Source organism: Hippoglossus stenolepis, chromosome 22, assembly GCF_022539355.2.
Source record: "Hippoglossus stenolepis isolate QCI-W04-F060 chromosome 22, HSTE1.2, whole genome shotgun sequence".
In the NCBI taxonomy this organism is placed as follows: domain Eukaryota; kingdom Metazoa; phylum Chordata; class Actinopteri; order Pleuronectiformes; family Pleuronectidae; genus Hippoglossus; species Hippoglossus stenolepis.
The window spans coordinates 5,946,508-6,061,458 of NC_061504.1; the positions used below are offsets into that span (position 1 = coordinate 5,946,508).

The following is a 114,951-nucleotide window of genomic DNA, read 5'->3' on the forward strand; positions in this document are numbered from 1 at the left end:
TACATCTTGTGAGACAGACCCTCCACCAGTCAGGGCTAAGTCTGGGATGCACCAAAATCAAACACACAGCTTGGCTTTTCAGTGTCCAGTACTATATGGCCACAAGGAAACCTAAAGTCACACAGAGGACTTTGACTTTTTAACATTTCACAACATCCAATAGAAAACAACAACAACATAGGAGTTCCTCATTTGTGCCTTTAAATGTTCTCCACGTCCCATCACATACATCTCTCAGCCACTAGATGTCAGGCTTTACCCAGACATGCGTGCACAGTAATCCTGTACACAGTTTATAAACCTATGATGATGTGATTAGCTGCACATAGAGTCAAACGTACTACATTAAAAACCATGACTTTAGAAGCATGCTAGAGATGGTATCTTGTACCCGAATATAAAACATAATTTTTACAAATAGACATAAATATCTTTACCACACCACAGTTCAATTAATATTCAAATTAAACGAGACATCAATTTGTTTATCAGGAAAGGATCATAACAACAGCCATGTAAGGTGCCATACACCGCCCCAATAATGATAATATATGACTTTATACAACTAAATGTTGTCCATCATAGATATAGAGCGTTCAGATGGACTGTGTCAGAAGTGAAAGTGGCCTGACAGGGTCGCTGTTGAGCTGTTCTGTCCATTCAGGGAAATCAAACGATGACCGAGTAGAAACAAGGAAGGAAGTCTCATGTTTTGTGTCAAGGTACACTGTCATCAATCATGAGCAGGATATCGAGTGTTCGATCTTCAGAATAAAGTCAAGACAGAGCATTGGTGCCAAAATACCAACTTGGCATAAAAAGAAAACTATCACGATTTGTTAATAGAACTTTGTAGTATGAGCAATAATATAATGAAAATATAATAATAATACAATCTCGATTCATATAACACATACGGCAGCATTTATGACTTATATATGATGCAAGCACAAAAGTAATTCAATTCATATATTCATATTCAATTTATGTATATATATATATATATTATCTTGTATTGTTTAAATACAAAAAAAATGATATGTAAATACAATACTTATATATGCTAACATTGTAAAAAGTCAGTACGAATATATATTCAGGAAGTAAGATGATAGAAAATAGGGGTAACACAATACATTTTATTATACTGAGTATGTATTTAAGGACAATTATTATAAACCCTTATAAAAGACGAGTCTCTTCAAAACTGTCTCAATTCAATTAAATAAAATTGGCTTTTAGTTTGAAATTTGTAACCGGAAATACGGTGCATTATTATTGACTTGAGCTTCGTCCCCTCAGAGCTGTGACAGAACCGTGTAGGCGGGCCAGTGGAGAACAGGTTGAACATCAGTGGGTCGGTGACGCTCGCAATCGAACCAGCAACCCTGAATTCTAATGTTGTGCTTTTAAACATCAATACCTGGACCTGGATGACGTGGCTGGGCGGAGGGGGACGCGCACTGAAGCAATGGCTGCCTGCGAATAAACATCACAACCCCGCCTGCTAACACTTAGCACACACAGGAGGACCGGACGAATACCCACAGCCTGTGTTCCCCTGTCGTGAGCCCGTCACGCGACCCGCCGGCACGCAGACCCCCCCAAAGAAAGGAAAGGTGAGTCTCACGCGCCCGAAACGAGAATACGACAAAACGAACGCACCCCTGCACCAGCTGATGATGTTGATACAACGCAGCTAGCTTAGTTGCTAACGTGTGTGTGTTTGTGACGAGTTGACAGCCGTGACTCTGCAGTCGAGCGCCGCGTACTATTATGTAATAACGCGGGGTTAGCGATAGCTGAGTGCAGCAGCTTCTCCATCTCTACATACTTCCTGTACAAGCTGTCCCGACTCACCCTCCACTGGGAACATGGGGTTTGAAATAGCCTAGTTGCAGCTGGGCGATCTGAACGGGAAGAGCTCAAGTGGTGAGTGGGTAGATTCCCATTTCCTGCAACCACAGTGTGTCTGGGGTGGTTTATGGAAGAATCTGTTGCATTCGTGTCCAATTCGTGGCTTTGAGGTTTCAAAATCTGCCTGTGATCCTGCCCCAGTTTTTCCATGTGTGCACCCCTCAGCCCCTCAATGGTGCCCTGTTACCACTTTCACCCGACAAGGAGCCAGGAGCAGAAACAGGAGACTGTCCGGCATCAAGACCTGTTCCTAATTGTGTCAGACCAAGTGAAGCATCCGGTCGCTCCTGGCCTGTTACGGGATATCTGGTAGCAGTCTGTGATGTTATCCTCCTGCGATTTTTATGCAGCTTTCTCCCTCCGGTTTTTCTGCTCTGTGTAAGTGTTTGTTCTAACCATTTTGGGGTTTATTGTTGGAAATGTATTCTGCGTTTGAAGGCATTGGATATCAGCCCCCCTACATCCACCCACAATAAGTGTATGAAGCATTAAATCAGGATGGAAGCGGCAACAGAGGTCTGGGTTTCGGGCATAATATTTAAAATCAAAAAAATCAATAGCTGTCAAATTTGTTGTTGACCTCAGGTGATTTGAGTTCATGATGGAAACATCTGGTAGGGCCAAAATTGAAATGTTCATATCAGTCAATATCGATAATCCTGATGTTAAATGCAGCATTATTGGTTGTACTGGTTGTGGTTTTAAACTCTTCTTTATGAGCAGAGAATGAGAAACACTTGATATTCGACAAAACATTTTACAAACCTGAAGTAGAAGGATACTGTCTTCACTGTGCTTACACAATTCATACGCATCATACAGTTATGTTTTGGATTTTTCTTATATTGTTAACGCTAAAAATTGTATTGCAATAATTATGTATATTGTTTTATGGCCCAGTCCTGGTTGTGCTCCTTGGCCGACTTGGCTTCTGCCAGTCACACACTTTATTTTCATGTTTTCCATCCTCTGCGTATTTGCATATAAATAAAGGGCAATCCCAGACTTTCCATGACAGACTTTTGTTGACTCTCGCAATCTAGGCTCAAGGGAGCGAACCAGCTCATTTGTCAGTCAAATGGAGTTTCCTTTCAGCCCTTCTCCGACCACATCATGTTACCTGCACACTTCCCTTGATGACACAATTAGCTTTATATTTGAATTCACAGTCTATTCAGGAGCATCAGGGTTCTAATGATGCTGATATACAAAGGAAAAGAGAAAGAGATCACCTCTGTGAAGCTTGTTTGCACAGAGATGGAAGGAACAGCTAGAAAATGAAACTGAAATGTTATTGCAAATAAATCAGTTATTTTCTCTAGTAATCAATTAGTGCTTTTACTAATATTGTCAGAAATCTGTTAAATATGCACAGAGTGGCTCTACAAAGATATTAGTGTGGCAATAGACAAGTGTCTGTGATGTTGATTTCACAACGTAATGGCTAATGAATAAAGACGCCATCTGCATTTAGATTGGTTCCCATAAGCCTTGCTTTCTCTGTGCTCCTGGCATGAAAAGGAAGTGCATCTGCCACTCCACAACGAGAAAAGAAAGAGGATAGAGCTTTTGTTTTCCTCAGTAGCCATCAGACGCTTTCCCCAGGTAGTGGTAACTGTAGCCGGTAAAAGGAGAAGAGCCCCGTTGTTGGGAGGAGATAAAGAAGGCGACGTCAGGGAGTGATATAAAGGAAGAATAACACTGAACCTCAGATGCCATTATTTTTGCTGGATCAATGAATAACCAAACCTGTCCACTCATTAATGCAACTGGAGTTTTACTCTGCCTTTAATCTCTATGCATGTGAATATGCAGATTCTAGGCGAGGGACAAGATTGTGGGTGCAGCAGCCTTCTGGTTTCCTTTTCTAGTTTGACCAATCACGCTTTAGCAGGCTTTGGTTGCCTGCAGTTAAACAGTCGATATGGAGAGTAAAAGAGGTGGAACACATTGACCGAAATGCATCAGCTGTTGTCTTCTAAATGTATCTGCATTCATAAGCAGATTGCTGTTAATAGAGATTAGTCCAAATGTTTCTCTTTGTGTATAAATCTGGTCGTAGATGTCTCTCAACTCCAGCTCCATTCTCGTGTATCACGTTGCTAAGTGGGACTGTGTAGCCGATGGGCTCCGAGATTGCTCTGCCTTTATCAGCACAGGGAAAAGGGCTTTGAGTTCCAATTTAGGTTTGCATGGTTATTTCTCGTGTTGGACATTAGCCAGACAGTGTAGCAACGTTGCAGTAGCACTTGGACACTAGCTGGAAGGTTGGAAAAGTAATCAGTTTATAACAGAGAACCGCATAAAATAATTTAAGATTAGAGGCTGTAAAAGCTTGAAAAAATGACTGAAAAAAATGAATGGTTTGTCCAAAACCGATTACTCTTCTGATCACCTGATTGATTCAATAATTTGTATAATTTGCAGTCTAAATACAATAGTTTTATAAAGGGCGGCTGTGGCTGAGGGGTAGTGTGGTTGTCCTCCAACCAGAAGGTCGGCGTCTTGAATCCCAGCCCATGCCGAAGTGTCCTTGGGCAAGTCGCTTTGGATAAAAGCGTCAGCTAAATTATATGTAATGTAATGTAACGTATACACTGCATTGTGATGCCATGTCACGTGGTCTCTGCTCTTCTTAAATAGGTTTTATTATTTATTTTAGGTCAGATTCTGATGCATAGCTCAAATGGCTCATTACAGAAGCACTTTCACTGCTTTTAAACATGAATGTTGAGTACCCGTTTGACATTTAATTATTGCAAATGTTTTGTTTGCAGAAGAAAATTGGTATACCTATCACCTATTGGCATTTATCGAGACCCGTGACCATGGAAAATGGGGCGTTTATGGAAGATTTTCCTTGAGATGCACAGTTGTATTAATGAAGCTGATTAATTATGCAAAGTGCCAAGCTAGCTCCCACTACCTCGTGGGAGAGAGAGGCTGTTTGTTTCTACATCAGCCATTGAACAAGGTCGTGTCTGCAGAGCAGGAGAAATATTTCTCTCCTACTCTGCATTAGGTCAATTAGGTGTGTATTAAAAACGAGACTGGAATGTGGTATCCACATTAGCCTTGATGCTTGCCAATAATGAACTGAATGGTGTAGTGTTGTGTCCACACTTCAGTAGCTTAATTAGCCTTTTATTGCGGGTGCACATGCATGAGGAATGAAATATTGTTGGTGAAATATGGAGCCCAATATGTGGCTTTAAAAATAAAGGTTTTTAGACTCTGCTAAGCATGAAAGCTTTTTTGTCAACCTTATTTTGATTAGATTCTTCATGCTTTTTCTGTTATGAGAAATCTATTAAGGGTTTTTTCAATATGTTTTCATTATCCCTGGCTTCATTATGCTACATCAGATTCCTTTCATGATATGAAGATTGTGCTCAGCTTCCCACAGAAACTGTTTACATGCAAAGCAGGCTGCTATTGATGAGCTGAAACTGAAACATTCTTGGTCAATATTTGTTTGAATCATTCCAGCTGATTCAGGAAATTGAAATGTTCCATTGTTGCAGATATTAAGGAACCTTCCTCGTGGAGTCTTGTATTTACAGTAAAAAATGAATCACTCGGTTAGACAAAAATTGGTTTCTTCTTCAACTGGGAGCAAATGACTGACTCGCAGCAACTTGTCTGTTTTCCACAATTGCAAAATGACATACACTGGAAAGTGCACTTGGATTGAATCTGTTCAGTCAGGAATATTGCGTCACAGCCAAGTTTCCAAGAGGCTATTGTCACGTTCTCAGCCTTTCACCACATTTTTATCAATACTATGATTATAATAATAATAACCGTAATAGATTTGGTTACAATAATAATGTTATTACATTTTCTTACCATTTGATACTAACCACCTCATACCTGGATTGGGAACACCGCACAATATCAGCTGTTTTGGAGATGCTCTAACCCAGTCCTCCAGGGTTCATAGTCCCTAATCTGTCATGTTTGTTTAGACATGGTTCTAAAACTATTGAAGGTTCATTAAACTTTTGATTCTCAACTAAATCCACATTTTCTTCCTTACACATCGGTGGTAGTTACATGTTTCTAGCCTTATTTCTGATTGTACAGCAGCTGAAAAAAACCTACCCCCCCCCAATAAAACTAAATCATCTCGATTTTTAACACACAAGCAAACAAGATGCGGGTAAAAACATAACCAGAAGTTATAATAATAGTAATTGCAATAAATACAATTATTGTAATAGTTATTACATATCCCACGCCTTTACAGGTAGCATTGTAATGAGATAAACATTGTCATTCACATCAGTTAGCAGAGGACTTAATCACAGTTCCAGTTCTTGAAGGGCTTCACAGCAGCCACATTATGAAACAATATAACAACCCCCACAAGTTGAGTTCCTGCACTGAACAAATGTTCACCCATCAAGTGAGTTATAAGTCCCTCTCGCTCTCCCTCCAGACTGAAACACTTATCTGGAGCCATAACAAACGCTGTGCTACTCATGGAGCTATTGAAATGCCAAGGCCAGTGCATCAGTGCAGGCTAATCTTCCCAGCCGGGACACTCAGGCCACTGGCTGTGGTTTGGCTGATTGGACGCATTTGCTCTCACAAATGCCAGATGCGCTCCAAGTGATAGAGTTGACTCTACTTTCTCGTGTCCAGGAGTGGCAAACAAATCGGGTTACATTTTGAAGCACTTTGCCGTGGTGTGTAGCTCATCGGCTTTTGTTGCCGCCTCTGAGAGGGTTAGCCAAGGCTTAGCAATAAAAGCAGCTGCTTTAATGCCAATGAAACCGTATTACTGTGCAGCTTTCGTTTAATAGTCTCGGCCTTCATTGTTCAGAGGAGCTCGACTGCTGCTGGCCGTGCTACATCAAACAAAACTGAACAAACATGCCTTTAATTTGCACCTGTCTCCCGCGATGACAGGGTTTGGTTAAGCGTGGTTCCTTGTGTCAGCCTTGCACCAGGCCCGCTGCTGAGCGGCATTTGCTCATTTGATGAAGGAGCGTGGGTGCACCAGGCCCTTTTATGAGTGTCTCAGCCCATTAACTTCAGTGTCCACGCTCGTCGGGCCCCGGGTGCATTTCCTCACAGGCGGGGGGAATCATATTACTGCCCACCTGAGCTGCTGCTTCCCCCTGCATCACTGAAAGATCCGCTGGTTTCAAAGCTACACAGGTGGGCTGCCTCCAATAACAAAACACTGCTGGATGCCCCCGAGTTGAGACACAAAATTAAATTTAACTTTTTGACCAGGCAACAGTGAAATGATTGCTGTCATAATCTCCACATCTGCCAGTGGCAAAATACAATTGGATTTGCTCTGTACTTGATTACACAATTTTGTCAAAGTTTGGCAGCAAAACCTTATGGAGAATCAAGACCCTGTGAACCACTTGATTTTGAATCATCGGGAACATTCTTACCAAAATCTAATACAAGACAGTCAGCTTATTAAAACAAAAATGATTTATGGTCAGTTAGGGCTGTGCAAACATATTGGTACAGATGATTATTGCAGTGCAATATGCCCTTTATTTTTGAATGTGTATGGCAAGTGAATTTCAGTTCAATTTGTTCAGTGTTTAGTGACACTTTGCAATGCAAATGTTTGTCCTAATAAATTAGAAAGGCAAGTACTATTTGCACAATTTGTTGGCGGAGTTATCAATATTATGTGATGCACATATACTATCAAGGTAGTACACAACAAGTAGTATTTTAGGTCCTTTCACACTTTCGTTAAAAAATATGTAGAGTATTGCTATATATCGCAAACTGTATTGTGTTGTATTATATTGCGATATATTGTATGGTGCATCATATTGCAATATAATACCACGTATAAATATTTGTATCTTTTGTGGTGAGGTCCTTGAGGTACACATCCCTGTTATCAGTAAAGATTTGAGAGACATACTGTATCTGTATCCTAATTCCACTCTTTTAAATGTGATAGAATAATAATACTGATCCCTGCAAAAGTGTCTTTTCCTTTACACTTTGGTTTAATGATTATTAGACAGGAGTCTTCTTTGCCATCCATAATTGATTATGCATATCTGACCCTGTAGTAATCACTGTGTCTGAACTCAGGAGATGAGTAATAAACGTCAGACGCGAGTTAAGCCGGTCTCAGCACATGGTGTGGGACTGTAATTTATCTCAATACCTTGACCACACCTTGAACTGTATTGAAGACATTCCAGATGAGTCACAGGAAAAAAAACACAATAGACAGGTGACTCAATTGGTTACCAGTGAATCATGTTTTTTTTTACATGAGACATTAATGTTGAATGACTCCAATTTGCTGGTGCAGCTTTCTGAAGTAAAAATCTCTTTCTGTTCTATGAACACGTTTTTTTTTTTTTAAGGTGTCTCATTTCTAGTGGCTGCAAATATGTTCCTGAAGGAAGGAAGACTATACAGATACAGTAAACAAAAAGTAAAACTATCTCACAGGGATGTTTGGTCAGAAATGCAGGACCAGCTATTTTAGATTGTGAAGAATGATTTTAAAGTTGCATTCAGTTAGTAGTTGTATTCCCATCTTCTTTATCCCAGTTTTTTAAAACAGGATTTGAATATTATGCATCTCAGGCAGCCCTTAGAACGTGGGCTACATCCATACAAATAGATTTTACTGTTAACACACAATCCCTCTCCCTCTCCAAGTGATTACGCTCCATGTCAGAAGTGATCTTTGTCCATACTAACACATCTGACTACACGTATCACAAGGCCGTTCAAATATAATCGTCATGTGCATGCCTGTGTAAACAGGAAGTAGATAGTCTACTCTGCAGTTGGTTGCTTAGTTCCAGAAAATGCTATGAACGAGGAACAGCAGTGGTGTAAAGAAAGAGCAGAGATTTATTTCCCTGGACAGATGACGAGGTGGAACTGTTAATGACAGCAAGTGTTAGCAACGCTTTGCTTATTATCGCTGGTAGTGGTATTGTCACTTTAAAAAAAACTATCAGGAAGCAAAAGCAGTTGATTGCGACATTGCTTTTCCAGTGCCTCTTTTTTAAAGGCTCGAAAAGTGTTTAAAACTGAAATGTACAAATCAGGATGAAGCCTCAAGTTTTCGAAATGAAAAGTGTGAGAATTGTCCTCGGCTTTCAGAGGTTAAAAAGTCAGGACCATTTTCTATTTTTATCCTAATCCCCTATTGATTAGAGTACAGATGGTAAATTGAAGGAAGATGATGGTAGTGGTGCCTCCTCTTTGTGGGGACATTTCCTGCCTCCATGTTGAAGATAGTATATAACATATTGACATCACATGCTCAGATACGCGTCCTAATTCATTCGGTCAGACTCCTGAGTCCTGTGCCCAGCTGCACAATTCATAGCTTTTGATGAGCCTGTTTGATATATTAGGATGGCGATGCTGCTCAGAGTGTGTAGTGTTCAGGATGCAGTGTCATACCGTACCAGATCAATATTACTGTCTACAAAACTGTAGCAGCTTTCAGCTTTTGGCAGGTTTTCATTTCAGCTGCATCTCTGTGTACTGTCGGCTGAAGTTCCTTCAGGCTGAGCAGGTGCCTGAGGGAAAAGGGACATGATTTGAGCCAACCATGACAGACCAGCCAGGAAGAAAGAAGCTGACTGACTAGATTGCCTTTTAGCTCCAGGAACGTACAGTATGTCTTCTAGATCCCCTGTGACACGGGCAATGCTATTATGGCAAATAAAGATCATTTAAGAGAGAAGATCATAAAATACCTTACCTGGATCTCATGGCTGAACATGAATCAAGAAAACTTTCCTTTTGAGATGTCCTGTTTCTGTAAGTTTGACTTTCATCTCCCTTATCAACATTTAATTGTTATCTCAAAATTCCTTCGGCCTCTGTTTTATCACTGTGTAGATAAGCTATCTGTGTGAGCAGGCTTGACTCCGGCTCTTTGGGATGATAATTGCAGTTATTTGTGGAGTGACAGGCGTCTTTGTTCAATTTTAACTCTGAGGTATTGTGGGAGAATCAAGCCTTTGGCTGTGTCTGTCCCTCCAATTCACTGTAACCTCTAGCGGAACCTAGTAATTGGGTGCCACACTCGCTGCAAAATTGACTCCACGCAACACATTATTAACCGTTTTCCATTGTCATTAATCCTCTTTAAAGATGACCTTTCAATGCAGTGGTGTAATATCCTCACATAGCCTTGCATTCTTCACCTTTCACAAAAGCTAATTTGCAGGCGACACTTTGTCAGATCTCGAAAGTGGCGAGGGAGATAGTTTAGCTTGAATTTTTGATGCTGAACCACAGGAGGGACTGAAACTGTTATACACTGAAAAATGTAGGCAGGTGATTTCTTACAGTCTCTCGTTTTGTCCGACCAACAGCCCCAAAAGAATATTCACTTTACCCTTATATAAGAAATAAAACCAATATTAACTACTAATTTGAGCAGCTGGAACCAATTTGAGGAACATTTCTTACATAATGACTCGGAACAATGAATTGATTGTCAGTGTAAAAGTTGATTCATTTCCGATGCAGGCTGATGCTTCACTACTGGATTAAAGCCCCAAACAATAGAGTTTAATACGATGCACCTATCTGTGGAGAGATAATGAGGGAGAGTGAGATGGAATTGGTTTTCATGAGGAGATTATATCGAAATTGCTTTCCCATTGATCAATGAATGTCTGGAATATTAAAGACGCCATGTTATGTTTGAGGAATTGTAGTGAATAGATGGTTATTTGGGGTGAGGTTGTTAGGGAAACAACTCCAAAACCAGTAGAGACTTAAGGTCATGGAGGTGTTCAGGCTTAATAATTCATAGAAAAATCATGGTGGCAAAAAATGGTGAAGGGCTACATTTGCTATGAACACATGATTCACACAGAATGCTATGTGGTTCTTTGATAAAAAATCATCCTTCAAATTCATTGTCATGTGCTGAGATTTGAGCTTCTTGCCTGCTGGCTTCACTGACGCCATGGTTTATTAAATGTCTTTTTCAAAACGCTCACGGTTATACATTGCTATGATATGGTGTGTGCTTATTGTGTGTGTATTTGTGTGTGTGTGTGTGTGTGTGTGTGTGTGTGTGTAGACACATATATTGTATTTGTTGGGCATTTGGATACAGTGCGTCCTGTAGAAGCCTGTCCCAGCATTTTCTTACACACCACCGTCAGCCCTCACCTGCCTGTTCTTCCCTCAGGAGCAAACTCGCAGCTGGGTGCTGGGTGCAACAGCATGTTCCCCCTGCAGCTGGACCAGTACACGCGCACTGATGCATGCACACACACGCACACAAAACTTAAATTGCAGAGACATAGTCAGTCAAGCGAACAGACTGCTTCAGGAAAAGATAGCTTACACTTTTGGTCCTAAAATCTCAAAACAAATGCAGTGTTACGAGTCCTCTCGTCTCACACACACTCACACAGAATTCTTTCAAAAGTAACATCTGTCTGCTCTTATTGCCACAAAAGAGTAATCTTCAAGTGCGATCTCTAAGAATTACAAACAACCCCTGGAACAGAGTCAGAACCGGATTACTCTCTGTGGCCCTGCTGTGCTGCACCACAATAAAGACGATTGGTGTAGAAACAGGACATAAGGAAAAAGATAGGGAGGAATCATTCGGATGTTATGAGACAAAAAAATCGTTTTGACAGTGAGCTCAGGATGTTGTTTGTGTGTGAGTGGTAAATAAAAAGATTGATTTGCTTTTTTTAAATGTGAGATGTAGCCCCGTCTCCTTAAAAATCCTTCATCCACTCTATGGACGACAAGGCGTAGAGATTATCCCACTGGGTATTACACTTGTGACAACACTGCTGCTATCAATGACACAGGATATTTTAAGGGAAATAGTGTCGACTTAGTATCTGCAGAGCACTTGCTTTGATCTTTAACATTGGATTTCAATCTAGTGGTGCACTTGTAGGTGTGCGTGCAGAGTAGAGGTATTACCTCCAGATGCTGCCACCCTCAGTACACACAAGTTTGCAGATTGCCTCAGTAATGTTATCAGGTTGACAATTGGTATTCTGGCTAAATCTTTGCTTTCCCCTTTGACACCAAGTCGCTCAACTCTCCTCTTGTTATGTAATCTTCTCTCTGCTACTCTGTGATGTGACTCCGCAGCACTTAATAATTGTGTCTGCCTAAGTAATAATAATAATTTTACAAATTTTTGTTTTTTTTAATGAATGTGGTCACTATATCACCCGTGCATAAAATTGGTTTTATGTCACTAAAAAAAGAAAAGCCTCTTGGCATGTGACTGTATATAATCAGTGTGTACACCAACATTGCAGATCACTAGTAACACTGTCTCCCACACTAACTCCAGTCCAATCTGTTCGTTCAATTAATAAAATTTGAATAAATAGACGACCAGCGCTCTGTAATAGGGACTGGGACTCATTAATGTAAGTGGATGTGACGATCCTGTTAACAGGTCGTTCACATCAACAGGCGCATTTATTGAGCTTTGAATAAACAGGTGAACGGCTCTTTTTTCATGGTTCTGTGGACTGAGTCCAGCAGCCGGTCTTTTCACTTCAATTACTGCAGGTCACTTCTAAGGTTCCAGAAAGAAAGGTGCAACCAGCATTACCAAGCAAACGGGCCATTCTAAAAGAGGCTGGTTTAGAATGGGCACTTTACTATTTTTACAGAAGCTCAGACTCCAAATAATTTGTTTTCGAGTTATTAAGGAGAAGCAGTGAAAAACAGTGAAAATCAAAGCACCTCTTTCCCTATTAGGTTGCAACACAATCCACCAAGGGGAGTGTTTACTATTGTTTTTAAATGTCCAGGGAAAAAAACCCTCCATAAAAATTGGTTAGTAGGTTTACTATTTACTACTGTAATTTGTATTTTTAAATATTCAGGAAAAATACTCAAATGATTTCTCAATATGCACAAACAACAGTAAATACAGGCAGTGATACACTGGTTAACCATTAACATGTACTCACTAAGAGCTGCAGCGGTGAAAGCAACATTAATGTTAAATCACTTCTTTTGGATCTTTTCATGAAGTTAGTGAGTAACTGTAGCGTCTAGCCTGATAAGAGAGATAACTCTTCTCTTATAAGGACACCATGGCTGAAGCTCATAGCAGGTGACCATCACCACCGGCAGAGACTTTTTTAAAAATTTATAATGAAACAAGTGATTTCACTGAGAGGAATCATATCAGTCCCTCAGTTACATCAGGTGTTTAAATCGTGTGTGTGCTTGTTAAAATAGTGTGGGTGTCTGTTTGTTTGGCACTGTTGGAGCCATAGACGCTAACACATTGGGGTCACATTAGTATTGGAGGAAAGGCTTATATGGAGAGCGTACTCATGTCGTTGCACACAGTGAGCCAGCTCTTACAGCCGCTCCGCCGCTCACATCGGCAGCCCTGCAGCGCCAGCTTACATTTACGAGGAGGAGGGAGAAAAATATGGTGATGTCATCTCTACGTCTCGCTCCCTCTCTCTCTCTCTCTCTCTCTCTCTCTCTCTCTCTCTCTCTCTCTGTCTCTCTTTCTCTATTTATCTCTCTTTTCCTCTCTCAGAGGCTGTGTTGTGAATGTAATGGTGCTTTCTGCTGCCCGAGCTACATGAGGTAGGTCCTTGATTCACCCTCTTCCCTGCGTGCCTGCTGCATCTGTCCGGTGCCCTCCGTGCCTCTGTGTTTTATGGGTTTCAGTGTAAATTCACTCGATCTGGACAGACGTAATGATCCTTTGTGTAATAATGTCACTTTTGTGGCTTCTTTTTTGGTGTGTTCGTGGTTTCTGTGCGTGTTGGAAAGCTCCGTTTGGGTAACAGATGCTAATATATTGGGGCCACATCACAAAACAGGCTGATAATGTGTCCGGATCCCCCCCCCACGGCTGTTCAGACAGTCTGTGTCGAAATCCCAGCCTGCATGAGAAGGTGATTCATTTTTTGGTAAAGCTGCTGACAGCACCGCTCATGTTGACGTGATGTCTATGAGCCTGTGTTCCCCATGTGCCATTTTTCTTTAAAGGTCATTCTTGGGTCACAGGACTACCGCCTGCTGCCGTGACCTTTGAGCTCTTAACTTCCTTATGATATCTGCAAATTCTTTCAAATGTAAAGTGTGAACGATTGCACCTGTAGACTTGATCCGCTTTACATCTTTTTCTCCGTTTCGTGTTATGTAAGAGGTATCTCACACACAAACTGACATATTATTCATCTCGGGCTGTGTGCGTCATACACATTTCCAGTGTGCCGCTCTGTAGTGGAGCTGGAGCTTTGTTGTCTCTGTGATTTTCCTCTCTGTTTCTGTGGCAGTAATGGTTTTGTGCAGTTCATTATGAGCCAACAGTTTCAGCGCAGGGCTTCTCCCGACAAGGGGGTTCAGTGATCTGAGGTCACCATAGTCTCCTTGACACCACTGAAGTTCTCACCCTCCTCCTCCTCATCAACATTCCCATCCACATGTCTGATAAATAGATTTCAGTGAGCGCCGAGTCACCTTGTCGAATTTGAAAGTGTTTTAATTTTGCTGGCGGTGCTTCACATGCCTTCTTCCAACATTAAAGAGGGATATTCTAAAAAGAGTCAATATCATGCTGGATATTTTTCTTTTAGCTATCAGAGATGGTATTAAAGCATGACAGGAGCCTTGATTAAATATGGGGAACCAATAAGACACTCATTATATAATCCTGAATCTGGATATGTGTATGATCTCTTGTTGAGAAGTACTCCGTTTGTTTGTGTGCAACATGTTGTGTTGTGGCAAGGTCATGGAAAGTGACTTCACTGGAGTTAATGTTGCACATGAGGTGATACTGAAAGAATGACATTGGATTGCTATGAGGCGGTAATCAAATTGTGGCATGATGTGTGGCAGCATGCCATTTATTTGTACAGTAATGTCTGTGTACCCTTGCAGGCTGAGTTTTACGCTACATCTACAATAGTTATTTCAGAAAAATATTTTGCTACATAGCGTCAGGGTCACCACTCTGGAGACTGTTGAAAGCACTGCTGGCCCTGTTTTTGAAAAATCTGGGACTGTGTTTGTGTCAAGATCAACAGAAACGTTTAGAAATGATTTTGCAGACACTTGTGTTTGCCTCCTAATTGGTTCTAATGAGTCACGACTTGACTACTAGTGGTGAATGCAACATGAATATCGAATTAACCCTTAGTTAACCCTCACTGTAACAGTTCCACCTTGTTGTCTGTTCAAGCAAAGTAATAGCTGCTCTTACTTTTAGCCATTGCTGTCCCTAGTATTTTGTGGACAGAGATTATTTCTGATAAATAATAATAATGGTGGACGTGGACGACTCTGCATCGATGCAGAGACAGAACAAAATCAATCATACGTTCATTGTTTTAGCGATGTCCTGCCGCTTCATAATTATAACCAGTGCTGCTTCAGGATCAGGACAGACGCTCATTAAAGGTCCGGTCGTCCTTTACTGAGTCTCCTGTCGGAGTCTGCTTCCTCCTCACTCCCCCTCTGACCTGTGCTCACTTTACACTTTAACAATAAACACCATCACTGATCACAAGTTATTAGGACACGTACAGGACTGATGCTTACTTTATGTGTTTGTTTGAGTCGCTCTAGAGTTTAAGAGACACATGTAACGTAATGTGATGCACAGAGTCAGGACATCAGTGTTAAAGTGACCGTAACGATCCAGAGTCATGATCCAACATCATCGATTAATAACTAAATACATGTGATTATCAGTTTGTGCACACACACACACACACACACACACACACACACACACACACACACACACACACACACACACACACACACACACACACACACACACACACACACACACACACACACACACACACACACACACACACACACTCCTGCAGACAGGAGGTGATATGTTCTTAACAGCACCGTCTCCTTACACTGAACATTTATGCTATTTTCTGTATTTGAGCTGTATTACTACATGTACAGTATAATTTCTATACATTTATACTACTCTTGTCACGGGGTGAAAAGTGATTACTATTCTGGAAAACAGTGCGGGATCTCTTTGGTCTAGCCAGGCAATCCTCCTCCTCTACTTTCGTGGTTGATTAATATTCATCTCTGCCTGACCTACATGGATTAATTCTGTTTAAAGACGTCTTCCCCTGAGCACAGCACCAAACTGGGACAGGCAGAAGATTACAGTGGACCAGGCAACTTTTTATTCACCTGCCCCCTTCTCTTTCGCAATGCGAGCACTTATTAAAACACTGACCATCGCTGACATTAGGAAGCATATTGATGATGTCACAGTCATTAAAATCGTCAGCTCAAGGTCAAACCAGACGCTATTAACTGACAGCAGAGGTTTGGGTGGTACTGAGGATCTGAGATGCTGAATTCAGACATGGGAAAACGAAGGCAGCCCTGAAATCAACAAGAACGGACCTGTCACGTGGCATCACAGAAGGAATTGAATTATGCAGAGAGAGAAGCAACAGCCACTATGCTGACAGGAGGCACACAAAGCGCTCGTTGAAGGGCATCCAGGCCATCACGGACTACAAAGCCCCAACATAGACTTGTGGCAGGGATGCCTCCCATCCAGATGTGCTGGACAGCTTCAGGGCACAGATTTCAGAAGTTAAATAATGGGACTGCATCACCAGGTTCACCACCAGGCATGTGTCTGTCAACAAGACCCTGTCCGGGTTGACCCTGTTGACAGCAGAAGAACTTTACTAAATCCCAGGCTATGCCAACACATCCTCAATCCTCTCTGGCCCAAACATTCATCCCCACATGCATCAAGTTAAGCACCATCATCCGGGTATCTAAGAAGTCTTCCGTATGTTGTCTGAGTGATTACGGGCCTAGCACACATCTGTCATCATAAAGTGCTTTGCGAGGCTCATCCTGTTGCACATTAAGTCCAGGCTCTCCTCCACACTGGACCTCCTGCAGTTTGCTTATTGCTCCAACTCCTCCACTGAAACATCTGCCCTCCACCCATCCATGGAACACCTGGGGAAAAAAAGATTTCATATTCAAAGATTTTAGTATTAATTGATAGAAGCTCAGCCTGATCCCTGCACTTCCTCACTGGCAGGATGCAGTTAGTCCAGGTCAGCAGCTCTACACCTCTAGCAGCAGCACAATGAGCACTGGCACTCCCCGGGGCTGAGTAGTCATGCTGCTGACATATGACTGCGCTGCATCATCCAGCTCCTACCACATGACTAGGGTTACTGATGACACAAGGGCCTTATCAGCAACAATGACAAAACAAATTAAAAAGAAGAGGTGGAACTAACAGTACCATGGCGTAAGACCAATGTGCAATCCAGCCATCCTGCTGGAGGTGCTAGAGTATAAAGACCTCCTCTGCCAGGCTGTACTGGCTTTTTCACTTAAACTTTGGATACTTTAGCGCTCAATAGTCAATGGAAAAACTACTTTATTTTTAACATACTGTTACTATCTATGAAACTGTGCTCTCTCTGCAAGTGGCGGGCTTTAGGGGGCACTTCTTGGTCTCCACCATTTTTGTTCAGACTATCCTAATAACTACTGGATGGACTGTCACATAATTATGTGGATGTTAATATAATTACAATGTAATTCAGTATCAAATGTCCACCAGCTAAACGTAGATAAAGAAATTGTTAAACCTGCTGAAAATCAGCATTTAATATTGTCACTATAAGCAAGTAAACATGCTGAAATGAGCATTTCTCTCCCAGCATCACTGTCACCAATTACAACCCCACATGCCACTAGCATATAGCTTTAGACTCTTGTTTAGTCATAGTATCTCACCTGCCCTTTTCCCCATAGTTCATCAAGTTCACATCCTAGCGCTCGTCTGTCATCTGAATGAGACTTGTTGAAACTTAGCCTGAGGCTGAAGATTCAGGCGTCTGTGTTGCCTGAGTGTCAACGAACCTGACACCCGGCAATTTATTAGCAAACACAGGTGATATAAGGATTGTTCATGGGTTTGGACATCATATTTTGAAAAGCCAAATTCAAACAAACAGGATTTCAGCATGTATACAAGATCACTTTTATCTAATTTAGATTTAACTCAATACTCTTAGCCCATAACGTCTCTACAAACCATTGCTGCCTCTGGCAAAAACAATCATTTAGCAGCACATCTTTTCCTTTTACAATGAAAACAAAAAACTTTTGTCCTGAGAGGTTCTTGGTGGACATTATCTTGAAACTTTCATCAACACTGAGCAGAGGTGGAGGCGAAGTAGAGGCCTTGCACAGCATTATCAGAGTGGCTGGCAGTCGTCTCGAGGAGTGGTGATGAGAGCGATATTGAATATTTCGACGGAAATATTAAAATTGCGAATTGCCTTTGCAGTGGTTAGGTTTTTGAATCATATTGCCGAAGTGGGGAAAATGTCCGTGACCAGAACGCGATTGTTACGATCCCATATTTTGCCGTTGTCTGTGATTTAGCATTGTAGCTCTGTGCGTGGTAATCATTTTCAAAACACTCAGCATTGATGGGCCACGATAGTTCTTCCTGTCAGGCTTTCAGAGCGCTGCTTCCCCCTTTTGAGAGCAGATAGTAACATCTCTACAATCAGCTTAGGGTCCTGAAATGATTGCTGTCCCTACCTGCCCTTGAGCAGGGCTCCACTGTTAATCTGAAAACAATCAGAATCATAGTGTTTACTGCAGCAGATTGGGGAAAAAACAATAGTGACTATCCAAGCTATCCAAACCAGCATTTTCTAAAATGCTTTTATAATCTTCAGACCTGTTTGTTTTGGCAAACCACCCCGCTTTAACTTAGTCTACATGCATTATATTTTATGATATTTGTATTGTAAGCATAATCACAGCAATTTGCCATCATAATGAGGAGTGTAATTGGACTATAATTCCTCTGGAAGGCAATCAAGTCAAATTCATAACCACAGATAAAAAGGTTTGTGTCAACTATATCTTTCTAAAATACTATTAAAGAAGAAAACAAGGTAAACAGTGATTACTTTAAAATAGAACATCCAAAGGGGCAGGGTTTGGCTTAAATAACCCTTGAGTCAGAGGTTGTGTTTTCCAGTGATTTTGTGATTTATTACAGATACAGCCAATGATGCATGTTCATATACCCTGTAATTTATACTCTTGCACTACAGTGGAAATCAATGACTCAAATGAAAACACGTATCATTCTGTTGGATCTCTTTTAAGCGAAATATTACTCAGAGGTTCCCTGTTATCATTTGGCTCAGTGGAAAAACCCTTAAGCCAGTGTTTCCGGCTTTGTTTTGGGGCCACTGCCAAGCCACAAGTTTAGGATTCCCTGTGCGTTTGCCCTCTATCTTTGGCAATGAGTCACAGCACTCAGGTCAGAGACTGTTTTGGCAGGACTAAAACAGATAATGATGTGCCATCTTCTGTGTCTGTCACTGGCTCATCCTTTGTTTATGTAATGAAAACTCCAACACACTTATTATTACAGTTTGTTACAAATACAAAAAAAACCTAAAGTGTGCCATAATATTCAGACATTAAAAGGACAAGATTAACAGGCACAGCTTTGCAGCTCCGGTTACCCGGATACAGCGGTGCTTTGTGCCACAAACATCAGCATTCTAATGCTCATAAAGACGATGTTGACATTGATGTGTTGCAGGTATAATGTAACCATTGAACCGTGTTAGTGTAGGTTGCCAGCTTGTTAACATTTCCTAATTAGTTCTTAACACAAGGACAGCTGAGTCAATTGGGGTTTGTAATTACTTGTGCACGCAATTGGTCATACCTGAGTATTAGTTTGTGCTACTACGGGTAATAGAGCAAAAGTGATTAAAGGGATCACCGAGGTGATTAGATTTCATCTTGTGGGGAAGATGAATGTCAACACCAAATTAAATGGTAATCCATCCTGTAGTCATTGAGATATGCCATTTAAATTAGAATAATGGTATATTTTCCTAAGATTAGCTGCGAATAGAGGGCAGCTGAAAGGTTAATGTAAATTTTGTCATAAATATAGAAGTGGTAGTGGAACTGAATGCATATGTTGTACGGCTTCTATAGATTAGTGTGTCAACCAAATGCCAAATGTCAGTCAATGGCAAATATCGTACTGTAGGCTCAGAGATAAGATCAAGTATTTCATGTGTCCTAGTAGGAAATTCAATCGTCATTGCTGCAGCACACACTATAGAAAAAAAATGCCATAATGTTGCAAGTCTTGATGTGTCGGTTATTTTCCCACCTCAGCCGCTTGGCCGCTGTTTCTGGCTGAGTCATGGTCTGATTGCTAAAGCTGGTTTTGAGAAAGAGTGGAAAGCATCTGTCTTCGGCGTGTCGGGTCCTTGAGTGTTGAGGCAAGATGAAGTGTGTCTGTTGGCTGGAGACAAGAGGCCATTGGAGCACTGGAGTGTTACATTAGTAGAATGACTGATGAGTTGGGGGGGGGGCTGGCGATCATCTCACTGTCAGGATGTCTGCATGTCCTCTGTCTGATAGGAGGCACTATTTGTCCCTGAAGAGTCTCCTAAAACTGCTTCCTTCCTGCAACCTGTCCTCTAATAGCTTCTTGGCACCTCTCAAGGGAGCTAATATTGGCAAGAGCTGCATACACATACCATAAATGCTAATGCAAATATACCACATACTCGTGGTTTCCACGGTTTCCACAACTCTTTTGTGGAAACTATATTGAATTATTCATTCAGTTGGCAGTTTGCGAGGCACATCAGTCTAAAATGAATGCAGTCTGATCTTACAGTAATAAATCTTGGCTTCTTGACAGTTTTAATGTGCAGTTTGTGTTGAGGTTAGCTAGCCTTAATTAAAGTAACACCTCTGTATAATGTGATACAGTCGGACAGCAGCACGACCTACATCCTCCAGAATGATCATACAGTTGAATCAGTGCCTCTATAGTTCCATTAAAAACATTCGAGATTCGATTTTTTTGCAGAACTGTTATATAAGACAACATTTGATTTACACCTTATTTCTCTGTGATGGTTCTCTGTACAATACAATTCTCATCCTTCTCTTATTTCCTAAAATAACCTGAATCCCTTTTACCCCCGTTTCTTTTACAACGAGTCTCTGGATTTGATGCTTTGAGGTTGAAACAGGCTTTGAGGCATTTATGGCACTGTTTCAGCGCTCGGATTGACTTTAAATGAGATTGGTCTTTCTTATGATCAAATTACTGGTCCCTGCACAGTGAATAAAAGCAAGCAGGGATAAATTAAATAATCTAATTTCAACCTTTATTTCTCCAGGACAGGGTGACTAAGCCTACTTGCTTTTTTCTAAATCCAAAGCCTTTTACTTGATGCCACGGAGTTGAGGCTTTTATTGGTTGGTACCAAATAAAAATGGTGTGTTCTGGTGCATTTAAATGTGGTTTCATAAGAGGACTGCTGGGACCTTGGTAGAAGTACTCCACTGAGTGCCAGTCTAGCTTGCATATGTTGACCTGGGCCTTAAATTGATGGAAACAATATTTCACAATACATGCTATGCAAGTTGTGTTTTTGTGTATTTAGAAATGTGTCATCACATAGTTTGTCCTGCAGGACCTGCACAGATTCCGTAGTTCACAATACTCTCAGCATGGTCTATAACACATGAAGCAGAATATGCATCACAGTGTCAAGTGGTCTTCATGGTAAGTTGTTAATTAGTTTGTGAAATATATCGCTGAAAAGTTAATAAACATAGCCCCGTCATTTTTAATTTTCAGTGTAACTCCAAAACGCTTGACAGAAGAGCTACTGTGGCACAAGTCGAAAGAAAGGTTAACGGCTATTAGAGGAATGTGTCTTAACACAGTGCATCACACCCTGCTGCTAATGGGCCTGCGTAGCTGGTCACTGCCTGAGCTGATCATAAGGTTTTATCTCATAAGTGTATATGCCTGTTATGCAGTGAGGTATTTTTCTTCTAATAATCCTTGGTCACCTCGGGTCATAATACTACTTCAGTCTCATGTGGCCTCCTGGCTCCCGCAGCCTCCAATAGGTTGATCAGGTATAGTCTCAGGTGGGGCCACACCGTTTATACCATTGTAATATCCACACAAAACAGCAATCAGCATAAGTGGCTGTCTGCCCTAATCTTGAAAGCATTTTTAGGACAGTGATGTGTTGGTTCGCAGCTGCTCTACGCAAAAATAACCTCCTTTTAGCATCGAGTGTAATTAACAGATGGTCTCACTTGATCGTGAACTTGTGTTGAGGCCTTAGCTGAGAGTTGTATTCCTGTGGCAGATAGTGGGGTTGAGGCTGTATTTTGTTGTGTGCAGTTGCAGTGGCCAAATAGAAGCAAAGGAACTATAGGTAATGAGTGCTGGGTCTGTTCATATGAGGTGGTGAACAGATGCATAGGTGGGGCAGCTGATACAAGCAGATGCACATGTTGCCTTTTGTGTGCCTCATTTGAGTTTCTATCCCTGGTCTTGGGGCCACCTTTTCGCTTTTGGATTGCAGGTTGGTCAGGTCATTTTATTGTAAGTCTCTTGGTTGTATTTGGCCTTCGGTTTTATTTTGTTTTGTTCCAGTATAGCTGCTGACAGACTGTTGACTAACTGGCGAGTCTCAGTGTGCATCAGAAATTCTGTCTATTTTCTTGTAGATTCTTTTCATGCCCACGTGAACTTTTGATCTGACAGATGAGTAAATATACTCAATAGTAAATATGTGTTTCATCCATCCATCCATCCATCCATCCATCCATCCATCCATCCATCCATCCATCCATCCATCCATCAATCCTTCTATATGTAAATCCATTTGTCCATCTGTCCATCCTTCTATCCATCCATCATTCCTATTCCTATGAATGCAATATCCTACTAACAGCTTGAGGGAATTTTTTTCAAATTTGTAAAAAAAAAAAAACGAAGCTGACGGCAGAGACAAAAAGAGATATTAAAGTATGAATTTTTCAGGACTCTGTTGGGAATGGAGCTGACACTGGCTGATCCTCCGTTCTCCACTGCTTCCCACCTGAAACAGGGTTGTTTATTAAAGCCCTGGAGCTAAAACACCTTTGCCGGGGTGGTAAAAGGAAGTGGGGGATAGTGAACCGGTTTCTGTTTTTGTCATCTTTGCTGTGGCAGAAACGAGCGAAATCCTTCGTTGTGCCTCTGTGCGAACTGTTTTGTTCTGAAATGTGATAGATGAGTAGGCACGACGTTGGATTGGAGTCCAATCTTTCGAGCCTCCCATCCCACATGAGGTGAAAGGGCGGTTTGAAAAATTCAGTGCTTTTCTAGGCAAAAAATAACTGCTGTGAAAACAATTGCAAGGCTTTGAGGATTTAATTTTCAACACATTGTAAACTTTGAACATAAATATAATTGAATGAAATGAAAATAAAAACTATGAAAGATGCATATAAGAACACATGAGTTGTAATATTGTCCTCTTGTGATAACACATTGCTTCTCCCTTCTCCCGACAGATATGCAGCTGTCAGAGCGGCGCTGACAGGCCTGACTCTGGTTTAACACGACCATGGAGTCCTCTTCTGATTCCCAGCAGGAGCCTGAGAAAACTTTGGTGAGTCACTGACTTATATACAGTAATACAGTCACACTTGAACATGCTTATAATGATGGTCATTCCAAAACAAGAGTCTAACCTGTTGTTCCAAAATGGTGGTTAATCCAAAAATTAAATCCATTTTTAGGATTAAATTGAAAAAATGTATTCTACTTTCAATGAATGTCAGACCCTTATTACTATTATGTTTCTGTCGGCTCCACCCATTAAAATCAAAAAAATCGTTTGAAAAAATAATCATTTGAGATCATAATGTTCACTAAAACCTTTATTTCTCAGCCTCTTAAACAGAAACAAACTCCTCCTCCTCCCCCTCGAATATGTCTCCCACCCTGAGTCCTAGCTGTAGGATCTCAGCAGGCATTCAAGTAACTGCTGTAGACTGCTTTAGTCTCACTCCCCTTTCTCAGGTTGTCAGCAGTTTCTCATTATTCAACAGTATTGAATAATAATATTTCATCCGTCACATATCTAGCAAACAACAGCACCATATGAAGCCATAGATGCTCTGGCTTGAAAAGAAGAAGCAGAGAGTTAAAGAGATGCACACATGGGTAAATGTGTTCAGATCAAGCCGGTAATCTTGAATCCACCCACCCTGCCTCATTGCCTCGTCATTGTCCCTAATAATTGGTGGTTTTCACTCAACCTCCATGTATTGTCTCGAGTCAGAAAGGGATCCTGCTTGTTTTTGGCATCAGTGACAGGTTGTTTGCTCCATGAGTGCACTCTCTGAATCTAAATGATTAGATAAAGGTGCTAATATTACTGACCTGCCACAGACCTGTCAGGCCCTTTGTGGCAGACCGTGCGTGTTGTTGCTTGTAATTAAGCTACTGTCAGAGTGTGTGTCAGTTGATAGACAAGCCAGCTACTGTCACTTAGGCTGTGGTAGATTAAAGGTCACAGAGGTGTTTTTTAAAGATGTCCTCTTCCGTAGCAGACACAGTCAACCACAATTCTTGCTCTTTGTTTTGCTCTATGGTGTGAGGTTGTTACATCATCCTGTTTGGTGTTGCAGGTTGACAGTCAATAGGTATATGTTAATATGTTAAACTAAAATGATTAATCAGTTATTAGATCAATGAACCTTCAGTACCTACGGTACTGTAGAAAAACGAGTATCACACAATTTTCCCATTGACTTGTTACTAAAGTTTTCTTCACGTACATGCCTACTAAAGTGACTTTCACAAACATTCACTGTCTAGAACGCACTTTTTCAGATCCCAGCATTGTTAGGCTACTTTCGCCCTTTCATTTCACCTCAATCATAATCCACAGTTGCCTTTTTTTCGTAGTGAGCAGGAGGGCAATTATAAAAGCAGATAACTGGGATGATAACGGTGTTCCCGCAGGCCTCCACACACAATGACACACAATTGCATTGAACGGGAGCAGAGCTAAGAGCCCTTCCCTACTTCTTTGAGTCTTGCTCCAAGTGGGAGTAAGTTTTAATAACACTCAATCTCTGTTATTAGTGCAAGCTAATTTCTCCCCCCCCCCGGAGCCTAATTTAGTAGCTGCATAATGAAACTGCTGATGCATAAATCGGCTTGAAGTTGGTTTATTTTTTGTATGCTTTTTTTGGGGCCGGTTGAATTGCATTTGATGAACATGTACCTCTTTGTGACTAAGCAATAAACCTTCTTTGTGGAGGTTGCGGGACAGCGTGTTATCACTTGATTGCAGATTATAAGCGACATGCAGTGCCAGGATAGTGTGAGACTTAGACTGTGCGATGTATTGTGTCGCTGGCATATCCTGCTGTTTGCTGAAAGGGCCCGTTGGTGGAGAGGATGGCTCCCAACCCCGAGATGAAAGACTCTGGGAAGTGCGCCAGGTGTCTGCTGCTTCTCCCCTCACAGTCAGGAGACGCTTCGGGACGGTTTATGGCAGCATGCGCCCCCTACCCCCTCCTTCTCCCCTCCCGTTTCAAACGTCCACCGCCATTCAGTCCCCTGTCATTTGCATTGTACATACTGTAATGAAAGTGCTGGTGACCTGCTGTTCACAATAGGCCGCAGTGAAAAGGCCCATAGACAGCCATTATGCACTCAAACAATGGTTTTTGAGGTGGCTTAAAGGTAAGAAAAGAGGATCTGCAAGATCACTGACTGAGGGGATTTCAGCAGCTAAAATGGATGAGAGGGAAAAGAAATTCATCCAAGATGGCTGTTTGACATTTGTTCCAGAAAAGCTTTGCAGGTGCCAACAGTAAAAGACTTGTTGTGCTAGTTTCCAGAGTGAATGCGAGTCAGGATATTGCTGGGAAAAGATCTGAAATCAGTTTTCTTTCATGGATTTTGAGAAAGAAAAAAATCTTCAAAAGTCATAACACTAGAACAAGATTTTTTACTGTTCCTATCTGGTGAAGCAACACCGCAGGATCAACACCACCAACTCTTCTCTCAACACTGATCAGCCCTCGACAAATGACCAGTGCACTGCATCTTTATCAACCTGACATTCTAATACAGGAATTGAGTTTGCAATACTTTAATAAGTTGAAACTAGTAGAGGATTTTGTCCCAACTGTGCGTTTTTTTTACTGCCCATAAATACCACTGCCTGAGCAGGCTAAGATTTCTTTGATAATAAAAATCGACAAATGGTGTAACTCTGTAATGGACTCTTCTCATGCGTGACTGGGTGCTTTCCACCGCTCAATGAATCATCAGTGTGAAAATTACACTGATATGAAAGATTGCAGCGTCTTAGGTTTGCCCAGGTTTGTAGAGTCAAGTTTATTCCATGAACACTTTTTTATTTTCAACACGACTTTTTAGCCACGCTAGTAGACTGGCTCGAGGGATGACGCTGTCTATTTGTCACGCCACCACTTTGGTTCAGACCAAAATCTGAGTTGTAATACTTAATAAATAATAACTTTTTTATGAAATTTGATCTTGGTGATCCACCAACATTTCATCTAGCGCCACTCGCAGGTGAGAGTTTTAAAAAAAGTCACAAAATGAACTTGATGTATTGACACAGATTTGCATGTTTGCCAGACTGTGTACGGAGTAGAATCATAGTCATAGCGACAACAACACACAATGTTAACAATTGATGTAATCAATAATAAACATGAATCATTATTAAACCTTTTAATGCCATATACTGACATTTGACATAGTCTAAACTATGCTGGAAATGTGCTTTTACCCAAGAGTACATAATAAAAAAGCAGTGGGAATAAATAAATGCAAGAAACTGACAGTAGCTCTCCACATGCTCTGCTATTAAGAAAGTAATCACTAACTGTCAGAGCTACAGTGAGTACTGGGTCTTTGTTCTTAGACCTACAACACCACACAGTGTGACAGGAATAAGCTGCGGGAGGCTGCAAGAAACCAGAGGTGAGAATTGGCTTCAGGCTGCTCTCAGGGATTGAGTATCTGAGGCGGCATCAACTACTGTACATCAGTGGTCAGTGTCATGATGCTGTTGACAGAGCCGAGCTGACAGCCCAGGCTGATGAGACACAATCTCACCTCTAAAGTGAATGAGTTCGAGTAAACAGGAAAAGCAAGCGTATCCTCCACGGCTTTGGCTTGGCCTCAGATGTGGGAAAACTGCAAATGAGAGTCTGAAGATATACAAGCTTTTTGAAAAGACTTGACAAAGTGAACTTCAGATGCTGTGGAGCAAGTTGCAGGATGATCTGGATTTATCATAGGTTGGCAGAAATTTGCCCCGTTTTTCCATTACAGATAAATCCCTCTATTAATCGGGCAAAAGTGGTGGGTGGGCTGTTAATTTGAGGGCTTTAATCAAGACGGTATGGATTATTTTGGCACCTAGGATGTAATGGAAGTTCTATGTGTGTGTGTTAACTCTTTAGATCCAACCTATTTCAGTGTTGTTCTCTATTATAGGACCCATAGGACCATATTAGACATGCTAAAAAGACATTTAGTTCTCTGTTCTTTGCTGGTGTGAATCAATCCGTGCACAATGAACTAAAAGGCACAGTCACATCCCTTTTGGAGTATATAGTGTCTTTGGATGCTAACATCATGTGTATCAGCACTAGAGCTGCAGTTATGATAAAAGTATATATTTTGCTAAAGAAGTGAGATGAGTGGCAGCCCTCCTCGCAATCATACAGTGCACCATACTATTATTTGGTCCACATGTATGCTAAAGCTATCATACAATGGTACGTGTATGCAGCCCTATATACAAAAGTGTCCACTGAAAGTCATTCAAGCATTCATAAAGACGCTCCATTTATCGTGTCGTATATAGAATCTCATACACTACTTTGGCTTTGGAGCAATATACCTCTTGTTGAGTTTTCCTCTTAGGGATGAAGTGCAGAAAGAACATGGGAAAACTAGGTTATGTGCATAACCCCTGTGTTTTGAGCGTGAGTAACATATCTCACTGTGGAAGCCTAGTTTAGAACAGTGAAGTGGGTGCCATGACATAGAGCTGAAAGCTTAAGCTTAACATTCAGAACCTGAGTTGATTATGTAATATATGAGCAGCGTGTCTTCAAATTATCATAGATTCAAGAATAAACAATCTCGTGAGTATTAATCGTTAATTCCTAGAGTGTGAAATATTAATAAACAGCAAGCTTATGTCTCGGTTCAGCTACGTTTATTAAATGAAATCCCTAAATTTTGAGGTTACCTAACAGCACCATGTCTTAGCAACAGTATGTTCAGGGTTGTTTCTTCTTCTTTTTTTTTACCAGGGATGTGTCTAATTACTGGGGAGAGTGTCGATGACAGTATTCTGTTTGTTGGATGGTGATGTTTCAGGTGTTTTTTTTCTGTTTGTGGTGTTTCCTGTCTTTTCTGGCACAGTTAGGTTTAGGCTGAATTAACTTGGAGTAATCTCACACTCTTTCAAGCTGCTGAAAACAAGGCGTTAAAGTCAGCCAAAGTAACGCCACACTGCCAACGTCTCATTTCCTTATTCATAACGCTCCCGTCTGTTTGACTTTTGCGACCAAAACAACAGCGCTTGTCCAGTAGTCCTCAGCCCACTTCACCAATCCTACTGGGACCAGCTGGTCCTGTTCTGGAACATGGTTTATCTACTCCTTAAATACCAAGGAGCAGATAGATCATTGCATTTCATTTAAGTTTGACCTATCCTATCATGTTTAGTATTAGCAGTTTTTATATTGTCCAGAAATATTATAAAGACAAATCGTCCACATTGGCAACATCAGCACTCAAGAGTACTTAAAAATAGTGCAGTTAACATTAGTTGTTATAAATAAAACATTCTACAGAGGTGGAACTCTACTTTGAAACCTGTCATGGTGTCTTATGTAAAACAACATTGACATTCAAACAGATAAAGATAGAATATCACCAGTTCCCCATATGGTAATGAGGATGTGTGACCATACAGTTATTTGTTGGGTCTAAAGCAGAGGAAGTTGTGAATCACTGAGCAAGTGCCCTTTAAATACACCTTTAGAATTGAGGCTCTGCTTCTGTCAACATTACAGTTGCAACATTTGCCCAAGAAAATAAATAATAAACCAAATTTGCCGCAATCACAAGACTTACTGTTCAGGGTTTTTTGTACTCCTTACACAGTAACTCTCATAGAAGGGTGCTTTGTTTTTCCTTCTTTTAGAAAACACTGTCCAATTCACAGATTGAATCACACAGCAGGAGTTTCCTGCCTGCAGCTGAGCTCTTTAGACTAATTAAAGTGGCCACTGTTCCATTGCAAATAAGTTTTACCTTTCTGGCTCTGGCGGAAGTTTGTTTGGTTGATTTGACTATTTTCAAACTCCTTGAAGGGTCATTTTTGCTTTCGCTGACACCTTCCGAGCAGCGATGCGAGGAACAGGCCTTTTTTGTCAAGATGAAAATAATTTCTCAAATCCAACCTCATGACGTGAATCCGGGTCGTCCACCTCAGCGGACTGGATGTAGAGTGAACCATTTCAACTCTTCCTTTGTGGGCTTAAATAAAAATCAAATTTCCTCTCTCAGGACAGAGGCTAAAGTTCCATGCATCACTCCGTCTGTGGAAAAAGTGTCTCCAGAACTTGATACAAATGTCTAGCCTGTGAGCATAAGATTATATTATACTGATCTAACTTAGTTGCTCATGAGCACTATGACAGGAGTGACTCAAATCCCTCTCAATTGTCCTGTGACTGCAAACAATCAATTCAGCAATCGAACTTTATTTGTTTAGCATCTCTCATGTAGCTTAGAACTAGTGTACATATTGACATAGTGAAATAAAAAATAAAATAAAAAACTGCTTGCCTTGCTCTGATCCGAGGTAACAAAACCTACCGGTGCTCAAATTAACGTTATAAACCTTTTTTGTTTAGTTCCAAGATTAAATTGGCACATTGTGGTTATATGGGGGATTGTGTGCCATTCTTCTTATTTGTCATGTCTAGTTTTTCACAGTCTCCAATCATGTTTCAAGCAAGCTGGTGACACATTTCATGAGAACTTCAGAAAGTTACTGTCATGTAGTGCCATTTCTCAGAGCAGACCATGCAAACGTTTCATGCTAAATGTGTGTGTGTACTTCGAAAAATGTTGAATTGAATGTTGACGCATTTTGAAAAGTAAACACAGAACATTTCAATTTTGCCAGAGGAGACTAAATATCTTTGTTGATGACACTCAACTGTTTACCTTAGATTGTTTTTTTTCAGACGTGTTGGTATGTATCCAATAAACAATCACTTATTGGTGTAAATTTCCTTATTATTAGCCGCCAAAAAGGAAACACAGAACAACAATTAAAGCTGAACACATTTACAAAAGTTTTAAAATGATCCGACATCTACAAACTGGAACCTTCCGTGGGTAATCTGGTACAACCATGGGCAACATTTGGGTTTCTTCCACCACTCTGGATCCCAGCCAGATTGGCTTTCTTTTTTTCAACTTGTTCAGCTTCAGCTACAATGTTTATGCTTGATCTGACTTTACTCGAACCCCCCCATCCCCCAATACATCTGCCCTCGTACATTTCTCTCACCTACCCCTCTCACTTCTTCCCCAACTGAATATCAGATTTGTAGAGAAACATTAAAACATTTGATCTTTTTCTATTTTTAGGTGAGGTTATGTTCACAGTTTGCTAACATGCATCCCATACACTCATGCACACACTCTTGTTCTCACTCTGCATTAATTGAAATTGACTGAGTACCATGCTGTGGTACTCGCATCAAATCAAGAGTTTCCTTGGCAAAGACAAAGAGGGTGACTCACTATTTGGAACAGCATCACGCAGAGGCAAGCTAATGCAAATGATTATTGATTTCTGAATGAATTGACATTTGCCATTATTTTTGGCATTAAAAACAAAAGCTTATTCTTGGCCTGGCGGGCTTCTCGTTGACCTGGCGGCCCAGCATGCCGGTAAAACTGTACGGGAAATACTGTACTCCCATTGACAACAATTGGCATCTATCTATAAACCACAGTTGGTTATTGCATCTGTATTAATGACTCCTAAATATGTGGATACTGTATGGTCATTATTATTTGGTGTTGTATCTTTAAATGAACCTCGCTCTGTGTGTGGTAAGCAGTTAAGCAGGTAAATGGAAACAGCAGCAGAGGAGAATGCATTAAAGCTTAGGTTATTGGGCCCATAATAAGGTCGTAGGGCGACTGCGTCATGCATGCTTCCTCCTCTGGGGTGATTTTCCATGATGGCTGTGGAGATGGGCTTGGTGGCTTTGGTTTATTGGTGCAGAAGGGCCTCAGTCAACACGAGCACGAGGAAGAGCTTTGTGGTTATAGTAGCTGTGCTCCAGGGTACACACACAGCTCTGAATTGCACTAATAACCGGTCCAGTACACTAGATTTTGATTGTGGCGCTGGGTTCAACTCTCTCTACAACAGCGACAACAATCTTCTTTGTTTTTGGGGTTGTGTGGTCTTCTGGTGGTTTGTGTGTCAGATGATATTTGCCTGACAAACATGATGAAAAGAGTTTTGTTGTAGTCAAAATGCCTGATAGAGGGTTCAGAAAGATAAAAAAGGAATTGAAGGAATAGGATGGATGGACCGAGTACTTTGAGGCCAGATAAAAGCTGCATGGGAAGGATAAACAAATTTCAGTGATGGAACAAATTTAGAGAGTTGGACAACAAGAAAATTACGCAGGGCTCAGAATGAGAGAGAAAAAGATCAGGAATGACAGGAAACAGCGCTCAAGAGAGAGAGAGAGAGAGAGAGAGAAGAGAGAGAGAGAGATGTTTGAATTCTCTCGCATGCTTGTTCTCTCTGCCTTTTCTCCTCCCTTCACTGTTTCGTGTGTGTGTGTGTGTGCGAGTCTGGGAAAGAGACAGGGCTGAGCTCAGTGGCTTGTCGTACCAGGTTTAGTTTAACAAAGACGCAGCAGCAGCGACAAGCTCACCTCCTTCGAACCGAGTGACACACGGTACGCATTTCCTCTTTTTCTTTTCTTGTATGTGAACATTGTCCTTTAAACTGTCAGTACAGGAAGCAGGGGTGGGTGGATCAGCCTGAGCTAGTGTACACAAATTCAAAGCCTGTGTCATTCAGTCTTACAGAATAATTTGTTGCCATCACCGTTAGTTTTTTAAGCTTTAGACTTGGTGATATGCTTCCATTCTTGAGTCTACGGTGTTGTTTCCACTCCAGCTTGTTATTTGCTCAGTGTGTCATCCCTGAATGAAGGCTGAACACTCACTGCCACGCTTTGCTCAAGTGCTACGTGTACAGCTAACACAGATCATGCTGTTTCTGTTAGTACAGAGAGTTGGACGGCTGAATATTTGTCCTCGTGCAAATACGGAGGGCTGCTGCAGGCAGATACCCAAAGCATGGATCTAATCGAGCTTAATGGCAGAGAGGGGAAGTCTGTCTCTGGTTGCCTGCCACTGAGGAAGTAGCCGAGTCCAGTACACTGTAGAAACATGATAGCTCCTTAATGCAACACTCTCAAGTACCAATTGAAACCCCAATGGGGCTCACAACAAAAACTAAATGAAATGCTTTTATTTATATGTGGCAATCCTAACCCCACACAAATTAACAGCCAATATGGCTCTCAGTTTTCCTAATTGCCACCTAAATGTCTGTCCAGGGCTTATTTGAATAAGGGGAGATGAACCAGGACGTGAACAGCAGTTATCGAGGAATGGTCATGTTTTTTGTTGTTGTCATGTGGCCCCTTCCACCACCACCTCAGAGGCTCTGCAGGAGTCTTGGCTGCAGCTCAGAGGTGCAGGCAGTGGGGCTGAATTGAGTCTAATCAGATTTATAGTACCAGCTGAAGCCTGTGTTCATTCATTCTGAACAGCTGCTGGAGTCTGGAGAGGGCCTTAATGCTGCCTCCTCCAACAGGACGGGGAATCATTTTTTGAAAAAGCATTCAGCAACAGCCTTATGGGACTTTTCAGTTTCGACCACTAAAACACTACATGTCCTGCATCCATACTGTTACTTAAGTAGAGTTGTATGATACATACAAGTTAATAATTTGTAAGGGTATCTTATATATTTATTATTCAATTTGTGTTCTATTATTGCATTATTGTTATTATTATAATAAGTGATGGAATTATAATAATATGACACTGAATGTTAGATGAACCTATATCAGTGCATGGTATTGCATCTTTGTGCATGTGTGTTTATTAACTAGTTATTTAAATCCCAACAATGACTGTTATTTGTTTGTTAGCGCGTACAGTATGTGGTCGAATCATATCTATTTACTATTTTTCTGCAGTTTTCTGTTGCTTACATGAGAAGCTAACATCCAGGCCGTTCCTTATCCTGCAAAGGTTAGATCAGCTCAAGAAAACTGTCCTCATTCAGGCCCACACAGTCCCAATATTTCTGATACTATTATTAATATTATACTGTTTCTAGGCTCTGAGAATGACAAAGAAAACCTTAAGACATCATCTGACCTCATTATTTATTAGTATTGTTACCACCCCTTCCTTTTAAGAGCAGTTAACCTGTCTCCTCTATGCTGTCCCTGAACCCTGAGCCCTCCCGCAGTGATGAAACTGAGACTTCTCTCTGCGTGAGGGCCACAGACCCACCCAGCCTACCCCCAGCTCTGTTTGTTGAAATGCTACCGTCTAATGAAATGCTGTCCGTGTGAGGTCAAGTGTCCCCCTTCTCAAGTCCCTGCTTCTTTCTCATGTAACATAAAACGTGGACAAGATGTGATTGTGCAAGATGCTGTAGAGCCTATAAACAACAGCAGGCATCTGTCTTTTCAATGGAAAAAGAGGATGAAAACCCCAAATCTCTTTGGATTGCTCTTGTTTGCCTACGTGTCCAAATTTGCTCTGCTCCTGTGAATTATCTCTTCATGGATTTCCTGCCTGACCTTACAAGGCTACTGATTTCCTCACTGTCTTCCTCCAGCTTTTTATTGTGGATTTAAACTCTGATTTCAGACATTTATCCGGAAAGTGTTTCTTTCAGAATCGCGGGGCTACCTTGTCTCCACAGTCCTCATCAAACAGATACCGCACACATCTTGTGGTGTTTCCAAGAATACTCACGATTGTAGTTCCGTACCAGAAAATGTACCTCTCCCAGGGTTTAGATTGTAGACATTGTCTTTGATGGATTGTCACGTAGTAACAATGAATCACGAAAGTACTGTCTACTGAAAGCCTCATTATTACTTAGAACAGCTTGTTATTGTCTTTTCATGTCGAAAGCACTACTTTAAAAACCATTAGCTGTCAAGTTGAAGTTTATCGTAAGGATAGTCTGGTACATGTTGTTCTCAGTGGACAGCATTTTTCAGTTGTGGTTAAGTCATGAAAAACATCAGATAGGGAAAGTTCCTTTAAAGTCTACAGCTGCATTTAGCACGTTCCTCATCTGTCGATCACAAAATCTTTTCTCATTTAACATCCATTGTCCATGGTGATCAAAGCAGGAACCTGTTGATGGCTTGTTTTTCGATGTTTTATGTAACCAACAAATCGAAAATATAATCAGCAGTCTAATCAACAATGAAAACAGCCATTAGTTGCAGCTCTACTTTCAGGCAGCAAACAGAATCAATACAGGGACCAACATTACAACACTAATTCAATGCATCACACTAATCAACATGAGCAGTGTTTGGGTTCAAAGTCAGCCAATAGCAAACTGTTTCAACTCCTCTATGATGGCGCCCTGTTCTCTACACTTGCTGCAGGCAGAGTTTTGTGAGAAGCTCCACTGACTTAACTACTTTCAGGCCTTTGTTTCCCAGCAGCTATTGCACATTCATCATATTCTGCCCACATCTTTATCTGTGTTTATTTGAATCTTAGGCCAGACCAGAGGAAATATCTGCAATAGCTTGTTGAAGGTTTTAGAACATGTTTTATTTATGGGCATGGTTACGAAGTGCAGAAGTGATCGAACAGTTGACAGGTCAGTCCTGCACAGTGTCACAGTGATTTCAACAGGGACCAGGAAGGAAGTGTGAACTGCAAGTCCTCACCTGCTTTGCATCTGTCTTTCTACACAGGAGACACAGAAACCTGAAAACGATAAAACACATCTTAAAATATATTGTCTCCCCTACCTTCCTGCCAAGGTTTGAAATCCACAATTACTTTGTGTCTCGCAGTAAATAGAATTTGTTTCCTTGGCTTAAGTATGACTTTGGACAGTATCTTGGCAAATGGAGTCCGCCCTACAGTCAAAGTCTCTGGGGCATCTTATTTATGGTGTCCATTGCACCTCCGGTCTAGTTGTAAATCTGCCACCATATGGACAGCAGCCTATGATCTATACCACACACTGTATCTCCCTCCCTGCCCGGAGTCAGGCTGTGGACACTATGGACCCGCCCTGTGATGACAGATGTGTCCCTTCTTTGATGGATAAAACCACTCTGACACTCCTGCATGCTGCCATCGACTCGGTTTTCACACCCTGCTTACTCTGCAGAGGAGGATGCTTGGGGTTTAGTGAAAGCTGTGTTATGGTGTTTTGACACATATGGTAGAAATGGCTACAGAATGTAATGTTGTGCAGAGGAGGGTTGCTCTATTTCATACCTTGGGCAGTCTCTGAAAACACACAAAGCTCTATTGTTAATATGGAAGGTATTAAGACCAAACAGAATCCCATTTTTGTTTCCTTCTGTTTCTATTTATCCAGCTCACTATTTTATCTGCAACATTTAGTTTAACTTTGTATTTTGAAGCTATTTTTCATCAGGAGAGCAATCTGCTCAACCTTTCAGCAGGGATTGCTTTCTGTCCACTTGCATTCTGTCATATGTTGAAGTTTTCATGCTCCATGTGGCAGGGTTGACTTTGAAGAGAGGCTGCAAAGGGCTGAACTGCATACAGCCATTTGTCAAGTGTTTTTTTCCCCCTCTCTCTGTGAGTACAGCCTCTAGAAAAGATATAAATAAGCAAGATTCATCATCTGTGCCCTGCGCATTCCAGTATTTAAATGAGGGAAGGCAGTGGTATTAGATGAGGTGACCTACCGGGTGTAGCAGGATATTCACTATGCTGATGCATTAAGACTGACATGGTTAAATGATGTAAAACTGCCTACATCAAATATTCAGTGTCAAAACTCTTATATTTGATACCTTAGTTTCGAAAGTATTTTTGTGTTTATCCATACAAAAGGAGTCGTTGCTCTTGTTATGACATTAGCATTCGCTGAAGTCATTGTTGTCCTTTCCTTTGTTGTCCCAATTCCAGCGGATGTTTGAACATGATCTCAGGAGACTGCATCCTATTTCACATCCACTAATGCAGTCATTTGTGATCATTCTCCTGTTCAGAGAAGTAGTTAATTTCTATTTACCATATGAGCATCCGAACCAAGGAACCTTTAATTGTGATATCCAATCCAAGTCCTAGCTTGTACTGTATTAGGTTTCTTTATTAAGCCAGACTCAGACAGGGCACAGAGGTTAAAATAAGATACCGTCATATGATATGGGCTTCCTGGAAACTACAAAATAGATGTTTTCAGTTTATTTACAAGCTGTGTGTTTGAGTCATTGTAGGTGTTGATATAGAATTTTATCTATTTGAAAGGTTCAAAACACATTGGATGGATTTACCCCTCTGAATCCCATTGCTACTTCAGTATAGAGGTTATACAGTGTATAACCTCTCACATGTATCACATATGCAGCAGTCAATAGCCTCAGAAATTATAAAGCTCTTTACCAGGCTTTGTAAACACTGCTAATTAATCCATTGTTACAGCAGCGGCTGTAAGAACCTTCATTATAGTGTGTGGTGGTGGGCGGGAGGCTTTTCTTATTAACCTAAGTGCATTCACTTCTATGGCACAAGCCCAAAAACAATATCAACTATTTACATGAACATGTCGAGTCAGTGTTGTTATCAGCTATTTAACTTTGAGGAGTTCAAAGACATTTTTGTAAAACACAGGGAAATGTCCATCGTTTTACTCCAGAGGGGATATCGTCATTACCACAGCAAAGAGTGGGACATAGAAAGAATGACTGAATATTATAGATGAATATTTTCATTACATTGCCTGAATGGTCACGTTTTGAATGCAGATAATTATATTTTTGTTTAAAGGTGCTGTAATCACTACTGTTTGATAACAACAGGAATAAATGACCCAGCAGTTGGTTCAGTTTCACAGTTTGAATGTGTCTTTCAGCTCATTGTTTTGGTCTTGAACAATTTTACGTGATTTCAAATGATAAGTCACTGTTTGATTGTATCAATACTGTGTTAACAGCTTTTTTGTTGCTGAACAACAAACAGATTTAAGTTAAAGCTGCACAAACTGATATAGTTATGCCAGACTTTGTTGGCTTAATTAAATCATTGATCACATATATCAGAATAACCTCTCTAATGCGAGAGATTAGTTTGCCAAACCTCCCTTTGGCGATGTATCTGATGTCAAATGGTATTGTTGATGATGATCGTACTCTCTTGAATGAGGGACGAATCTGTCCACTATTTTATGTAAATTTGATTTTAGAGAAATTGATTTACCTTTATGTATTGATGATTTGTCTTGCAGACAGATTAAATTCTGGGGGTACCTCGCCCCGAGGATGATTTATGTTTATTTGCTACCTGCATCTAATTTTAAGACAAATGACATCCATGAATTTACTGTCATAATGTGATCTCAACAAATAGCTGCCAGTGATGACTCAGCTGTTCATCAGCAGTCTAGCACCTAGACAGACGTTGCTCTCCTCTTCTCTGAGTCTCTTTTTCTTTCCGTAGTCTTTCCTTTATCCTTTTTTAGTCTCCTTTTTCCGTATCAAAAATGTATTCATGACCTACACTATCTTGCTCACAGTCTGTGGTGGGGGATTTGTTAGAAGCTAGAAGGATCTTAAATACAGAGAACAGTCAATTCAGTATTTCAACAGCATTTTTGTTTTGCCTTCATGGCATAGTTTTTTTATTCCAAGCTGAATAAATGGGAAAATGTGCCCTTCAGATAAAGAATAAGGGGAAAAAAACGATGTTGTTATTATATCTTCTTTCCCTGCTGCTATAAAGAAACTGGGTCAGAAATCTGCTGCAAGTGATGTTTAAATGTTATGTAATATGTCATGGCATTTTATTCTGTGTAAGCACTCTTCATCTTTTTAGGGGCAGAGAGAGCGTGCTTTGTTTAAGGCTGTGTTTCCTGTTTAGGTTTGGAGGCTCTGGAGGAGATGTGGAGAATATAATATACGGAGATTGTAGTTTAGCCATCAATGTTATTGATCATGAACTTTGATGCAATATCATTTTTGTTATAAAATATATTTTCTTCTATCACGTTTGAGTTTCACACTCGACAGCTCAGGGGCAGGTGACACCAAAGCTGCAGAATTTTTCAACAAATCTGTTTATATTATTAATACAATCACTTTTATCAGCTCTTACAAGCCTTGGTTACAGGTGATCCACAAATTTGTATCTCACAAATAAGAAACTGGGATGGAGAGTCCAAAGTGGAAGAAGTTATAGATTGTTTACAAAGCTTTCTAGGATTCAGGATGCATGTTTCCAGTGTTATAATTGCTAATATATGGACATCTTCTTTCTTTTGAAATAAACTCACTGGAAAAACATAAAATTGCTGTTTGGAGATTAAATTGTAAGCAATGCCCATCCTTGCATTGCGTAACTTTTCTAAATCCCTAAGGCCACCTTTGATAGACACATGCCCTGACAGTTAGCACGATATTCCAGCAAGTATCAGATGCTAAACATGGCTACACACAAAGTCAGCTGCACAGGTAGAGAGCAATTAGCTGTTTGTATTTGAAACGTGAGTATGAATGAAATATACAAGACACTGGACATGTGATATGCCACATCAATACAAAAACCCCAGAAGTGACTGAAGTGTAAACATTAGGAGCTTCACTTCTGATAAACTGTGACAATACAGGATTTAATCAATGTTAGTCATCTGCCATACAGGATCTTGAAAGGAGTCTGTGCACCTGTTAGTTTTTTTCTCCTTATAATTATAATCATAACAACGTGACACATTTGCCACCCAAATAATTCAGTCCGCTCCTCTAAAAGCTGCTGTCGCCTCCCTCTCTGAAACTCTAATGTCAAACACGGAGCCTGACAAGCGTCAACATTCATTAAACAGCCATCAACACACTGTAACTGGGTGGAATGTCGTACCTTCAAACTGTTTATTCCTGCAGTTTCGCTCCAAACTTATCTTCAGCCCTAATAAAATCCACTGCTTTGCCCAATTTGCTGTGGAGCTTTATTTATACACTTAAAGCCATCAGGCATGTATGCTTGTTGAGATAGTGAGCATTTTTCTTTTTTATTACTTTTGCAATTTGTACAGTTTTAGGCACAAAAACAACTTCATAGAACAACTTAGGTTATTTTCAGCCCCTGATGTCATGACAACGTCTATTCCTTGTTTTGCACCGTCCTGTTTTATTTGATCTCCTCTCTCACCTTGATGAGATAGGTTGATGGCTGCAGTTGATGTCTTTGCTATAAAACTGTTTGACATTGTGACATTGCAAGCTAACTAGCAGGCAATTAGCAAGGGTTTTCCCCTTTATTTAATATATCTTTATTGAATTGATGGTGTTCAATCCTTAGAATATAATGTCCAGGTAATATTCTACTCAGGAACAATATCGTTTTGAAATATTATGACAAAAGCACAAATATTGATGGCAAAGTTACTATTTGTATAAGGAAAATATGAATCTTCCACAAACCACCTTCCTCAAATAAAACAATACACAGCTTTCTGCCTTCGCTTTACGTGTATGATTCAGACATAACATTAAATATTTAGGTTTTAGTTAAGAGCATCTCCTCCTCTGTCCTTGTATATCAGCTCATCAACATGCTGTGGTCTGTAAGCCAAATTATAGGCAGACAAAAGGACCAAACTCAGCACAATGTCACCTTATCTTAAAATATATGTGTTTCCCCGTGAAGAACAGGACAGCCACACTACACCTTGAAATAAAGGTGACACTGTTTTTGTTTTCTTATTGTAAACCCATAGAAGTTGTGTCGTGTCCATGCGATGATGCACAATTATACATTTCATTCATACTTCAAAGTTGCTTAAAATAAATATTAAGACTTTTCCTCTGCTGCCGTAAAACAGATCTTTCCTGAGCTAGAGAGGAAATGTAATAATTTGTGTCCTTACTGAGAGTCTGTTTGCTTTGAGTCAAATCATCTGACTTTGCCTTCATCAGACACAGCAGGCTCAGGTTTGCTCATTATTGCAGAAATACCTGCTGACACCAGCCTTGTTTTCTGTGTTTTCAGTCGATCGTGACTGTCAAACATGCAAATGTGTGATCACGTTCACTAACATCCTGGTCCCACTGATTACTCCTTTACCTTAGATCTGCTGCAGGGTTCAGTCTTAAATGGAAACACTGCCTCATTGAGCCTTTGCTGGGGACATTATGTAAGGGACCATCTGAAACCTGGATTGTGTCCCCAGCTATTTCGTCTACAGCCTTTAAAAACCTTTCTAGTTTGCTTTGCCAACAATTATCACAGATGTAACATGAAACTTTTCCTCATGGTTAAAAACATTTTAGATCTATTTTGCACTTTGTTCAACTGAGTACCTACACCTATACACCTGTTCAAAATATCAATTAATTCTACACTGGCAATCTTCATATTCTTACAGAGGATTTTATAGACGTAAAAGACATGTAGCAAGTTTCAATCATGTAAGTCTCCTTGACAGAAGCTTTCATAGAAGGTTGGTGCACACTCGTGGCCATGCTCATAAGATTAGTTGACTTGGAATTTTGGAAGAAAAAATCTTACGATAAAAGATTTGTTGTTTTCTCAAATAAGCGTTTTGAGCAGTAATCAGAGACAAAAAAATGAAACAGTACCATCACTTAAAAGTTTGTGAGATGTACGAATGAGTCAAACTCTCGCCAGTAGAATAGATCTACCGCCCCCCCCCCACTTCAAGAGTCCAGCCTCCGTTGACTAGTGAGCAACGGAGTTAATAGTCAGGAAAGCTTTTCACATGCTAAATATAGGCCTGTCACATGTAGCGATCCAGCTGTGTGCTCCCATTACATTCTACCCCCCCAAAAAACTCTCACAATTCACAATTTATATTATTTGACAGTGACACTTTTCACAGCCCCTCACTTTGTCTCACTGTCAGTCCTGTTCCCAGCCCACACCCTCATCTGCATATTTAATCAGTGCTAATGATCAGCGAGGGCTTTTATAAAGAGCCTGGAACACACACGTCCCATTAGAGTGCGTCAGTCGAGGAAACTAGTGACAGTTGCCAAACTTTTCATGTCTTGTTAAACATGACAAAGAATATGATTGAGAAAAAGGTGGCTTATTTTGGAATTTGACTCAGACAGGAATCATGGACGTCAGCATTATGGTAAAGGTGGGAAAACCAGATGTGTAGATAAAAGATTATTGATTTGAATAAAGGGGGAGCTGTCTAGGAATCCACACAGGCCTCCTGTCGCCAGCTCCTCTAACCTCCATGCCCCTGTGATTGTAGGTCAGGGTTTTGCCGTCGACAGGGAGTGACCAAAGTGTAAATATGCTCTCCCTCTGCGAGACAATGGGCTGAGCCAAGATTAAATTAGAAAGCCCCTCTGTTGATGCCTTCCCACAAAGCCTTGTTTATCGACCTCTGACGTTCAGTGACAGTTTCTTAATCCGTTCGCCTTATTGTTGTAAGCAGCTCTCACTGTTGTCTATCCTCTCAGCCAGTGGCTTGGGCAGTTCTAACCAATCACAACTTAGCATTTTGACCCCCCCTCCTTCCTGATTAACTGTGCAATATCCAATCACTGGCATTGTTTTGTTTGTCTTAGTCCTCACTGACTGGCTCGTGCATCTTGAAAGCGGGAATCAGGGGATCCTTCCTCGTTTCTGGGTATAACTGTGACGTCAGATTTCTACCTTATCCACTGCGGCCTTATACAATGCTGTTATGTGTAAATTAGGATCTTGTTAAAGAGTCTCATGCAGAGTCAAGTATCTAGTGAAAGATGGGTAGATAAGCAAAATGTTGCAGTGCGTTGACAGTTTCCTGTCTGAGTTATGGTTTTGGTTGTGACTGAAAACTAAGACACTTTATTATTTGCGAATTTAACATATCTTAACCCTAATAATTTTCAGCTTTGGGTTTTTAGCCACGCTAGCAACATGATTCTAGGAATGGCAATGTTGATCAATGAGTCTCGACTACACTGAAACTGTGATCCTGCTCATATCACCATTTAAACATCAGTATTTTAACATTGTCATTATGAGCATGTTAGCATGCTGATGGTAGCATTTAGCTACACGCACCACGATGTGTAAATACAGCCTCACAGAGATGTCAGCATGGCTTCAGATGTCATTTGCAATTAATAGGCAGAATCAAATGAAGTTTCCCTCTCAAGTTAATCTTCAAATTGTTTGTGATTAAACTAGAGTTTGAAACAGTTTTTACATTAATAAAGTAATTTGACTTAAAACTTAATATATTTTAATAATTGTTAAATGGTTTCAGTGAGTTGTCAATATAAATACTCATGTTGTGGTTCCAGTCAATCAAATGTGATTTATTTAATGATTTCTCGCTCATAAATGATGTAATTTTTGCTGCTGTTTGAATCGCACAAGGAAATTCATTTAATTTGAATGCTGGTTGCCATACAAAAGTGAAAATACTGAAAAAGACCAAGATATTTACCCAGCTTTAGTTGTTACGAATTGAAGTAGCAGTATCCGTGTTGTCAGGCTGGCTGTTACAAGTAAACTAGTATAATACATGAGTGTCCTGCGTGGTAATGGCAGTTTATTTATTCCTCTTGTTTATTTATGAATTTATCTCTCATACTGCCCCAATCTGTTTTCATGTTTGTGTTAAGCTGTGTCCACCGTTAACATTTTGGTTGAACTAATGTATGTTGTTTTTTTTCCTTTTGTTTTCTGTCTCTCGTCTCCTCTTTTTTCTTTTATCATTTGTTGTCGTCCTGTATGGCTGCGGCTTCTCCCCCTGCTGATGCTGTTGCTGCTCACTATCGCCAACCCACGCTGCACGCAAACCAACCACTGCCAACATCCGGTCAACATCTGGTCAACCCATGATGGACGTTTCTCCCTCTTGTGCTTTTCTTTTTTCTGTCTCCACGCTTTCCCCCTGCTAGCACCATGCAGAGTTGAGAGAGCCCCATGCCACCTCCGGTAAGCCAGTGACCTTTCAGACGAAGCGCAGTGCACAGGGGAAGGGCCAGGGCTCGTATTTAGGGGCCAATTGAACATGAGGGAGTGGTGAGGAGTGTGAGTGTGAGTGTGAGTGTGAGTGTGAGTGAGTTGAGTGTGAGTGTGAGTGTCTTTTTCAGGTAGTGCAAAAAGTAAACAGTAATGCACTCATTAATAAACCACTAACTGCAGTTTGTCACGGAGCACATTTTTTTGCAGTTTCCTTGACACTGACTTTGTTCAGTGCTTTTTAAAAAAAATCTGTAGCGCTTCTGCCTCCAAATTTAGTAACTTCTCTTTGTGGGCATGGTGTTAAAGACATTGTGAAAAAAGAGGTGCCTTTTTGGACGTCAGTGCAGATACAAAGCAGAAAACTGTGTAAAACTCTGTCTTAAAAGTTCCCACACATTTATTTGTGACACTTAATTCAAAGTTTGAACTTTAACCCTGTTTTTACACCTGAATCAGAATTTTTCTACAAATACACATTTTTTTAACACACGTTTAAACTCCTCATTTTGGATTTATTTTACAGGTGTTTTATGTTGTGCTTTTGGCATCATATAAGCATTGTATAGATATATATTGAACCTCAAAATTATAACAGAATAATTATTGCCATGGGTTTATTGCCCTGCAGGCCTACATGACGTGTGCAAAGCTTCATTCACAAACCCAAAACGACTTACCTGCTATACACACACTGCTGTCTGATAAAATGAATGGATGCTGACAGGGCTGGATTATCTGATGGATTATCTTCTGGATTATAATATATATTGTGTGTGTGTGTGTGTGTGTGTGTGTGTGTGTGTGTGTGTGTGTGTGTGTGTGTGTGTGTGTGTGTGTGTGTGTGTGTGTGTGTGTGTGTGTGTGTGTGTGTGTGTGTGTGTGTGTGTGTGTGTGTGTGTGTGTGTGTGTGTGTGTGTGTGTGTGTGTGTGTGTGCAAAAGACTGAAAGGAGAAATTATAAAATGTATTTTTACATGTGAGGAAAATGAAAAGACAATGAGGATACAAATTGGATTCAGACTAAGCTTGGTTATATGTATCCTCTCAAGAATAATAATAATACAAACTGACTTCAAAACACTTATCTTACACTGTATCTAGTTATATAAAGTGAGTAGTGTAGTAACATCAACCTCTATATAACTGGAAATACAATGTTTGGTACATAACATCTCGTTTATCATTCAAAGAATCATTGAAAGAAGACATAGAAAATATTTCAATAGCTCTCCTTGATCAGGTTGGAGGAGGATGTTTTTTGCACCGGTTAATGAGAGTAAAAGCACAGACTGGTACTGTGAAGGCCACTGAGAATATCTTATTTGCAGTGTCTTCACTTGTGGCTAATTTTCTCAACATGGGAGAGAGAAGGTCCTTGTCTCAGTGTGTCTCAGTAAACAAAGGCCCTGTTCACACCGGGTGTTAACATCTGTCCTGAGTGATCCGATCACAAGTCGACAGGTCGGAGTTCTGCCGTGAAAGCACCCAAGACGCATTGAGAACAAGGCGATCACTCAGAACCCAATCGGAGGTCTGGGACTCATGTGGTCACATTCTGTTAGCTGCGTGAACATAAATGTTTCCTGATCACATTCACCTACGCAGTTGAAGTCCTCTGACCAGCAACAGTTTCACAATGAACCACATAATTTTACACTTCTCATTTTTGTATTCATTGACACTATTAAGATTTACCAATACATATTGATTTTCCATTTTATTCCTTGGCTCTTGCAAATATGAAAAATCGTATTTCACTGTAGAGCTCAGTTCACTAACACACAAACACACACATGTATACTCAGAATGGATGAGAAAAAAATGTGGTCTCTGGGAACAGAAATGTCATACGTGTGTATTATTGTGTGTATTTATTATACAAAACTGTGTCAGGACAAATTAGAATATGGCGGGCCACCACAGTCTAGATTTTTATCGACAAACACTGAAATAATATTTTGAGTGATGTTCACAAATAATTCCAAAGTTTGTAGTTGTACATCAGTCTTTGTAAACCTGTAGGAAAGATTTGTGATAGTGAAAAGAAAGAGTCTGTGTGAATTAAACCTTTTAAGTAACGATATCAGTGGTGAGGTTAAAGACACTGCGGAAAAATAAGTGCTTTATGTGTGTGTACAGATATGAAGCAGGAAAATGCTTGTAAAACTCTGCCTTAAAAATAGTTTTTACACCTGAATCTGAGAGGACAGTTACAATCCATTTACAAAACAGCGTCAGATCACAGTGCAGGTGGTTATTTATCTTTTATTGACATGCTCCCTCTCCTTCAGGAAATTACATATGTGTGTTGTTGGGGAGATGAGATCTAGAGACACATGACGAGACACATTCTAAGGCCCGGTGTGAACTAATGTACTTCGAGCTGTCCACTGTGTGATCAGATCACTGGGGACGGGTGTTAATACCAGGTCTGAAGAATGCCACGGACAAAACATTTGACTAAACATCATACATTTATTTTGGTCCTCTGCCAACCACTACTACCATAACACTCCTACTTGTTTCAGTAGGACCAAGTAAACATAGAGAGGTGATGAGGGATACACACACATATTGAAGTTATTAGGACTCATGAAACACATCTTTCCCAATCATCAAACTTGGATGAAAAATGTTATATAATTTATTAAAATGTGTTATGAAACTGAGGGCTGCAGCTAACAAATGCTCCACCAGAGGGCTGTGTGGAGATGCTCTGTGATCTGACACAAGATGGCAACATGTCTCTTTATTATTTCATCGCTCATCTGCCTTTCAATCTTCCTCCACCTCTTTCTCTCTGTCCTCTCTCTCTCTCTCTCTCTCTCTCTCTCTCTCCTCCAGCTGCTGTAGTGTGCAGTGATGACACCGTCCTTCTGACCCCAGGCAGGATGAGCCAGCGTCAGGTGAAGGAGCGGGACAAAGAGAGGGAGAAGGAGGCCGGCCTCCAGACGCCCAACAGGGAGCATGTCTCCACCCCCTCGACCCTCAGCCCGGGGGTGAGCTACAGCCACGGTAAGATAGACAGTCGGTTGTTTAGAGTGCGTGGGCCAGCTGTTAAACTGCTGATGTAAACGTGTGTCATAGTTTGCCAAATATAATCATGGGTTAAGCCTTCATGTTCAAACAGTACTATCTTGCGACATCATTTAATAAGTACCCCACCCTGTAAATTCTAACCTTATGATCTGCACTCACATTCGTTCTCTTTTTATTGCACATATTTCTCATGTGCAGATGATTTAAATATCTTATTATGAAGGAAAAACAGCAATGTGGTAAAAAGAAACAAATGCTTCCCTGGTCCTTCCCTGTTTACCATGGCCTTTGTTTGAGAAGGGCTGGTGTTTCTAATTCTCCTGTTTTCTCTGTATTTAATTACACTTTTGTGAGAACATTTCCCATTTGATTCCATTTGCTGTTGCTCATGGAAACTCACAACTGATATGGTGATCACTGCGTAACGTGTATTTCCTCTGTAGTCAAAACGCACTCCACACTCATTATGAGTTTCTTGCTTGAAGAAAATATGTCAGAAAATATGTTTTGTTTCGCGGTTCTGTCTCTCCAGTGTTAAGCTGCTGTTGATAAAACGTATCACTTCCTGCAGATGTTTCACATCCAAGTGAGACAATGTCAAGACTGAAATAAAAAAAACTAGAAGGGCACCCAGTTGGCCCAATAATCCCCTTATGAAACAGCATTTAAATTCACCAGACTCGCATTTTTATTTGGATCTGCATCATAGTTGCACACACTCATAAATACCAGTGTTTTTTTTGTAATCCTGCTAATTAACTAACAAACAAACAAACCAACCAACAAACCGACAGGATTAAAAAACATAAACCCCTTGGCAGAGTCAGTATGAAGGTCATTTTCTTACAAATGAGACTAGGCTTTGGCCGCTACAGTCTCAGTCTGGTTTGACCAGTATCTTTTTATGCTTGTGTTATCAACTCCATGACGATGCTTTTTGGACATTTCTCACTAAGTTCTCTGACTTTACGAATCTTCTCGTCTTCTGTTGCCACAGTTCCTCTTGTTTAGCGGAGCAAGCATAGGGGCTGCTTTACAAGTCCACCAGTGAATTCAGTGAGAGAAAACGTTCTTACATGACAGATTTTACATGGGATTCCATTTCTTGACGATCTTGTGATCTGTTTTGTACAAATCCCCAAACATTTTGTGTTACTAAGGGTTCTGTGCTATGAGGCTGAAGGCAGAACTCCAGTTTCCTCTGCGGCGATTGACTTGATAAACTGCATGAATATTAATTGGGTTGCTGAACAGTCCGAATGGCTGCCTCCTAACAGAAAGGTCACAGAAACCAGTCTGTAACATTCGGTATTAACAGTCTGAAGTTGCGTGTTCTGTCTGTTTTTACCCCTGAACTCTATAAACAGATCTACATACGCCTTGAGCCTCTTAACATATATAATCCTGTTCCCTTTGTCTTTGCTTTCTTTGGCTTGTTTTCTTAGGTTTAAGTTAAGACTTAGAGGGACTTTAAAGAATATTTTTGACATTTCCAGCTCCAGGACGGCCGCCAGTGTTTGGTCTTTGCCTTTCCCAGACACTCCCGCTGGAGAAACAATGACTCATGCTCACTCAATGGGCAGTTCTGTCCATCTCACTGACGCACAGCCGTAAACCTGCATGGTCCAGTTCTTATCGTCTCTTTATTTCTTTTTTTTTTCATGTTCGATGAGTCACTGAGCTGCTGTGGACATGTGTGACCTACAACTCAAAATAGCTCAGGTATCAGCTGATGTACTTTGCGATTCATCATAAATACCCCACCATGTCAGCTCCCCTTGCCCACCTGATGTATCCCTGTTATCCTCAACCTTTAGCTTTGAAGAGGACATCAGAATCTGCCTGCACTTTTGGAAAAGCGTATCATTTTGTTTTGTAGACTCTCATTTGGGACGTTTCAGAGTTGATGATGGACGTCCCCACACAGCAGAGAGAGAATCAAATGAAAAAGAAAGTGAATAGCTGATGAGAAATAAACTCAAGGGTAGATTTGGCCAGGGTCTTACATCACCCTTCATTCTGCTTGTTCCTTTTTCTTATGTTACAGTGCCCCCTTGTGGATCCTTTTTTCTGTGGTTAGTCAACTGCTTCCAGTGTTGTTGAAGGATACTAATCTTCAGTATCTATTTGTCTTTTGCAAGGATTCACAGAGAAAACATAGGGATATGCAGACTGTGGTGTTGGACCTGGTGGAAAAGCTTATTTGGCACTTGCCATAGAAACTGGTTTACAAGTCAAGTTGTTTCAAGAGTAAGATAACTGAAGTTTAGAAAAAGAAACAACTTCAAATTGTGGTTGTTGGATTCCCTATGATACAGTCCTGCATGTCAGTATTGTAAAAAATATTTGTCAACTGTTGGCTCATAGTTCTGAACCTGGGCAGCTCAAGGTCACAAGTAAGAGGCAGAAAGACGACATCTTAATAGTGCTTTGACTCATAAATGCTCAAACAAAGGTCTTGACAAAATGTTTAAGCTGAATCTGCTGTACCAGGTTTTACTGCCACAAGATAAATTGAATCTACTCGTATTGCTGAAGTAGTTTTGACATCTCGGTCTGTTTCCTCCAGTTTTTTAACTGTTGTAAGCCACTTTCCCACCACAAGAGGGAGTAATCACATCAGACAATCTAGTGATTATCCTTCATTGTTTGCCAACACACAACTTACTATAAGTTGTAGATAATGGACTCATCAGTGTCATCTCACTGCACCCTGACATAAGTGTTATTCATATCTGTGTGTGTGTGTGTGCGTGTACATGCATACATTCTCAATACACAAACATCATATGTGATGGGGTCAATAAAAACTTGCTCTGTGTCACCGTTTTCCTGCTTTTAGGCTTTTTCTAACATGTGTGGTCATGTGCGCTTCAACAATAAGATCAGCCAGACATGTAATGTATCCACTCAATCAGAATTCATACAGTCGTCTGGCGTCAGTCCTGCCCACCGTGAATCATATTACATTAGCATACTAAAACGGTAATTGGTTCCCTGAGAGCGTGCAGTGGAAACATGATCCAGCAGAAGTAAACATACCAGCATGAGCGGCTTGTGTCTGTGCAACTACCTCCCCTCCCAAACATCAAGTATCTGTGCAACAAGAGTCAGTACGGCAGCATGAAAGCTCTCTCTGACCCTCGACTCCCTGCAGCCCAAAATGTGGTATCCATGGCAACTGACTCCAGCTCACTCTTGGTCTCGTGTCAAAGTGATGGCCGTGTGTGCTTGATCAATGTGTAAAAAATGCCCAAGGAAAGGGCATTTTCCTTGGTTTAAAGTGTGCAGTAACAATTGACTTTAAATCGTTAATGTGGGTTTTGAGCTGTGTATTCCACGGAATCACAAGGTGTTGACTGTTGCACTCTGAGTTATTTCTCAGTTTGAGAGGAGCATTGTAAGTGTTGTGTGAAAGTTAACAACCGAGGTGCAAAGATCGATGGTTAATTCTCGTCGTTATTTTCCACAGCTCCATTTAGTGAGTCGATGCCGCTCAGTGAACAATAACCATGATTTCTCAAGGTATATAAACACAATAACATTTGATTGCTCTACTTGAGTGAAGTGACTCACCTCTGACTGGGCACGCTATAGTAACCACTTTAAAACCCTTGTTTACATGGGGTTTGTTGATCACAGTCCACATCTTTCCTCTTACTTCTGAATCGGCGTTTTGGGTTTTGTTATTAACACAGTTACTGAAAGCAATTACAAAGTTGTTATTCCCTGCAGTGAGTTTAAATTTGGCAGTTTATTGCCCATTGGACACAATGAAAAACTTCCCTCTAATTCAATTGTGTTTTGTTCTGCTAAGATTGAGTGGGAGCTTGTCTTTTCTTTTTTCATCTCAGAACTTAAATTGGGTTACTGAGCAATAGGTACTGAGCAGGACATCCAACAGTTATATTAAATAAACTTGTCAGTGCTCTTTGATGTAGAAACGTTGTATTTCAAAATACTGTATCGTTGACATTTCTTAATCAATCAATCAATCCAATTTTATTTGTGAAGCCCATATTCTCAAATCACAGTTTTAAAATCACAGGCTTAACAAGGTGTGACATCCTCTGCCCTCAACCTTCACCAAGAGTAATGAAAAACTACTGATACTGATCATTTGACAAAAACATTAGTATTACATTTAAACAAGGCTTATTTCATGATTACTCCTGAATTACTCAAAAGCAGGAAACAGTGCAAGTTGTGCAAAATATCTTCTTAACATCGAGACGTTCTAAATCACTAACTGAGATGTACACCTTGCTTAAAAGTTTCAACTCAGTAGTATTGATTTGCTCTGTAATTAATTATTCTTAAGCATTATTCTTTTGCATTGTTGATGCAATCACTATTGCTTCAAAGTCAACGTTAGTATCAAACTTTATTCCTTTACTCACCAACAAATATCTCCAGCAGTAAAAAGCAACACCAATAACTCTTGTTTTTGCACTGCCTCCTATTATAGCAGATTTGTCTTGCAAACACAATAATGGATGTAGCTCTAAAAATCACATTTATTTGAAGAGAAAACTTATATCCAGCATCTTTAAGAACATAAATTTAATTGAAGGGATCCTTATCAGTAATGAAAATATACACATAGAAAAATGTGCCAATATATAGTTATCAGATTCTAAAATATGGACATTTGCTGTCAAAATGAGTCGTGCTGTTCTCTATCGTAAATCCTTGCTGTGTTGGTTTATGACTCACCCTGCTCTCGTACCATAATGGGAAGTGTTTTTTCATTTATTTTAATCTGAGTTTAGCTGCATCCCCACGTAAGCACAGACAAACTCTGGTGTCTGTGGTCTGGCTGTTACGTGACTCTTCTTTTCATCACGATTCACTGGGAACAAAAATAAACCCAGGAGGTTGTTTAATAAGGTTTCTTCAAGTGGCTTATAAGCCGCTCTCGCTTTAAACACCTTTTGCTGCCTTGACCCTCTTTGTAGGTAAACGGAACGTCTACCTGTACTGGAGAGTGAGACAAAAGTGCAGAGTTTAAGATAGGGAGAGAATTTAAAAAGAGATTTCAGAGGAAATGGAGAGATTCGGGATATATATTTATATACATGGAAGAGGGGTGAGATGAAAGGCAAAGGAGTGCAAAAGCGAGAAAGCAGGTGGGGTCAGTACGGATTTAAGATCAGCCTCTGGGATTATACCCTGTTAGAGAGGGTTAATAACATGGAAGGGGCAGGTCTTATCCTCACCCTCAGCCACTGCCAGGCCAGTGTCCTTTTCTTCCACCTACGCTCTTGTCCAATGAGCAGCTGAGCCCTGGGAGACCTGAGTGCTAAGAGGGACAGGGCTTGATAGTGGAGATACTCACCATAGATAAGGAAGAGTCTGTGGAAGTAAAGGAGGACAGGACGACGTGATGGACAATATCTCGGCCCTGAGGTCTGAGCTTTGCTCAGACGGCCAGAGGCTTGTTTGGACTGACATGATCTGGATCTAAAGCACAAGTGATTTTAGCATGATATGGGAGATGGACTGCTGTCAGCACTTGACCTTAGCACACAGGTTTTAGCCTGAACGGAAGCATCAGAAAAGAGGTACCATGCAGTTGTCAAAATAGTGCTTGTTAGTGTTTCAGCTAGCGCGACCCCTTAACCCCCCCCTTGTCCCGTTGTCCCTGCTCATATGAATCCCATCCCCTTTTCGCTATGATGACTCTCTTGTTGCTTTCTGTTTTGTGCTTTTACATGTGTGCATTTTCTGTGTGAAGAGGACAGAAGGAAGACTGCACTAACATAAAACCGCTTTTACGCACCAAAGATGTCATGTGCACAGAAACTAGGTTGTTGATTCTTAAAAAGCCTCGACTGTGACAGTGAGTCTAACAGGAGAGAAGTACAGCAGAAGATGCCTGTAGGCCAGCGTTCAAAAAGCCTCTTTGTTCCAAAGCTAATCCCAGGCTTACAGGGTTTCCTTGGACGCTTTATGTAAGACTAGGGAGGTTTGTCTGCATGTGACACACAGTATGTATGTAAGCATGCATGCCTGGTATCCAGTGAATTGCAACTTGTGGGTTACTGTGTCACATTTTGTCTGCAGGTGATTTGCAGCTACAGAGACAGATTGTTATCCTCAGGTGACTTCAGACTGTCAGTGTTGTCATGATGAAACAGTTTCTTACTGTTCAGCTGAAAAGAAAAAGCTTAGAAAAGCTTTGTTTTGGTCTCAACCAGCACTGACTGTAACTGATGGTAACTCTTCTCAAGAGATTTTACATTTGTTGTGGTAAACTTGCAATAAATTCTTAAAGTAATAGCAGGTCTACTTTCATTTTAGCAGCTCTGCGAGGCTACAGTGTAACAGTGACCGTCCACTTCCAGAACTGGTTTTGAAAGTAAATTTTCTCCGTTGACATTTTACAAAATCCTTATAATAAAATGTTTAACCTGGAACAAGGCTGAGCTGCTTCTAGATCAATCGTGACCATAAAACATTTGATTCAGAGGCACAAAAAAAAAGTGGCAAAGGGACATAATTATTTTAAGAGTGAAGGAACTATGCATCCCATAAAGCACTATAAACACCTAAGCTGGCCCTCACTAACACTTCACTCTAGTACATAACCTGACTTGGAGTGATTTTAACCCCTTTTGGACTATTTTTATTGTCTCCAAAAAAAGCACAGCATGTCAGAAAGGGTCACTCAGTGGTAAACGTAATGTAACTCTGATCGATCGTGTGGTGAATGTAGTTCTTCTCCTTGACATTTTTTTCTTAAAACAAAGATATCATACAGACTTGTGGCTTCTACGGGAGCATATGACAATCTCGTAGCTGTGGTTAGTGTACCCTAGGTGGTTACAGTATTATGGCTGATAATCAAAATCTTTTTTTGCTTCCGGACCACACTTCTGATCTCTGTCTTAAAGCAAAGTATGGGACAAATTAAAAGTTTGCCTTCTTAATGGTGCTAATTAAAAGTTATTATGACTCACCCTGAGGGGACCTACAGTTTGTGGCAGTCCAAGCAGCAGCTGTCAAGATATTTCACCTAAAGCCACAAATGTCAAACCCATTATCATCAAGGAAAAGTCAGGGTTCATCTTTTCGACAGCACGGATATCTGTATGAAAGAATTTTCATATTCAGGCCAAAGTGGTGATTTGACCGACAGACATTGCCACCTCTGGAGCTAAGTCAATAGCATGGCTAATAAAAACACCACAGTTCTTTGTCTGAAATCAACCAATCGAAATCAACTTTTAAATGTCAATACAGCAATAACTTTGGCCCCTCTGGTGAGAATCAGCGTGTTGAATTGCTGTTCCACAGGGCAGCTGGAGATCCTCACTCTTCCACGTGTTTGCCTGCTTGGCAGAGCAGCACTCCCTATATACCTGACACCAGCTCACCTGATACACATGAGACATCAGGTGCTTGAGCAGATAGACGTGGCACATAAGTAACTCCATCTGGCCGGTCGTGCCAAAGAGCTGATATTCAGACAATGCTCACCCAGTTGTACGCTTAACTGATGGTTCCTTCTCACGTCCCTGTGATAAGAATGCTTGTTAGAGAAGGTTTAATAAAACGTAATATTTTTTATAACAAAAATGTATAATTAGCAGGAAAACAGATGGCAAAACCTGTGGTCATAGGGAAAAGCTAATGGTGGGAGTGTTGACAGCAGGTTAATGCCATTCTTGACTTTGGATTTGTTAGAGAAGGTAGTGAGGTAAGGATTGGCCAGAATCACTTCCTACTTGAGAAACGTCCCAGATGGTGACTATACTTAGCCAATGTGCCATTGGACCAGAAGAAATGGACTTTTCCTCGGCAAGCGGGTTAATTAGATCTGGGATGTGCATTATACATACAGAACATCCTAATTGCCTTTTGTTAATTAAAGCAGAGGAGGTCAAAGCTGCTGACTTACCAGTTTTGAATTCATCATTTAGCTCAGGGAAAGGGATTGCACTGTTTACCTCTTGAAGCTACCTGGGATGAAATGTCTCTGTGGCCACCTCGTAACATGGTTTGACCCGATGCCAGGAGATTGCATTTGGAGTGGCTAAGACGACAGAGTAGAAAAGGGCACGTCAGCTGAAAGGGAAGATGGAGATGCCAGTGGACTGTGGAGGGATATCAACAGCAGACAATGCGCCTCAGAGACTGGGTTTCAAAGATAAGGCCCAAGGCCAAGTCTTTTCATTCCTGCACAGATGCATTACCCGCCGGTGTCGTTGCCGATTTTTTTTTTCCAGCGCACACTATGTCGTCACTTGGTATGAGCAACACAGACTACCTCAATTGTCTTTTATGGCCGTCACCACAGCAACTAAACGAGTTATATCGTTTTAAATAAAGAAACAACTCATTATAACTGAATCAAAAAACTAATTCCAAACCAATCAGCTTTCTGTCTGGTCTGAGCCACAGTTATCCCTTACAATACAGCTAGATTTGTACCATGCGATAACTTTTGTAGGAAACTGTGTCCTTTAACAAAGCAACTTACAGTGAGTGTCACCTGCTCCCTCACAGTCTATGCCTGTGCGATCAGCCCTATTTAAGTGTATTCAGTCTCAGAATGAAATGTTGCCACCATATTCATCTAACACTGTACTGTTAAGCATTTTGAGTGGTCATCAAGACTAGAAAAGCGCTGTATTGATACACACCATTACCATTTACTTTGTGAATCTGGGTACTACTGAATCTCTAGCTTAAAGAGCTGTACACAGGAAGGAGTTAGTATTGCTGTATGAATATGATTTATACTGGGTTGAATTTCATTTCATTTTGATCGACCGGGTCGTTCAGATAAGAAGCTTGTGATTGGAAGAAATTTGTTTTCTCAGTTGACATCTGGGTTATGCGGTGGAATCATCTGAGCGCTGATGTTATAAAGTGCTTCCTTCTGTCCTCAATAGAGTTTATGTTGTGTGATTGTATGTGTGTGTGTTTGAGTGTGGGTGTTGTTTTTCTAGTCTGACGACAGCTGTCTCCATAGCACTTACAGTTTGTAAGCTCTATGGAGTGTGGCTAGTAGGGAGAGGAAGGAGGGTGTGTATACAGTTATCTTGAAGGGGCATTTCACTGCTGTTAATGTGGATATTATTAAATATCGCTGGTCTATAGGCCATTGACTCATAACCTCTGAAGACCCAAACAAAACCAGTGTTTCTTTGAATGGAGATTAAATACGGTGCTTACACTTACTAGGTTCAAACTTAATCCTGCTCACCACAGAAATCAAGCAAGCATAGCAAGCATTACTTATGTGTTTGTAATACGAGAGGCATTTGAACAATGCAGCCTGCCGATGATGGTAAAAACTTCAAGGTGTTTTACGGTCCAGTGAACCACCGATGTGGATAATGGGTGAATTTTCATTTTTCTCTGAACTATCCCTTTAACACTACCTGGTAGCCTTAGTAGCCTAAATGTATTGAATATAAACATACAAATATAATGTTTGCAACATATTGAAATATAATTAGATTAAACATTTGGAATAGAATATATATATATAACTTCACTACCAGTGTTTCAGCTGTTTTTATTCCAACTAGCTGCCCTGATGCTGCCAGTTGTTCTGTCCATTCCTGCTGGAAGGCAATAATATCAATAGCAGCTCGAGCTTATGCCTCTGCTTGGTGCACGTACTCATCTTTATTCTGTGACTCATACAGTAGAACTCTTGTCAAGACTCTGACAAGTGCTATGGTTATGTTGAGCAAAGATTTTTCAACATCTGGGAAAAAGAATTTAACTGAAATGTGATTTTCAATTTACAAACCCTCCCTGTATTTTCTTTACATCATCCGCTGATGTCAGAGGAGTGAATACAGAAACTAAATTCAGCTCGGCTAATATTTAGAAAATATTTATAAGTACCCTAGACGTCATAGACACACCACCCCATGACTAATCCATTAATATGGTTGAAAAGCAGTGAAGTGCCCCTTTTGAATCTATAATAATGAATAAAATATGTAGCGAGAGGGATATAGCTGAATAGAAAGATGAGATATGGAACATAAGGGCTATTTTCAAGCTAAGATGCCGCTCTCCTGCCCATCCTGAGGAGAGGGAGTAGGAGGGGCTCAGCTTATTCGTTATTAAGTACTTGGAGGCTGCTGCTTTCATACACACTCGCAGAGAGAAAGAGACTGTGTGTGAGGGAGGAAGGGAGCTGTTGGTTGAAGGAAGCGTAGAGGAGAGCGGCGTACTGCACTGCCTCAGCGACTGCTGTCTGAGCTACTGTGTGTGTGTGTGTGTGTGTGTCTGTATGTGAGTGTCTTTGTTGCTTTCCTCACTCACACGATATCTGCGTGGGACAGATCGGACTGTTCCCCCAACCTCCCCCATTCCTCGACCCTTCTACTCTTTTGAGTTTCCTTACCTTACCCACACCCACGTCCCTCATCCCTGCTTCCCCACAAGGGAGCTGCGCACCGGCCCCATGATGAAGGAGGAGGGCCTGCTGGGTCGTCGCCGTTTCTCCACGTGTGGCGGCACGGCATCGCTTCGACCGCCGCATCCGGACGGACGCAAACTCATCCGCAATGCCTCCTTCGGGGGCTATAACGAGCTGTCGCCCCTGTCGCTGCCAGGTTGGTGTACGATGGTGTTACGGAGACAGAGCTCCACTCTGGGAAGTGTTGCTGGCCCATAGGTTTACCATCTAGTTTTACCTAATGACTGACAAGTATGTGTGTAGCTGTGGCTTTGAAAGTGAAATCTCATTCGGAGTACTGAAGCATGACTGTGTTTGTTAAGATGCACGTTTGATTGTCAATTTCAAACTGAATATTAACAGGCTTCTCGTGATTCATGGCTGCTCGGTCTTGTATTTCAGAGAGTGAATTTGAATGGGGTTTACATAAGATTTGCCTGAATGATTTAACAGATTTACTGCTTCAAACTTTTTCAACCAAAGGGAAGTTTTAGTTTTTTTTATGTTGGCATCAAAAAAGTTGCAAGGAAAACTTATAATCCGTACATCAGGATATATCACTTTCATGGACCCAATGCTTTCATGCATTGTGTTGTTTAGAATTTCATTGTAACAGCAGAGATGTGCTCACTATGAACTAGTTAAAATGAAGTTGCATCTTGACTCTGAGGGCAAAATGTTGATAGATGTTGATTGGTAGGAAGCCCACCATCAAAGAGAGGGGGGTGATGTGATAATACTTCTATATCCGATATACATATTCCTGTTGCCTGTTTCATATCATTCAATTGACCAAGTGTTTGGGGAGATAACAGGAAAAGGGGTGTAACAATGTGCCACCAACTGTAGTGAAGAAGAAGACGACTTCAAGCTTGTTAACAAGGGTGTAAACAACACCTTATCTGAAATATTGAAAGAAAATAGAGACAATGGTAAATGTAGATTTAACTCTGTTACATAAGAAAATCATTTGTTAAAAATCACACTAGTGTCATTGATCCTAAAACAGAATCATTTCAGCTTGAAATGCTTTGACTATTTGGTCATAGCTGTAAGATATTTAGTGACCCCCCCCACTTCAAGGACTCTCTTGTCTCTCCCTACAGTTAGAGAATGAAACAAATAACCGTTTATGGATGACAGAGGTAAACCAGGTTGGTACAAACTGTCAGATGAATGACGCAGGGCTCAGGCCTCAGCTCAGCTGTTTTGCTGTTAGTCAGGTTCCGGTGATACCTCTGTGAGAGTGGAGTGATAATCCTCATCCTGCATTTTTTAGAAGTGCACCAAATCCCCCCCAGAACATTTAGGATTAAATCAGTTCAGTGTTCGTTTGTGAAATCTCTGCCTCCACCTTTGTTTGTCCTGCCGAAAAGGACACTAACCTGGAGGCGGACAGCTGGCAGCCAGTGGAGCGTTGACAGAGTGGATGTTCTCTGCTCCACCTTCGCAGATGACTGTTATTAATCCAGCAGAGGCTGACTGTGCTTAGATGCCACTTTTCACCTGCACACTGCCACACTGTTAATGCACAAATCCAGAGTCATGCGACCTGGCGCAACCTTCGTCCCCCTGCTATTTGCCATTGAGCAGTTCGGCCACGTCATTGCTTTGCTCAAGGGCACCTCAGCCCCAGCCCCAGCCCCAGCCCCAGCCCCAGCCCCAGCAGCAGCAGCAGCTGACGGGGACAGAGAGGGTGTTCATCATCGTCTTTCTCTCCTCAGACCTTTTCATGCCTGGGGATTTGAGTTGACGACCTTTTGGCCCCTCTAAAGCTGCACCTCCTCCAGCAACACGAATATCTCGAGCTGCGAGACGTTGTCTGAGTCATGATGTTTTTCTCTCAGTCAGCTCCCAGTCTTGGCTCCATTCATCCTTATTGTAGTCACTCTGCTAACTGGCACCGGCTTTAAGAGAAACTGCAGGAGGCAGCTGGTGCAGGCAGGTTGCATTTACGGTTTTTTGTACCTTCTCATACTTTCCCTGTTTTTTTACACCCACATATCCTCCACAGTAGAGTCTGCGTCTACTCTATCTTTATCACATTCAGGATCGACGCTCTGTGTCATAGAAAACAGCTGACGAATGTTTGATGACTCAGTTTTTCTTTGTACGTTGGTAACGTTGTCAAAAACACACATTACCAAACAAATTGTGGTCATACTTGTCAGTCAAATAATTGTCTCTTGCCATTTCATCTTCTATCATGAGAGGGTCTGTGGATCTTTTTTAATGTATTATAGATGAAATGGATATGTTTTCTGTTTGTTTTGCAAAACCCACCAGAGTCAAAATAATTATTAGCCCATCAATGGAAAACTGAAACCTTTTAGGCTACAGCTGAAGAAAAAATGCAAAACGTTTGATGATTGATTTGATAGTTCCAATTTCTCAAATATGAAATTTAGTGCTACTCAGTTTTCAGCCAGTATCTTTCAGTGTATAATGCAATTTTCATTCTTAACTTGGTTTTAATGTCAATGTAATACGTTTTTATTCATATTTTTTTCTGATACCCTTTAAAAGTGGGATAAGGGATTCTGGGGAATGAGTGTGATGATATTTGAACTTAAGACCAAAACAAATAAACCCCTCCCTTAACTGGTCCCTGAGATGCTCCACCCCCCACACTCATGATCGCGCATTACAAACAATAGCAAATTGAACAACACAATGCTGACCAAATGTGAGCAAAGGAAATTGAATGTTACCCACCTGTCAGGCAGAAACAGAGCGACTTCTTCATCCCCTTTCATAACCTTGTCAACTTCCAGTGGTCTCTCCACCATTGAAACACCTCACTGATGTTTTTGCCCTTTTGTTATTTCATTTTGTTCTTTGTGTTATCTGTGGTTTGTCCTTCAGCACTTAACCTTTAGAGTGCTGTTGTGAACATGATTGTGGGTATCTTCCTGTGCAATAGCATAGTAGCATTTCCAGTGGCTGACAGTTAGCAGACGGTGAGGAGGCAGTAGGAGAATTTGACATATTTGGATTCAAATCACTTCAGCTAACTTTAATGAACAAAATGCAGGAGTTAGTTTCTTCTGAACATCCGTATTAAATATCAGAGGACAGGGCAACTAGTCATTGACTGTAGTCTTTACCAAGGTTCAAGAAAAAGAGCCCAGCGTCTGACAGTGCACATTAACCCTGATGAAACCATAAATATATAACCAACACAAAACAGCAGCCATAACAAGCAGCCTAATGCCCTCCTCTCTCATCCAGTCACATCCTGAAATATCACCACTTCCACGCGATAATGTGCTTTTGTCTCATCGAGCTTCCTGTGTGCGGACAGAATAAGAGTATGACCCACATAATGTGGTTTGGGCCACTTTGTCTCAGTTGTTGTTTTGTTCGTGAAATACTGCACCGGCTGAGTAAGTAACCGGTTCAGAGACCTGGAAGCAGACCTGCAGACCGAAATGTAACAAGTTTGAGCTTAGCTGTGCTGGTTTGAATCTGCAAATTTCTCTTACTTGCAGCGAAATTGCTCAAATGTCCCCCATAAAGTGGGGTCTGTGCACTTTCAGCTGTTTTGTTGACTGTTGTTTCCTCTGTAGTCAAGGACTACCTGCAGGGGGGGAATTGATTGGGGCAGTTGAACATGGGGTATTTATAAAGCCAAAGAGAGAAAGAGCCCTACCATTGTGGTCGATAATTAGCTGTAATCACAGCTCATCCTGAGGTCAGCGTGAGTCGGCTGCATGACGGAACAATAAGTGGAGTCTCTGTCCATGAAGATAAGATGAGCTTTTGATTACCAGTGCAAGTGGTGCACAATGAACAGAGGTTAGCTGGAGGTTAGATATACGGTAAAAGACCTAAAGGGATATATGTAGCTAGGGTTGGTAATCCTGGAAAATCTAGCAAGAGCAGGCTACACTTTGAACACACGCGACCGATCCATCCCACCCCCTCACACTGGCCCTCTCATCAAAGCTACGCCCCCAAAACATATCAACATACAATGTCTGACAACTGCTAAAAACACGTCTTGTTACAACTGGGTTATAGCAGGTGGACCAATCATTTTATTGAATCTGAATGAAATTATTGTTATTTATATGACATTACAGTCCAGCAACGGCCACATACAACAGCCTTTTTTTTTCAGATGACTTTAATGATGGCTATTAACAAATTAAGAGGATTTTAACAAATATGATAACCGATACAGCCGTGTTTAAAAAAGTGCTCCAGACACATTACATCACATTTCATTTGGCGGGCGCTTGTTTCCAAAGTGACTTACAATCAGCGCATTCAACATCTATGAGGGGCTATTTTTACATGTGAACCTGAGGTGTTGCAGCTTATTTTAACATTGATAATACGTTTCAGATTTATACTCAAACATTACAATACTACACATGGTGTATGCTACTAACTGGGTAGACATCCAAAAATTAAACAGAAAATCAATACCAGCGAATGTCCTTATTTGTATTTTCCTTTTCCTTCAACGGATCAAGCCATCTTTCAGTTTTCATGAATCTAGAGCCAAAATAATATGTCCACACATGCTGTTGCCATGGCGAGCATTCAATTTAATCCTTAAAACTGATGTATTCTGAAGAGAAACCGGGCTGACAGCTTTTTCCTCCTTGTGTTGTTCTCAGGTCACCTGTTGCTATGGCAACCCTCGCATTTACAACAACAAATACTGCAGCGCTATTAAAAGCTGAAAATGTTTCTATAGAAACCTAAATTTCTTCATATTCAGCTCTCTCAATCAATATAGTTTCCTTTACTTTCTTCCGCACTATTGATGTCTGATGCATATGGGTGCCTCTGGTGATCTAGAGTGTATGCAATTTTGTGTGTGTGTGTGTGTGTGTGTGTGTGTGTGTGTGTGTGTGTGTGTGTGTGTGTGTGTGTGTGTGTGTGTGTGTGTGTGTGTGTGTGTGTGTGTGTGTGGCGCTGTTTAATGTAGAACCACTTTCTTTTAGCAGCGTACAGCTCTTTCTCTCCCTCTGTTTTCCTCAGTCTCTTTACTGTTCTCTTCTGTCTATGATCTTTGATGCAGAGTGAGATCTCTGCAGCTCCAGTTTTTTACAGGCAAATTCCCCAGTCTGTCTGCAGTGGGACGTGAGGCTCCTACTGCTTCAACCACACACACGTGCACAGCAAAGGCTGGGTTTGTCAAAGCTGCAGCACTAAAAAGATATTTGATATAAAAATAAACTGCTTTACGCTACTTATTTTTGCTGTAATTCAGTTATAAATCCCTGACATTGTGGGATAGTGAGTTGAAATGCGAGGATGAGTGTGTTACATTAAAATTATGCATTGTTCAGCTTTTCAGCTGTGCAACAGTTGTGTGGCGGAGCTCCAACTACTTTAATTGTTTTTTCCCAGCATCCTTGGGGCAGTTTACTTTTGCTGAGGGATTATGGATAGTGTGGCGTATCAGGTAAATGTAAAAACTGTGGCCCACATTTCAGCAGCCAACTTGTAGGAGGCAAGGCACAGTGCCATAATGATGTGATGGCACAGAATATGTGCCAAGAAAATCATGTTTAATAGTTATTAGATTACTTAATCTATAAGGTTTCAAAATAAAGCACGTGGAGGCAGCAGCATCCTCTCTGTCTGGGAGAGTGGGCTCTGACCTTTGCTCGTCCCGGTGGCATCTCAAGGGTTCCTTTAAAGAAATGTCAACCATTTTTTGTATCATTACTTAATCAGCTAATGACATTTTTGATTAATAGTTTGATTCCATCACTGTTTTGTACAAAAGAAATGTATTGCCATGGGGTAAATCCCTTGAGATGTATCGTCTCTTTTTGGAGGGCATCCCAAACACTGACAAACAGAACAGTACAAGAGCCAGTAATAGAGCAAAACAGTTGCAAAACAAACAAGGGAGTAATGGGACAGAAAGAACCAAATATAAAAGTATCAACCTTAGACTAGACACAATCCAAAAGATCCATCTATGAAAATATAAGGAATATATGTTGTCATGAAACGGTGATATCAGAAAAATTGAAAACATTAACAGTTTGTTTTAAGATAAAACATCTGTCCTGAATGGACACATCCAGAGGCTAACAGAGGTATTATATCAGCCTGTAGAGCCAAACAGCTTCGCACCAAATGAAAAATGCATGATCTCAAATAAAAATATATCATAGGCCACGTATCTGTGTGAAAGACACCCCACTAAACCCTCTTCCCTTTATCTTCTGGTGGTTTCACTCTATGCTATACCACTGTCCTCGGTAGAAGAAACGGTACAAAGCACATTTCTAAGCGTAGCTATTGTCCTTAATGTTTTTGCGTAATCCCAAAAATGTAACAAAAAAAGGTTCATGTGGACTAATAGGATTAAGATTGCAAATGAAAGATCCCTCATATCCAGGTGGATTATTTTAGAAACTCTGTGTTATGTTATGAGAGGATTTTTCTAAATAAATGGCACATCTGTTGTTAAAAATGGCCCCTGGGAAAGAAAGATCGTCGTTTTTAAATCTTTCACAATAACCATTAGGTGGTTTTGTTTTCCCACATTAGCTAGATATAGAAGCTAAATATTAATGGAACTTCATTATTTTATTATTCATCGTGTCTCTAGTGGCTGTAATTATTGAACAAGTTGCCTCAGGTTTTCGGTCCGAGGCCCTATGGCGTGGAGAAGTGGCCTCCTGAAGTGTCTCCAATTGAAATGGGACACTTGGTGGTCTGCACTGATTTATTCAGAATGCCTGATTACTAATTGTCAAGCATGTAAATTGGAGTGTACTCACACTGACTAAACATCAGCATGCATCCCAGATTTATCTCTCAATATCATCTTATCACATGTTCATGTATTACTATATCTTTTGTTGTGTTCAAACCAGCTCTTCTGTTACTTCATGAACCACAAAGCAGCCGAACACTCTTTGTCTTAATGAATTGAATTATATATGTTATGATCATCCACTCTTGTCCATACATGTGGAGATTAAGGGAACGGGGATGGTGATTATGTCATCTCTGGTGGCTCGCTATAAGTGTCTGAATTGCCCTTGAGTTGTTTTCAATCCGAAGTTGGCATGGAGATGTGTCTGTCAAGTGGTCACAGATGGTCTGGTGGGACATCTAATATCCCACTGAAGCTGGATTCGCATTAGTGTCGCACTCACACGGCAGGAAAGACAATCACATGCCCTGATGTCTTGATGTATATCGCCGCTTCTGCTTGATTGGAGCTTGAACTAATTTAAAGGAACACGGCGTGGCTCTGATGTTGGATGTAATCAGCTAAATGAAACGACTCCTGTTGCTCGTGGGGTTTTAACTGAATGCCGGCAGGTTTTTTGGCATAAGAAGGATCTCCCACTGATGCTTGGGTTAATACTTCCGTGGCATCGTTCAAGCAGCTGAAGTGTTCTCGAACCAAACGTGCATGCATGCGACTGACTCTTGGTCAAGTAGCACTTGAAGAGCATGAAAAGTATTCATACTGTTTCACTCCATGAGATGTTTAACTAGCTAGTTAAAGGAAATATCCACCTTGAAACTGGAAGGGGTTCCTTTTCACAATCAGTATGACTATATGCAAAATACAACAGCAGAGTTAATACAAAATCGGTATCACGTTTTACCAATTATATTATCTAATTAGTATGCCTCTTATTGGTAATGTCACCTATTTCTATATATATTTACAATTCATTTTTTATTCCTATCATATTTTATACACTTGGGAAGTTATGACTATTATATATATATAGTTTTATTATATATTATATACTGCTTAGTATACTATACTAATTATACCTGTTTATATACTAAAACGACACGCCATTTTTATACTCATATTCATATTAGACCATACCTACCTATATAGATCCTTGCGCTTTCATCCTGTCCACTGCACTTTACCCAAGTACATTTTTCTACAAATTATATTTCAATCTTTAGTGAAAGGTGAATATTATCGTCATATTCTCTATATTGCCTCATTCTCACTATCTGCTACTGTAACCACTTTTCTCTTCTCTTCTCAACATTCATTTAAGAACTCAGGATCCAAGCTATGTCCTCTGCAAAACAAAAGTATGCTGGAAAAATTCTGAAAAGGATAGGACTATTGTGCAGCAAACTCAGGAACACACCCATTTTTCATTAAAGCAAATGAGATGCAACTTGTAATGATGAGACTCTGCAGCCATCCCTTGACTCACTGATTAATACTGATGACCTTTGGATAGGAGATGGATATTATAAAATATTTAAAGGCTCTCTGTCACCTTGAGACCAACGGTGTCACCATCTGCCAGGAGCCCAGTGGGGAATCTGTTGCTAGGGTCACGGTTAATGGTAGAAACCCGGCTCACTCCACAGAGACACACTGAGTATGATGTTTTTTTGTTTTTTTGTTACAGGTTTTGAAAGAGGGAAGGAGGACCTCTTGCCTCTGCCTTTAAAAGAGGACTCACATTCCATTTCAAAGAGCAAGGTAAGATTCAGATCCCTCCACTGAGTGAGTGTTCTGTGATGGGTGGGTCGGATTGATTTGGTGCTTCGGTGTGCCTGTTGTAATGAGACTGGAGAATATGGGAATTAGTGCACGTCTTCTTTCTGTTTTTCACAGTCTCGCCTCAGGCACGAGATAGCCTACTTTGAGATGATTCGCACATATCATACACTGCACGCATCAAACATTTATAAACCAAAACTTAAACTCAGTCCTTCTTTCAAGTCAGATGAATGTGGAGGAGGCCCGTCTCCTTTATCTGTCGAGGTCCACATCAAATATGTTTGTCAGCACAAACGTGGGAGTCTCCCTCTGAGTCACTGCATAAGCACTTGCATCAGACTTGAATCCAATTAAAGTTCGTAAGTTTCATCTTGTTGGACATTGGTCTGCCTGAAAAAGCTCTTGATATCAGCAAGGCCTCTAAAAGGCAAAGACCAGACTTTGATATTGTATCTATGATAGTCGACCCATAGCTCAGTCTCATCTAAAGGAAACTCTGTGTAATGGTTCTGAAATGTACAGCGCCCCTTAAGTCCTAACGGGATGTTTTTTTATTTATATGCCATCTTTGCAAAAGATAATTTCCTTCTTGATATCTGCATAGTAAAGGCATAGTTGACTTATGCTTTGAACACAACACGGGTAATTTGCTTTTATAGTTTTTAAGATCATCTGAAGTTGCATCTGAAGTTGTGAGAGATGCATCAGAATTTTGTAGTAAATTATGTGTGCATACAAGTTATTATCTGGTGCGCGATCAGAAAGAGAACATTTCAGCTTCCACGTTCGTTATCATGCATCTTCTCTATTTCTTCAACCTTGCCTGTGGGCATTTAAGCGGCCCTGCTTTTAGGATTCCCTCACTGCACCACCTGTCTCTGCACTTTAAATCTCTCCTTGTAAAGGGAGCTGGCAGAGTCGCTCCTGCTCTGGCATTTATAGGCTTCATTCTGCTAACTGAGCTAAGTTTGGACTATCCGGGGAGAAAACAGACTTAAGAGGGAAAAGCAAACAATGGCTTACACAAGTACTTTATTATTGGTAAACCTCCAATGTGATGCCTTTATTTCAGTGGAGTTTGTTGATTGTAACATTTTTGGTAACAGATTTATTATTAACAGGGAACACGCTGTAGCTTAGATTGCATTTAGTCTTTTAGTCAGACTGTTATTAGAGCAGCTTACGCAGAGTGCAGTAGTAAAACAAGCTGATGATTGTTACGTAGACTGCACACATTTTGAAATCCTCACATGAAAGCTTGGGTTATAATCACCAGACATGTTTGAGTAGTGTTTTTAAATATATTAGAGAGCCCATGATAGATTTACATGTAACATTTGAAGAAGTCTTGAGAGATTATCTACTGACTTTCCTCTGTGTATTCACAGTCTGAAACAAAGCTGTACAATGGCTCAGACAAGGATGTGTCGGCGTCTGGAGGAAAGCTCACCAAGAAGGAGTCCCTCAAGGTAAATAAGCTTTAAATAGCTTAAGTCTAGAGCATCCGGATTCTTACTTCTCACGACAACAGTCATGCTATGTATAGTCAAATGCTTATCGTGGAGGCTGCTTTCACACTGGGTTCACTCTAAAGGCCTTTGCACACCAAGTCCCTGTTTATCATCCAAATTCTTCATTTTAAAATGAATAGATACAACCTACGTATTGTGTAAATCACATCTACACACCAGCTCCGAAACGTTTGTCCGTCATTTCAGTTGTCAGAACAGGTTTGATAAGCTGTGTTTTTAGCATCTGTCGAAAGCCGTGTCAAGTCGAGTTGTGTAAGCTGCTCAGGATCAATTAGATATGCAAACATGTGTTTTCTTTTTAACATGCAGTGCTGGTAGCGAAACAGACTGGACCTGAAATAGACTTGGAAGTGATCAGGATAATTTCACAGTTCCTTGATCATAGGATGAATTTCTCCTTGTTCCTGACGGCTTCTCAAGATTGGATAGACCCAATGTATTTATTTATTTTAGTTTTTTAAGTAAGAGGACCACAAAATCATCCTCGTTGCTCGAATCCTGTTACAAATTTTTCGGACAAATAGATAAAATAATAAAACCTGTTGTTCTCCGTGTGCAAGGTTGCCGTGCATTGAGTTTTTATTGGAAAACTGTTAAGGAAAACATACAAGAATACGGCCTTAGTGTACAAAGACCTTTAGTCATTATCCTCAAAATACTGTATATTTGATGGGATTAACTTTATTGTTCCTCCATATTGTGCACCAGTGTCACCACAGTACATGGAAGCCAGGATACATTACATTAAACTGAAGAATTAAAATGCAGCGGATACCTCACACTGCAGTCAGGAAGTGAGAAATTGAGTGTGATCCCACTGTTACTTGTTTCCAATTCAGCGATGAAGCGAGTGTGGGATTTTATTATTATTCACTGCAGTTGTGTAGATTGACTGGAAGCATTGTCCCTCTGTGTGTGCTCTCTGCAGGTGCAGAAGAAAAACTACAGGGAAGAAAAGAAGAGGGCGACCAAGGAGCTGCTCAGCACCATCACTGACCCCTCTGTCATCGTCATGGCCGACTGGCTGAAGGTGAGAGGAAGGGTTGGTTTGTTCGGGTTTACAGGAACTCAGTGTTCAAGATGATTCCATTTCACACTCCATATGAAATCCTGCATAAAAGTGATTACTGGCAGGTTCAAATGGATACAGTTGAATGAAGAACAGACAATGAATCTTAGTTGAAATGTTTTTTTTACTTGGTGTGTTTGGTGTTTTGAACAGTTACAAAGCACTTTGCTGTTTTTGAAGGATTTAGTTTTATATCATCTATGTGTCTGAAGGTTGGATGACTTAATATAAAAATGTCTCTCTCACACATTTTAATCAAGAAATAATTGTACAAGTACATCATAAATTTCAACACTTGGCTTCATCTAGCAGTTAAAGAATTGGCTGCACTTTACTCCACTTTAAATTCCAAATACAATATGTTTTCTGCATTTGTGTTAATTTGGTGCAAAGGTGTAAAACAATCCAGATGTTTTACATTACAGAATAAACCTAAACCTCACTAAACATGTTCAGTTTGAATTCAAAATTCAAGATGGTTATTGTCATATTGGTTATAGATGTATAATAAAAGACAGAACATAATGCTAATCAGGGAAATATACCAGAATAGAATAAAATGTGCATTTTAACAATACATATACAATAATAAAATAAGAATACTCAAAGACGCAATAAGGACAAATAAATCTCTGCAGTCATAATTTGCATAATTTGAAATCTCTAATACAGAGACTAATTTTGTTCAGGTAAAACCTTAGAATATCTGCCACTCGTATGTTTCCTCTCTAGATCCGCGGCACTCTGAAGAGCTGGACCAAGCTGTGGTGCGTGCTGAAGCCAGGCGTCCTGCTCATCTACAAAACCAACAAAAACGGCCAGTGGGTGGGAACGGTGCTGCTCAACGCCTGCGAGCTGATCGAGAGGCCCTCCAAGAAGGACGGCTTCTGCTTCAAGCTCTTCCACCCGCTGGAACAGTCCATCTGGGCCGTCAAGGTCAGAACTCACTATAAGATACAGGATTTACTTAGGTCATGGAATGCTGAGTTGGTGTTTTCCATTTTTGGAATTTCTGGTATTTATTGAATTAAAAAGCAGAGAAAAACAGACTATTTAGCTTCACATTAACTTACTTTAAGAAACAGGAAATGAAAAATAGATGGAGGCAATCAAAGGTCAAGGTCACAGTGACCTCATGTTACTGTGAATGTAACATATTAGGACTGCCCGTAGGGAATTTCATTACATCTGGCAAAAATCACTTGGACTCACTGATAAATTGATTTAATTTCAGTGGTCAAAAAATTGTTTTTGGCCACTTCATGTGATATCTCAAGACTGATTTAGAGAATTTTTTAAACTTTTGATTAGTTGTCACTTTGACTAAGATTTTCCAATAAAGTGATTACCTTTCAGTGGTCAAAGGTTACAGTGACCTTATGTGAATCTGGAAGAAAGAAACTATATTGAAATATATATATGGAAACTGCACTGGCTGGGGGAGGCATACAACCGCAGTGCAGTAATTCTAGTTTCAAAATGTAGTCTAAGCAGAGAATTCTGAGAGAGAGCTTGTTCGCTCAATAGGACAAAATCCTGCATCATCTATAAGAAACTGAGTGAGGTGAAACTCACCCAGGAGTTTAGGCAGGGGCTGGGAAATTATCATCAGCAGCCTCTTCCATTCACTTCCACAGCACTATAATTCAGACCTGTAAATATACAGTGTCCCTCTTTCAAAGCATTTGGAAGAACAGTTTGTGGTCCAAGAACAGGCTCTGACATATATGTGCATGTATGTCTATAAATAGGATACAGATGCTAGCTGTCACATCATATTTACTGTGCAGTCAGTATCTTCTCATCTAACTCTAACATAGTTCCCAATGCCATTCAAATTCCTTTAAATGTGCCATATATTAGTTTACATTTATCTTTATTGTTGTGTTGGAAAAAGTCCTTTATAGCTCTTATAGAGTAATCCCAATGTTGATTATAATAGACTGATAATAGGAGAGCTGGAGAAGAAGAGTAACGTCAGTGATTTCTTATGCAGATGAGTTCAGTGTGTTTTTCCTACCAGTGATGAATGAAACCAACTGAACACAAACAGATATTCATGTGGAGATCATCAGGGGATCAATGATTTTCCATTAAAAATAAAAGTCCCTTTGTCCCCTGCAGTTAAAACAAACAGTCAAACAGCTGTGGATGTTTACTGTAATGAAGAGCTCATCTTTGTTTAATTTAGGACAGATGCAAAAAATTATACGACACCCCAGCCATTTTCCTATTTGGCAGCAGGACATTTTCCATTTGCGTGTGTGTGCAGCTGTGTTCTCTCATCCACTTCAACTGTGATTTGATTTTTTTCATCGCTGGCCTCGCATTTCAAGTGTTTTCCCTTTTGTTAGCGCTATGAAAAGGCTTGAATCACAATTATCGCCCTGTGTTTTAGATTTCAGCGCGCCTTCCCTCTCCACTCTCCATTTCACGATTGAGATAAACACTTCACTCATTCACTTTCTGTCGCAGCTGTCCCCTCTCGTAGATTATTTCATAATGACATAGTCACGAGTGTAGATTTCCGCTATTTGCACATATACATCATACAAATAAATGATAAATGAAATCACAAAGGAGATCTTCAAACCACGTCAAAAGAAAACGAGACAAAGATCAAAATTACTAATGCACCAATTAAGACACTGAGTCAAAATAACATCCCTCAACTCTTGTTCTCAACAGGGTCCTAAAGGGGAAGCGGTGGGCTCCATCACGCAGCCATTACCCAGCAGCCACCTCATCTTTCGTGCTGCCTCTGAGTCTGATGGTAAGAGACAGGCTGTCATTCACACATCAGTAATATGTCTGTGTTGTCCCAGTCTTTGCGTACATTGTGTGATAAACCCATGTATTGGCAGCACGGCAGTATCAGCTCCATAATAATGCCTGCTGCTAATTTGTGGAAATAACACAAGCCTTTTTTTAAACCCGTTAATTTCTGTTGTGTCTGATTAAGAAAACCTGAGTTATTGTCTGATGGTCCTGACTTAAGACTGCCATGTGTACAGGGTAATCCATGGACAATTTGAAAAAAATACACACAAAGAAAACACTCGGCCCCCATTTAGTTTTGTAATCCCATTAAATAATGTTTTTTAACCCGAAATTTTTACATTTACAATAAAAAAAACATCTTCGGATGTTAATTGGTTATTTCAGTCACTCCAAAATTTTCTAAAATTCTGTATTTACTTTGTCATTATGGGGTATTAAATGTAGATTGTTAGGGGGAAAAATTACCTTAATTATGTATCGGAAGGCTGCAATATAACAAAATATTAAAAGGTGAAGGGGTTGGAATATACATGTTTGTACTGTATACGTATATATTACAAATATAAAGTGCTTAATAAGTCTGTCTCCTGTAGAAAGGTTACATTGTTAAATAACCCTCATAGTGTATGGGGTATATATGAGCTGCAATGGGATCAAAAGTAGGATTAATATCAAATAAGAAAATATAGATAATATAGAATACAAGAAAGAAAGAGAGGGACCTGAGATGTATGTTCATTTATATTTTTGGCAGCATTTTGTAAGATTATTTTCATAAAGTTCTCATCTCTTGGACAAATGAGTGAAAGCTTTAAGCCACAGAAACTATGTGTCTCTGTCCATGGTGCTGAAACTTCCAAGCCATTCTCTCCCTTCTCCCTTCAGTCTCTCTCCATGGTGCTGGAACAGGCAAGCAGAAGCCAAATTAAAAATGGCTCCCGATTTGCTATTTAGTCCATAATATTTCCTTTGGTTTTTTGTTTCAGTGTCTTGAGGTGTGAAAAAATGCACACACACAATATCGTGTCCTCAAAGATGCTTAAAAATAAACACTTAGCAAGACATGGTTTTTCTTATGAGCCAAACAGACATGAAAAATAATTCCCCCTCCTACATTTCATTTACATTGATGATATTAAATATCAACATGAGAAAGAAAGAGCCTTTGGAATGATATAAAGAGTAGGGTTAAAAGTCCCAGAAGAACAAAAATCCCATCTAGAAAACACAACCTAAATGCATGTTCCTGCAGTTCGATAATGAATTGAAATCTCTCTCTCAGGTCGATGCTGGATGGACGCCTTAGAGCTGGCCCTGAAGTGCTCCGGCCTGCTGAAGAGGACCATGATCCGTGAGGGGAAGGACGACATGAGCACAGTCGCTACTGGCGGAGAACACTCCATTAATTTCTACAGTCTCCTGCGAGCCCACAACATGCACGGTTTCCAGTAAGTACGGAAATAAAATATGTACCTACAGCTCACTTAAAAGTGGCTATTGTATTTGTATGTTCTTGTAAACTTCTCCAACACTTTATCCTCCTGTCTTCCTCCAGGTTCAGTGACAGTGACCATTTGAAAGACCCGGACCTGTACTCGGACAAGTCGGACCGAGAGGGAGAGCAGGACCACGAGGAGTCGGACCCAGAAGGCCTGGAGAAGAGCGAGGAGAGCGACAGCGACACGTCGGAGCGCCAAGACGACTCGTACATTGACCTTGATCCAAACGAACATCTGAGGGAAACCCCGTACCTGGAGCAGTCCCACGAGGAACTGGGAGAGGTAGGAGATGAAGAGTTTGATTCAAAACCACTGTTCAATAAAAAACAATGTTTTCCAAGCATGTTTGCAGCAGTGGGACATGCTCTCATGGGATATTTTGAAACAGTTTTCATCCTCTTCTTGAATTAATACTTCAGTTTGATGCTGTTCTCTCATGAAGGTTTGTTTCTTATAATGAGGAGAAATTTGCATTTTTCTCTGTTGAGGCGATGAAGAAAACTGTAACTCTGACAGGCTTTGATCGGTGTTGCTGTGTGTGGGGGTTTCTGCAGTGCTATAACGACAAGTGTGAAAGTGCTGAAATGATTTCCATACTGAATCTGAGTTTGACAGCTCACTAATTAAACACCTACTGAAGCAAAGCAAAATGTTTATAGTTAAAAGCTAAATAAAGCCGCCTCTTGCACAGTAGCCTCACACATAGCAGCATATTTCAAGAAAGTGGAGACACATGGAAGAATGTGAATGTTTGTATAAATTTCACTTTTTTCCCCTCTACAAATCACAAATTTCACTTACAGGGCAGAACCGAGCAATATTGTAGATTAACAGTGTGAAAAATCTTGTTGACAAAATTTTAAGTGGTAAGCTAATACAAAAACTGTGATCTCTGAGGCCCTGAGCCACACAGACTCCTCTCCACCATGAAGACCTGGAGGGAGGAGGTGGACAAAGTACACAAACACACAAGCATTAAAATCAAGCATATGATTTAGGAGAAGAACACAAACTAAATATAGACTAGTGATATAGAATCACTATATCTATAGACTAGATATAGTGATTACTTCATTATTGATGTGCGGTGTGTAATGTCATAGAGTGGACAGAAATGATAGACCGTTGGATACAGTGTTCAGCAAACAAATGTGGGTTAGTGGAACAGAGTGGGAGGCCAATGGCAACTAACTGAATCTGAACACTTGTGAGTGAATAGTAAGATGTCTGCGGTTTTATCACACTCAAAACAATCATGGCCTCTCGTCCTTCCTGCGCTCTTCCTTCTCCAGGCTGGTGAGGCTGCGCAGACAGAGACGGTATCGGAGGAGAATAAATCTCTGATCTGGACGTTGCTGAAGCAGGTCCGACCTGGCATGGACCTGTCCAAGGTGGTGTTGCCCACCTTCATCCTGGAGCCAAGATCCTTCCTGGACAAACTCTCGGACTACTACTACCACGCAGACTTCCTGTCAGAGTAAGTCCAGTCTTTTTGTTTTCACTAAAGGCTTTTTCGGTTTTAGACTAATTCCTGGAACCTATTTAATTTTGTATTACCCTTTAATTTTTAAAAGGAAATACCTGCATATTACCTAATGTAGCAAGCCTCTAAAAAGGAATATTGCATACTGATGTGGCAAAGAAAAAATCTTGTTTCAATTTGTAAGGATTCAAGTGAAAAAGAAAAAAAATTGTAATATGATAAAGGAGCCATAACGTACACCGAATTTGTGAGGTGCCTTTTTTTAAGCAATAAACTTGTGCACTGATATTGCAGCAAGGGTCTGTCTCAGTTTCGCCTGCAACTTGATTAATGTAAAAACAGGTAGACGGTTGCTATGTGCACCTCAGAGGGAGACGTGAGAGACGTGAGAGTCGTGCCTGATGCACGGATTCTGAGGCGTTTGTCTACGCCTTCCTGCTCACTAATTATCACTGGTCAAGTTGAAATGTCCTGATGCTCCAGACAGGCTGTCCATTATTGAGCTGAGTGACAGATTGAGCTATATATGATCAACACATGGACTCAGAAAACAAGAAAATCAAGATATAAATCAAGAAATACACAGAGAATCTTTGCTCTGTAAAGTTGGTCTGTGGATACAAAAAAAACTGGGCAAGCTCATCGAGAGAGTTGCACAACAGCAGATGGAACTTCTACCCACTGAGTTAAACAGCGTGTGTTCCAGACGAGCGTAAGTTTAACTCTTTATTTCATTCTCAGTGCTGCGATCGAAGAGAACGCCTACAGCCGCATGAAGAAGGTGGTGAAGTGGTACATTTCTGGATTTTACAAAAAGCCAAAGGTCAGCAGAGTAAACACTCTACTTCATGTTGATGAGCTCCATAGATTACACTTACTAGTTTCCAAACAGTACTCTAGAGTAACATCGTATTTTGTTGCTTGTTAAACCACAGGGGTTGAAGAAGCCTTACAACCCCATTATTGGGGAGACGTACCGCTGCATGTGGCTCCACCAGAGGACAAGCAGCAAGACGTTCTACATCGCAGAACAGGTAACAGAGAGATACCAAGACTGAATGATCTGATTGGTTAACAGATCATTCCTATAAAGCTTGTTGTATTGGTTTTGGCCATGAGACGAATACATGGACCTCGAAATCACCTCTTTAGCATCCAAGCTGACTCACTGTTTGTTCCCAGGTTTCCCATCATCCTCCGGTGTCTGCCTTCTATGTCAGCAACAGGAAGGATGGGTTCTGCCTCAGTGGCAGCATCCTTGCCAAGTCGAAGTTTTATGGTACAAACACAAACACACACAGCTAAAACCAAAATAATATCACCCACAAGAACCTTAACTCTAGTAAAACCAATATTCTAGTATTTATTTAGCTGCAGGTGTTTCTAGCGCTGACGCCCACTGACTGTATCATTTACATTTTAGGTAACTCTCTGTCGGCCATATTAGACGGGGAGGCTCGTCTCACTTTTCTCAACCGAGGGGAGGACTATGTGATGAACATGCCCTACGCCCACTGTAAAGGTCAGAATTCATCCTCCACACCATGATGACACTGAAGTGTTGCTTTTACGTAGCTGTAAACTCTTTGAAATGTGCGATCTACATGAGCAGTGGAACTCGGACTATTCCACATATTGTAGAAAATTGCATGTAAGGTTTTATGCCACACCAAGGTAATTGTACCTTACCAAGACATGAGTGTTATATTTCTGTAGGTCTACATTCTGATGTATTATTAATTATTAATCCATAGACTTAACTTTAGATTGTCATTGAGCTCCACTGTTTGTTTTTGTGTAAAAAGAAAAAAACAACTGATTATCATGTCAGCTTGTGTCTGACTTTTCCAGAGATCTGAGTTGACTGAATGTTTTGATGCTGCTTGTCCATCTGTTAGGTATCCTGTACGGCACCATGACACTGGAGCTGGGAGGACAGATCACCATTGCCTGTGAGAAAACAGGCTACAGCGCTCAGCTCGAGTTCAAACTGAAGGTACGACTGTGTTTTCAAATCCACGGATGTAAGATTAGAAGATGCCTTTAACTCCGTCAGCTGTGATAGAAGTCAAGTTTATTTATTGAATCCTCTGACGTTTTGAGAGCTAGAGCACAACAAACCAAATCTTTGTATTTGTATAAACACACTGCCGACACAAAATGAGACCCAATGAAGCACACTGTAATTGCAGCAAGTTAACTGGATGTGTGTACCTCTCCCTCCCTAACCCCCCAAATCCCATCCTCTCTTTCCTTCTCTGTTCCTTCCTATTCCATCCTTTTTATTCCTGCCCTTTTGTCCTTCTTCAATCATTCCTTCTGAATTTTCTCTTCTTTCTGCCTCTCATTGAGCGTCTACCCCCTCCTCCTCCTTTCCCTCCCGCTCCTTACCCCTCCTCCCTGTCTCTCTCCTCTCCTGCAGCCATTCCTGGGCAGCAGCGACAGTGTCAATGAGATCTCTGGAAAGATCAAGCTGGGAAAGGAGGTGTTAGCCACACTAGAAGGACACTGGGTGAGACTCTGATTTATGTATCTATATGTATATATGCTTTCTAACCACAGTATTAGCAGATATATGAATATGATGGAAGAGATGCATGCCCATTTAGAATCTGTCTTTAAAGGCGACATTGTTACGACACTTACAGGACAGCGAGATCTTCATCAATGACAAGAAGACGGGGACGGTGGACACTTTCTGGAATCCGACACCAGAGCTGAGACAGAGTCGACTGACCCGCTGCACAGTCCCACCAGAGGACCAGGGGGAGTTTGAAGCAGAAAGGTGACCTCAACTAAATGAGAATAGAATAAAGACACATTCATGACAGCGTGTTTTAATTGTACCTTTATTGTACCGTCTGTCGTCTGTTGCGGTCTAAACTGTCTAAACTCTACTTGACCACCTTGTTCTCCGTCTGTCCATCAGACTGTGGCAGCACGTGACCCGGGCCATCAACAACAAGGACCAGACCGAGGCCACCAACGAGAAGTTCTTTCTGGAGGAAGCTCAGAGGAAGTCGGCCCGCGAGCGGAAAGCAAAATGCGAGGAGTGGATCTCCGCCCTGTTTGAGCAGGACCCCATCACTGGAGAGTGGCATTACAGATATGCTGAGTGAGTGATTATTCTCCTGCAGCATGACGTCACATTATCGGGCAGAAATGAGGTGGCTCTATCACATCTCCTGCACCGAACACACTATGATAATGAAAAACGTATTTTATGCGTTATGCTTATTACATACATTTGGAATGAGCCAGTACAGGCTTACTGGTACAAGATCTATCATATATCTCACCCAATGGTTGGGTTTTTTCACATAAACACATAACAAACACAGAAAAGACATTATGGTTTTGGATATTTAATTTTGAATATATTGTGAAACAAAATGCAGTGTGTCCTTAGTTGCTCATTTGTAAGAAACTTGTGCCCTCTTGTGGATAAACTATGTAATGTAGACACCGTTTCAAACAAACACAAATATAATTGGCTTGAACGTACTGAACTGTACAATTTCTTGTGACAAGTGTATTGAGTTGTCCATTGGGACATGGTGCCATCTAGTGGCGACTATCTTTAACTGCAACTCTGCGTCTTGCATCCCCCTCCCCAGCACAAGGCCATGGGATCCACTCAACGACCTGATCCAGTTTGAAAAGGACGGCTGCATCCAGACCAAGGTCCGACACCGCACCCCTATGGTACGTTCTGGCAGTCTTATTAGTCTGAGTAACCAGGGGCCGCGGAGGGACAATTGCAAGTGCCAGGTAGGTTGTCCCGATCGAAAAGCCGCCATTAAAAAACAAAAACCAAAAAAAAGCATCTCGCCGTCTCAGCCACCTTCCACGCAGCACCCGTTGCACTGTCTTCATTGTCGCTTCTTCTGTGTGTGTCGTCATCGCTGTGCTGCCACCGCCGCCGTCGCCTCTGCCCCTTTTATGTCTCTCTACCTTTTTTTTATTTTTTATTTTTTTCTTGTCTTGCTGTGGCACCAGCTGTTCTCTTTATATGGGAGGGAAGTCACACTGCAGGAAATCCAACAGTTGTTCCTTCCTTTTCTTGCCTTTGTGCAGAGGAGAAACACCAGCAGGGGTTCATGAAGACATCTGTGCTTCAGATGTAATATTAAAAACCATAAAGTTGTTGATTTCAGTTTGTGATTAATTAAGAGAAAGTGATTAAAAGTTCTGATAAGCACTTCCTGTTCAGCATCAAATGGGAGTCGAACAAAGTTAGTGAAGTAAATCTTTTTAAGCCCTGTGTACATCAGACCCAACACGGATTTACAGATGGTTACTCCCTGTACAGAGTCATCGAGAGAGAACAGCATCATCAGCTTCATCCATCACATCAACCGGCCACTGCCATCAAAGCCTGCGGCCGTCACGCCCTGCTCACCTCTCACCTGTCCTCATCTTCATTTTGTCTGTTCCTGTGTCGTGATCACTCACAGACTCTTTACTTTTACTCAGCTGCTGGTCATTTATTTGTGTTTTGTTGAAAGTAAACACCTGCCAAGGGTCCAATCCAGTAAAGTTTCTCTTGGGTGGATAGTTACCTGCCTGTAAGACCCCGTTCAGACCTGGTAGCGGTAACATCGGTACAAAGAACGTCTGACCTGCTACATTTTAAACTTCTTTTTACGCTTCTCAGTGTCCACACACCCGTTTCTTTTGTATCCACCACCACAACATCAACACTGACCATCACATAATGACTGATACTTTTCCTAAACTGGTCAAATCTTTCTTCAAAGCTGCGTGCATTCATTCATTTAGTCCCTCCTGACTCCGCTCACTCCCTCTCTTTCTCTCTATCTCTGTGTCTCTCACACACCGACACAAACATTGTCACACATCTGTAGATTGGATACTCAGACTCAAGTGATCACAACAGGAGACACATTCAGGGCATGTTTTAAAACCAGGTCTGAACAGGGTCTTTCAGTTCTTTAAGGTTCTAGATTTGGCCTCATATCAGGCCCTGATTGGCTCGTCGTCACACGGTTCTACACTCAGCAATGATATCAAGTACATTTTGTATCTACTCAAACCACTACAAGGTGAATTTCATTGTTTTCTTCACAAAATCCTTATATTACATGACTCTAGTCACAAAATAGTACAAGAAGAGAAGAAAGTATATATATTTCAAGCTGAAACTTTTTGAAAAATTATTATTTCTTTACCTGTAATAATTCATCGCCTTATTTATAGTTTGTGCACTTGAACTTTTAGACCTATTGGTTGTTTTGTGAAGTCAAATCTGAAACGTTTTATTTCTGCCAAATCGACCTGTTTCGTCTGACAAAGACCTCGGGGCCTCCAAACTGCGCCCCATTAAAAAAGCACTAAGAGCAGGAGCTGCCACCCACTCAGAGTTTAATCCCTCTGAACTGAATAATGTTCATGTACCAGCTCTTGGCAGGTTTGGATAATTTGTGTATTCTGGATGTAATTTACTGATGTCCCAGCATGCCTTGCACTCGCATGTTTGTGTGGGAGCTTGCGTGGGGGGGTTGAACTTCTGCACTATTTTGTTGCATTGATGTGAACTGAAACAATTATTTGTCTGTACATGTGTGGACACTAATATTCAGAGTGTTTGTGTTCGCTTTATTTGTTTGTAGCTGACGTGTGTGGCCTGTTTTTTGACCTGCTCATCTTTGTGTGTGTGTGTGTGTGTGTGTGTGTGTGTGTGTGTGTGTGTGTGTGTGTGTGTGTGTGTGTGTGTGTGTGTGTGTGTGTGTGTGTGTGTGTGTGTGTGTGTGTGTGTGTGTGTGTGTGTGTGTGTGTTGGTGTGAATAGGTAACGGTGCCAAAGAGGAAACATAAGAGCGACAAGCCCAAAAGTCCAGAGAGTGGCTGCTCTTCACCTGAACCCGACCGTCAGGACTCGTCTGGCAGCGAACGTGAGTCGTTTACACTCAAATTCATGCTTTTGCAAACTTACAGGAAACCATGAATAGAACTTTTCTGTACTTTTTATATTAAAAAATACTGTTTTTGTGTAGTCTGTTAATATTTTGTTGTATTAAAGTGAAATATAAATATCACAGATACTGAACACTTTTATTATTAGAGACCAATAACACAGAATTTCTTTGTTGCACTTTGTTGCAGGACACAAAAGCAAACACAACAGTCGGCTGAGGAAAAAAGGAGCCGACCTCAGTGAACTTCAAAGTGCCATTGAATCCATAAAGCAGACGCAGGAGGACATCAACAGGTGAGACGGACATCAGCCGCGTTGTGATGCTCGTGATGCGATGTGTGCATTTTCAGCCCCTACATCTAATGTGTGTGTGTGTGTGTGTGTGTGTGTTCGCAGGAGCATCAGTGTGCTGCGGAGTCGTGCGTCAGGCCGGGTGGAGGGCAGCTCCTTCCTCCAGCAGCGCGACTACGTCATCATCTTTTTCCTCATCCTCCTTCAGGTCGTGATCAACTACGTCTTCAAGTAGCAGCCATACCCCACAGAGAGAGCGTGATGCCCTTACACACAAACACACACACACATATATATATATATATATATATATATATATATTGTACACACACTCTGAGCCTTAGGCTTCACAACGGGGTACGAAGAGTATAAACTTTGACCTTTTAAGTGACAGTCTCCACCAACTGTGTTCATCCGTCTTTATTGAATCCAACTGCAACACGTCCAGAGGAGAAGTGGAGACTTCAACACACAAAAAAGAGACTTTTAAAAACTCTTTATTTATTTTCAACCTATCCATTCCGAAACTCTTGAGAGATCCACAGATTTCAAAGCGGAGGGGAGCAGCGGAGAGGAGTCATCCGTGTAGAAAAGTCTCGACTGCCACTCTGAAGCTTATTGATTTGCCTTGATGTAAAGGCAAAGACAGCAGCCATTTTTTAGCTGTTCTTTGTGTTTTTTGTTTTGTTTTGTTTTTCCACCAATGATGGGAAACAACTCTGTCGAATCACATTTCACCTCAAAAGACAGGGAACATCTTCACCCGGAGACGAGTACCATCACTCAGATGGTAACCAAGACAAAGAAAAAAACTTTTATTTTGATGTTTTCGTGTTGTTGCTCTTCTGTTTTGCTTGGCGTGCCGTGGTCTGCGTCGAACAAACAGCGACGATAAGGGAGACAGAAACAAAGTGGTCCAAAAAGCGATGTGACTTATTTTTTTATTATCACATACTTTCACAGAGGCTCGTGGAGAGAAAAGACGAGCGAGACAAAATAACACAAGTGATACTGTCAAAAGGAACAGAAGCTATACTTTCTGCTGTGTAATAAAATGTCACCTTTTGCATACAAAGTCGATGTTTAAGAAAAAAAATGAAGTCCGATGTTTGACACAGCGTCATTGTAGACCGTAGCGTGTACAGACGGCAGCGTGGTTAGGACTTTAGCCCTATGTACAGTATTTTTGTTTGAAGGCACAAATGCACTGGAAATGTTTGTATTGTAAATACATTCGTCATTCTATCAGTTCAAATGGTGCTCAAGTGCATCACAGTACTTTTACATTTCTGCTCCGAGGTCTGGGGAAATCCACAGAGGGCCAAAGAGTGACTTTTCTAACCACTGCCCTGGTTTCAGTTAAAAGGGAGAATGATGTGTTTAGCGGTGGTCGTGAGGAGTTGGTTTTATCGAGGCAAAACATGAATTCACCAAAATTCCAAATGACGCGGTAAAGGAAAAGAAATGGAAGTGCTCTCGTTTGTTTTCTTGACGGTCAGATGAGACAATCGATACCACTCTGTTCAGGTCAATCATCACTCGCACAGACTGACGAAACCAGAGGGGAAAACATTCAGTATTCATTCAAAAAAAATCTCTGAATATATCTTATTTATTCTAAAGCTCACAGATGATCACTTTTTACTCAACAAATCATTGTTCAAACAACATGTGGCAGTTACACAGTTTAGATGTGACGCTATAATCAGGTAGTTACTGCTCCCAGATACAAATGATTCCATTCAAACAATCATTTCAACAAACACAACATAATATGATGTTAATTTAGTGAGCGTGCAAGATGTATTTTTTCTGAGGAGAACACTAAAGAACGTGTTGGACTTGACTTCACATTAAACCACGTAAACAAAAATAACCAAAGAAAAGGAAAGAGGTGAGGGTGTGTGTGTGTGTGTGTCTCCCACAGTCTCACCCAGAAAGTCCAGCTCCTGTGAAGAGTCTTAAACTTCATGTCCATCATGCAGAGTGATATCAATCGTCTTATCTAACTCTCAACAGGAAAGTGAGTAAGTGTGTTTCCCAACACTAAACTAATAACTGTGTTTTTTTGCCTGTTTCAAAAAGTGCCTGTCAGTGGGTGAAGTTGTGACAAAAGAAAAGCTTGATGGGTGGAATGGGATCTATCGATGCTGCGTTCAAGACACGTCGGGAAGTAGAGTTTTTTTTCCGACCTCTAAACTCTCCGGGCACATGAAGCCAAACTTAAACAAAAAAAACATGGCTGACCGTGACAGTGATGTCCTGTTTTAACATCCACGTAAATGCAGAACAGATTTTAATATCTAATAGTATGTATAGTATTTTAATTATAAAGAGGCAAATATATTTAAAGTTGCCTTTTAGTTGATGTTTAGTTTTTTTGATGGTACCTGGCGTCAGACATCTGCTTCTCCAAGGCTTTGGAATAGAAGAGTTCCTCAACTTAAACATAGCGTGAGTTTGAAATAAAAGGAGGGAAGGAAGGAAAGAAAGGGCGGTTCTTGAGAGAATCGAAGGAAGGAAGAAAGACAGACAGAAGGAAAGAAAGAGAGGGATGGAGGAAGGAAGCAAAGAAAGAGTGGTTATTGAGAGAATCAAAGGAAGGAAGGAAGAAAATAACGATTTTATCCTCCCTTACTTAATGTCTGACCCTATGTATAAGAAGCTGTTGCATAAGGCAGACTCCAGACTGAGCCATGGAGGAGAAACTCCCCTGAGCTGCACCATCACGGCATCAAACATCACTTCCAGTGCTTTTGCGTCTCAGATGTTAACCAGGAAAACTAGCGATAGACACTTTAGCTGCAGAGGAGACGTACGATTTTTTCTACTTACTAGTATCGAACATAGTGAACCATTCCAGATGTACTCGAGTACCGGCCAAACTCAAGTGTGTAGAGTAGAAGTCGGGCCCCCCTGTTCACTGTGTAAATATCCAATGGGACGGCTCGTCTCCTCACGGGTGAGCGCGTGCCGTTTTTAACAGCGAGTTTTTTCGCAAACACAGACACTCCTGCGCTCTGTGCACAAGCCAGTCTTTTCAACCTCGTGTGTCTTTCTGTCCACTCACTCTGTAGATACACATGCACGTAGGCAAAAACCGAGGAAAACAGATTAGTGGGGTACACGATTATATTCCTATTGACAGTGTATCCACATGGCCTACAGGTGTTTGTGTTGTTCAGCAGTAGTTACCTGCAGCTTTAAAAACAAATAATGTTTGGCATAACAACCTGACAAATCCCAGGATTGTGAGGAGTAACTAAGTTAAGGTGTGTGTTTGGATTTACTACCCAGGAAATCGAATTCTCCCAGTGATCTAGTTAACCCTGCGATTATGTTTGAACATTTTACTGATTCACTGACAGTAGAGGGCAGCATACAGTCAGGGTTTTCTTCAAAGATGCAAGTAATTACTAGCTGGGGCCATTTCAAAAGATCAAACCTACTTCTGGACCATATCGGAAAATATTGATTTTTGTGTGTCTGTTGTCGCCTGTCATGATGTTAGCCTTGTCGACGTTTACATATCCGATTGCCTCCGCCGTCAGCTGACTGTTAAGCGAAGAAAAACTTTGTAACCCTAACGCAGGTATTAAAGAAAAAACTGGTAGCATCATCAGGAGCCGGCTGTACCCCCTTTCCCCCGTAAGTTACCCGGCTGGCCCGTGTGTATCTGTACTTGTTTTTCCTTTTCATGTGTGTGTGTGTGTATCCTCATTGCCTCAAATCGCTGATCTTAAATAGAGAATCCAGATGTTAGAATGTGGAGATAAACATATTATACCAGTGCCTTCTAGAGTCAGGCTGGGGAGGGGGTGTAGCGGAGGTGAGAGGAGGGGTGAGGGGGGTGTGGCGCCATCCAGATGTAGCCAGAGTCGTACGTCCTGGAACAGTGATGGGACCAGTGGACCTAGACTGGGTCTGGGACTCTGGGACTCTGGCTGCGGTCGCCGCAGTGTTTTCGTGCGGACGTGCCATAAGAAGCCTTAGAAACGAGTCTGACTCCGGCTCCACAGTTTGCCGCCCCGCCCCGCCTCCCGCCTCCTCTCCTGACGCGTCGCTATAGTAACGCAACCTGTAGGCTCACGGATGCTGATTCCTGCCACAGGAGTGAGAGAGAGGAAGGGAGGGAGGGAGGGAGGAGGAGAGCTCTCCTCTCCATTGTTGTCCTTTTCTCTCTCTATATTTCTTTCTCTCTCTCTCTCTCTCTCGCACACACACACACACCAAATTCAGAGAGAAATAAACATCTCCGCAGTCTGTTGTTGTATCTGTAAAATAACACGTTTTATTTATTACTCTTTTATATGTGGGTTCATGTTTCTTTTTTTTTTTGGTTTCTGCTCGTAGCGTCAGATCACCATTCTGTTTCCTCACCGGACGTTTTTCAGAAATGATTTCAAACTTTTATTCCGCTCCTCGTTACTTGACGTCACAACTGTCCTCAACTTGTGCACTCTGTCAACTGATAACTGCCCCACAACCTCCCCCACACACACACACACACACTTTTCCTATCTTAGTATCTGAATATATTTACTGTATCTCCATGGCAACTATAACTTCTTAGAAGTTGATGGTCACATGTAACAAATAACAGAATAAAAACAAGTGACATCCTGGTGTCTTCTCTGTGTGTTTGTTGTGAAGCAGCTGTTTTTATCGATAATGCACGAGGGGTCAGAGACTGTCGTTATTGTTGAGATCATCTTTCCAAAATCGGTTTCCATTTATTTCATTTAATTGTTTAACTGCACAACATGTACTAATTCATAAATAGGTCAAAGCAAATGCAAATAGAAACATTGGCACTCTCAGGATTCAGCCCAATTTAAAAAATGATCTCAATAACATCAGAAAGACCCGATGGTGAAAAACGAATGAAGTAACAGGCATGAAATGAAAATGCATTGAAACATGGAATGAAAGTGAGGTGTGGATGATCGAGGAAGGGAGCGGGTTTAGAATTTATAGATTTAAGGTCGGATTTAATTGAATTTGCTTGGTTTTGTTTGCTTGCTTCTCATTTCATCGTCAAATAAACAATTTTATCCTTTTCTTTGTATTTATTGTACATTTATGGCCATGACATAACACATTTCATTCTCATCTGATGAACTTTATAGGTAAAGCAAAGTGTCATTTATTTCATTTCATTAAACGCTCGTGCAGATGATGGGCCAAGCTCCTTTTTCGTAACGGCTGTGAAGAACCCAGTTGATGCCATTGTGATCATTTAAACTGAGTTGGCAGTTTTTTAGGAACATCTAGCGAAACCAAGCTAACTAAGTTGTATTCAGCTGCACTAGGTTTGTTTTACTGTTCCTAATAATCTGACAACTGAGTGTGTAGGTATAAATTCAAAATGTTTTCCAATCCTGTATTTTGTTCCAGAGATCTACTTTTGGTAACTAAGGATTCAAATCTTTTATCTGAAATGCACTGTGACTAAAAAGCTTGCGTGCAATACATAATATGATGAATTAGAAAAAAGGAAAAATTCAAAGATGATAAATTATATGTAAATTATATATAAACTGAATGTATGCTGACCCCAGTAAGTATGTGTCGGCCCTAGTAAGCTATAGCGTAGTTTAAATGTTATCAAATGAAATTATGTTTATGAATTCATTTGTCTTTCTAAATGGAAATTGTATGCATTTGCATAAAATCACATTTGTACCAAGAAACATTTGGTTTCCCTGTAATACCACTCAGCCACCATTAGAGGGCGATATAAAACCCTCTCCCTGCTGATGACCAGTTGGTTTTGAGTTGATCAGAGAAAAAAGTGTCAGAGTGATTTCCTGAACCTGCATCCAGCTGCTGCAGGTTCATATGCAGGGATCTACTCTTTATAAGCTGCTGTTGCCCTTGAGCAAGATGGTAACCGAATGTTAAAGACCGTGATTGTGCCGCTGAGGGTTTAAGGAGTGAAAGTGATGCAGGAAATGTCTTTTTTAGAATATTTTTTCACCATTATGGGTCAGCAAGAGGAAAACAAAATAATGTTTAGAGTAATACACTAAGAGACAAGACATATTTACACAGTTGTCAGCATTAGAATACAAACTAACACATAAACAACATATTTACAGTGTTTTATTTTTAACTTTTTAACTATTACTTGAGAGTACATATACGATTATCCTTGTTAACAACAGGGACACAATGGGCTATATGTCAAAAAGTAAAAGTTTAGGAATTATTAAGGAGTACTAACATTAAACATTAATGGTATAGGCTAATTTACATATTTACTTTAATAAGAATTGAAATGAGCCCAAGTAAGAGTCAGTCTTGTCTTTGAATTTCTCCAAACAGCATCTAAAACCTGTGAGAGAGCGATGTGAAGGTTGCCAGTTGTTTCAATCCAGTCGTGCACGGTGTCATTTCCTCTGTCAAGGACGTTGGCAGAGGTTGTGAGAGGGGAACAGTCTTTCCTGTCCCTCTCAGATAACAACAAATCATCTGGTGTCAGTCCCCACTCCAGTGGAGGGAGAGAAAGGAGAGAGACTCCTAAGTGGAAGGAGGGAAGCCTGATCAGGGGAGGTGGAGAAAGGGCAGACAGGAGGAGACTGAAGAGCAAGGAAAGGACAAGAGAGGGGGAAGAAGCAGAGGAAGCAAGGTGACAGGAAGGATTAGGGAAGGAAAAGTGTGATGGGGGTTAGGGTTAAAACAATAACAGTAAATAAATAAGGATATAATTGGATAAATAAAATGGAATAATGATATGTCTGAAAAACAGATTTTATATATATATAGACATTACAGACTAAGATCTATAAATGAGATTTGCCTTCAAGGGTTCTTATGTCAAATCTGATACATAATGATAATTAATAGGAACATTCAAGACAATTAGGTTTTAGAAATCAATAAAATGAATTTAAATCAATTCTGAAGCAAACAGGCAGCCAGTGCAGATTTAAGAATAAGTGTAGTGAAGTTCAGATTAAAAACATGTATTAGAGAGAGCAGGGTCTGGACTTTGATTTTAAAAGTTGGAGTTGTAGTAAAGCAAACGATGAGACTTGACTGTTTTCCCACCATCACAGGGACAGGGACGTATGGAGGAGATGACCAGGCCCTCGTCATAATCCACAAACACACTCATCCTCTTTGGTTCGGATACAAGGACCAACAAGAGCTCGGTGAAGTTGTCCACGTGCTGCTCTCTCAGCTCTGCCCCTCACATGATGAGTCGACCCGGACCTTTTTTTATTCCGGTCCTCGGTGTGTGTGTAGGATCAAATATGGAGGAGGTGTGTTCGGTGCATCAGAGCTGCTCCAGCTCATCACTTCTCCTCTGCAGCTCAGAGAGTTCCTCTGCCAGTTGTTTGATGAAGCTCTCTGCTTCTTTTTTAATCATGTCAGCGAGCTCGGGCGTCTCAACAGACTGAATCAGAGCAGGGAAGTTACACTCGCTTCATTGACTGTTTGACCTCCTCAATCTTCACTCGTCTCGGCCTGATCGTCGGATTTCAGCTCGTCTTGTCCAGCTCAGCCTTATTCCCCTTGTAGAGGAGCAACATGATGCTGTATATGATCGGTTTTCGTGCACACACACACACACACACACACACACACACACCTGGTCAGCCTTGCAGAACAGCTCCAGAGGAATCTCATGCGTCTCACACATCCTGTCTTCAAGCTTCTCAGTCAGCTTTATGTGTTTTCAGAGCTGTGATGAAGCTCCAGGTGAGTCTCACAGCAGGGGGCCGACATCAGGCAGCACCTCAGGCCTCCCGTTTGGTTTCGGTGCAGACTTCACAGATATCTTCCTCTGGGTTGTTACCAGCTTCCCTCACAGCTAGCCGTCTGAAGTGAGCAGCAGCCGTCTTGGATAAGAAGGTGTTGGCCCTCAGTCAGAAAGCTCTGCACACGTGGGGAACTGGTGGTGAACAGCAGTATTCCTGTGTCCTGTGATGCAGGATGTGTTCAGTGACTGTGTCAGTCAACAGAGCACAAACACTGAGCTTCAGATAGGAAGCTCCTGGCAGCTGCCATATCTGCACCATGTAAAGATGGACCACATGAGACAGCTCCCCAAACAGAAGTGAAGCCAAAGCGTCTTGATCGCCACCTGGTGGCTGGCTGCATCATAGGATGGAAGTCCCAACTCCCTCCATGTTGGCAGAAGGGACCAAATTAAAAAGTAAAATTACACATCAAATGTTCTTTTTTTCCCACAAAGTTTGGTTTTAATTTGTTATTTGTTGACGGACTCTAACTCCCGTGTTCGTATCCAGGATATTTTGGCTTCTTTTCTGGATAGCTGGAGGAAATGGAGACATGTCGTCCATCTTCATATACACTCTATAGTCTAAGCATTAAGAACAAAAGAGAAAGTGTAAAATTACATTATTGAAATGTCTGTATATGAAATCTAACAACAATTCATAATTATTTATTACTTGAAAACTTTTACTTATAATATTAAATAAAGAACTTTCCGTCCTGATGGGAACCTCCTGTCTGGACACGGATACGTTCTGTGTGAACCTTACTTATGTAAGCAGAAGATGTTGTATTGGTGAGGTCATTGTTGAACCAAGTTTATTTTGTCTTGGGCGTCGTCTCTGTTTTCTTTCAGATCATCTGATGTTGACACAATCCTCTCTTTCCTGTACAACGGCCCCTCAACGCAGGTGAACTGACAATGTTTTATTTCCTCCTTCAGATGTGGACGTGATCGTAGCGGCACACGTTTGGTAAAGTATTAGCTCATCATGATGTGGAATAGTGAATATTCTGCATAAAGTGTTTTATAAAGCAGCTCCTTTTACACCTTAATCAGTTTATTGCTCACAGTCTTTCAACAAGTTTTGCTGAATTGTTTATTAACACACAAATTGATATATTTATCAAGCTGGATACAAAGAAATCGCCCAAATTTATAAATTGTATTCATATTTAATTACGTTATTTTAATGTGAAAACACAAAAGGCAATTCATATTTTGTTTCTCAAAAGCTCGACAGAAAATGTGTTGATCCAACACTTACATACAAACTGACCTCACACAGTAATTCTTGATTACATAAGTTTAGTGAGCACATGTTGCAGGTATAAGATTTGATTAGTTTTGAGTAGACTGAATTTGAACAAATTATTAAATTTGTATTAATTATTTACTCAATAATTACCACACTTAAGTTCCTTTACCAGAACATTGTACCTCAAACATTTTAATAATGTTTTATAATCATCTGAAACAAACTGTTTTATCAAGGCCCTCCTCAAATGTTCAAGTAACAAACCTTGTGTCTCTGCCTTAGTTTGGCAACTAATCCCTTTTGTTGAGTGATTTATTGTTTTATTTTGGCGGTTACTTCCTGTTGTTTCCTGTGTCAAATTTGTGGTCCCTTCACTTCCTCTTGTTTCCCGCCTCTTTGATCACCTGCACACGTCTTCATCTCTTTTGGTTTCTGTTTCTCTGTGCGGCCATTTTTTCCCCCTCGTGTTCCAGTTTTGCTCACCATCGTGATCCCAGTTTGTTCTTCTGCCCTTTGGAGTTTTTCCAGATCTCAATGCCGCAAAGGCAATGCATGATATTGCATGATCGGTTTTACACAACTTTTCATGATGCATTGTGGGATACAATGAGTCCACTATCTAGGGTATAAACATTTCCCTAAACATTCTGACAGTACAAAAAGGCAAATTCACTATATATTGGAGTATATAGAGATTGGTGAGGGATTTTGGACACAGTCTGTTCACTAAATTTAACATTTCTTCTGTGCTGCACTTCCTGCTAAGTCCTCACCTGTCTTCCACGTAACAAACGCCAAAAAGCTAGGTGACCGTTCTCTTGTTTTGTTTTAACCCTTTATCCCTGCATCTCCTCTTGGATCACGTCTGCTTCTCCCTGTCTCGCTGTGGCTCCGAGCGGCTGCTGGTTTTCATCAGGTAAGAAAAGTGTTGACGTGCAGCTCCGCATCCGTCAGAAACGTCTTTGACATTATTGGACGCATGAATATTGCAGTGTTCCGTTCCTGCAGAGGCAGTGTCCGCAGTCATGAAATGTTAAAAACGTAGACCATGCAGCATCAGACCTTTGTGCAAGCTTGGGCACACTGGTACTTTGTTATTCAAAAACCATAAGTTAGCAGAAAATCAATGCAAATCTACTTCGTGCATTTGCAGTCTTCATATGTCTTCTCAGAGCCGGGCTTTAGGACTGTGTGAGAACTGTGGCGCAGTTTCTAATTTCAGCTGGTGTTTCATGTCTGAGAAACAAAGACTGTCTGAAGGAAGTGGTCCTGACAGGAATCACGCAGACCCTTCAAAGAGCAGCTTTCCTGATAAATAAAAAAGCACTAAGTGGGGCCGTGGCTTTGCAGCTTAATGTCTTAAGACCTCAGGCAGTAGTCTAAATATTTCAAAAGCTCTTTTAAATGACGGCGTACAGTATATTTACTAAAATAACTCCACCCTCGTGAAATGTCACCTCAAAATCCAGATGTTTCCTCTGACAAGTTGCAAAAAAAAGGGAATTAACCTTCACTGTTATATTAGAGTTTGTGTCTTTTCCAGTGATGTTGCACCATAGACTGTACATAAAGACGGATTGACATTACAAGGCGCCTTGATCGCCCCCTGGTGGCTGCAGTACGATTCATATTGTGGGTAGTTCTACATTGTTTTATGATTCTATTAAAAAAATGGGATGAAAGGTTTTGATTGTGAGGTGAGACTGACCCGTGATTGGGGGAGAGCTTGTATCAGCAGGACCTGGTTACCACGTCTCCCTGATCCCCTGATTGCTACCCTGCAGACTCTGGTGTCTCTAAATGATGATTTCGGCACAAGATGGCAGCGTTTGTTTCCTGCATATTTTGGCTTGATTTCTGGATAGTGGGAGGAAGGAGAGATGTATTTATATGCACTCTATGTGTTGTACATACTGCAGCACCCAGGATGAGAGAAATCACTGTTTTCAGTCGATGTTTACTGACATTGATTTTCCGCACTATTCCCGACCATTAGATGAAAATCAACCCGTCCGGCTCGTGGAAAACGTTCTTTCCAGCATCTCTGTGGCTGAAGAGCAATTTTTTCCCCCCAGAAATAAATGAAAAGATGACACATTCTTATGAAGCTGAGTGTCTCGTGTTCATATAGTCAAAGATGTTCAAATATAACTCCAGAGCCTTTCATCCCTCCGCCATCCCTCCATGTTTTTATCTCTGCAAAATACTTCAAGGACACATTGACAAGGTCATCAGAAAAGAGTCAAACTGACCTACACACCCTGAAGTTAGTCTGTGATGTTTAAATGAACTCAGTGATTTTGCCATCAGTGCAAAACAAGTACCATTGTCAAACAATGTCAAATTTAAGCTTTTAACTATCACCCCTCCCTAACAACCCTCCTCTTCCTCCAATCACAGTCTCTCCCTCTTCATCCCCAAAAAATTACATTTGGTTCATCCTGATGCTGGATGGGCGGGATGTCGCTGTTGCTAGGAGACATCCTCCTCATGACTGGCTGGCTCCCCTTCAAGGCTATAGAGAGGAACCAGGGAGGAGGGAGTGAGGATGTAAAGCAGGGAGGCTAGCGAGTAAAGGAGAGGAAGAAAGTGAACAAGTATATCAGAGGAAAGATATAGGGCGAGGGAGATTGGCAAAGAAGGAATGAGGGAATGGGAAAGGAAGACAGAAAGGACGGGAGGAAAGAAAAAATGGAATGAGGCATGGGGAAAGGAAACATAGGTAGAAAGGAAAAGAAGAAATCGAAGGACGTAAAATGATAAATGAACAGAGGGAGTAGGGAGTGAGAGAAGTGAAGGAGACTTGGAAACTTGGAAGGAAATAAAGAAAGTGAGGAGAGAGAGAGAGACAACCAGACGGATATAGTGGAGGAGAAGGGAAACACTTAATGTTTTGTCAGTCGTTATGTAATCTGCTTTCCACTGTGTGTTGTCGAAGACTCCGCCCCCCCCTGGTATCGTCCTGGCAACAGGCCGTCAGACTGATGTTGCGGGGCGTGACTCAACTGTAATACTTTGCATCAGTGGACGTACGTGTAGCACTGTTTTATTAACATGCTGGAATGTTAGATTCAGATAAGTGCATGGTCATACTGCACACACACACACACACACACACACACACACACACACACACACACACACACACACACACACACACACACACACACACACAAGCATTTATTCACCCAACCATTTTATTTATTTATTAGAGTGGGCTTATTAATATTTACAGGAACTCTACAGTAGCTGGTGGTCGAGGTTCACCTGGTTCAGGTTAGATGCAGCCACAGCATCTGTGAAATCAGACGTGGAGAGAAGTCCTTCTCTTAAAGAGGAGCAGGGAAAAGCACTGAAGACTTTTTATCCATGGAAAAGATGTGCACACTCTTCTCCAGACTGGTGTCAACCGCGATAATATAAAGACAAGTACTTCATATCAATAACTGCGTGTAAAGACGGAGGACATGACAGCTCCCGAAAATGTAAGGCAAAACATCTGGATTGCCCCCCTGGTGGCTGGCTGCAGTATAGTTACCAAACCCTGCCTCCTTCCTCCATGTTAGTAGATGGGACATGGACCAAACTAAAAAGTCAAAGATGGTGTCTGTCAATTTAGGTATAGCTCTTATCCCACTGATGTTTGTTCAATGTTCATTTTTTGAGTAAGTTTGGTTTTAATTCATTATTTATTTATATTAAAACTGGGTCAAATTCCGCAATACTGCAGAGACATGGCAGCGCATATTTTTGTTGTTGTTCAGTGAGATCAGTGTAGGTTCATCCAGTCTGTTGTGTGTTACTATAATAAGCACCCATCCACATTTGGTATGTGGGTCACCTTTAGGAAAACTTGGATTGAAGTTGGACATAAACTTTAGATATCTATCTGACCCCCTTTTTTAGATACACTGTAAAGTTTTTTTTAAAAAGAAATGTACTGTATTATTTACCATTTTTTTAGATAAGTGTTAATGCCATAAAAATACAGTAAAAAATATTAACGGTAAAATAAAAGTTTCTGTAGAATGATTCAACAGGAAAATATAATGACTTATTTATTGCATTTTTCAATCACTTTACCGTTATTTTATGGTGTTTCGCAACTTTTCCTGCCGGACTTTTACAGTGTAGCTAACAAGCTACTAAGTGCAACACGAGGGAAGATACTGTATAACAACAAGAGGTTTCAGAAGATAGTGTAGGAGTCATTTCTACACACTTCAGGTTGCAGTTTTACCAAATAAATTCAGTAGCTTTAGGGTCAATGTGTCTTCAAATGTTTGTATCTCAGCTCATAATTGATCGTATCAGTCAGTTCAGAGCATTGACTGTATATAAAGAGTTCAGAGCCAAAGCCAACACTAAAAATAAAAATGAAGATTTTCCACATCCGTCACAGACAGCGGTGCTTAAAGAGTGGCGGACGTCCAGTGCGGCCACCAGGGGGTGCGTTGCGTCTCCAGAGAGCCCTCTGCCCCACTGTATTTGCAGGCTTAAATGAGTTAACAGACATAAAATGAGGTAATCCGCAGTGCTTGCAGTGCAGCGGGGTTGGGGAGGTTGTGCTGGGTGCTGGCTCAGCGTTGTGTTTATCCCCCTGTGGAATCGACAGAGCATAAAAGAACTGCTGCAGCGAGCCGCTCTCATTCACAGCCGGATTAGTGCAGCATTTACTCGTCTTTTTATTATCTTTTTCCTTTTTCTGCCCCTGAAAACACAGACATGAACACACTATCAAGTGACCTATAGCTGACTCTCAGGGCTATGCTGTCCATAGGATCAGCTCTTTGCACTTCATCCCTCGCTCTCCTCCTGCTTGCTAACATCTGGGTCAGAGATAAGGGAAGTGTGACATGTAATTGAAGCAGCGCCGGCGAAGTGCATTACAAAAGAGCATAAGCCTGTTCATGATCATTTTCTGTGCACATTCCCTTTGCTCTCGGTTATTTTGAAAGTGTAGTAGTGCTTTTTTTCCCTTGGACATGAAACATTGAGGGATCTTTAGGTTAATTACATTGATTTCACCACACTCTCCCCCCTGTCTCTCTCTTCCTATAAATGCCTTGGAGATTGATTGATTGATTTTTATTTTATTTTTTTACCTCTGTCCAGGTTGGCAGAGCTGCAGCTATTTTTAGAAAGAGGAATTGCTTTGGGGAACCCCTCTAAGTGCAGCTGCCTCTCCCTTCTCTCTGCACACAACACACACCTCAAATGCAGATGTGCCCCTGCTCAGGGTAATTCCTTCCTGGGGTTTGTGGGTTTATTTCATCCTCGTGATTGTCAGACGAGAATCACATGAAAATGTCAATTTCTGTTAAAAAGCCTGAAAGATAGAATCAAATAGAGCTTCTGGCATATGGCTGCAGGAAATATGATGAGTATAAGCAGGTATATCTGTTTGTGGAAACGTATGAATCGCCTGAGGACCGTCTGTTCATAAGCACAGATGATGTTGATCCTTTACAAGTTCTGGGGATCATGAATGTCTGCACTAATTTTCATGTCAATCCAGCCAATAGTTGTTTGTTTTTTTTACATCTTTTCGTGTGGACGAAAGTTGTAGACACACCATTATTGTCATCCCTATAACCACTGAGATAATTTCCCATGATTGAGAATTCGTAACAACTTGAAAGTATTTTTTCTCCCTCGGGTTGAGCATCACTTGTTCCCACAGTGAGACCTACGATCTGTTTTTCTCCTCCTGATCCAGAAGCATCACCGAAGACAAATGCTTTGCATGCATCGTCCCTCTCTCGTCTCGTTAATAGACTCCCAGCTCCTGTCTCGGGTTTCTCTCATTTAACTTTGCATCGCCATTAAAAACAAAAGCCGATCTCGAGGTGGCGTAGCAGGCGAGATCATCACCACAGCACAGTTTGTTCAGATTGAGTTTCCCCTCTGCAGCATTTTAACACGGGCAGTGATGTGGATGTGCAAGTCCATTTAGCCAGGGCGCTGTTTATCTGGTTTGATGACCTCTGACCTCTGAAGGATGCGTGTGGACAGATTAAGATTCTGTCAGGAGAGCTGCATCTTTTTTGCACCGTCACTCTCCGTCTCTGAAAAGGAAAAAACATTACCCAGCATATCAGAATGAACGAGTGGCTCTGCTCTGATGAAGTCCTGCTCTGTCTCCCTCCCCTGTTTTCTCCTCTTCTCCTAGTCGACATCAGCAGGTGACGGATTTTCCTTGTGGCCGTCAAGTGTGTCTGTACTTTCTGGAAAAGAATCTCAGGATACTTGCCAGCCCAGGAGCCAATTAGACCACAGAGGTGAAACAAGCATGTAGCGAACATCACTCTAGAAACATGGTCACAGTGTCGGTGCTATTTAAAGAGACCTCGTGGAGGTTTCTGCTGTTTATGAACATCATGAACACGGAGATCTGGAAAAAAAGCTTTGAGTTTCTTGCCCTAACAAACAAAATAACCTGCAGTGCAGCTTTATTCTTACGTTTTGGGATGGAAATTCAAAAAAATATATTTAGAGTCGGGACTAAAACCCCCCACCACACACCACTCCCCCACCCCCTCTCAGCCAGCAGTTCAAACAATGTCCCCCATCCTTTCCTGTCCCTCGACTGGTCCCACTGCAAACGTTATGTGGTCAACTATTTCCCCATGGCTAGAGGCATTATACTGAGCCCCTGCTTGTTATGAGGATGTGGCTTTTGACTACGTGCAAAGAAACCATACAGACACGATAAATAAATGGTGGGCTGTTATCAGTTGTGTAATGGATGCGTTATAGAGAGCAAGAGATAGCCGGGGGAAAAAAGAAAGTATTGTGCAACGCAGGAAATCATGAAGATCTGTGTCAAACATCTATTAATGTTGATTTTTCTTTTTATAAATTTGGTAATAAATGTGATTGTTAAACCACCATTTATGCGTTTCTTTAAAGAACTCATATAATTTAGTCTTCAACTGACAAATAATCTGTTCTTCAGTTACCTGTGGAATAGGGTTTTAAATAATTTGAGCTTGGTGGCTAATTACATTTACACAGGCTGACTTTAAACTCGGCTGGACTGTGAGATATTAGTCCAAAGTAAGAAACTCTTTGTCGCTCTCCCTTTATCGTCTTTCTTATTGCCTGTAGTCCCGGGCTGCATCGGTGGGGGGCAGGCTGCTATAAATAGACCAATCACTTTCACATCAGTGGTGAAAACTGATTCCTTTTGTGTTCCAGATGACATATCTTTGCGATAAGAAAGGATTTTCTGTCTCGTCTGCACCGATCTCACCTCCTGCATCATTTCTTATTATTCTGCAAATAATCCAAACCTGCCACAAAAAGAAAAACGGCTTGCTGATGGAAAGGTCACCATGTTTTTCTCACATTTATCCATTTTTATTTCTCCACCGAAAGCCTTCAGAGAAGCGTCATTCGGTCACAGATGTAAAGATCGCTACTTGTTCCCATCAAATCCCCATTGTATCCTTTCAAATGTCTCTGCTGCTGCCAACTCTGTGGCCACTAATGAACTCCCCGGATTGTCCCTGAGCCGTCCCCGTCCCCCCCTGTACTCACGGCGGGCTATGATTTCCCCCACTTAGCCCCGGTGTGCGACTGCTGACTGACTCCTAACAGCTCTATATGCATGTGCTGTCACTGAGACTGATGGCAGAAACAACAGAGGAGAAGAAAAGGTGGTGGTGGTGGTGGAGGAGGAGGAAGAAGGGGGGGGGGGTGTAGCAGTCAAAAGAAAGCCAGGCGATGACTCAGAGATTTTTGAAGCGCTGCCTCCTCTGGTTGCCAGCCTGCTTGTCTGTTTGGCCGACAATCTGCTGACTCCTCATCGCCTTATCAGACACCTCTGTTGGTCTCTGCTCGCTCTGGTTACGCTCCGGCCTGACCCACACACAGAAATAACACGTCTCCAGGATCTGCATTAATAAGGGGCCGGCTTAGAAGTTAACTCTTTTGATATAAACACAGAAATATAGTTTTTATACTGTATGTTTATCACAAACTGAAAAATGAACTTTAGCCTTGCCCCCAAAAAGGAACCGTAAGCTGAAAAAAACAGCACACGAGCAACTGTAACTGCATCAAGTGACAAAGTGGTGTTGAATTTAAAGTTTTGATCAGCATCTCAATGCATCTCGATTAGGAAATTTGTCATTTTACAGGAAGGTAGAGGCTGACGACCTGTTGTGTTGCACAAATGATGAATAACACAAACTGTGATTGAAGTTTTTGTGTTTGTTTGTTAGTGACAGGCAGATGTTTTGTCTTTAAAACCTTGGACAGAGCCCCGCTGTCTCCATTTGTCTCAAGTCTTTGAGCTAAACCTCCTGGTTTTAGTTTTATTCCTGATGGACACAAGCATTGGAAATCATTATCCAAAAGCCTCCAACTATTTGTTTGACTGTCATTTTTGGATTCTACAGATCAGAAGAATCGACATGTGTTGAGTCTTGTTAGTAGACACCAGCCTCCAGATTCTGGCTCCATGCACTCTGAATGTCCTGGATGGAAATAATCCATTTGTCCATCCACAAACTAAATCATTAAATATTTTTTCCATAGGACTTTTTAGGTAGTTTTGTGTGTCTCGGTGGCTACATTGAGAATCAGTTTCATGACAGTGGATCTCCAGTGGTTTAGTGTAACTAACAGATTTTTTATAAAGAAATGGAGATGGACAATGTGAGATGTCCTGCTCTAAATCCAAAATCACTGCATTCTACATTTCCTATAATGCAGTCAACCACAATCGTATTTATAACACAGGTTCTTTGTCATGTATGTGCAGCCTCCAAGACTAAATAACCCTGACATCATCACTGTTATTTTTATTTTATATTTTTGGCTTAAAACAAATTGTGAAATGTGGGCAGCTGTGGCTCAGGAGGCGAACGGGTCAGCTCCTGATTAAAAAGGTCAGAGTTTAGATTTCCGGTTACACCAGTCTGCATATCAAAGTGTCTTTTGGAAAGATAATGAACCGCTTTTTCAGTTTTTGCCATTATTGCCTTAAAATGTGTGAATTCAATGTATACATGATAGAGAAGTGCTATATATGTAGACTTGTAGAAGCTCTGTGTGTTAATGGGTGAATATTTGCATTTCATCATTTCCAAATCCCAGCTCGGCCTCTTTGAAAACATGTGGGGGCGATGTTGTGTTTTTAGTGTCAGTTTTATTTAGTCTCCGTTTCAGAATGAAAGATTGTGACATATTTACACCCATATTCGGTGTGTCCATACACAGACATACACACATTTATCTCAGGTTGCGTGGTCTCTGATAGAGTAATGCTCCCCGCACCGCTTTTGGTTTTCTCACCAAGCCGACAAGCTGTGAAAGCAGGAAATGGTGTGATTCTCATGCTCGGTGGCGAGTTGTCTCCGTCCCTCCAGGTGTCTGTTTGCTGAGAGCTCCGAGCCAGAATCTGTGGTGATGCCTGACAGCTCCCAGGTGTAGGAGTAAATCTGAAGCATGGCGCTGCTGGAAAAGAGAAAAATATGATCCAGATTTTGCCATCCAACTCTCCTTTGGCAAAAATGATCATTTGTGGATGAAAGTAAGAAAAGACGAGACGTGTGAGCTCTGCAGTTGAGATTTGAAGACCTTCTAAAAAACAGGCCATGAATGAACATGAGAGGGGAAATCAGAATAACAATGCCACCCATGACTTTGAACTCGGAAATACGTTTAATTCATATTCATTGACGTGTCACTGGTCTGTTTATTGCAGAAGACACTGGTTCTTGCTGAAGCAGGTTCAGAAACTTGAACTATCACTGCGATGACCCCCAAGGGACGACATTATCAAAGACTTTATGTTCACATGGACACAATATTCCAATATTAACTCAATTAAGACAATAGTGTGAATAAGACACTGGACCATGCTCTAACACGTAAACGGGAATATGAACGGAATATTCTATTTGTAACTTATGTAAACATCAAAATCTAAATGTCTTATTCAGGATTCAATAGTTTGAGTAGTAAAGTCATAGTGTTGAGTCTTGTACCGGTCATACGGAAAGTTTAAGTTTAGTCAGGGGGACAATGACAATGCATTTCTGGATAAACATTTAAAAAACCTAATTCCCCTGCAGGGAAAAATGGTAGAGCAGCAAATGCAGCAGAAAACTAGTGCGGCAGGGACACGGTCTGCCGGGAAGAGATAAAAAGAAAATTGGACGAGGACATTAATGTGTTTTATGTTACAGACGGATAAACAGATGTGATGTAAGATGCAGAAATCTCCGTCATTGTCGGCGGAACGCGCTGCGAGCGAGCAATCAATGGCAGGGTGACTCAGTGAGAGTGGAGGAAGGCCACGCCGGAGGTAAGGTCAACAGAGGACGCCGCTGAGAGCTTTCGGACTGGGGAGGCTCGTTATTACTGAAGCTCCAGATGCCGCCGCAGCCCCGACGGGATACGACTGTACGCACGTCAGGACTCAAGAAACAGGAAATTGATTCTGATTGACTTTCACCTTTGTAGAGCAGGGGATGGTGGAGAGAGCATCAGTAAATATGGGTAGATACAGTAGAGCGAGGTGACCAGAAAAACCTCGCGAGCACCAGCTCTGAAAGAAAGGAACATGAGAAAACTTGGATGTTTTGAAATAGAAGGCTCTATTTTTAGTGCAGTGGGTGATGCACAGCTAAAAATCCCTGTGTAGCAGATGAATATGTGGGGGCTTGGCTGACGGAGTTCTTCTATTATATTGATATAATGGTGTTGTATTCATTAAATGTGTTCTCAGTGTGTATGTACAGACTAATCAGATATTAACCATCGGCTTTGACTTTAGCCACTCATGTGTTCACATATGTACTGTGAGGTGCCTTTGATGCCCCTTGATCTTACTTAAATTATTCATGTGTTTATTTATGATATATTGTAAGGTGTCCTTGGGTGTCCAATAAGGTGCAGAGAAATAAAATTATTATCACAGAACAAAAAAAAAGAAAACTACAGACCACAGACAGCAAAAATATCAGTTTAACAATAGAACACGTTATGCAAAGGTTTTTGGATTAGGAACTTATGTATTTTCTTTTGTTTTTTATTTTGTGATACACTATTTTCTTCTGGCACAAGTGGCTTTGATCTAGATGTGACAATATCAGGCGACCTGTCCACCACTTTCAAAGGTCGTCCAATTAGCCAGGAAGCCTCAACCCCCGGTTGTGGAAGGGGTCATGTAGGAGAGCTGGGTGACGCGTGTTGACCCATGCAGATGGATCATCGACATGAGTTCTAACCCACATCACTGTGTCAGATTGAGAGGGGTACTTTCGTCAGTCAGTGCACCGTAATATCTTAGAGTACGTCATCAGCATAGCAACAGTCCTCTCAGGTGCTATTACTGAGATCATAAGTGATGTTTTTCATATATAAGAAAAGGTCTCGGTGGGCAGTTCAGCCATCAGAGCCAACAGTGACTCATTTTTTCCCACTTTGACGCTGACTTTGAGATCATTATCACTGCCTCTTTTACACAACTTTTTTTTTTTATTGTGCGCGTCATTCTTGATTTAGAAACGCACACATTCTTATGTATTTTTTTTGTTGAGTAGCAACTTCACGCAGCCTGATGAATCACATCCGGCAGTCTGCAGGTTTGCCGTGTTCAGCACAGAGGCAGGACGTAGCGTGAGAGCTCGCTCTGAGGGCCAGGAACCCGCCGACCACATGCCAGCGAGCAGCCGCTGACAATGACCTCGCTCTGCCCAATCCAGCCGATGTGGCGCTTTTCATTGAACCTGAGGATTAGAGGCCAGTTGTTCCTCGTCTCCTCAGAGGCCCAGTCCGCTCTCCCTGTGGGTTATTACTCACACACCGACAGCCACACAACATCAGTGCAGGTACAACTTTCTGCTGGGTGGATTTCAGTGAACGCTTGTGAACGTTGAGAAAGGGTTTATACAGTGTTCATACCCTGTTGTCTAAACTGTAAATATGAGTTTTGAGGGAAAAGATCGCAGACTCTGAGATGTAATTCTGAGATAATGTGAATGACCTGGAATCTAAAAAAACTAAACGGGCCCAGACTTTTATACCAACATTAATCAACTGTCAATCAACACAAGAATTGATGTTAGGAAAAGCAGCAAGCTTCTTTTACAAGAACACAATTTACAAAACACAAAAATGAAGGTAGTTGAGGTTATTTAAATGATGTGTCAAAGACTAGCTGTCTGGATAGCATCTTAGAAAATTAGCCTCTATCGTGTTCATGATAGAGTCCATATGAATACTCCCCCCTCTTGTGTGACATGTTTGGTGAGGATTTCAGAAACGGTGGAAGCCACAGAGGTTTATTTTTCATTGGATGCCAAGTTAATATATAATTTGTGTTAAAAGTGTTGAGATCTTCTTTGATTTTTATAAAATATCAGCGAATCTTTTCCATCTGGCATTTCCTGCGTTACATTACTTGCCTGTTTGCTTGTTAAATAGTTTTAGCCTCTGTGGCTAAAATCGCAATAAAACTTGCATCACACAATGTTAAAAACAATAAAGAAAATGTTTTAATGTATCTACCCTTATGTTCGGATCTGCACCAAAATTGTATGGGTTCCTTCTTGGCGCATGTCCCATCCTTCCACCAAGTTTAGTGGAAATCTGGTCAGTAGTTTTTTGCGTAATCCTGCAGACAAACAAACAAACCAACCAACAAAACAAACAGGTGCGGGACAGGGGTGAAAACATAACCTCCTTGATGGAGATAATCAAGAATCATCTCATAGGAACCACGAAAGTCTGTGGACTAATATACATAACACTAGCACAGCTAAATATTCAGTAAAATGTAGTCACTCTTCAAACTTTTCTCAGCTCTGTGTCTACTCTCTTACATGTTGACTCATCCACAGACTCATCATTTGGAATTAGCCACGGCCAGGTTAAAAAAAGCTCGGCTGCTGCTGTTATTGTCTAAGAGTTATTATGTTTATGAATGGTTTCATGTGGCTGTGAAGCTGCTTATAGATGAGCCTTGGCGCTCCACTGTTCACAGCTAATGGATTCGCGAGTGGCTCTGTAAATAGGCCATGGCACACGAGCAGGCCAACGGCAGCAGCCAGGCCATGAATAATGCATGGGGGTAAATTCGAAAATGACTTCCGGCTTCGCGGAGGCTTCACTGAAAGTCTGCTTTTTCGAGGAAGTCAGAGGCACAAACCCTGCAGAGATTTCTGTTTTGATTTGAGATTTGAGATTTGAGATTTGGGTTCGGCCCATTCATCAAAGTGCTTTTTTTGTCTTTGAAGCAGTTTGTGCAACATGCCTCCCTGCTGTCTATCAACAAATATTTATTTTTTATCTCACTCTGAACTGATGCCTGAGAGCGGTCGGGAGCGACAGTCATCTGGACACTGAACCTCCAAAGCTTTTTTTAATCCTCTCTAAATATCTGTGACCTTTTTTTTTGGTACAACTCCACAGCACAGACACATTTTGTGCATCACAGTAGATTCATTTTCCTTTCCTTGTCATTTTACAGATCTAAACTAGTTGTATAATGTTTTTATCACGTTCTGTTCTCGATATCTCAACTCAAAACTGTTGTATGGAGTCATCAAATTTCAGTCATCGCCTCTACTTTTCAAACAGTATCTTCCTTCATGTCTTTTCGCAAAATTTTCAGTATCACCCTCATCAACTTGCATCACAGATTGATGTCAGCGGAGTCGGAGCTTTGCAGGAGCGACGGTGGTTAGCAGGCGAGTGGGCCTTGTTATTCCAGTGCCCAGCGAGTGGCGACACATTGTAGTGACAGTGGTGAATAGGATTACAGAGCTGGCACAAACCCCGAGCTGTGGAACAGAGGTCTTTTAATTTCACCGCGGTGCTATTTTTAAAGCGCAGTCAAACCTGCCCACAGAGAGGCAGAGAGAAGGCTTTTTGCTCACTGTGGAAACGCCCTCATTTTATAGTGATGACAGTGAAGGACTGAACCCTCGTCACTTACTCCATCTTTCTCCATTTCCAGTATTTGATTTATCTATATGCAACACAAGTCTGTTTGTCCTCCTCATTAAAGCTGCAGCAAGTGGGATCGCTAGAAGAATAGTTAATCTTTGGGTCTCATCTCTATGAAGGATGTTCAATAGTCACGTGTTGGGAAGGAGGCTTTCTGTCCTTAGCCCCTCCCACCAGACGTCCATTTCACACACACGTGAGAGCGACGACGCACACATGTTTTATCACGTTTAAATTCAGACTCTCTTATTTTCGATAAGTCAGTTTAACATTTTTTTTTAATCTTGATTTGGCAGTTGTTGGCAATGCTAGGATTGTGACCTTTCCTGTAGGATTTCCTGCCATTGATTGAGGGTTGGCTTTTCATCAAAGGGGCGTACACGCACAGCTGCTCAGTAGAACAGCCGATAGGAGCACGCTCTCTCTGAACTGCCCTGTGATTGGTCAAGGTCTCCCGTCACGGGCCAAATTTCCCCAAGACTGGAAACAGAGCCTACAAGTGCAGAAGTCTGCAAAGTGATTGATGGCTATTACTGTCCAATGGGTGCAGGTTGCAGATCTGCTCCTCCAAATATGGTGTCACATTCCTGTATTGGTACTTTTATTTAAGTAAAGATTTGAATACTTCTTCCACCACTGCAATCTCAGAAGGTGGTGATTTCCTCCCCATTATTCTGAGTGAATTCAGATAGTTCTGTCAAACAAACAGTCTCAACAGCACATGTTCCAATAAGTAAAAGCTTGAGCCTCATTGAACCCTCATCCTCTCTACATTTGGCTGCGTGTGTGTATTTGTAACTCAGATAACACCTATCGGAGAACTCAGTGAAGCAGGTGCTATGCTCTATATTTAATTTAGAGTCATGTTCAAGGTAGGAAGAAAAAAAAAAGCTTTTAAGTTGTTGAGATTTAAATTCTGAAGACACAACTGAGGTTCCCACTGTCATGGAATTTGTTGTTGTGCTATAAATAAATGATAGAGCAGAGCAGGTCCCATGCTGCAGCAGTACATTCATGCCCTGCAGAGAATTAAACACTGAAAACATAAAAATCCCATGTCTACAATAAAATTATGAGACACATTTTTACATATACACAGTATAGACTGTATATATAATTAAAACATGCCTTTAATGTGACAATTAGTCTTTCTGTAATTATTACTGTTATTATTATTATTGTTGTTATTATTTATTGACGCAGTTTTAAGGCCCAAATCCAACCTTTTCCTTTAGGCTGCAATTCACAATCTTCATCTGTCGTGAGTTCAGTTATAATTTTCAGCTATAGAAAGTGAAAAGACTATAAATATGTATTTTTATGTGTATGTATATGTATATATATATGTGTGTGTGTGTGTGTGTGTGTGTGTGTAGGGTTAGTGTATGTACGTATGTATACAAATCAGTTACTGATAAGTTACTACTCTTTCATCAATTATTTAAAGCCTGCTCTGTACCTGGTTCTGAATCCCTTCTTCAATAGCCTTTAAAAATTGATTATCAGTTATTTGCATTTTTCATTTCTTCTGTTTAATGCTGACTCAACCAGTGGAAATCAGTTTTTCTACTCTGTGTATCATCTTCAAGTTGTGGTGACAGGTCAGTGTGATCATCACAGTCTTTAAGTCTCGATGCTTCTGTCGGATCTTATTGCTCATCTTCTTTTAATCACCACCACAGTTGTTGTTTTCTTGTAGATCCAACATTAGTTTTATAGTCACGCTTCAGGACATGTGGATCAGTGACAGTGCGTCTGCTGATTGAGAGAATTAGACTCAAGGGGCCACATCACCGGGAACCAACACTGTGAGTGAGGCTGTGGTGCAACATCAGGATAATATCCAGAGGAAGATCATCGCCGGAAGCAGACAGACACAGACAGAGGGAGGAGGAGGTAGGGGAGGAGGAGGGTTTAGGGGGAGGTACATAGTCACCCCTCCATCCCTCCCACTCTCCTCCCCTCTGACCTTCTGTCAGCCTCCGGAGCCTTATTGCTTGTTATGCAACAGGGGTTTCTGTCCTGTGCCACCGGATAGTTAAGTATTTATCAAGCCCCTTGTGTTGGCTGGGGACTGCAGGTGGTTGCCAGTTGCCTCTCCATCCTCCTTTTTCTCCCTCTCCTGCCAGGCCTGGTCTCTTTTTCCTCCCTTTTACGGCTCGTTTGCTCTCGGGATACCACAGATGTCACAGCCCATCCTTCCAATCCAGCTGTTATAGCCACCATGCGTGGACACTGGCAGCTTTCAGATGTAACATTCTGTGATAATGCAGATGGAGCATCATAGATTAAGCTCCTGCTGTCTGCTGAGTGATGTGCCACGTTCCTCCTTATTTAGAAAAGGAAACTAGAGTGCAAACATATAACCAATACATCACACCAGGACAAGGCAGGAAATCAAACATGCAGCAGTTGAGCTCCTCTATGGCCACAAGTTACTCGATTCAGAGTGACAGAGTGAGATTCCCGTTGTGCTGTGTGGTGGCAGACAGCGAGTGTGCAGGCCAGGATCCAGTCTGTCAGGAGCCTGGTGGATCACATCCAACCGTCTTCACAAGCAGAGCTATTTACAGGGTGAGTGAGAGGGTGAAAGACGTCGCCTGAGCTCCGTTTGTGGCTTCAGCAGCACAGGCTGAGTATGAGCTGTCAGGACGGGAGAGGACAAATGTTGTCTTGAAGGACAAATCCAGGAAGGGAACCGTTACATGTGAAAGAGGATCCTAATGAGCTTGTAACATCCCAGGTCTGACCTGAGACCTGTAAGCAGAAAAACTTAAATGATCTTTAAAAAGTCCATGTTAAAGCCTCCTCTCACATCTTGTTACCCATTCTACCTGAGCATCTCAGGGACTAACTCCTCTTTGTGACCTTTAGAGCAGCAGCAGCAACTAATGTTCCACCATGTTAACTAATTACTGGCATAAATCTATCCAGATCTAAATCTCGTCTGCTGACAGTCGTGTATGTTTTGGTCTGTGGTAAAGAGGGAAAACTGGATGTTAAGAGGTTTCAGACTAATCCTGACTTCAGGTGTCTGAAGTCCATGCAATTCTAACACGGAACAAACACTTCAAATGGATAAGATGCAACTGTGGCAGTTAAATATAATTTTGATTCTGACTTTCCTGCTGCCAGGAGGCTGAGACAAAACATCCTTGATGATTCTTAATGTATAATATGTATATGTATGTATAAATATATATTGTGTATTTCTACATGAAAATTGTTTTGCGTATGCTCATACCTTTAATCAAACTCTGCTTCAGCATCATCCTGAAGCTTTTACATTTGTGGCACTTTAATTATCTTTGAGTGTTTTTCTTGAGTGTTTTCAAAAGAGGTTTATCGTCGTCTTTTACAACATCCCTGAAATATTGGGCTGTCGCTGGGCTATCTTTAGCCCTTCAGCTAATATTAGTGGTAAAACTGAGGCACTGAGAGTTTTTTCATCACCCTGGTAATGATCATTGTTTTCCATGGGAAGGAGAGGAGAGGGGAAACTGGGGAGCATCCACCTTCTGGTGAAGTGTCACAGGAAGCTGGTAGCTGCCATTAATATTTAAGTTTGGCATGTCGGTTGTTCATCTCTCCTTACAGCTTATAAGATTTGACAGTTGGTGACAGGGCTATTATCAGTTTCATCCTGCCGCGCCCGACAACCACTGAAAACTGAGAAAAAAGTGGCATGAATGAAATCCTTAATAATGACCTTTGACTATAAATTACCCGAAAACATATTTTTCAGTTAATGTGACGTTATGAGATGTGGTGTCAATGCAATTTAGGAAAGTTTTCCCCTTTTTCAACTTTCTCTAATTGTGTTTTTGTCCTTGTTTAATTCACATTTTGTTGGGTGGGTGGGGCTCAGCTGCAAAATTTGCAATTTCATTTGCTTTTGTGGGCCAATCAGGATTTTAAAAAATGTTTTCTTCCCCAGAGGATCCATCACTCTGATTTTGTTCATTCCCTAACTTTCCCTCTCGTCCTACCATGAGCTTAATATTTGTAGGGTTTTGAGTGAACTGTATCAAAAACTATAGAATGAATTCCCATGACAATTGTCAAACTCAAGTGTTAACAAGCAAAAACCCTAAAATTACAACATCAACAAGGTAAACAATATAGCTACTGAATGTTATTATATTATCTTCATATTACCATTCAACACAGCATGACTACAGACTTTCAGTGATTTTAGCTCCATATGGAGAATGAAGAAGGTGTATTTTCATCAGGTAAAAGAAGTCAGAGGGCTGTGAGCAGATGGTGGATAATTAGGACAAGAATTACCACTGCTAAATATTACAAGTGAGAAACAGCACACACGCACACACACACACACACAGAGCGAGCGAGCCCTAGAGGAAACAAACGTATTGAGCACTTGAAAGATGTTACCTTTAATCAACTGACCTGTGTGGATTGGTTAAGTGCCGGCAATAACATGACTGTGCTTCCCACAGTGCTCTCTGTGGGGCCAGGTGTTATGTCTGCTGTTGAATGGAACATTTTCCAAGGTGGAATATTCACCTCCACATCCTGGGAAGCTGAATACGTTGCCTGGGTGCTCAGGAGTCACAACCAAGGTCCCGTTTGCATTTGATGGTCTCATTAAAAAGCCCATTAGGGGGCGTCACAGTGTGGACGGGGGGACTCTGCGTGTGGCAAGTTGCAGTTTACAGGCCGTGAGATGCGTTCCTGTGCTGCTCTGCCAGGTGGCCTTAAGAAACATGTGGCATTCCTCCCTCTAATGGAGGCTCTGCCGTCACTCTTAGGAACAATATTTAGCCTGAGATGCTATTATTAGACTTCAGTCCTGACAATAGCAAATTTGAGTTCTGATAATGAGGTCACCCATCTCATATAAAAATTATACAACTATTTATTACAGCTTTTATAGCTGGTGCCTCCCTACAGGCTCTGGGCTAATGCTCCCATATCATTTTGTTGCTAAAGAGAAATGTATTTCTTGTAAGTTTTCTCTCTTGCCCATTCACTTTTGAGGCAATTGGACAAACTCCATCAGATCCACTCTCCATGACAACTGCAGCTAACTCCATCCACAGTGCAAAACTGGTTGAAACCTCTTGCAAAAAGTTAGTGAGCTGTCCTTTAGTTCCTTAGTTTAGGTTTGTTTTAAAATGTTCGGTCCTTCATGAATTATTTGGGATATGATCATTAACAATGTATAAAAATGTCCATAAACTTCTCAGACCTTTCCTGCAAAGTAACTTTCCCTGTATGCTCCAAACTATAACTGAATCACATCTAAATAACACCTCTGTCATTTCAGTTGTAATACACAACTTTGTCAAGGACCATTAAACCTTTGGGTTTGTGCAGTTTGGAACATGGGGGAGTAAAAATATCTTGTAGAGCTTGTAAAACAACTTTCAGTTTAGTGCATGAGTGCTGAGATAAGCTAACACATGCCACGTAACACATCTAGAACAGAATGGATTTTCTTGTATGAAATGAATGAGCGTAATGCCAAGAACTCATTATCAGCTGCTGTGGTATTTTCTGATGCACCACCAGTGGGATAGTGTGGAGGTGTGTGTGTGTGTGGAGGGAGAATGTTTTCAAACATAAAAGAGCCATGTCACATGCTCAGCTTTCACTGAGGAGATCTCCAATAACCAAGCGTCACCTCTTATTTCTGGGTCATCGCTTTCCACTGACTTAGGAGGCTGCTGATTCATCCACCAGGGGCAAAGTTCACGGAGGCGTCGAAGTGCACATCCCAGCGCCGACATGAGTAACTTTGTGCCTCAGAATGAAAAATAACTAAATGTTAAGAACTTACTCTTATATGATTTGATTCATAAGTCAAGCAGGCATTTGTGAGTTGTATACAAAAGTTTATGCAAATTACGTTTATAGATTTCTGATTAATAATAATACACAATATATTTTTTTATAGTTATTATCTGGCATGTATAGTTCTGCATTGTCAATGTAGAATATTTAGCAAATTCCTGAATACCAATGTGGGTGACCCCTCCTAATAACGGGTGTGTCCCCGCTTCAACTCTCCCCTCTCTATTGTTCTACTCCACGGGAGAGGTATTTGACATTGCAGTTATTGAAGTTTTTGTTGACACAGATCTGCGGTCCGGCCTTTCCATCGAACAAATCACACACAGACTACACAAGACCCCAACGTTTACACTAACTTACATGATTAATCTTTTTGTGTTGTGTATAGTGTTTAAGTTCATGAAATAAAAAGTAGCTGTACTCACACGACGTGTTATTTTCCACTGACTATAGTCCTCTCATAAATCATGAATAACACCGACCAGTTGTATATCTACAAAACAGATGTGAGCAGTTTTTTGCTGGACCTAGAAAATTATGCATCAGCCCCGATTTCACAGTAATTAAACAGCATTTAGCTTTGAAGGAACTGTGTGGGTCTGTTTGTGTGATAGGAGCCATGCTGAGAGGTAAATAGGGAGTTAGCTGACAAAAGAGCAAGTCGAGCGTATTAAGGGAGCTGTTGTTCTGAGGTAATTGGGAACAACATTAACATTTTAATTTGTTAAGTGGGCCGGGCTTGGAAACACACCCGTGCTCATATTAATTGGACGGGCCTCTAAATGTTAACTGAAATGTCACAGCCCTCCCCGAGCACGGTGCTTCAGTCAGGACGTCTCATTCTAGAATCTGCTGCTGCTTTGTTCACGACAACGCACACGGGCTATCAAGTTGTAAGTGTATAAATAGTACCGCTTTGTTTGCACACAGTGACAGTGACCTGCGAGGAGGGGAAATGCACACCAGATAGATGGTGCGAATGCATTCAAGTCCAAAATTAAAGTTTCACCATCCCCCTGAATTATTAACAGAGAAAGGACGTTCGGCGGCCGAGGGCAACGTCTGCTGCTGCAGCTAAATATTCATCAAATGAGGAGCAACGTGTTGTGCAAACATCATAATCTTTTTTCCAGTAAGCAGGATATAGTAACTCCTCACAGGAAACACAATCAGGAGGAACTGCCACTCATCCAGCAGGTAACACTGTACCATGTTTCAGCAGTGCCACTGAGAAACAGAGCTACACTGCAGCAATGGAAGGGGTTTTCAGGTTGAGGGGGGGGGGGGCTTGTGAACGTTTCCACCTCAACTTCCTTTCAATCTCAGCCCAGCCTACCATTCTAGTACAGCTCTAATATGTTAAGAAACACATTCCCTCTTCTCTTCAATTTTTCACATCATCTTATTTTGTCCACCATCAAACTGTGAGCTTGCCAGACCTTCTCTGATGTGTGGTGGGCAAGTGGATGTAGATTCAAAAGGGGCATCCTTTCTCCTGCATGTTTTTTCACTCTGAGAAATGTTAAACATTCAACCAACCAACTAACCAACCAACCAAACAATGATCCATCCAACCAACCAGCTATAACCAAGCAATCAATCAAACATGCAACCAATCAACCAACCAAACAATCACCAGCTGACAGACCAATCAACCAACCAACCAAACATCACCAACCAACCAACTAACCAGACAAACCAAACAACCATTTTTAATAATATTTAAAACAAAAAAAAATCTACGGTTAAAACATAACAACCTAATAGATAGCATCATTGCAAATTCAGGTTTATTTTCCGAAGTATCACTCACTATCACCCCCAAGGCAAAGCTATTTAACACATTTTTTATATTCAATACATCAGTCGGGTTTCAGTGTCAGTGCAGGAAAAGCAGCTAGTTAAACCATTTCTCTGCCATTATAGATCAGATGCAGGTCTTCAAACGACAGAGACATTGAGACACAGTAGCTTGTCCACGTCACTAAAAACACTCACCACCTCTCCAGCTGCTGCCAGAACCTCAACAAGGGTGACGGTTTTCATGGCAGCACTCGGGGAAGTGCAGTCAGACAGACACACGAGTGACACACACAGTTTTATAATCAAGTTTTATTGGACGTCAGCTCATATTATCACCGTCTACCTGGCTATGATGCCAACACTTCCTCACCATGCAACCTGGAAGTGGAAAACTACCACTTGTCCCCTGTGTTCTGGTGCCAGTGTTGCTAAAGATGGAAATGCTAATCAGTTATTACATTAGCTTTAAAATACACTATATTCTCACTATAGCAGGTACTTCTAATAAGCTTGTAGTGATAGCTAAATTTGAAAGACTAATTACGACAAAATTACATTAGTGTGTGGCTTTTGTGTCATTTGTCGCCTTCCAGAGAACACACACGTATCTAAAATATCATCCTCAAGAGACAGAAAACCCCAAAATACAAAGAGGCAGCTACAGTATGTGGGCAGAGGAACATTTGTGCTTGTGCAATTAGAGAAACTCTGCATGAGCAGAGCAGAATGTGGGACAGCATTTCAGATAGTAGACTGAAACTTTGAAACCACTGGTAGTGTTGTTTTATATTCAGACAATAAAGCTTGAATTCAAAACTGGAAATTGAATAAACAAATGCTCATAAATGAATAGTGTTGATTGGCCGAGGTATTATTACAGCTCCCCTCTTACTGAAATTCCAATTCTGGATATAAACCAAACTGCAAACCTATTTGCAGTTTGTGTTTTGGTAAATGGTCTGAATTCATATCGTGCTTTTCTAGTCTTTTCTAGACTCTTTAAAGTACAGCTTTGCCATGGACCCATTCTCATTCACACAGCATCTACAGTATGTGCAGGACTTGTCTATCATTCAGTGTACCAGTTCAGTGTCAGTTCACTCTCTTGCCCAAGGACACTTCGGCACATGGGGGATCGAACAGAGAGTGATGTTGTTTAATGATCTGGATTATTCAAGTGAAACCGGTTATAATTTGATTAAATTCCTACAAGTCTGATACAGCTAATGGGAAATAAAGCTGTACGTGTGTAACAGGGCTGAAGCTAAACCTTGGATAACAGAAAAAATGTGTAAGTCCAATGTAACTATAGCAGAACATTCAACTTCAGCTTTATTTATATGACATTTTAAACACAACATTGTTGATCCAAAGTGCTTTTCAAAATAATAATGATAACAACAACAATCATAATACTAAACAACACAACAATTTCGGCACATTGAAAGGCTAAAGAATAAAAATGTGCTTTCAGATTATTTTTGAACATTTCTAGTCAGAGGGAGAATGGGATGATGGGAGGGAGAGAGTTGAAGAGTTTTGAGGCAGCGATGAAAGATGAAATAAAGTTTCCCTGCAGGGTTTTCAGTCGAATGTTCTATTGTTGTGGTCAGAGAGGAAAGAATGATCAAAATCTGCCCAACCAGACTTTCCCACTACACCTGCAGTCTTCTAACACCTGCACAACTCTGGCTTGATACCTCCTTAGTGATAACTTCCTTTCAGCCTCTCATTTAGCGTTATCCCATCTGAGGGATTCAAACCAAGAGATAATTGTCCCCAGCAGTGATGGAGAACTCGGTGCCAGTTTCATGGCTCCAAACACAAACCCACCTTGACATTTGGATGCTGGCATGTAGCCTGCACCGCGTTCTAAATGGAACCCAGTTCTCATTATCATGCAGCAGTGACTCCACATCCCCCCAAAGTGCTCCGTCATCTGTTTGGTGCACTTCAGTGTAATTTAAATAAACTTACATCACCCAGTTGACTGTTGCTCCCAGAATGCAGTTCAGTTTGAAGGTTTATCAGATGTCCTGCTGACGGCCCGGGCTGCCACCATAAATGCAAACTCAGCGGACAGGATTTTCTTGTTGAGAGAAGGACCTTCCCTGTTATTTGACACATTTAAGTCCACGAGTTCACACCTCGAAAAACTGACTGACGGCTTATCTCACAAAATGATTTCCTGAGTGAGAATAAAGTAGACCAGGGGGGACGCTGCAAAAAGTTACACTTAAAAAGGTTTGTCAGTTTATTTTCTTAGTGTTTGTCATTGCCAATTTTGACCGTCATTTTTATTTCCTTCCTATAAGGTTCACTTTTTAGCCTATAGCTTTGAGATATAACAAGAAATTCAAATGCCAGTATTGAAATAACTGCAGCTTGAATCACTATTGTCAAGTCAAATGTATTCGTACTGCTTGACGCCACCTAAAATGTAACATTGTACCTGTAACATTGAGAAATGGATCAAAATCAATGCAGCACAACCAGAGATATCGTCTTTTTTTTATTCTTGTTATTCTTCTTCATCATCAGAACCTGCTGACAACAGCATCTCACCTGCAGACAGGTCTGCTGGGAACTGGGTGTCTTGTACTAGTTGAGGCTAATGTGCCACACTGATTCCGTCCATCCATTATCTCACATGGATTGTGGATCCACTCCCAGCTGCCACTGGGCGCGAGGTGGGGAACGCCCATACGTCGTCAGTCCATCAAAGGGCCAACATAAGACGTTTTCAGACATTTCCTGCAGAGGATCTCAGGAGAATTGGATCCAGACTTTCTCCAGGGTTTTACTTTCATGTATGCACAACACAGCGGGGGTGTTCTCTGCTCAGACGCTTTTACAACAGCAAAGAATTCTCTGCAGGATTCAGGTGAGGGTTGGTGCAGCAGGCAGAGACAGGACATAACGTATATTGTTACGCCGCGGAGATCACAGGATTGTGTTTACAGCGCATCGACTGCTGCGTCGGCTCTCATCACCACAAACTCTCTTGACATCTTCGTCTGTGTCTTGTACGTGTATGGCTCCACTTCTTCATCCTAAAATGTCTGTTTTCTTTTTTTAATTTTTGCGTCTTTTGCATCCTCGCAGTGAAATCATCAGAGGATCTCCTGTGTTCTCACATCGATTTCCGCCGACTTTATACTAGCGGGCCAGGCAGAAACTCTGGAGGCTCTCACGCGGACAGTTGCGTTCGCACATACACGTCCTCTGGAGCAACTGCGGAGGATCTCTGGAGGTCAGTGCATGTCTGAACGCAGCTATACAGAAACTGCAATGGTCAATTTAGAGTCTCCAATTAACCTAACTCCAATCTGCGTGTCTTTGTAATGAGGAAAGGAATCTGGAGTACTTACTTGGATTAGAACTAGGAACTTTCTTGCTGTGAGGTGACAATGCCTACCACTGCATCACTGTGCTGCCCCCTCCATATCACACTTCAGGCTTATATCTATCACTCATCAGCAAGGTTCCTGTGACCATCCCTCCAGCTGCTCTGGAGCTGCTCACCACCCACCAGCGTCTTACTAGTTGTACTTGGCAGCTCTCAGGTATCAGAGTGATGAAGTGTAATGAAACATTGCAGGATGAGAAAAATCATCCCTGAACACCTCCAGTCATCTGGTCCGGTGTCTATTCATACACTAACCGGCCTGGATGACTCAGGGAAACATTCACTTACGAGTTTCTGACAGGGATTGGCGCACGTGGGAAGGCTTACTCTTGTTGGAAAGCATCGGATGACAGACCTGACCTTTGGGCTTGTGCCAGACATTGCTCAGAGAGAGCTGATGCTGAGCAGCGCGAGTCTGGCGTTAGTAACACTTAGACTGGTGCTGCCTGACGGACGAATCACTCCGAAATCCTCACAGACAATTTCATCTGTAACGTAGGTCAGGGATTTCTAGATTCATGATCAAATCAGCATGTATTGTCTTGGAAACCAGCTGAGAATACTTTTTCCCTCTCATATTGTGGGATACTGAACACAAATGATGCAGTTATTCACACTCTGGAAACATCTCCTCCATGAGTTTTGTTGGTTTTGACAAGTGAGAAAATTGCAATTGAAACTGTGACATACAGTACCTCAGAGCATGAGATATTTTCATAGAGGGTTTCACCTGCAGCAACTACAAGAGAACTGAGCAAAAGCGAGTCATGGCTGAGACCCCGGCGTGAACACCTGAGAAGGAGGAAGCTTCCAGAAAAAAACGTGTACGTCTACCATGACGCCGCCACCACTGGCATGACAAGTCTGCTTGTGGTCCTGTGTGATTTGAAAGAAAATAATGTCTTGGTTTGCTGTGAACACACCCAAGTTAATTGCTAGGTACACGGTGTCAACAGTTGGCACAGTATTGAGACAGGGGCTAGTTTGATAATTCTAATATCTGTCGGCAGGAGAGGGGTCTCAGCTTCTCACTGATGGACAATAGAACGTATACAGTATATCCAAATTCTTACATCTACAGGCCCATGCACCCTTTGGCAGGTCTACTGCTGCTCATTATCATATAGCCCACTGTATGTCAGGCGGAATTACGGGGGAAATATAATCCTATCTAGAATTTTCAGTGTGATGAATATTTAATTCCAAATGGCTGATGAAAGTCATGATATGGAACGGAAAGTGTTCAAGTTTTCAAGATAAAAAAAAATGCAGCTATTTCCAA

The 114,951-nt window shown here is 41.2% G+C and overlaps 1 protein-coding gene across 8 annotated transcripts; it reads left to right on the forward strand.

Moving 5' to 3' along the window:
- Positions 1–1,300: 1,300 nt before the first annotated feature.
- osbpl8 (oxysterol binding protein-like 8) lies at positions 1,301–80,922 on the forward strand. Of its 8 annotated transcripts, none has more exons than XM_035147217.2 (24): positions 1,301–1,619; positions 23,329–23,426; positions 43,063–43,099; positions 45,973–46,143; positions 64,981–65,054; positions 66,464–66,544; positions 67,536–67,637; positions 68,409–68,612; positions 70,365–70,449; positions 71,740–71,905; positions 72,013–72,238; positions 73,249–73,433; positions 74,181–74,262; positions 74,375–74,473; positions 74,622–74,718; positions 74,863–74,961; positions 75,338–75,435; positions 75,862–75,951; positions 76,088–76,224; positions 76,369–76,554; positions 77,057–77,210; positions 79,251–79,353; positions 79,565–79,670; positions 79,773–80,922. In XM_035147217.2, exons 2-24 carry the CDS (start codon positions 23,382–23,384, stop codon positions 79,900–79,902), a joined length of 2,757 nt encoding a protein of 918 aa, XP_035003108.1. In that variant the 5' UTR covers positions 1,301–1,619; positions 23,329–23,381; the 3' UTR covers positions 79,903–80,922. The 8 variants fall into 8 exon arrangements, with proteins under 8 accessions (XP_035003108.1, XP_035003110.1, XP_035003109.1 ...); XM_035147219.2 differs by having other exon boundaries at positions 77,057–77,144; XM_035147218.2 differs by lacking the exon at positions 1,301–1,619 and adding an exon at positions 13,456–13,503.
- Positions 80,923–114,951: the final 34,029 nt, after the last annotated feature.

What these genes read in the sequence shown, in the direction of transcription:
- osbpl8 (XM_035147217.2), top strand. Translation starts at nt 23,382, where the DNA reads ATGGAGTCCTCTTCTGATTCCCAGCAGGAGCCTGAGAAAACTTTG. An exon ending in CCACACTAGAAGGACACTGG is followed by an intron (nt 75,952 to 76,087) that starts GTGAGACTCTGA and finishes CGACACTTACAG; the next exon opens with GACAGCGAGATCTTCATCAA. An exon ending in ACGCAGGAGGACATCAACAG is followed by an intron (nt 79,671 to 79,772) that starts GTGAGACGGACA and finishes GTGTGTTCGCAG; the next exon opens with GAGCATCAGTGTGCTGCGGA.